The following is a 144,179-nucleotide window of genomic DNA, read 5'->3' on the forward strand; positions in this document are numbered from 1 at the left end:
GTGACCAGCCAGTTCACCAACACTGCTTTGAAGCCATTACAAGCTGACACACCAGTGGCCATATCTCTACCACACATACTTGACCCAATTACTGGGTTTAGGGTGGATCTTCTGTCTTAAAAAAAAAAAAGCTCTAAGAGAATTCTGGATGTCAGCAAGTTTACCATTTGATTCCATCACTCCCTAACTATGCAGTTTTCTGCGTATCTTTTAACCTCTGTCGTCTGAATACCTCTGCTGTATTACATGGGCTAGCACGGTCTAAATAATGCAGGCTTGCATTTGAGTCTATAACTATAATTTAAAAGGAGCTTTAAGCAATTGTTTGATTCTTGGCGTTAAAGTCCTGTCAGGGTTATCCTTCGTATTCACAGTGGCAGCCATGCTGGCTTACAGAGTGGGTATGAGTGTATGATTACCCTTGCAACCAGAGGAATAATGAACATCCACAGTGCTGCAAGGAAGACTTCGTCCAACGTCTCATTTCTGTCTTACTCCAAATTCTAAATAATTGAGGATATTCAAAATTGCCCAGTTCACTAGAGAACAATAGTTAGGAACACAGACCAAACACAGCCGATGTGATTTTTTTTTTCATGTTCAGCTCCCGCTACCTTCCTGAAGATATGACCTTGTACAAATTACCTAACCACTCTATGACTTTCTGTGAAAGGCAAGTCTCCTGGGGCATTTATTTTCTCTGATGGATTTAAGGTCTGGAAGAACCTAGTATAACCGGACACACAGAACACAATGAATGAATATATACGGATGGCACGTGTAGTAATAGCCTAAGACTTGGCAAAATACCTATCCCATAAGAATTAATGTGTTTCTAGCTCTTTAAAGCAGCCAGTCTACTGTTCCTGCTGCAAGTCAGTCCATTGCAATTATCAGTTGTATTTTTAAGACCAAATAATTAAGACTTACTAATACTTGTTATGACAAATAGGTACCTCCCTGATATCATTTGTCTTTTTTAAATCCTACCACCATTCATAACTCCCTTCACTATGCCACCACAGAGGTTGAGCATCATCAGCTTCACCTCTTACCTCCTGTATCTTTTGCCCTCTGTGTTTGGCCAATGGCAGGTATAAGCAACAAATCCAAGTGTTCTCTTTAGACAGAGCTGCTACCAAGCAGATCCACTTTCCATTTCTTCCTGGACAGGGTCTGGTAACTGGTCTGTTCTCATATTGCTGTAGATCCCAGGACTGGTGACAGCTACCTGTTGGTGCTGGTCACCAGGTAGTCAAAATGCATTACTTATCCCTTAATCAAGCCCATATCTGTGACTTGTGAACCTGGCCTTGATTAGTGCTTCTTGCAACTAGGAAATCGGTATGAAGAAAATCTCAAAATAGCACTATTATGTATGCTGATGTATATTAGTTTGTTCTTCAGTGGAGATGTATGTGTTCCATTTGCATCCTAAATATACCTGATGAGATCTTCTAAATATGATGGTAGTGATATTATTAAAATATGTAAATGTATTGCTTTTGGATCTTCATTGCTATAGTTTAATGATAACACTTTTTGGTACAGAAGAGTTTAGAAGGGAGTTGCTTTTCCACTTTAAATTCTAAAATCTATCAGGCCAATAATTATGACTAAGGTATTTTATATGTATGGAAACAGACTGAAGTGATAGAATGCTGATGTATGCCCCATTCCCTTGCAAGAACACATTTGATTTTTTTTCTGTATTCCCAGATACATATTCAAGTGTATGCCTTAGCTCCAGGATTAGATTTAAAGCATATTCTATTCCAAACCCAGGACAAATATTTCCTCATGAAATTCATAGGGACATTTTCACTTGGTAACAGCTAGCAGAGATGAATTGCTTAGATTGTTAGCAGAAGAATAACATTTTTGGAAACAGAGTTTCTTATATCCTGGACATCTCAGTTTCCCTTTCTTCTTGTGCTACCACACCCTGACAAAAGCAACTGAAGAGAAAAGGTTTTTTTTCTTTTCTTTTCTTTTTTTTAATTTTAAATTTCAGTTCACAGTTCAGAGATGTAGTTCATCACAGTAGGGAAGTCAAAGGGAATCAGGAATGGAAGCCCCTTCCATCACATCCACAATCAGGAAGCAGAGAGAGATGGATGTTTGTACTCAGGTCACTTTCTGATTTTTGCGTATTAGGATCCCAGCTGAAGGAATGGTGCCACCCACAGTGGATGAGTTTCCCCACTTCAATTAATGTAATCAGAATAATCCACCATGGGCACATCCAGAGCCTTGCCTATTTCTTAAGAGAATCCAGATCTCAAGTTGACAATTTACACTGTGCATCATCATCCTAGGCAGCCTCAAACTCACTATTGTACTTGAGGATGAATTTGAACTTCTGATCATCTTGTCTCCACATTAGTGCTGGGATTTCACGCTTGTACCGTGGGTGGTGGGAATCAAACCAAGGGCTTCATGCATGCTGCTAAGGCATACTGCCAACTTATCTACATCCCCTCCCCTAGGAGGAAAAATAGCAAAGAAAACATCTTAGTTACATGAGGGAAATCGGTGGATTTAAATTTAAGATCAACTGGATATAACATATGGGAAAACTTGCTGTTCTTTACAGTTTTTGAGTACAGAACCAGAAATAGCCAGCATTAGTAGAAATTAGCAATATGTAGAGGTTATTATTTATTGTCTTTAGCATACAAATCCAAGTACCTATGGGAGATGAAGAAACAAGCTGCCAAGATTATATTAACAATGCTGAAAGAAAACCACACACTTTATCCTCTCAGCTGGAGAGTAGAGTTAAATGTCCCTGAACAAAGGACATCATGAACAGTGCTGTTTGTTGTAGGGAATTGTTAGAAACTGTTCCCTAGAATGCACAGAGTGGAAGCTACTCTGCAGATCAATCAGGAATCTCTGTGGTGACTCTGGCAGGAGGTACTGAGTGTCTCCATAAAACTGCTTAGCAGGATTAAGGGAAGAGACAGCCCTGAGTAGAAATGTTGACCAAACGTGTACATAGGTGTGCAAAAATGAACTTAGGCGAAAGAAAATGGTGAACCAGAACATTTTAGCCTTTATGATAAGCCCAATGATTAAAATAAGTGGAACTTCTGAAAAAGAGGTAGAGAGTTAGTGAGATGATAAAAGTCATCTCTTATTTAAACATTTTGAGAATTGCTTACACAAGTGCGGTATGTACATCATTTTTGCCTCTCTACCCTCCACCAACTCCTCCTGTGTTTCCTCGCTCCCTCTCAAATGTGCGACCTCTTCTTTAATGACTATTTTACATATAAACATGTATGTAAAAATGTTTAGGGCTATTTGCCTCTTCTTGTATTTAGGGCTCCCCCCTTGGTCAGGGGCTTATTGCTGGAGCAGGAGAAGACCAATTCTCCTCTAGGCCGCTGTTTTAAGCAGATGCCTCTGAGAGGTTGGAAACACAGAAGCTCTGAGGTGGATTTTAAAAAAGAAACTGTAGGTATCAATGTCAACTTGAGAATCATATGCCATGAGGTGGTATTTTAAGACTTAAGTGTTACTGAGAGTTCAAGAGACGTGAACATGCTGTAGGAAAATGATGAGCTAAGGGTGGAAGAAAACACTTTGAAGAATGCTTATTGGCTGAAGTAAAAAAAGCTCACATTCCATTTGAGTGTTAAAAGTGTTTTCTCTGCATTTCCTAATTTCATCAATGAGATAACCCCCTAAGAGGTACTGACTCTGAGAAAAGAAAGGCCAGAATCTTGGGCTCTGTCTTCCAAAAGTTCATGTGTTAGGAGCTGGAGAGATGGCTTAATGCTTGGAGCACTGGCTGCTCTTCCAGAAGACCCAGCTTCAATTCCCGGCATCCACATAGTGGCTCAAAAACATCAGTAGCTTTAGCTCCAGCAGATCCAATGCCTTCTGGCCTCTATGGGGGTCAGACATGTACGTGGTACACAGACATAAATGCAGGTAAATCATCCATATACATAAAATAATAAAATGCACATTTTTAAGAAGGGTCAAAGCAATGGTATGGAGACGTGGAGTCTAGTGGAAGAGGCTCTCAGGGATTGATTAATGGGTTACTGTGTAGCTGAAGTTGTCTCCAGTCCCACTCAGACCCACAGCCATTTAGAGGGAAATAAACACACAGACGCTTATATTATTTAAACTGTTTGGCCTAATAGCTCAGGCTTCTTGCTATCTAGTCCTTACATCTTAAATCAACCCATTTTTATACATCTTTACTTCGCCACATGACTCACTGGCACTTTACATCATTCTTCTCGTGGCAGTGGCTGGCAGCATCTCTTGACTCAGCCTTCTACTTCCCAGAATTCTCCTCTCTCCTTATCCTGCCTACACTATACTTCCTGCCTGGCCAATCAGTGTTTTATTGATCAATCAATCAGAGCAACATATTCACAGCATCCCCATCATTACTGTCAGAAATTTGGTTGCCTCTGTTGTGAGTGAGTCTGCTACCCTTCTATTTTCTGCCCTGAGTGGAAGTAGCCTGAAGTACTCACCAAGAGCCACCCAGATGTCAGTAACTTCATGCTTTTGGATTTCCAGCCTTTAGGACCTGAACCCCAAATAGATCTCTTCCTCATCTTCCTCTTCTTCTTCCTCCTCCTCTTCCTCCTTATTTCTTCTTCTCCACCTATTCTGCAGTATAATCAACAGAAAGAAGTGGCAGACACAACCAAAACAAAATCCAAATGTTTTTGTCTTTTCAACCCAGCATACCCTCCTGCCTTTCTATGCCAATTGTGCTCAAAAGGGAGCTTTCCAGTGAAATTTCCCAGAGTCCTCAGGAAACTGCAAAGCTTAAGAAGCCATCACCAAATGTAGAAGAGGCTGAAAAGAGGCCAGGGAGGCAGGAATCTGTGATGATTTGGTCGTATCACCTTTGCTGACATAGCCCTAACCCATTACTTCATTTGTCCAAGGAGTTTCCCAACCTCAACTTGTGCAAAGAATGCAGGCTCAAAGACCCTGTGGTAGGTATCCCTGAGCTATTTCTAAAGGTCACTCACCTCCATAGGATTGAAACTAGTCTATGAAAGTTCTTTTGTTCTTCCTTAATGAATGGATTTCCTGACACCAAAAGGGTAGAGAATCCTCTGTACTATTTGTCTCTTAAGGTTGTGCTGTTCTAAAATAGTAGCTTAGAGATGGTTTCAAGTCTAAGAGAGGCAGATTTTCATATCACTCTAAGGGGGTTGTAGCATGGCCTCCTAATTGTGGGAAAGAACTTCTTCATTTCTTTTGGTTCCAACTTTACTGGGCAGTGGCTTCAATGATGAGCAGAGAATCTTTGGACATGGATATGGTCCATCCCCAAAGGACTGTAAACAGAAGAGCAAAACACACATGGAAACATTTTAAGTCACTATCCTGAAATATATTTTGAGCTTTTCCAGGTTTCCCATTGTTCTCTTTTTTTGTTTTCTTTGTTTATTGGTCATTCCCAGGATTCAGCTTCTTAATTCTGATGTGAAGGAGTATCTGAATTTCTGTTCTAATTCAGAAGTCATATCAAAGAATAACATTGAATTAAACAGTGATGCAGATTTTAAATATACTCCAATATGCTTAAAATAAATAACCCTTTTCTTTTGTGACTTGAAATACATAGAAGAGCCAGTTTATGGGCCTGAATTAATCATTTATGGGGCGAGTTCCTCAAAAGGCTAGATACATGAATTTAGCATTGTTGTTTTCTAATGACTGAAAAATCTTAGATTGAAAGAAAGGATATTAGTGTTTACAAAACCCAGACATGGGGATAATGGCTTTAAATAGTGCTATATTTGACCTACCCCACCACTTTAGGAAGTATGAATTATCAACAGAATTTTATACATGGAGACATTGTTGCCTAGAGAAATGAAGACATACATTGCAGACATAGAGTTTGGTTTCTGGTCAACTTTCTCACAAAGCTATCTATACTCTATACGAGACCACCACTCCGCTGAAAATTGGATTACTGATACACAGGAAAGGCCAATCTTCCTGATTGATCTCTGTACTAATCAGACTTTAGTCAGAGATGCAGAAGAGCCAGGGAGTGCATATATCAATGGGGACCTGAAGGGCACAATGTTCAGGAGCTGATTTCACATGCAGACAATATGGAATGGCAGAGCAATATGTAGGTAAGGAAGTAAAGATCCAGCCTTCAAGACCAAGCTGAAATCCATGAATATTGGCCTCCCATTCCCTCCATGCCTCCAACATTGGTGATGGAGGGGTGTTGAGAGAGAAGCTGCTGCCCTTCATCACCAAGCTAGACATACCCCTGAACCTGGTGCAGGAAAATGGGCAGAATGGTAAATCTTCTCTTAGCCCATATTATACATGTTTTACAGTGCTCCCTTAAATAACTTCATGGAAGCAGAATCCAGTAAATTTTATTTAGTTCAACTTGTCTGGAGTCAACTGACCATTGTAAAGTGCTAGCCTGCTACTGATACCTTCCAAGAAAGCTTCATTCTTTGGTCTATTTGATTCTGGTACTTGTGTTCAATTCTCTGACTTTTATTTTTACTTTGATTATTATCTTCTTTTGTTTTAATATGAGGAATGGGTATGGGCAACAATCCAACACCAAGTTTCAATTTTTCAGGATGGGTTCAATTGCTTATCAATTTATTTGTAGAACCAATAATTTTCACTCCTATTCACAAAAAAATACTCAGTCTCCTTGGTTCACATCCTGTTCAGTATTGGGAAAGATCAGCCTACTTAATTTTTGTCTTAAGAATTTTATTTGAGTATTGATGTTGAAGATACATTTACACTATTATATTGATTTCCCATGGCTATTAACTCATTTATATCCTCTGATTAATTTTGTGTTGAATGCAGGATAATTTCCTGTGGAAATATATGAGTATTCAGGACACAGTCTCTAACACTGGCTGTCTTGGACTTCACCATGTAGACTAGGCTAACTTCAGACTAACAGAGATCTTTCAGCCTCTGACTCCCAAATGCGGGATTAAAGGCTTGAACTACTGTACCACGCCAGGACACTGATTTCTCAATAGACATTAGAAATAGCATCTTTTTAAAAAAAATTATTTTATAATTTAATTTAATTTTACATATCAGCTACAGATTCCCCTGTCCTCCTTCCTCCAGTCCCCTCCCCCACACTCCCCCCAGCCCACACTCCATTCCCATCTCCTCCAGGGCAAGGACTCCTCTGGGAATTCAGCTCAGCCTGGTAGATTCAATCTAGGCAGGTCCAGTCCCCTCCTCTCTTCACCCAGGCTGAGCAAAGTGTCCCTGCATAGGTCCTAGGTTCCAAACAGCCAGCTCATGCACTAAGAACAGGTCCCGGTCCCATTGCTTGGGTGCCTCCCAAACTGTTCAAGTTAATGAACTGTCTCACTTATCCAGAGGGCATGATCCAGTTGGGGACTTCTTAGCTATTGGTTCATAGTTCATGTGTTTCCACTAGTTTGGCTATTTGTTGCTGTGCTTTTTCCAATCATGGTCTCAACAATTCTTGTTCATACAATCCCTCCTCTTTCTCACCGATTGGACTCCTGGAGCTCCACCTGGGGTGTGGCCGTGGATCTCTGCATCTGCTTTCATCAGTCATTGGATGAGAGTTCTAGCACTACAGTTAGGTGGTTTGGCCATCAGATCACCAGAGTAGATCAGTTCGGGCTTTCTCTTGACAATTGCCAGTAGTCTATTGTGGCGGTATCTTTGTGGATTTCTGGAGACCTCTGTAGCACTTTGTTTCTTCCTATTTCCATAAGGATGTGGAGCAAGGGGAACTCTCCTCCACTGTTGGTGGGAATGCAAGCTTTTACAGCCACTTTGGAAATCAATATGGCACTTTCTTAGAAAATTGGGAATCCATCTCCCCCAAGACCCAGCTATACCACTCTTGGGCACATACCCAAGGAATGCTCAATCTTACCACAAGGTCATTTGCTCAGCTATGTTCATAGCATTGTTTGTAATAGCCAGAACCTAGAAACAACCTAGATGCCCTTCAACTGAAGAATGGATAAAGAAAATGTGGTACATATACACAATGGAGTACTACTCAGAAGAGAAAAACAATGACATCGTGAGGTTTGTAGCCAAATGGATGGATCCAGAAAAAAACCATCCTGAGTGAGGTAACCCAGACTCAGATAAGGCAAGCATGGTATGTACTCACTCATAGGAGGATACTAGATGTAAAACAAAGATAACTAGACTGCTACACAACTCCAGGGAGGCTACCTAGAAAACAGGACCCTAAGAAAGGCACAGGGATCACCCAATGACAGAGAAATGGATGAGATCTACATGAGCAAACTGGACGTGAGGGGGGTGGTAATGAAGGGCAAGGGTGGAGGGAAAGAGAGCTTAGGGGAGTGGGAGATATCAGCTGGATCAAGAACAGAAAGGGAGAACAAGGAATAATGGAAATAACTTCTTATGTGTTGTACTTGCATTTTTATTTCAAGCCCCCTTTTTCAATGAAGGCCATGTATGTGTGTAGTGTGTGTGTGTATGTGTGTGTATGTGTATGTGTGTGTGTGTGTGTGTGTGTGTGTGTGTGTGTGCATGTGTAATGAAGATGAGAACTAAACCTAGGGCTTGGAGCATCAGGCAAGTACTATACCATTGGTCAATACTGTTCAGCTGGAAGCCCCAGCTCACCCTTGCAAAAGCACCATTTCTCTCTCTTCAAACCTCGCCCTCTTGTAATTTTCTCCCGCCCCTACCCCTGTCCAGATCTCTGGGGCCTGGAAGAGTCACCCTGGATTGATTTGCTCAGAATAAACTTGGCTTTTTACTTTTTAATTCGGCTTGATCTGGTTTACTGTGTGGTTGGAGAAACTTCTTACCAAGTACAGAAAACCTACTAAGTTCCTGCACATCTATGAGCTTTAACTACAGTAAAATCACATCAATTAATCTCATTCCTGTCTTTTTGTGTCTTGTTCTAAAAGATATAGACACAAATTTTTACCTAGGATTTTAAATGTTTTTCCACTTGACTTCTCTGTGTTAGTTCATTAAGAAGTCCTTTTATGCAAAAGATAACATTGGAAGATACTTGCTTCATTTCCTAAACTTCTCTTCATTTCCTAATATACCATGTACTTTCTCTCTCTCTCTCTCTCTCTCTCTCTCTCTCTCATTGAAAATTAGATTATTTTTACAGATTGTTCTCTTTCTTTGTTGTTCTTTTTGTTTGTTTGTTTTGAAGAGGACTATGTTGATAGCTTCACACAATATTTTCTAATTCTGGTCTCCCCTCCCTCAACTCCTCTGAGATCTTCCCCATTTCTCCATCTGAATGTACAACATTTCTGACTTTCATTAGGTAAGAAATGAGAGTCTAAAGAATATTTTTTTAAAAAATAAGATAAAATAAAAACTACCAAACTTCAATAGGACAAAACAAACAAACGAATGAACAAATAGAAGAAAAGGAGTCAAAGCAAAAGCATGAGAAACACATATCGACTCAAAGACCCACATGTTCACACACAGAAGAAGCTCATAATACACAAAACTGGAATCAATAATATGTGCACAAAAAATCTGGTAAATTTAGAAAAAATGCCTTTATGAAACATTATGAACCACAGGACCTCCAATGATGCCACTGAGTTCATTTTGTGTTGGCCATCTACTGCCAACTATGGAGCCTGGGATCAAAGTTATGTGTGCTTCCCAAGCAAAGGCACGAGATCTCAAGTGCCGGGATTAAAGGCCTGTGTGATTCCCAAGCATTGGGATTAAAGGTGTGTGCCACCACTTCCTGCCTCTGATTCTCTTTTAGACTGAGTCAATCTCATGTAGTCCAGGGTGGCTTTGAACACACAGAGATCTAGATGGATCTTTGCCTCCTGAGTGCTAGAATTAAAGGTGTGTGCCACCACTGCCTGGCATCTATGTTTAATCTATTGGCTTGTTCTGTTCTCACAGATCTTCAGGCAAATTTTATTAGGGGGCACAATATATCACCACAGTATATAGTTCCTGAGTTTTAATAGATGTACACATCTATTTTATTTAAATACATATCAAATTTACCATCATCACAAGATTCTTCTCCCGGGTCTCTTTGCTCCACTGTATCCCTAATGGAGTGATCACTATCCTGGCCAGGTACTGTGATCATTCATTCTTTACAATACTGAAAAGAGTACTCTTTGTGTTTCCCTTTTTACTAATAATGTAAGCAATGGAAGGATCAGTAATTTGCTCAAGGGTAGATGTCTAGAAAGTAATAAAAATGGCAAACTCCATGTAGAAATTTTTTAGATTTTTTCTTTTATTTTTGAGATTATAATATAATTAAATAATTTCTCCCTTACCTTTCCTCTATTTTATTATTTTTGACATGACACATGAGTGCTGCATTCACCTCATTTCTATACTACAATTTTCCCCTCCAAATCTTCCCATATCTCCTCAAACTCCCCCTGAACTTTATGACCTCTTCACTGATTATTGTTACACACACACACACACACACACACACACACACACACACACATATGTGCACGTGTGCACATGTGAGGGGGTGGAGAGAGAGAGACCGAGGGACAGAGAAATGCAATCTGCTGATTCCATTTAATGTTGCTCATACATATATGTGTTTGATGAAGACTAACTTTTTTCTGTCATTTTTATTTCTAGGTTTGTATGCTTGGTGTTTCTTTAGTTGCCACTAAAATTTCTCTTATTAAGCATAGATTTGAAAATAAGGTCTCTAAATTGTCAATACAACTTTTAATTATCTTTTCTATCTCAGTTCTAGTATTTAAATAATTTCATTATTGACTGTGGTTAATTACATTCCCCCAAAGAGGCTGCTGCATGGTTTATCCTTTAGAATATGTTCACAATTGTTTTACGGGCTTGTGCACGATCTGTTCTGAAAATCACCCATATGTCCTTGAGCAGGACAAGTATTTGACAGTGATTGGATGGTGATTTCTATATATAGCCATTCGACAAAGTGGCCTGGATGTGTCCCAGTCTGTGTTTTCAATGATCTATGTGTGCTATCAGAACTGAAAGAGCTGTTTTTTAGTTTGTCATTATATCAATGGGTTTTGCAGATTTTCATGGAGTTTGATACTTACATTTAAAGATTGCTTTGCTATAGATGCCCTGTTCAGATGTCATGAGGCCATGTGCTATATACCAGTGACTCTTTTTGGTTTAAATGATATTATCCTATGACTGAAATAGCTAATATGTCTCATTTTTAGTTAATCATTGCCTCATGCATCTCCTTCACCTATATTGGTTCATCCTGTTATTTTTTTCTCCTTTTTTTATATTATACTTGTGTTTTAATTTTACATATCAGCCATGGGGTCCCCTGTCTTCCCCCTCCCACTCCCTCCCCCACCTTCCCCCCAGCCTCTCCCCTCCATTCCCATCTCCTCCAGGGCCAATACTCCCCTGGGGATTCAATTCAACAATAGCCAAACTAATGGAAACACATGAATTATGAATAAAAAGCTGTGGAGCCCCCAACTGGATCAGGCCCTCTGGATAAGTGAGACAATTGAATAGCTTGAACTGTTTGGGAGGTACCCAGGCAGTGGGACCGAGACCTGTCCTTAGTGCATGAGCTGGCTGTTTGGAACCTTGGGTTTACACAGGGACACTTTGCTCAGCCTGGAAGGAGGGGACTGGACCTGCCTGTACTGTTATTTTTTTTATCTTATAGGAATATTGTTTGTAGACAGTGTTAAGCTGGATTTGAAAAAAAACCCTTTTGGTGATTTTTAATCTGCATGTATGTTTACAAGTCTGTCTGTAGAGCTGATAACTTGTTTGTATTTATTATTATTAGGGATTCAAATTATTTTCTGCCATCACACTTTTCAATTTGTGTATGTGTGTGTGTGTGTGTGTGTGTGTGTGTGTGTGTGTGTATGTTAATATACCTGGAACTCCCTCCTTAAACATGTAAGCTCTTTAGAACATTAATCTTATTTCCTGTCTTCTAATGTGTGTATTACTGTCTGGAACTTCATTGTGCCCTTTTTACTAGACAGCAAGAGTTAGTATTATTGTATCTCTCAGTAAATGATATTTATTCACCTTCTTTCTTTCACGGTAGACCAAGCTTCTTAAGTCATTTTGTTTTTCTTAAAACACTTCCTTGAGAAGTTCCCTTGCAGTCGATGTCTTGAGGGTCTTTGCCCTAGTTTTCATTATCTGTAAAATCACATTTTTTCCTCATTCCTCAGTGAGAGTTTTCTGGACTCACGGGCATAAACTGAAGATGAATGTTTACCTTCCTGATAATTACCTCCCTATATCCAGCCTTCTACTTCTTCTGTGAATTCTGCATGTATCCTGCCCTTTTGTGTTCTGTTTGTCTGTCTTTAAATGTCCTCCTCTTTTAATGTATTTTTCACTATTGTGTATCAAAAGATACAATTTCTTTGACCTTGTTTCAGTGTGTTGTGTTTCATCAATTGATAAAATGTATTTCTGACCAGACCTATAAAGTTTACATCATCATCATAATCACCATAATCATCATCATCTTTCTGTTACATCTAGTCTTTCCTCTTGAGATTCTAAGTAGTTGTTGGTTATATTTAATTCCCTCTGAATTATAAAATTACTTTTATTACTTTTAACCCACTTTGTAGTTCCACTTTACATAATTAATTCAAATATATTTCAGTTTATTAACTTCCTTTAATTTTGGTAATTTCCATTTGACCTACTCATTTAAAAAATTGCAACAGTTATATTTTCCGTCCTAGAAACATTAATCGTTCTTATATCTTCACTTTGAAAGGCTACTGTTGACAATTATTTTTGTGTTTGTCTTTTTTTTTCTAATTTAACAGTTACTCCACTTTTCTCCTGACAGTTCCCATTGTCTGTCATTTTGTAGGCTGAACAAATTTGTAGTTTCTTCTTTCTGCTGAAGTTCATTTTTTTTTTCTTTTTGAGACAGAGATTCTCTGTGTAGCACTGGCTGACCTGGAACTCTGTAGATCAGGCTGCCCTCTAATTCACAGAGATCGACCTCCCTCTGCCTCCAGAGTGCTGGGATTAAAGGTGTATACCACCACACCTGGCTGGAATGCCACATTTTAACTCACCAGCTCCTATTGGCCAAAGATTCATTCTAATTAACACAATTTCCTCTTAGGGCTTCACCTCTGGGAAAGATTCACCTACACATTCCAGCCAGGTGCCTGCTGGTTCTGGTCCCTTTTATCCCAGAAACTGCAAGAGTATTTTGCTAAAAACAAAACCAAACAAACAAAAACCTCTGATTTTATCTTAGCTTCTCCATGTTCCAAACTAGGTTTCTTGTCCTCAGAGTCCTAACTGTGACCCCCCCAGGAGCAGCCCTGACCCAATCTGGGCTCCACTGCCATTACCTTTCTTGCTCTGGACAGAGAAGAATTTGCTGGAGACCTCTGCTACATACCTCAACACAGTACTGTCTTAAACAATGTCTCTTAACCATGATCTAATAGCTTCAACAATAGACAACCCCAAAGTTTCTAGTCTTGCCTAACACTGAAGGCAGCTCCCCTGCTTGCTTATGCTTTACAGTATTTGAGAAGTCTCCATCATGTGAGTCCCTGCCCTTTACCACAGAAAACACCCACAAGAGGTTCACATTTTCTTGAAACTCAGCAATAGGTCAATGATCCTGTCCATCAGACCCAAGCTCATCTCTTGATAGAAGTTAGAAGTTCTAGGAAAGATAAGCCTTGAGATTGTATTCTGGAATGCACACTGACAGATGCCTCTGTATTTCTGAGCTGATAGCAAAAGGGATGGAATGAGGCTCTCCTCAACACATCACATGAGAAGTGACATGGCGGACTGCATTGTGTTCTCTGTAATAAGTTTTGCACATAGGTGATACACAGAGCCTATTTGATTCTCTAGTCCTACCAAAACCCAAAAATCCTTAAGTAACCAAAATTGTTTTATAAAGGCTGTTTTTTTTTTTTTGTTTTTTTTTGTAACACATTTCTGCTCATCATAACCAAGGCCTTTCCAGATGCAGTAATTCTTCACCTGCTTATGAGCCTCAGATCCACAGAGGAGAGAGGAAGTAATGGATAAATTCTCACCAGACACTCCCATCTCAAAGAAACCAGAATCTCATGAACATAAAAGAAGAGAAGCACCTACCAGGTCCTTTCCAATTGAGGAAGTCATCTACATAACATGTACTGGTATTTATTTCCATAACACGCTATAGAGATTCAAATATTTAATTGTCCATTATTTTTAACTGACATAAAATAATATAAACTACATACTATTAGAGTGCCCTGTACAATATATGGATATATTGTGTAATAGTTAAATCAGGTTAAACCTATACATTTCTACAAACATTTATTATTTCCATATGGTGGAAAAAGTTCAAAATCCTTTCACTGATTTTTTTGAAGTGTGCTGTATGTTACTATGATCTAAGCCACATGCCTGTGTGATAACATTGAGGACATTCTTACTTCCAGCTCCTGCGTAGTGCTCACAGAGTAACGTTCACACAGCCCTCTCCCCTACTCCAGTACACCATACTATTTCCAGCTTCCATATGATCAAGTTTTAGATTCCACACATGAGATCTTGGACTTCCTGAGCTTAGCTTCCTCGAATTACCATGTTGAGCCCCCATTTCAGTCATGTTGCAAATGCTAGGATCACATTCTTTTTGGTAGCTGCACATAATTCTTTTGTATCTATAGCATATAATTAACATGTTTGTCAGCAGATGGACAATTTGTTCTAATTGATGTGGAAAGTGTTGCAATGATCGTGGGAATGCAAATGTCTTTCTGATTCCATCCTATGGATTCTCTACCCAGTAATGGGATTGTTATGTCATAATAGAGTTCTATTTTTTGTGAGTAGCCTCCATGTTGTTGTTGTTGTTTTGTGTGTGTGTGTGTGTGTGTGTGTGTGTGTGTGTGTGTGTGTCTACTGATTTCCATCTCCACCAGTTGGGTCCAGAGTTTCCTTGTGTTCACATCCGTGTTAGCACTTACTGTCTTTAGTCATTTTGATAACAGCCATTCTTACTGGGAGGAGTTGAGACCACACTGTCTTGGGATTTGTGTCCCTGGGGATTAATGCTATTGAGCATCTACATGTTTTAGTCTGACATTGCCCATTTTTAGAGATTAAGAACCAGTAGCTTCTCAACGTAAGAGGCTGGATGCCTCAGCAGTCCCAACCTGCCTCCAAAGGTCCAGAGGATTCCTATCTGGGCACTGCTCTCCAGTCCATGTTGGAAGGCTGACAAAGATGGCTTCTGATGTCTATGAAGGATGAGGCAGCAGCTGGAGCAGTGGCAGCCATAGAGTAGTTGAGCTCACTAGGAAGATGTGAAGTCAAGTAAACAAAGAGGAAAACCTTTCCCTTGGACCACTTCCTATCTGGGGTGCTACCAGATGGTACCACCCACATTTAGGGTGCATTTTCCCATTTCACTAACCTAATAGAACAAAATCCCCCACTGATGTGACTGGAGGCTTGTCTCTTGGTTAATTCCAGATTAACCAAGTCAAATTGGCAAAGTTAACCAACACATTCATCTTTTTCGAGTTGTTCCTATTTGGTATTAATTTTTGTAATTGTTTTGCTAGTCTAGAAATCAATCTCTCAACCGATATATCATTCGTCAAATAAATTCTAATTTTGTAGGTTATGTGTATAAAATGTTCTCTTGCTTGTTTTTCTATATAAAAACATTTTTATTTAACACAATGCCATCTGTCCATTTTTGCCTCTATTTCCTGGATTTGGTCATTTATTCAAGCCTTTCTTTCCCACTCTACTATCACCAGGCACTCCTCCAATGGTTTTCCCTACTAGTTCAAGTTTTTCATTTAGGTCTTTAATTCGTTTTGAATTAAAAAAAATAAATGATGAGATACGGCATCTAGTTTCATACTTCCATATAACATTCAGTTTTTTCTGCATCATTTATCCTTGGCCTCTTTGTCAAGGCTTCATTAACTGTGGACCTCCAGCATGCCCCAGTGGCCCATGGGTTAGCTTTTACGCCAATGCTGTGCAGTCCTCATTGGTACCATCTTGTGGTAATTCTGCCGGGAGTTAGTAGTTTGTTTCTTCGTTAAAAATGACTTTGCCTCTTTAGAGGTTTTGTGGTTACCTATGTATTTCAGATTACCTAGTTTTATCTAGTTCTGTGAAGAGCATCATTAGTGTTTGAAAAAATTCCCTAAATCTCTAAATCATTTTGAGTAGTATTTAGTATGGATATTTATATCTCACCTATGAGCATGGGTTGAAATTCTGCTTCTTTTCTACTTCTTAAAAATTTTCATCAGTTCTGTAGAATTTCCATTTTAGAGACATTGTGATAATTGTTTTAGTGGAAAAATCCGTTAAGTGTGTGAAGAGTTGCAGGGCATTGATAGGTCAAGACTAAGGAGATGAGACTTAGTTCTGAAGACCTGATACCAATTTCTACCTTAACTGATAATGGAAAAGTAAGAAGCAGGAGGCTAGTTACTTAATTCCTTTAAAAGGAATTTAAAACATTAGTTGAATCTTTGCCTCATTCTGTTTGATGAATAAAGAATTAAGGATCCGGTTACATTATCAACCCTAATATCACCATCTCAAGCCTAAAAATAATTTTTGTGAATCCCACTACAAGAACAGCATTCTAATATTTATTTGTTTTTATTTCTCAACTGAACTATCCTCATTAAAATACAAGTAATATAAACTATTAGTTAAAAAAATCATCATATTTTTTAAAGAAACATGAAAAAAGTAGGATTTATGTTTTTATCAACTGGCTTGCTGTTTACTTTTATTTTAAATTGATTGTACTCCTTAGAACACCAACTGTGTCCTCTATCCTACCCTCCTTTTTCAGTAGGGATGGAAAAGTGGGATCAGTAGCCACATGCCCAGCTAGAAAGATGATGTATACTTACAGACTTTGCGATGAGGTCATCTCACAGAATTGTTTGAGAAAGAGCTAAAAACTACTCAAATTCCAAAACTTTGAAAAGCCAAGATACAACGTAACCCAAGAAACACTTTATTACTTATTCTCTAACTTGGAAAATTTTGCTAGAAAACTTAAAAAAAAAATTGTGTCAAGTGGTAATACTTAAAATTCCATTCACTTTTCCTGGAAATATAATCATAGGTAAAATATATTTAAAAAATATTCAATTTTTTTAATTGTGAAGTTTTAATATTTTGCTTGAAAACTGAGTTAAGTGAGAGAAAATGAATTTTAAAACAAGATGATATATGTTTAATTCTCTGAGTAAGATTATTTTAAGGGTATTTTCCTTAAGGGTAGATTTTAAAATACTACTTGCATTCTGAATATAAAAAAATAGTTTTTAAAATCAAACACATACGTTTTAATATTTTAACATTTTAATTTTTTTCTAATTGTGTATGCACAGTGACCTTTTCATAGTTGCAAACATACATGTTTTAGATTTATTGGTTTCCATTTTGTTAAATGATTTAAGTGGTGATATTTAATCCAGACTGTGGCTCATCCACAATGGATTGCCTGTTTTCCCATCACTAGGTGGGTACATTCTGAATTTTTCATGATAATTATTGAAGGATATTATTGTTTGCCATTCTCAATGATTTGTTGAAACTGAATCACTGCAGCGAAGCATATTAATCTTTTAGACTTCTGATGTGTTGGTAATTTGCTTTGTAGATAGTTTGCCTTGTGACAACAATGTCATCACAGTCCCAAATGACAGTAGGGCACAAGGATCCAATGTTGGAGGGAGTCACTATAAATAGCCCCCCTGCTTGCTGTTTCTGGGTCTTTCTTTGGCTTCGATGTAATAAGTCAAAGTGGACTAGTGTCTCTCAAGTGAAGAGAATAGTGTCCTGTATGTTTATGTATCTCACACAGTACTGAAATGCAGAAGGGAAAATAACCCAATCTCAGTTGTCATGAAGGTTCTGCAACTCTCTGATATTCTGAGCCCTTGATTTTTTAGTTGTTGTTGGTATTTCTATATGAGTAAGTGTAGCACAGACATCGTAGAGTATTGAGTTCATCTCTCTTAGTAGGTTTAATGCAGTGACAGTGAATGCTGAGTGTGCTCATTTGTGTCCATTTTCCTTTTCTTTTCTTTCTTTCTTTTTTCTTTTCTTTCTTTTTTTTTTTTTTTCAAGACAGGGTTTCTCTGTGTAGCTTTGTGCCTTTCCTGGAACTCACTCTGTAGCCCAGGTTGGCCTCGAACTCACAGAGATCTGTCTGCTTCTGCCTCCCGAGTGCTTGGATTAAAGGTGCCCTTCCCTCCCACAACTGCCTGGCTTGTGTCCATTTTCAAGCTCTGGCTCCTCACACTGTGTCTTCAAGGTCCCACATGGACTCTTTATCACTGTCAAATACCAAAGTTGTCCCGAACATAAATGTTTGTGACAGAGTGACAAAGGAACAGAGATTCTTTTCTGTATACTGTCTCCAGTACAATGTTAATGTTTGGTTCCTGTGTTTATTTTTTTAATTAATTTATTCCTTAACCATTTCTTACATAATATAGTCTGATCACACTTCCCCCCTCTGTCCTCTCTTATGTCTCCTGTCCCCACCAACGCCTCATGCCCATGTCACTTGTGTGTCCTTTGGGTTCTGTTTGTATGTTTTTGCTAAACGTCTCACAAGGTGGAAATGCGTGCGATGCTGACATCAGATGCCCAAAGCGCAGCTGCTGCAGCTGCGTTGTGCGTAATCCAATGAGAGCAGAGATAACATTTCCTTTCTGCTGAGACAGTGAGCTGCAAGGGTGGGTAAATTCACTCCTGGCTTTCCCAGATCGCTCTGGGTTTCTCAAGGTGCCAGAGAAGCTGTGTGTGTGTGTGTGTGTGTGTGTGTGTGTGTGTGTGTGTGTGTGTGTGTGTGTGTGTGTGTGTAGGGGAAACAGGAATTCCTTTTGGAAGGGTGACAATCGTTGTCTGTCCACCCAAGAGCTTTGAGCCTCAGCAGATGTTCTCCACAGCTATCTGATGCAGTCTATTAGAAATGCTATTGGCTGCCAGAGATCAGCTTGCTTTTCTTTCCCCCTTCATTATGAAATGCTGATTGCCTAAGGAGGAAAAACAACCCCCAGCCCCCACCACATCCCTTCACCGCCCCACCTCTTCCTCTAAAGAAGAGAGCAGGAGCTCTCTTATTCTTGTTTTGTTAGAAATTGCTCCTTCAAGTGAGGGGCCCCCAATGCCCAAATCTACTAAAACCTCCACAATCAGGTCAAACCCAATGACAACTGAAAGGTAAAGTATATAACAAAATCCATTTGTAAGATTTACACTGAACAGCTCTGTGGTTTAAAAAGGTCAGGAAGCCCATAATTTCCCACCACCAACTATTCTACTTTTAAATTATGTTTGTACCTTGAAATAATTTTCTGGCATAGGTAGAGGGTTCACTTATAATGTCTTTCTTTTCAGAATAAATGTTTCTGTGGATTTTTGTTTCCGTCTTTGGCGTTATTTTACCTCAAGGATGTTCAAACATCTGGATATGATACACTCTGGCTTTCATGACTTTATGTTAAAATAATTGTGCTTCACTTTTGGGAAGCATATGCTACACTCAGGCTCTCATGACTTTACACTAATTAATGGCACTTCACTTTTTGGAAGCATGTATATATTTTATTTCAGAAAAGACTTTATCTGCTTATTCACAACCTCAACAATACATGACAGGTTGTTCCACACAGGATAGGACCTTTCCTAGTGAAATGTATTTGTTATGTTATATTATGTTTATTATATTATTGTATTATACTTATTATATTATTTCATTAAAACAAATTGGATTTTACTTTCTCTTCTTGCTGGAGCATCTTATTCTTTGAAAATTTAAGCAGCCCTCTAATAGATTGATGTAAAAAGCTATAAGAAAATGTTCTGTTTCCTTTCAGTCATGAGAAGAGTGATGGCATTCGCATCAGAACATCCAAGTGCAGGATTTTATGGACCAGCTCAAGAAAGAGCCCTGCCATAGCCTTCCTTCCTCACAGTCATTGTTTCAAACTTGCCTTATGAAACTGTGAACAAACTTGTACCATAAAACCAAATCTGATTCAGTCCTCCTGCCCATCTAGGAGAGGCTGGGAAGGTTCAGGACTCCCATAGGAGGAAAGGCAGCAGAGCTGTCTCGAGGACATGATAAAGAGGGGATTGTTTAGAAAGAAATACTCAACAATATTTCAGCTCTCCTACTTCACATATTTTGATTGTGTGACCTCAGACTGAAGCAAAAGAAGTCACAAGCTTTTTTCCCTACGGTGGAAAAAATGAGATGGAATACACAAATGCTGTAGTTTCAGAAACGGGCGTGATTTGCATCTTCCCCAGGTGAGCATGTGTTGCTTTCCTGACAAGCCAATGTCTAGAAACTTCCCACTGAGTGAAAGGAGAGGTGCTGCCATACCTGGGGACTCCAGCTTATGTCTCTGGTGGTTTGAAAACCCTAGCCATGAGGCATTCTTAACCAAAGAAAACTTACCCTTTACCACTGTGAATATAGACACATCATTTTCTAATGTTAGCTAAATATAGAATCATACTCTCAGCAATGAAAATCATCTCTGCCTGTTGTTCTCTGGGGCTTTGATTCCACTGATATTAAAACACATATCCTTGGCTTTTTTTTAAAAAAAAATAATAAGCCAGTTGTCCTTTCTGAATGTAAAAATGTTAAAGATATTTATAATATAGTGTAATATGTCTCACTATACACAAATAGCAAGGTATTCTTTTAAACACACTCTAGTTTACCACTTTAGCTATCTCTCAACGTATACCCAAACATATACTTGTTCCTTGCACAAGTAGAAATTAATAACTCCTTGATCATTATATTGATACAGATCAATCAATTAAATAACTCATTGTTGCATTAGTCTTTTTTTTTTTTTTCAATCTGTTTGGCCAGTTAATTGGTTTAAAAACAGAAATGTAAAAACTGATCAAGGGAAGTGCGTGAAATGTGGCTTTGAAGGTGACCATCACACACATTTAAACAACCTTAGACACTCTTGGCTGCGCTAAGAGAAGGGTTTTAAACATTAAAATTACATCAGAAAAAGAGAGACTATGAAGCAGGTTGGGAACGAGAGCCCCTGAAGGACCCCCGTACTGGTAGCTGGGTGAGATGATCAACTAAATGACACATTACTGATGTTGTTTCTCCATTTCTGAACAACTTTCTCTAAGCAGATTCGATTGAGTTTCTGTGCATAGAATGTTAATTTTCTTGTTTCAAGACAGGGTTTCTCCGTGTAGTTTTGGTGCCTGTCCTGGATCTCAGCCTGTAGAACAGGCTGGCTTTGAACTCACAGAGATCCACCTGGCTCTGCCTCACGAGTGTGGGGATTAAAGGCGTGCGCCACCACCGGGCCTAGAATGTTAATTCTTAACCACAAGGAGAAATTTCCCATCATGGCGGCTCTCATCATTGTCTCGTCACTCCTCTGGCTGGCACATTCAGCACTGTGCACTTTGGACAGTGTGTAGCCTCCAATATCCTCATTCACTTAGTACTCTCCCTTTGCCTACAAACTCCTCAGAAGAAAAGTCCAAGCGATCTTTGCATATTGCCCAGGGTTACAATCAATAAAGAAAGTTTTGTCCCATAATAATTTTATGTCGATGGATCAATCACCAAATGAGAAAAAAAATAGATTAGTACAGAAGAAAAGAAGTTGGGGATTTAGCTCAATGGTAGGGCGCTTGCCTAGCGAGCACAAGGCCCTGGGTTCGATCCTCAGCTCCGAAAAAGAAAAAAGAAAGAAAGAAAAAGAAAAGAAGAAGAAAGGATTTCTCCACTTTCTAAATACCTTTTCTCTCTTGGCATTTCAGTACTCTACAGCTCTCCTCTTACAAATTGTGTTATCATCTGCAATTCCAGTTTTAGATGAACAGTGTATTAAGAGCCCCCCACGTGTCAGGAGCTACACAAAAGAACAGACTGAGGGCTGCAGAGAGGTTGTTTCCATAGTGTGAAATCATTTAAGGATCCTTACCAAAGTCTGCTTGTGCCTCTCATTTGAACCCAGCAATACTCATGGAAAACTACATAAAGCCTGTGCCAGATTTATCTACATGCTCTTTAGTACCTCTGGAAAAATCAGAGGTCACTGTTGCAAGTTTGCTTGTGACACGGGCAAGCCGGGAGCAGAAGACGGAAGCTGTTATAAAACATCTGCATCCAGATGTGGACAATTGCCAACGCCTGAACTGGGTTAGGCAGAGGCCAAGGTGAGCAGGAAACAGGTTTGCAGTAGTGACGTAGGGGAAGCTTGTTGGAGCTGCTCAACTCCCTCTCTGAACACAGAACTGCAGCGTCAATATCCAGTACATCAGAGACCAGTGATTACTCTGGCGCACACACAGTCTAAGTGTTTGTACTTTTCAGACCCTAGCTGCCTTTAATTAATAGGATGATTATTGGTCCAATAGGATAAGGCTAGTGGAGAGTTGGCTAATACAAAATTCAAGAGTTGTGAACAATTGAATATAACAAAACCTTTATTGTTTTCAAGTTACCCATGTAGTTTTTCTTTATGAATGATTTCATAAAGTATGATTTCAGACATGCCAAGGTGTCTCCCATTCAGACCCCAACAGTTTGCAAATGAGGACATTCTACAACCAGGCTAACCTCTGGTCTCAACTTCCCCAAATCCATTCCTTAGAATTATAATCTCAAATGAAAATACTGATGGGTCCTGGATTACCAGACATCATATCATTAGCATTATCAGGGAACCAAGGTTTGAGAAGGGGAAGAAAGTTTAGTGAAAGAGCTTTATTCTGGTTTCAATAACTAAGAAAAGGAATAAGAGAAGAGTAGCAGTTGGTAGCTTCACATTTATCTTCATTCATCTGTTCATTCATTCATTCATTCATTCATTCATGTATTCATGCATTCTGTTACAAGGTGATGTTGAACATCAGTTCACTGTGTGAGAGGAAGTGCTGAGAATTCTTGTGTGTAGGATCTTATCTTTCCAGGGAATAGTTTCATACTTATGTTTCTGTATCTGTACCATGCTGGAAGACAGGGAGTTTTAATTTGTAACTACTTTGATTTTGTTTTTTCAGAAAATGCATATGCATAAATGGGCAGAAAAGTCCATGCTGATATTATGAATGGTAAATTTGTTTACTTATTCTAATAAAAGTCAACACATTATTTGTATCAATAGTCCTGATACATAAGACAACTTGAAGAAAATCAATAAAATTGGTTCATTTGGGGCATGGTTTTCTCCTTTGGATACCTCAAATTTATGCTACTGTGGATATGTCAGAATGTTATGATTATTCTAATTACCACATAACTTCCAGTACACTAACTTGTTTTTAGCATTAGGCAATCTTTTCTAATTTTGTTTTAGAACACTGGAGCTCTTTGTAAGCATGCCATAGGGATGCTTACACATACTACTTAATGAGATGGACTCCAGAGCACAGAGGTCCTCATATGTATAGTTAGGATCTTTAGATGCAGCTTTCATCAATTCTACCTTTCCCGTGACATCCTGATGTCATTTGTCCCTTCAATTCCTTTTGGTCTTTCTTTAAACTATGTGTGACTAATGCGATTCAAATATGCCTGTAGCCATGGAAACTATAAGAAGGCAGAAATGTGAATGTAATCATTTGCAGGCACCTTCATCACCCAGCCAGTTTCTTGGTCACTGAAATATGCTTTATTAAAACTATTAAATATAGATAAGTATGGCTGTTTCATATATTCAACAGCTTCTTGCTTCTTTATAAAAATGATAAACATTTGTGTTTTATGAATTATTACTTTCCCATAGTGTCTTAAGTTTACATGGGGGAAGGCAGCAACCTCAGACCTACAGTTAGATGTGTGATTTCTGTGAAAAGGCTCAGAATTACACAGGGCATGTCCTGAGAGCATGTGTCTGCTGAGCTGCTTGCTTCTGAGTCACAGACTTATGAATACATTTCCTTCCCCAAATCGCCTTGAACAAAGCACTTTGAAAGATACTCATGTAAGGAAGATTGCCCAAGTGTCATTTAATAGTAGTTGATTACTGCTAGTTATCATCTTGAGATCTTGCTTTATCTTTCACAGCTATCAAAGAAAAGCTATTTTGATCTTCATCCATTTGAACTGAGGTCCCTTTTCTTGTTGGCCAGTTACTTGTGCCTCCTAAGTGACCATTCTCCATTTTTGTACATAATATATTTGATTTTATGTCATACGTCCCCCCCCCCCTTTTGGTGTATCTCCCCTTTTTCTGCTTTTATTTCTAGTTCATGGAATCATGGACTGGTGGAATTGGAGAGGACCACAGATAATACAATTCAACTATGCATTTTATAGCTGTTGCAAGCCCAGCCTCCAGTAGAACAACCAACTCGTCATCTTCCCCTTGATCACTAAGCATACATGTCCTAGAATGAACTCTGACATTTCTGCAAAAGTGCTCCTCCCACTGTGCTTCTGATAAAACAAATGTCATAAGCCTGCACTCAAATACTTAGGCCAAAATTCCTCAGGACATCCCTGAGTCTTGTTTTCCTCTCTGAGCCTGGCATTCAACCTATCTGCCAGTCTCAATTCATGTCTCATCTCAACACAAGAATACCATCTTTCCAAGATGCTAGCCCTGACTCCCACTCCACAACCTACGCTGTCTTCACCACGACTCGTCTATGTGGAGCTACAGTGATTAGTGGAATCATTGTCAGCATACTCTGATGTAAACCCCTGGAGGACCAAAGCTTTACATACCTTGTTCTCTACTGTGCCCCTGGCTTTAAAATAATCCTGGAAGACAGAAGATGCCCAGTATAACATAACTGAAAGAATGAGCAATTCATCACCTAAGCTGAGTCACTGAGTTGTAGTGTTATGTGAGTGTTGAGCAGCAAAACTGGGAAGAGAATGTGAGGATGCTTCACTCCCTATAATTAGCTGCCTCTCCTTGCTTTGTAGTTTTCTCTTAAAGCCTTAAGCATCTTGTTCATAGTGTAACCTTTGGGTTTCCAACCCAAAGAAGGACCTGCACTTACATAGCTAACTTTTTGTAGTCTTCCTGGTTTCTTTCTTAATTTCTCACTGTTCCTTTATTATTGCAGGATCTTGTGAATTCATTCTTCTTAAAACCAGTTGATATCTGCTTTTCCTATAGAAACAGGCCATTCTCAGATTGCAACCTGTCATTCATCCTCCAACATCCAGTCCATCAGTAGAGTAGTGAATGGCTTTGAATAGAAACATTAAAATAATCCAAACCAGAGTTGTGTACTAAGGCAGGGTTAGACCCTCCTTTCATGTTTTGTCCAGTTGGTAAAACTTGAGCTCTTGTGTTTGTAGGTTTCAGATGTCTATTTTACTGACAGCTGTTTTCTAGGGACTATAGTCAACTCTAAGAAGCCACTTCTCTCCAAGAAGCTGTCCTATATTGCTGTGGTAGAATGGAAACCATGGGGAATATCTTTTTGGATTTATTTCTCTATTGTCAGCCAGTCAAACTTGCTGAAGAGTTCAGATGACTCAGATCATGAACATGAAGACATGGAGTTGAGTGGGTAGGGATGACAAGGTGAGTTTGGGAGGAGTTAGGAGGAGTAGAGGAGTCATATAATAAAAATACATTATATGAAATTCTTCAGGACTTAATAAGTATTTTTTTAGGTGAGAGTTCAGTTGACTAGGCCAGCTCACTCTAGCTACCTTCTCCTTTGCCAACCACAGGAGTTCTAGCTCATATTCACAAGGTTGGTTCTACACCAAAGACAATAGAGCACCTGCAGATTGTATCCACAATTCAGTTTCCAAGAGTTGAAATGCTGAAGATAGACAGATAGAAAAAGCAGGAGAATCACAGTTCATGTACTCATTATAGTCAAATAATTTTCCATACTGGTGGTGTTTTCCTTTCTTTCAACATTTCCATTAATTGTGTGAGTGGAGAAGCAATTTATCTGGACAAAAGATTCCATAGGCTGCTTAGTCTGAAAGATTTGTTAACTGAAGTTTATTTTTAATTGTAAGACCTTTCAAGATCTGAAATAATCATGAGGAGTATCATACCTTATTTGACCAAGAAATTTATTTTCATGCCTGAGTGTTGGCTGACATTCATTGACATTCACCACATGGCTGTTTACTGATTCGTGGGTGCCTGACATTCAACTACATATTTTTTATATCATTCTTGTTCTGAGAATATCAATGTCAATAATGGCTTCATAGTAGAATCACTTGGATATGTTAAATGACTAATGCCTGGGTCACTGGGTCTCATCAGCAGAGAGTGGAATATAGCTTTGTCCCCTATGCTATGAGGTAGATGTTTCTAGGAATGACTGGGGAATAATCACCATACATGTACTTGAGTGGGATATTCTATAAGGTAGGGAATATGTCAAATGGCATTTTATTTCAATTTTGTTATAATCTATGGTCACAAGTACCAGGCTCCCTGTACAAAAGAGAATATTGAAGATTCGGGAGTCAAGTGGCTTGCCCAATGTCTCAGGCAGAATGTAAAACTAATATCAGATTCACAACCTAAGACAACTTCTTTTCCTTTTTCCCTTTTATTTACTTATTTTTTCATTAAGAAATTTTTTATTTATTTTACATACCAATCACAGATTCCCCTGTCTTCCCTCTTCCCACCCCCAGCCTTCCTCCCCCAAGCCACCCCCATCCTCTCATCCAAAAAGATAAAGCCTCCCACGGGGAGTCAGCAGAGCCTGGTACATTCAGATGAGGCAGGTCCAAGTCCCTCCCCCTGTGCCAAGATTGTGTAAGGTGTCCCACCATAGGTAATGGGCTCCAAAAAGTCAGCTCATGTACCAGGGATGGATCCTGATCCTACTGCCAGGGAGCCACACAACTGTCTTGGTTATGCAGAGGGCCTAGTCTAGTCCCATGGAGGCTCCACAGTGGTTGGTCTAAAGTCATGGGTTCCCAGTAGCTTGAAGACAACCTCTTTTCTTTCTGGGCTTGTGGTTATGTGATGGGACTGTCTAGAACTGTGGCAATCTTGCTTGTTGAAGTAGGAATTCCAAGTCTTGTGAACTGAGAACACTGAGCTAACAATTGATAAAGAGGTTAGGTAGAAAATGCGCCAGGAGCTGAACTTATCCAGTGTTAAGTTCACAACTGGATTAAGCAAGCTTTCCATAAGCACAATATTGGATAAACAAACAATGTCTAGGCAAATACATCAGAGCCTACTAAAGAAATTGGCTATTCTACCACACGTGAAAAGGGCGCCTTTTAATTTCTGTCCATTTTGGTTAATTTCCATCATTGGGTATACCAATGGGAATCTGAGTTTTAAATGTTAGGAGCCAAGACCCAATAAAACAGAGGATGTTCAGGCTATTGAACCTTAACATGTCTTTCAAAAAACTTAGCAACCACACAAATACTAGCTCCAAAGCTGAGGCATAAGATTAATACTTGAAGTTTGGAAAAGTCTTTTTCTCAGATATCTCCTAGTATTGCAGACAGCTGTTTAAGACCAATGTCTAAATCATGGGGTTTCTGAGGCCTCCTGATACCTAGGTGTATTGGGACAACAAGGAGAATTGGATGAAAACAGGCTCACAGTGCACTAAGTTTTAAAAAAGGATACCTGGACTTCATTCTCAGACTACTATAATTCACCACATTCCCTTTAGCAAATACATTGTGCAAAATCACTATTGTCCTGTAGTTTGCAGTAATGTGATGAACACAATAGAGTGACATTAATCTAAGTCCTCCTTAATAAATAGTTGTTTTTTGCTGAATTTGGATAAATAAATGTGTTATCAAACAGCAGGCTCAAGGCAAAACCAATGTAAATTAAGTACAGTCTCTGGAATAAGTGTGTGATTTCTATTTTAACCAGAGGAGTACAATGTGCATTGGAGAGGTAGAATGATGATATAAAAGCTTTAACTGCTATTCCACCAATTACTTCAATCAATAAGTGCTTTGATCTTCGGAAAAAAAAAATACAAGTTCCATCAATCAAGTAGCTATAGTAACATCAAAATTTCCTGAAATCAGTAAATATGAACTTTTAAAAAGTCAATGCTTATGAAAAGTTCTCTCAAAAATATAGAGGTCTTTGTGGATATTGTTAGCTGATACTGTTTTTGTCTTTTGATTCAATGGGAAGAGAACCAGGTCGTCTTCATGGAGCATATGAAGAACATACCTCTGATTATTACATGTTTTATTTTACTGAAAGACAAATGGAAGTAGGTGTTCTGCATTCTTGATCAAATCTTCCAGCATGACGGAGAGGCAGAGTGGATGCATTGGGGGATTTTCTGATCTTAATCTTCCTCCTTCCTCTTTCATACTTCATATTACAGCATCATCAGGTCAGTTACTATTTTGGCAGTCCACATTGCTGACTCACAGTTGTCTTGCACTTAAGGAGAACTGTAGATCACAGAGCCAATGAGGCAGCACAAATGTACTTCCTTCTATCGGAGAGAAGGAAGAACTGGAAATGCCCTTGGAAAGTGGCTTCCCTGACTACCACGATCACCTAAACAATCCACATTCCAGAAGAATGACTTGTAACTGAATGTCATTTCCATTTGCACCTGGGAAAGTCCCTCTGAAGGAATCTGGTACATCTGACATGAACTCTGGGCAAACTAGCTGTTATCCTAACTGATTCATTTACAAGCAGGTGCTGCTCTCTGAAGCTTATATCATTCTATGTTTGTTCTCTTCTCTGAATGAAAGCACATCAGAAACTTAATGTTTCTGTTCAGTTTTGCTTGTTTTTAATCTCAATAGAAGTTGTATGTCTTAGGTTTTGAGGAGACTGCTGGAAACAATGATAGTTCCATACTCACATACTGTGGTAGAGGAGCTGCAGGCCCAGGCAGCCAGCTACCTAACAGAGTGCTGCCTGATGGCTAGATTTTGAAGTTCCCTGTGGATGGTGAAGATACTTTTTCACTTAGCTTGGCTGTTACTCTAAAATAAAAATCAGGTTTCCAAAAATGCTTTCTTGCGTGCATGTGTGTGAACATGATCACTATTCTCATGAATAATTTTTAAAAAATACGTTTCAGTGCAGCATTGAGTGTGAACCCAGCAGAGCAGAATAAGGAATGAGCCCCACATATTTCACAAAGCAGATCCTCAGTGCTCCCATGACAAAGACTTGATTGAGTACTGCAGGATGATAAGCAGCTCTTGCTAACCCAGAGCCTTCTGAACAGCCTCGCTGTTCTCTTGTGTACCATTTCTCCAAACGTCTGCTGCAAATACCTCCAGGGAGGGTCAAAGCAAGTGGCCACAACTTGAAACCAACTTCATTTAAGGCTGCCACCTAGATGGCCTGTTTCAAGACTCTGGGAAATTTCTGGAGATACCACATGCTAAGGAAACATACACTTGTTGCATCCATTATCAAGGCACTCAGAATTGAGTGTTCCCTGCCAGCTATGTGGAATAGCAGGAAAAATTTATCTAAGAAAAATATGTCTGTACCCTCTCTTTTGACCTGTTGATAGCCACCTTGATCATGAGGCCATTGAAGGACTGAGAAACAGTCTGTGAAATGAATCACATCAAAACCAGGGTTGGCCAAGAACATCGTTCAAGCCACAGGCTTTTGTAATTTTCATTTCACATCACTAAGAATTTCAGAGGCAGAGCCACATGGTGGAAAGGATACTGGAAAACCTTGCTCACACTGTTTTTTCCTGGAGATGCACAGTACTATCATTTCCATCTTGTTATAGACATAGATGTATACATTTCAGGTGATAGCACAGATACCTAACTCCTTTTCTGTCGTCTCAGAAGGAAGCAGGAAAAGAAGCCTCAATTTATGATTTCTTTCAGAATGTCATTCATGCAGTAGCATGCAAGCACACACATACACACACATGCGTGTGCACACACAACACAAACACACACCCCTCACACACCCTTGTCTAAAAACAGAGTCTAATCAGCAAAGGAAAGTTTGAAAATGGAAACAAGTCTCCAGAGTCCCCCATTACTCGTTTTTCCTAACTTTGTTCCTTTAATACTTCATTAAAAATAGGAACATTTAGGTGTAACAAAAATAGCAGAGTTTTATCACTGGAAAAAGTAGGAACAATTAGTCAGACTAAAGCATGGTCGTTATCCTGATTCAGTACACATTCAACCCAGTGGATTCTTGAACAGTCTTCTCCTGAAGGCTCTAAGAGACGAAGGGATTTGAAAGCTTCTCAGCTCAAAGCCTTTTTGCTGGAAGTCAGGCTGCATATACAGAGATAATGACACATAATTCTGAAGTATAAGGGTCAGGCCAAATACGAATGAAGGAAATAGGGGAGGTGTCACAGTACTTAGAAGCTGATGAAAGTGTTTCATTTTGATACTTTTAAATCAGAAGAAAAAATTATTATCATATATATATATATATATGTATATATCATCCACATTATATATCTACTGAGATATTCCCTAGTCTTTGTTAAATGCCCAGCAAAATTTATAAGATATTATGAAGTGATAAAGCCTGTAAAAGGCCCTGTAAGAAACACAAGCTTCTACTATCTGGTTTAAGATGGGAAATCCCATGACTTGTTTTATTTGTTAGTCATTTTTCAACTACCTGTAAAGTATGAATTTTCCCTCTACTTACAGAAAATTTTCAAGGAATATCATCAACTGCTTTTTTTTGTGAAATTCAGGTAAAGAAGATAAAAAGAGTAGAAAAAAGTGAGGCATATCCTTCTTTTTGCAATCATAGTCATTTATTTTGTATTTTTGGTCAGTTGTTTAAAGGAGTGTGTGTGTGTGTGTGTGTGTGTGTGTGTGTGTGTGTGTGTGTGTGTGTGTGGTGTGTGTGTACCACATGCCTGTATATGCACATCTGTGTTTTTGTCCTCAGCTCCTCATATATTATCTAAATTCTTCTCTTTATTAATGGAGTAAATGAGATACTGAAGGCTTAAATGTCTTTCCAAGTTCCAGGCTAGCGAAAGGGTATCATCCTGGTATGTTAACACCCCCTCCCCGCTTTTCTTGGTTTCCTGGGAGATACACCCCACACATAATTATGGGAAACAAGGCCAAGCATAGCATAGTAAGTATGTTTGTGGTAGCTACTGCAGCAAGGGACCACAAACCATGTCATGCAGTAATGCACATGTCTTCTTCCCCAGTTCTAAAGGTTAGAGTCTGAAGTCAATAGCCCTGGTTGAAGTACAGATGTTAGAAGGCCACACTTCTCCCCAGTGCTTTGGGAGACAACCCCTTCCTCACATCTTACAGCATCTGCTAGCTGCTAGTATTCTTTGACTGTAATCACAGCCCCTCAAACTTGAAGTTCAGCATCTCCAGCTCTCTGTTGTTCTCATATTGTCTTCTCTGCATATGTGAACTGTCCATCAATGTCCTGCATTAGACATTTCCTCACTACTACAAATCCCCAAGGACAGCATATAAAAAAGAGGAGAGATTTACTTTGGTGCAAGCATTCAGAGGTTTCAGTCCTGTGTAGGGTGTTTCCACTACTAGCAGTCTGTGATGAGGTGTTCAGAACACCATGGCACTGAGAACATTTAGCAGAGTGAAGTTTGCTATCTCATAGTGTCCAGACAGCAGGAAGAAATAGATAGGAAAGGGCTAGGAAGAGATGGTACTCTCAGAGTGATCTGCTTCCTCCATCTGGGCTCCATCTCTTAGTTCCCACCATCTTTCAATGAAGTCATCAAATTGCCATGAAGTCGAGCGCTCCTGATGATCACTTTAGCCATATCCGTAAGCAACCACAAGACCTCCAGATTTAATCAACTCTTATAGCGGATAGCACTGATCACATTTATGACCTATCTGAATAATTTAGTGAAAAATCCCCCATCACAATTTCCTGAATTGCACGTACCAGAAGTCTTACTTTATCACAAGAGCTGCCATTCCTGGTTTCAGGTATTAGCCCATGGATATTTTTAGAAGAGAAACCATTTTGTTTTCAGCTAAGGGCAGTGCAAGTCAGAGTTCTTTGAAGCTGTAAGGACAGTAGAGGAGGAATGCTGGTAGAATGAGGGTGGACAGGAATGGTCCTGGAACTGGAAAGAGCCCTTCAGTTATTTCAATAGACAGATTCTAAAGGCAGTTAGGAGCAGTGGGAGATACGTGGCTGGTGAGTGGGAACACATGGCAAGGCGGTGTCACAACCCTGGCAAAAGCCCTGGAACAGGTCCTCTCTCCTATTCACTATGTTGTGTCTGGTGTGTACGGTGTGTGTGGCGTGTGTGGTGTGCATGGTGTGCGTGGTATATGTGCTGTGTGCGGTGCATGGTGTGTGTGCTGTGTGTTGTGTGTGCTATGTTGTGTGTGCCTACTTGCATTTCCTTTTGTCCAGGGGAGCGAGTTTTATTAGAGCCATAAGTGTAGTAATCACCAACCTTTCATGGATGCAGTCCTGATTTCCAGCCCTTTTTGTTCTCAGGGCTAGCTAATGCTTCCTTTGTGTTTTCCTTTGCTCTGGTGCAGCATTCACCCTTCCCTGCCCTCCCCTGTAAGATCCGACTCTCTATTTTTTTTATTAACTAGTTTTCCTGCCTCATTATATGATTAAATTTTTCAAGATGTGTTAATGTTGCTTTATTTTTACTGTAGAGTTGACCTCTGTCTCTTGTGTCAAAGGCTCTATCTGTTTCTTACTCCTCATTGTTCTGTCAAAGCATTGAGATCTAGGATGACAAAAGCTTCTGTTTTCTGAGGTGTGTGGTCCCAGGCCAAAGCCTTGGCATTCCTTCCTTCCAAAAGCCCCTTCTGCTCTGTGCCCTTCAGGCTCTCTGCTCATCCTCCTCCAGGGCATCAAGAGAGAAATTCCACTTGTCCATACCATGCCTTACTTTGCTATATTGAGCTCATTAATATTATCTACATACTCACCATTCAATTCTCTTGAAGATTCCTTTCCAATTTCCTGTTCTTCCTTGTCCTTCCTTTTGATGGTATTTTTCCATCTATTACTCCTTTGCCATGTGCTCATGCACGCATGGATTTCAGTCTTTCAACTGCTGCACTAAAACTTTGGTCCGTGCTGATATCTCTACTCAGTCAGAATATCGGGGTATGAGGTAACTGCACGCAATAGTCTGCATTCAGAACAATAGAGATAATAAGAGGTGAATAAGCTCACAGTCACCTGAGATCAGCACAAAGTAACCATCATTATACAGGAGGCTTCTCTGCTGCCAGAGTGGAGGACTAAATTGTAACAATGAAAGAACACATTTTGAAGAAGGAGAATAAAAATCAGAAAAAGCTTAAACGCAAAGGAGAGCTTTAGTTATATAGAATTTAATTATGGAAAGAAAGGACAAAATTATATTCCAAATAAGTGAATTTTGTGGGAAAAGCTAGAAAAAGCAACAGATGGACAGTACACAGGTGTTTGTTTTCCTGGACAGAACTGCAGAGATAGGAAGGTAGAAAGGGATTAAGTGGAGAAAGCCTTCGAGTTAAGGCTGAAGAGTTCATCTTACTTCATGTGACACACAGGATCACTGAGGACGTTTGGGCAGAAAGATGCCGTTAATCAACAGGAAATTAATTTAAGAAGCAGTTATGATGTTCCTCTAATATAGGTGGATATAATTGTGACACAATATCTAAGGTTAATGAGCTCATGTGTGTGTAGGGTGTGTGTGTGTGTGTGTGTGTGTGATGTGTGTGTGTGTGTGTGTGTGATGTGTGTGTGATGTGTGTGTGATGTGTGTGGTGTGTTTGTGTATGGTGTGTGTGTGGTACGTGTGGTGTGTGCATGTGACAGTGACAAGGATTCAGATGGTTTCCACATTAATACTCTTGGTAAAGTATTAACAAAGCATAGGTTAAGTCTAAGGAAGTGAGGAGTCCTGAAGAAGCAAGGGCCATTTCTCAAGACTGTGTTTAGGACAACAATGTGGAAAAAAATCATAAGAGGGCTTAGAAAGGTGGAGAGAAGAAGCAGAGAGATAACTCTTATTAAGTAGTAATGTAAGTAAGGATGCATCCAGACTTGAGCTGGATATGTAGCTTTTGGAAATGTGGGATACACTGAAGAGCTACAAGTCATTTGCAGCTGCTTGCATTGGCTTTAGTGGGAGAAAAGGCAGATAAGACAGATGCAATCTATAATCTTTTGTTGGGGTTTTTCTGGTGTTTTTTTTTTTTTTTTTTTTTTGTTGTTGTTGTTTTGACCTACACAAGGGTAATGCCAAGAAAAATGAGAAGACCAAAGACTTGTATTCACTGCAAGTTCAATTTGGATTTGAACTTGAGTTTATAGTGATGATCAATATCTAAGGAAGGCATTAAAATGTCCTACTGGGGTTTAGAAAGATAAGTCAAGTTTAGAGGCAAAAAACCTTTGAGGCATTTTTATGAAGGGTTGTTTAGGCATTCAGTAAAGATACAAACTTGGATGAAAACTAGAAGCCAGGAACAGACTACAGTCATGTATAATGACTAACACAAAAGAGAAGTTCAGCAGTAGATGACCAGGGAGGTGACAGAAGAGCCCACGGTGTCTGCTAGAAAGGAATTTTGATATGGAGGTAGTTAAAGGAACCAGAGAGAGATATAAAAGTATCAAGAAGCATAGATCATTCTCCACTGATTCTGTGCTCCCTGGTTACCTTGGACCTGACAGTTCCAGTTACTTCGAATATATAGTGTATTATCGAGACCCATCTGAGAGACAAGTAGGATAAATAAGGTTACATTTAGATTTCAGTGTGAGGGGTGTGTGTTTGTGGTGTGTGTGTGTGTGTGTGTGTGTGTGTGTGTGTGTGTGTGTGTGTGTTGTGTGTGTGAATGTGCGCATTCATTTCTTTGCATATCTACAGATGCACATACATGCATGTGTACATATGGAAGCCCAAGGTTATATTATGAATCATCTTTAATCACTCTCCCTACTTATTCACTGGGGGAGGACCTTTCATTCAAGCCTGCAGCTCACTAATAAGGCTGGTCTTGCTAGCCAGGTTGCTCTAGAGATCCCTTGCCTCAGCCTCCTGTGGCTAAAATTATAGGTGAGCCCTGTTTCTTCCCCAAATTTACCTGGGTTTTTGAGAATCCAAGATCTGCTGCTCCAGCTTGCTTTGCAACTCTTGAGTCATTGCCTCAGCCTCCTTCAGCATTTTTGTAGACGTGGATGCTGAAGATGCACGTGCAAATCTTCCCACTAGTGCAGCAAGTATCCCCACCAAGTCACCTCCCCTATGTTCACAACCTTGATGAGGGAGCGACAAATGAGGAAACATGGTTGCTCTCTTGTAGAACAATAATAATGCTGGCTATGTTAGCACATGTGTGTTACAGCACTCTGAGGGATAGATGCAGGAGGATCGAAAGCTGGAGGCTAACCTAGGTTACATGGTGAGCTAGGAGCAACCTGAAATACAGCAGGGGCTACATAGTGAGTGAGACCTGTCACATATATGTGCCAATAGGAAGACCCAAGGCTCAATTTTAGAAAAGATAGACTTCAAAGTGTATGCTGTTGCCTAATTTATTCTTGAATTCCCCATGGAATTTACCACAATGATTGATCCTTAATATGCTCAGTAATGATTTATTAAGTTCTTGAATGATGCTTTCTAACATGAGACATCTTTTAGATGTTAAGTTGGTTTTATATATAGGCTTATGAAGTAGACCAACAGGTTATCAGTATTCTTTTGATATGCAAAGGAAAACTCAATTGAAGTAACATTTTCTTCTTGCAAACAATGGAGGGCTTTCTGAATGCTGTTGATGGCTTGTAGGTAAAGAGTCTCAGAGTGAGGTCAGGCAGACATCATTAGACAATGCCAGCACATAGTATGAAGATGATTACAATAAGGAAGACAAAAATGAGAAAATTTTCAATTGTTTGAAAACACAGAAATATTGAATATCTTTTTCAGATGTTTAAAATTTGTGTGTATTTATAAATTATAATTTTTGCTTATAATTTCATGAAATTAACAAATGAATCTGAATGAAAACATAAAATGGTTTCAATTGAATTTTTATTTCCAAAGGCCTTTAATTTCAAAAATGAAAGGAGGTTGGTTTTCCACACAGATTAATTTGTACTTTACTAATTTTGATAAACACAAGAATGCCAAGTGACTTAATTGTGGATCAAAACATTTGGGTAATTATTTAGGGTCAAAATAGCATATCAATGAGATAATAAATTTCACCACACTTAATTTTTTCCAGTTAATGATTTCCTCCATACATTCCCTTTAAAGAAAATGAATCCTATTATTAAAATAATTGCAATCAAATACCAGCAAACCAGAATAAAAAACTGAGTAGGTATTTGCTGAAGTCAGTCTTTTTGAAAAACTCCTAAACTCTAAAACCGCAAAACAGACCTCTGGAGAGCAATGGCAGCACACCCCAGTGTGGCCCTGTCCCTGCGGGGTGCATCGTGACTTGGGCTTCACAGTTGGCCTGACTATAGTATGGGCATCCATGGCAGAAGGACCACAAAATACTATCTTGACTCAGTAGTGTGAATCTACTGTTCTCAACCTTCAGTTCATGAGGTCAGACATCCACTGTTTATTTGTTCCTGGATTTATTTTCTGCCTCACTGGTTAAACAATGGTCTCCAGTTTATCACTCAGCTACCTATAGGTCATTCCTAAGTTATTCTTTTGAATATTTCTGTATTTTCTATATAGTCAGACTAGAGACTATGACAGGGAGTGCAGGATGCCTGCATCACTACCCAGACCCACTTCCAATTAGAAGTCCAGATTTTGTGTGTGTGTGTGTGTGTGTGTGTGTGTGTGTGTGTTTCTTTGATTGCTAACTTTGTCACTAGCTAAAATCCCAACAGATAACCTATATTTTACAATTTGATCCTGACTGCTAGTGTAGATATAAATAGAAGCGTTGTGTGGGATTTCCAGGAAGCATCCTTACAAGTGAGGGGCCCTTCTCTTCTTCCTTCTTCCTACTGTTTGGAATGCGGATGTGATAGCTAAAGCTCCAACAGCCATGTTGGACTCTGAGCCAATGTGGCAGAGTAATGCACCAGGAGGAACCTGGCTTCCTCCTGACCTTGGAGTTGCTGGAAGATCCTGCTTGTCCATCTGTGTGTGTGTGCCAATCAAGGTTCATGGAAGGCTGCAGATCTTGTATTTGTATTTGTAACTCTGTGCTTTGAAAAAAATCAGTAGTTTATATATCTGTCTTTTCTTTATGTTATTAGCTCTTAAAGGAATTTTTTTTCTATTTTGCAACTTTGAAAGCTGATACTATGAAATGGGTACATTCAAATGTCTTAATGAATGCATTCATGAATAAACAAATGAATAACTAAATATGACTCAGACATTTGCAAGTTTCTTTGACTGTGAAACATGCAGACGTCTACACATGTTCAAAATCTACAACCTTAAATGAGAGTCTTGCTTGTACTGTTGAATGTTTTATAGTAACAATCACTAATTTAACGTGTATTTGCCTCAATGCAAGCTAAGATTTACAGAAAAACAGTATTAAATTTCATAGCTGCCCCAACTCACCACCTTCTCTTGTCAAAATTTCCATCTGTTTTCCTAATGCAAATGGTAAGAGTTCCCTTCTGTAACCATATCACTAGTGACCACTGGTTGCTAGTGGTTACATGACGCATGTCAGGATTAGCAACAGAATATGGAAAACACCAGGGTAATAGTGGCATAGGAATAGTCACTTTTTTTTTCATCTCACATTAAAGGAATCCGAAGGGATGTTATCACATGTTAAAATTTGTTGGAAATATCAAGTGTTAAAAGGTCAGTTCTTGAGCCTTAAGGGACTTTTTGAATCTGGCTTTTGCAAGGGATGTGTATGTGAACAGACTGAAAAAGGGAGGCGGGACATCGTGATGGTCAGGGGAGGCCGAAGGCAGCAAGTGCTCCTTGAACGTGGTAAAGTGTGAGACCCTTGCGGCTTACTTTTGGAAGAAAGACCATTGCTGCTAGTCTCTTGGAGAATTGTTATGGTCCAGACAAGAAAAAAGAAGGTGAGCTTAGGACAGACAGACAGCAGAAATCAGCATAAGGAGATATGGCCTGTTCTGGGTAGGATGTTCTCAAAATAAGCAGAAAGCCCCAGTGAAGGCGTAAGGCTTGAATATTCTGTAAGATGACTAAAAGCTTTAGGGGTATTTAAAGGAGATGAACAGCAGGGAGGGAAGGGGTATGAAGTCAATCTGGCCAGAAAAGAACACTTCAAAACGGTTTTATCTGAATGTTTTGAACTCTTGACACTGAGTCACTTTAAAGGAAGTGACCAGTCCCCAGGGAGTGACTGACGACACAGGATGTCATTGCTGTGGGATTGGGGTGCCTTTCCCAGTGTCTGGAAGTCAAGAACATATTTTGTAAAACCCAACTGTCCTGCCTGTGGCAATTCCAAAGTGGAGGTGGGTTAAGAGCCAGAGTGATCTCTTTTCGTGGGCACAGACCTGTGCACCCCCATACACTCCCACCTAGTGTCACCGTCACCAGCATAGATAGCTGCTGTGCAAGGGGATGCAATAGGATGGCCTAAAGTAGCACATGAGAGCATCACAGAAGAAGCAGAATCTCCTGGATTCAGCAACCAGTTTTGGATATTTGCTTTGTTTTGTTTTCGTTTTTTCTTTGCCAGTGTGTGTGTATCTCCTGTTAGTTTTTCCAACAAAAGAATATCCTATGGATACTGCTACATTCAAAGGCAGGATTCTAAATACCAAACAGTAGATGAATTGTCTGTCCATTTGAGCAACAGCTCCCTCTCTATGTCTGTGCTGTGTGTGGAAGGCTGAGCATAAAGCTGCCATGAGTCCTCAGTGTATCTGAGCCAAACTTCAGACCCTGAGGACTTGGACAGATGTACAAAGAACACAGCGACTGTCCATTCTCTGTGGAGTGCTAGCCTCCAAGGCAGATGCTCGGGGTGGGAGTGTTAGAGTGGGTGGGAAAAAGGACTCATAGTCTTATAAAACTGTTAGTATCTCACCCGTGGCGTAACTAGGTAGAGGATGCAGTTCCTTGTTTCCCATTTATTATATTAGCTTAAGAATCGACTGTGTGCAAAACAAGAGCGAAGGGCCAGTAAAAAGGGGGCCAGCTCATGAGGTCTTAACCGCTCTTGTTTTTACACTTACTGCCCGTGACTGAATGCAAAATGTCTGCGTTACAATTCTAGTCAGGGGCACTGGGTACAACATCACGGTGCGTGAGTCCTTCCGCACGTGTAGAGAGCGAGGTTACTTTGAAAAGAGATGTAATTTTCCCATCCAGGGTAGCTCATTTATTTTGATAGCTGCAGGCACACAAAAGGGAGCAGGCGTAGCTGTTAGGTGCAGGTGTTCTTTGGAGTGTGCAGATTGGCAGGGTCTGGATGGTGAAAAACTTATAGACTTCCTCTCCAAATAGAATCTGGGAAATCATCCAACACGTCCCACTTTCCTGAGAGGAAGCAAGATGTGGGGGCAGGAAGGCTCTGTCAATAAGGCATTGGAGCAAAGGCTTCTGTGATTGTTTTGTGTCGTCAATATTCTGCAGCCCCGCTCATGAGATTTTGATCCCAAACAATTGTAATTTGCTGACAGTCTTTAACAAAACTGAGAAGGAACTGGGCTTGGGGTCCTTTCTCGTGAAATCCTCCGTGAAACAACACGGAGAGGAAATTTTACGACCGGAGCCACCCTAGTCAGACCAGGAACGCTAATTAAGATGTGGAAGACAGAACTTCCTCCCCATAATCTGCCCAGAAAGATGGTCACGTGGGCTTCTCGGGAGGAGTTTCCTGCTTGAGTGCATAGCCTCTGTTTCTAAGACACTTCTGAGCTCCATTTCAACAGTAATTCATGCCCCAGTTCAGGGGTCGTTTTCCCAGATTCCTCCCTGAGGCTTCCGACAGACTCTCAACTAACTCCCCTCCATCGCTCCGGTGTTCTGGTGGGCACTGTTTTTCGTGTCTGACATTTATCCATTCTTTTCCTGATGACTCAGACTGATTTTAACAACTTGCCAATTCAACTCAGTCAGCCCCTCCTCTTCTTCGTCTGGTTGGGATGGCCCCAGACATCCCTTAGGTTATCTTTTTTCTTCAGCAGCAGCTGTTTCTAGGTGACAGCAGCGCGGAGCGAAGAGAGCCATCCTGCTTCTTAAGCTCCTGCTACTAGGTTCTGTAGCCAAATCTGGAAGACAGCCCATGATCAGAGATGGCTCTCAGAACCAGCATCCTTATGCCAGAGTTATCTTGACAAAGGTCCTAAATCAAGGCTGGGCCTGTGGCAAGTTTGCTTCATTTTAAGGGCCACAGACATAGGCCATTTGTCATCGGAAGGGACGCTTTGGGTCTTAACAGAGCTACTGAAAATGGATGGATGGGGATGTCCACTGTATTAGACAAAACTGTTTTCTTGTTTTGAGATGTGGATCTTGCTATGTTGTTTAGGCTGGCATTGACCACCTGGGCACCAGCCATCCTCCTGTCTCCATCTCTAGGCATCGGAGCTGACTACAAGCAAGTACCACTGGGACTGGCTAGGCAAACTGTTGAAGGAACACATGCATAGAAACATGAAAGACAATTGGCAGCAGGTTCTGGACCAGGCTCTTGCCTTGAGTAAGATAATGGTGTAGGATGGGTTCATACTCAGATTTCTCCCAGGTGTGCAGCTACTGATGTTACTGTTTACTCTAGGTACTACAGTTCAAAACGGAGGTGATAAGGAATATGACAAAGGCAGACAAAAGAGATTGATTACCAGAGCTTGCATCTCCATCCACAAATCTTTATATGCCTTATATCCCAGGCATAACTCTGGTTTACTAGTTCTTTGTCATATAATATTTTTTATGGTTCTGGAAATCAAACCTAGGGCTTTATATAGGCTAAGCAAGCATACTGCCGATGAGCAATATCCCAGCCCTGCGTCACATGTTTTTCAGTATTTCATCTACCATTCAAAATTTCCTGTGTTTTGTCAATAATGTATGTAGTTATCTGAATTGTTGGGTCTGGGATTTCTATGAGACACTGGGCATACAATAAGTTCTGGTCTTCAGAAAAGTCACCCTTTGAAACTCACGGTTTCCAAAGGTAAACAAACACAGACACAAAACCACTGCCGTTGATAAATGGCCCAGCGGAGAGAAAGACAATTGCTGAGAGACCAAGCCTAGGCTTTGGAAAAACACTAGAAATCATCTGCGAGATGAAAGAAGAGGGATTACATGGCGAAAGTGATCTGTTATTTTCTCTGATTACAAGCTAGGGACAGAGAAGAAACAGTGTGTATGCCAACATAAAGTGCTATAATAGAAAATCACCTGAATGGGATACTGTAAACAATGCACAAACCAAAGAAGTCGAGTTTTATTTGCTAAAATCAAACAGTTAATTCAAATATAATCCACATGTAGCTAATTCAAATGTAGCTAAATTATGCATTTGAACATATTTCCCTTTTGACACTATGTACCCTAGATCTGATACACATATACACATGCATGTGTATATGTACCTATGTATGTGTGTGCATATGTACACATCTATGTACACATCTATGTGTACATATTGTTCTAGTTAGCTTTCTGTTACTGTAACAAAGTCCTGACATAAATCAACTTATAAGCGAGAAAGGTTGCTTTCGACTCACAGGTTCAGTTCATAGTCTTTTGTGTTTGGGCCCAAGGAGAGGGAATACATGATGTATTGAAGAATGCAGTGGACCAAGCTTTTCAGTTCATGATGTCTGTGAAGCAAAGAGCAGGAAGAAGAGAATGCATTAGATAATCAACATCCCCTTAAGTGGCTTGCCCATGTTGACTCAATGCCTGCCATTTGCCTTCACTGCCTAAGTAGCACCTCTACAGTGGAGGTGTACATGGACCTGTAGGTTCCACTGACCCAAACCATAGCAAGCATACATGTAGCCATCCCCCACAAGAGCTCTATTCCTCAGTCCTGTGATGGTCCAAGATAGCAGGTGGTTATGGAAGAGGAATGCAGGCAGTCTGAACTTCTTAAATCCTCTCTGAATGTCTCCGTCTGTTTTGGTTTCCTCTCTGCAGCTTTCTTTCTGGCATTCCTGTGTAAGTGAATGCTGGCGTCGTCTCCTTTTAAAGATGACTCAGTGTGTAAAAGCACTTACCGTCAAAGCTTGGAGACTGGAGTTCAGATCCCTAGAAGCCAAGTAAACACCAAATAAGATAGTGAGGATGGGTAATCCCATCTTATACTTACAATGAGAAAAGAAGACGAGAATCCCAGGAACCTCAAGGGCTGGCAATCCCAGTGCACACAGCGGCCAACCACAAGGGTGCCTAGAGACATGGAATGCATGTATCTTTGTGTGTACCTGCACACACACATGTCACACACACACACACACACACACACACACACACACACACACACACACAAATAAGATTTTTAATATGGAAAGCAAAATTTCTGTAAGTAGCCCCTTAAAGATGGAAGTTGGGCATTCTATTGCATTCTGTACAAAGGCACACGAGGGAACTGATAGGCAATGCTTTAGGCCTGTATTCCAAGCACTTCCCTGTTATCACTCCGTGGGTCATGGTTGAATATTGACTTGGAATTTCTCATTGCTGACGTGATATGCATCAGTCTGACAGTGTCACGTCAGTGGAACCATGAGGGCAATGCTTGTTATTGGAGCTAATCTTAACTTCCTTTACAAAAGGCACCTAGTTTCCTCCTCAGCTTTTCCTATGAACTACAACCAGAGCGGATAAGATGAACTTGGATAACTGGAGGGTTATTCTTATTGCTCTCACATGAATCCCTTTTTTACTTTTGGAACTGACCTATGTACATGAAGAAGATGAAGTTGCTTTTAGCTTAGTTGTTTTGGTTTTTTGTTTGTTTGTTTGTTTTTGCTTTGTGTCCTAAGTTTTCATTTCCATTATGGCATAATTGGAGGAATCAAACCCACGTCTTCATGAGTGGGCCTGGGGACCTCCTCAGTAACTCTGAAGTATCAGAGAAACAAAACCAATTACACAATTATATAAGGCCACTACCTCCTCCTGAACTATGTTATTTGGTAGTCCATTGATTTTTCTTCTTCTTTCTTTTTTTTTAAAGTTATATTTGTGTTTTAATTTTACGTATCAGCCATGGGTTCCCCTGTCCTCCCCCCTCCCACCCCTGCCCCGCCTTTCCCCTAGCCCTTCCCCTCCATTCCCATCTCCTCCATGTCCAAGACTTCCTTGGGGATTCAGCTCAACCTGGTGGATTCAGTACAGGCAGGTCCAGTCCCCTCCTTCCAGGCTGAGCAAAGTGTCCCTGTGTAAGCCCAAGGTTCCAAACAGCCAGCTCATGCACTAAGGACAGGTCTGGATCCCACTGCCTGGGTGCCTCCCAAACAGTTCAAGCTATTCAATTGTCTCATTTATCCAGAGGGCCTGATCCAGTTGGGGGCTCCACAGCTTTTGGTTCATAAATTCATGTGTTTCCATTAGTTTGGCTATTTGTCCCTATGCTGTTTCTAATCTTGGTCTCAACAATTCATGCTCTTACAGTCCCTCCTCTTTCTAGACAATTGGACTCCTGGAGCAGGAGATCCTAGCTGGATCAAGAACAAAAAAGGAGAACAAGGAATAACAGACCATGATAAATGATGACCACATGAGAACAGGAAGAAGCAAAGTGCTAGAGAAGTCCCCAGAAATCCACAATGATACATCCTCTGTAGACTACTGGCAATGGTAGAGAGAAAGCCTGAACTGATCAGATGGCCAAACACCCTAACTGTCGTGCTGGAACTCTCATCCAATAACTGATGGAAGTGGAAGCAGAGATCCTTGGCCAGGCCCCAGGTGGAGCTCCAGGACTCTTTTTTTTTTTTTTTTGCATCTGCTTTTATATTTTAGTTGTTTGACAGTTTCATACATTCATGTAATGACTTTTCCTAATTCCATATTGCTTTTCCTTGCTCTTTTCTCATCCCCGGAGCCCTCCTGCTGACCAAGTGCCCTCTCACTTTAACATCTTTCTGTGTGTTCCACTGAGTATGATCAGTTTCTGGCCTGAGCATGGGTGAGAGGTTGTTTACCAGAGCAAGGGAGACTCGTCATTAGCTTCACCACTGGAGAAAATGATACCTTCTACCCAACAACCTTTAATTGCCCACAGTCCCTCAGGGAGGGGTGGGGCCTATGGAGGCCTGTCCAGGAGATTTCTTTCTTAATGTGATCTGGGAATTGAACGTAAATGCCCTGGCTCCTTTCTGAGCAGGGTAAATGGAAAGAGGAAGGAGCTAGCATTTGTTTCTGGCTTATCTTACAAACTGGGTATAGTCTGGGGGTTTATGAACCTCTCTAGTGTGGCCAAGGTGACCATCCAGCCTTAATGCTCACCCTAAACTTTAATTACGGTCTTCATTTTCCAATCAGTTGCATATACTTCTACTAAAGAGCAGAGGACCACAAATTTGAGAACAGCTTTGGCTATGTAGTGAAGTCAAGGTCAGCTCAGTTACCTAGTGAGTGTAAGCTGGTGGGAGACCAGAGACTGGCCAGAGACTCTTTCCAACCTGTCCTCTACTTCCCCAGAAAGGATTCCTCTCTCTGCTTTAGGTAGGGAGGGGCATGCCTGCATGGTGTTCCAGAAGGGGCTATAGTGGATTTGAACACCTTTCAAGACATGGAAAGCATGATGAGCTTTGAGATGTCAAGAAGAGGGCTTATCTCCAAATTGGTATTTTAGCCAGGTTGCCAGGTGTCACTGGTAAAGGAACACTTGCTGGACAAACATCTGCAATTTAGAAGAAAGAGCTCAGAAGCACGCCACATACAAAAAGAACAAGGAACTCTTCACTGTTGGAGCATCTTAGGACTGAAGAGATGGGTAGGTCTGGACTCAAGAAATGTAGACCGAGCCCCCCACTCCCACCCCCGCCCCGAGCCTGACCTCTATCTGGAGAGTGGGTCTTACTAGAGAACAACTTCATAATCAACATGATTTTGTTTATGGTCACTCGATGGCTGACACTATCATTTGAACAGTGTGTGGCTAAGGATTTCCACAGTCCCTTTGAAGCTTTCTTAGCTATGATTTCATGTTTGGTGAGTCAGAGGGAGCAAGCAGGATCAGGAAGTGCTGAACAATAGGACTGGGAATAACCGTTCTCACAGGTTGAAGGCAGCTGATAAGGTCACAGGGTGGGGCCTCCCTCATCCTCCTGCCCTCCCCAGGCAGAGTGCGATGCAGGACTAGCCCTTTCCTTATATCCAAGGGTAGCATGGTTGGAGCATATTTGGAAAGTCTGAGACACAGGGACACTCTCTGCCCTTCATACTACTTTCTGAATGTGCATCTGTCTAAATGCGCACAGACTATTACACACACACACACACACACACACACACACACACACACACTGTTGACAAGTACACCAACTCCCTCAAAGTCCTCATTAGAAAAATGAGAAAAAGATAGGACTCCAACAAGTAGGATAAATTACAGGTGTATGTGTGTGTGTGTGTGTGTGTGTGTGTGTGTGTGTGTGTGTGTGTACACTTTCTAGATGATAGTAAATACTTTCTGACTCTATGAATTTTGGAAATATATCATAACGGACCTAGAAAAGTAAATCTGGTAGGAAGCTTGGGCATCATTTAATGCCTTATTTTTATAATGATGAAACTTAGCCCCAGAGATAATTTGTCAAATAGTCAAGCTCTAAGAGGATTTTAATTAAGCAAAGCTCATTTAGCTAAATTGTACCTACTTCCAATACATACAATGCTAGGTATCGATTTTGTCTCTAAAAGTACCATTGATTCTTAGAATCCATTACAACATTTCAAAGTTATGTTTCCCCACTAGACTTAATGTACATGAAGATGAGATTCATCCTTTTTCTGAATGGTTCATAGTACATAATGTATGTTCAGAATTGCTCACCAGGGCAAAGGATGTATACCTCAGTGGCACTGTACTGGCATAGAATAGGGGTGAATTCCAGGATTCAAACCTCAGTACTGTATACACACACACCTCCTGTTATGTGATATTTAGATATTCTATCCATGTCAGCTACTCAGTTTCCTGTGTGATTTGTGTTCAATGGACACTTCAGAGAATTTCTTAGAAGAAACATAACAAAAGTCACAATATCACCACCAAATACTACTTTAAAAACAACCCTTGGACATTTTCTAGAATATGATATCTGATGAATGGTTCAGATAGAAATTTCTGTCTGTTCTTCTGGGCTTTTTTGTGGCTAATGAATTTACAAGAACCATTTTGATGATCAGAGAAAGCTACATAAGTATTTGTTTTCCATTTTCTTGATGATAAACTGTGATGGAGAGAGTTCTTTTGGCCGTGGATAGGTTGGAATAATCACATAACTGATGTCAGTCTAAGGATTTCACATCAGTGAGAGGCCAGTAGTGAATGATGCACCCCAGCTGGAGGTCACTTCCAATGAGGTTGAATGTAACTTGACAATCTATGTTAAATCAAACGCAGTATAAAAATCTGCTTGACACTGTTTCCTGCAATACAAACAATAGAAAGTCAAGCTTAATAGAATCTTACCTGACTGCAAGGAGGTAAAGGCAGACAGAGATGAGATTCAAGGACAGGGAGTGTGTGAGGGTGAGGCTGGGCCTAAAGTAGGAAGCAGCTTCTCCTCAGGGCCAACAGCAGATAGCCAAACCCTCTGTCTTATGCTAAGGCTCATTGGTACCACCCAGCTACGTCTGTGCGCTATTAATAACAGGTTCAGCTGCAAACTGCCATCCATCTTCAAGGATAAGATCAGGATGGCTCAGGAAATGGCTGTGAAGCTGTTTACTTTCTCATGACCTTTCCTCCCCAGTCAGCCAGCAGGTGCTGTCAGGAGAGCTGGCCCACAGGGGAAAAAGCTCCCGAACAACAACAGTTAGGGATGATTTTCTGAGTTGATAATGGTGGATCACAACCCTATGGAGGGCTTCAGAACAAAACTTCAAGCTTGGGAAACAATGGGAGTCACATGCAGAGCAGAACCTTTGTCTCATCTCTGTACTTGGGGGACAGGCCAGAACGCTTGCCATTTTTGCCAGATCCCTAGGCTTCACTTGTGCCAACTTGACTGAGTAGAAAAAGATTTGAGTCTGTCAAAATAAACGTAAGTTCACATTTATAGAATTAATTTAGAAGGTACTTTCTGTCTGTAGAAGAGCAGAACAGAAAACAAAGAACACATTTGGGGTTAAAAGTTAAGGCCGCAGTAGGTCAGAATGGGCATAGCTGGGAAGCAGGGAAGGTTGGCTTCTGTGCGCAGACTGACATTTGCAACTTGGCTGTTTCAGAAAATCAGATTCAGAACACTTCCTTTAGGGTGACTCCTACAACCTCCTGAATCATGTCTATCAATCTTATCACTTTTTCAGGAATTAAAGCAATATCTTGAGAAAAACAAAGCTCGTACTAAACAAACGTTTAGTAAGAGTGTGACATAATCAGGTCCCACCTGTAGTTCACAGAATGGTTTGTACTTCACTCAGAGATAGGACCACATTTTTGTTGCTGCTGTCTTTGGAAACAGCTGGTATTATAACAGCAGCTACTATCCATGAACGGCATACCTGGCACTGGGTGATGTGTATAGTTTCATTACAGTCTCATAACAAACCAGATTTTCATCCCCACTTTATCCTCTAGGGAAACAAGCTTAGAGAAGCTATATCACTTGCCTAACTTGGTTTAGAGGATAAGTGGCTTGAGTCAGTCGGTGCAGAGATGGGAGAGGGGGCAGAGGTGGGGTGTAGATCCAGGGTTGAGGCAGGGGTTTGAATTCAATGCAACATTCTCCACTTTCTGCTCTTGGCTGTCATTCTTCCCGAAAGCAGCAATCCTTTAAGGTTCAGTGGATTCGTGTGAAGGCTTCCAATCCTTTTCTGAAGGTTATAAGAAGCAAAAGAGGATCCCTGGGAGATAGAGAAATGGGGCAGCACCTAATGTAGAGGAGGAGAAAAGGTTGAGACAGCTGAGAACAAGGTCGATGACGAGGAAGTCCGCCTGGATTCTGGTCTCCTAAGAGACCTTTGTAATTCTGCTCAAGGCCATCTTAGCAGATGCTTTTTAAAACTCAATGATTCATTTTTCCAGATTCCTAAGTAAATCAGGTGGAACAAGGATGTTATGACATGTTTAAGGCTATACGGCTTTTGTTTATTAATCATTAGTCCTTTGTATTTGAAAATGCCTGTTTGTAGAGTACTTAGCACAGGGGGAGGTGGATTTCAGGAGGACTGTGGTGATGTGATGGATCTGAATTATGGAGTCTTGATCTCAGAATTCTACAATTCAAGTGCTCTACATTTATCACTGTAGTAGTGATTGAAATGGTTTCATATATCACACAAATAAGTCTTTTACCATGATTTATGGTGTATTTCAGCTCTTTCTTTCTTTTGTAACCACTGAAAGAAGTGGAAACTATTGTTTTTTCTTTTAAAGTAATTCCATTTAGTTAAAATTTTAACTAAAGTACGGTCAGTTTGAAATTATGGTAAGCCACAAGAGTTTTGTGTGGTCTGCTGAAATAAGCAGTGTACTCCGACTGACACACAGAGTTACTTTTGGAATCCTTAAAATCATGCATCCCTCCCAGAGCTCTGCAAACTCTGCAGAAGAGGAGGCAGAAAGATTTTAAGAGCCAGAGGGGATGGAGGGCACAAGCGAACCTGGTCTTCCAAACACACCAATACTGATTCACACAGGAACTCACGGACACTGTGGCACATGTTCAGAGTCTGCACAGGTTAAAGCCACAAGGAGTCACAGTGCCGAGAAGGGAAGTAGACTCAGGTCTCTGTCCCCAACTCAGAAGCCATCTTCAATCGATAACGACTTGCAAGAGAAAGGTTAGTTTTCTCCCACAGAGTCTCACCGGGTACACAAAGTACTCTTTAGGACAGACCCCATGCCCAGCAGTAGATGGCCAACACAAAATGAACTCTATGGTATTTTTGGAGGGTTCTTGCCTCATAATGCTTTATCTGGGCATTGTTTTTATTTTGTCATTTTATATTTAAATTAAAAAAATCCTTACTATCTTCATATATATTGTGGTTTCTAGTGTTGTACTTTTGTGGGATTTCTGTGTGTATGTGTGTAAACCTGTGTGTTTCTGAGTCTGTATGCTTGTCTTTTGCCTTTTCTTTGATTCTTCTTCTGCAAGATTTTCATTTCATCCTATTCCAGCTCGTCTATTTCTATTTTACCTTATTTTATTATTTTTTAAATGCTTGTTTGTATTATAACGAGAGAGAGAAAGGGTATGGATTTGGATGGGTGGGGAGTTGTGGAGTTGAGGGAGAGGAAATCATAATCATAATATATTGTATGAAGAATATATTTTCAATAAAGATAAATAAGTAAAATAAAAATGAACTTGTGGACTAAAAAAATCTAAAAAACTTATTTTTGTTTCATCTCCATCTTAAAGTGTATTTTAAAAAAGATTCTTTTAAAGCTAAGAAAGGATAAAAAATGATAAATGACTTTCTTCCTTTGACAAGCAAATTATTATAAGTTGATAATTTTATGAACAAAATTGATTAAATAAATTTCAAAACTTCATTCTTAAGTCTTTTCCATAGCAATTTATATGATTTAGGTTTTCACTTTCATATGCACAATGAGCCCTTATGGCATTTTAGCAATGCTGTCAAGTCAGACTTCCTTAGCAAGAGTATTTTTCAGAGCCCTTTCATGTTGCCATGCAAGGCACAATGTGCTGTGTACACTTCTTCATTGTGGTCATCATTTAGGGTGGATTCCAGGTTGTCCTCATCCATTCAATAAACATATAACTCACCCATTTTAGAATAGGTACTTTAAAAGATGTGAAGATGAACAGGATGTATTCTCTGATCCCAAGATTCTCAGAATCTGGCAGTTAAAGAAACTGTGCAAGCCTGGTGGTGGTGGCACATGCCTTTAATCCCAGCACTTGGGAGGCAGAGGCAGGTGGATCTCTGTGAATTCAAGGCCAGCCTGGTCCCCAAAATGAATTCCAGGAAAGACATAAAGCTACACAGAGAAACCCTGTCTCTAATCAACCAAAAAAAAAAAAAAAAAAAAAAAGAAACTGTAAAAATGAATAGGAAGGGACATGTTGTGATGGTCAAAGGTTACTGAGAACAGAGAGAGTTTTCTCCATAAATGCATCTGTACATATGACTCTGCTTGGAGAGATGGGATTTCCTAAAGGAAAACCTTGTATGTACAAATATGAGTGGCTTATATAGCTAGTTTTTCAGATTTCCATATTATCCAATGAATGATAAACCCATTTACAGAAGTGTGCACTCCAGGTTGTAACAGCCCACTAGTTTTGGAACCTCTCACTCTAAAGCATTTCTTCAGTTCTCAGGAAAGCTGATGACACGTTCTTTGCTGTTGAACACAAAACACACTTCCATCTTCAACCTATAAGCACTTAAAAAGCAAATATCTGTTTCTCTCTCTTAGGTAACTAGCTCCCAGGAGGTAGATTAGATGCTCAATTTACTCATCCATCTCCAGAGATCAGTATACTGCTTTGTCTATCATAAGCACCCAGAAAGAATTCCTTAGCTAAAAGAAAATTATTTTATATCCTAACTTTTTAAAGTTTTAAATATTTTTCGCATGTTTTATTTTCTTACTTTTTTGTGTGTACTTTTTTTAAAATTATGTTTGTGTTTTAATTTTACAAATCAGCATGGGTTCCCCTGTCCTCCCCCCTCCCACTCCCGCCAATACCCCCACCTTTCCCCCATCCCTCCCCTCCATTCCCATCTCCTCCAGGGCCAAGACTCCCTTAGGGATTCATTTAAACCTGGTGGATTCTGTACAGGCAGGTCCAGTCCCCTCCTTCCAGGCTGAGCAAAGTGTCCCTGTGTAAGCCCCAGGCTCCAAACAGCCAGCTCATGCACTAAGGACAGGTCTGGATCCCACTGCCTGGATGCCTCCCAAACAGTTCAAACTATTCAATTGTCTCACTTATCCAGAGGACCTGATCCAGCTGGGGGCTCCACAGCCTTTGGTTCATAATTCATGTGCTTCCATTCATTTGGCTATTTGTCCCTGTGCTTTTTCCAATCTTGGGCTCAACAATTCACGCTCTTACATTCCCTCCTCTTTCTCAACAATTGGACACCTGGAGCTCCACCTGGGGCCTGGCTGAGGATCTCTGCATCCACTTCCATCAGTTATTGGATGAGAGTTACAGCTCGACTGGTAGGGTGTTTGGCCATCTGATCACCAGACTAGGTCAGATCAGGCTTTCTCTCATCCATTGCCAGCAGTCTACAGAGGATGTATCATTGTGGATTTCAGGGAACCTTTCCAGCACTCTGCCTATTCCTGTTCTCATGTGGTCTTCATTTATCATGGTCTGTTATTCCTTGTCCTCCCTTTCTGTTCTTGATCCAGCTGGGATCTCCTGCTCCCCTAAGCTTTTTTCCCCTCAAACCTTGCCCTTCATTACTCCCACTGTCGTCCAGGTTGTTCATGTAGATCTCATCCATTTCTCTGTCATTGGGTGATCTCTGTGTCATTCCTAGGGTCCCGTTTTCTAGGTAGCCTCCCTGAAGTTGTGTAGCAGTCTAGTCATCTTTGTTTTACATCCAGTATCCTCCTATGAGTGAGTACATACCATGTTTGTCCTTCTGAGTCTGGGTTACCTCACTCAGGATGATTTTTTCTAGATCCATCCATTTGCCTGCAAAACTCATGATGTCATTGTTTTTCTCTGCTGAGTAGTACTCCATTGTGTATATGTACCACATTTTATTTATCCATTCTTCAGTTGAAGGGCATCTAGGTTGTTTCCAGGTTCTGGTTATTACAAACAATGCTGATATGAACATAGCTGAGCAAATGCCCTTGTGGTATGACTGAGCATTCCTTGGGTATATGCCTAAGAGTGGTATAGCTGGGTCTTGGGGGAGATGGATTCCCAATTTTCTAAGGAAGTGCCATATTGATTTCCAAAGTGGCTGTACAAGCTTGCATTCCCACCAGCAGTGGAGGAGAGTTCCCCTTATGGGTTGGGGATTTAGCTCAGTGGTAGAGTGCTTGCCTAGCAAGCGCAAGGCCCTGGGTTCAATCCTCAGCTCAAAACAAAAAACAAAAACAAAAACAAAAAACTAACTTATGTTTCACAAGTTAATGTCAACATTAATGTGTAACATCAGTATAGATGCTACTTAAATCTTATTTTGAATAGAATATTTTTATGGGAGATAGTTCTTGGTGTTAGCACTCCAATTCTTTTTTTTTTAAGATTTATTTATTATGCATACAGAAGAGGGTGCCAGATTTCATTACAGATGGTTGTGAGCCACCATGTGGGTGCTGGGAATTGAACTCAGGACCTCTGGAAGAGCAATCGGTGCTCTTAACCTCTGAGCCATCTCTCTAGCCACGCACTCCAATTCTTTGACTATGCTCCCTCTATATAGTTGACTTCTATTCCATCAGTCAAGTTTACTCTGAGAGAATAACAGAGTTCAGTAATTATCATTTCCTTTTAGCATTGCAGAAAATAATGTCAGTAACAGCCTGTATTACTAGGTTCCTTGGTGTCAGAAAAAAAAAAAACAAACAAACAAAAAAAAACAAACAAAAAACCTAGGTTAAAAAGTATAGAAAGAAACAAAGGGAGACCACTAAAGGAGTAAACTGGTATGCCAAGGGGGAAATCATATTGATCCAATTTTAAATTTGCCTGAAGAGAAAATGTGTTAGTTTTGACCTATACACTTTACCTACATTTTTTAAAATAAGATTCTGGATTTTCCTGAAGAAAAACAACTGAGCTTATTACCTATATAGTCTGACTTCAACATATTGTAAGGGCTTGTGAGATTGGTGCTCAAGCCTGAAGACCTTAGTTCAATGCCTGGAACATATATAAAGAGGAAGAAGAGAATCAAGTCCACAATGCTGTCCTCTGACCTCCACACACATACTGTGGTATCTACAACCACCAAAAACATGATGCACCCACTCACACACATGTGCATGTGCACAACACACACACACACACACACACACACACACACACACACACACACACACACTCATTGAAAGAGGACAGTGTCAAACCTGCTCTGAAAAACTATAAAATAATAAGGGATTTCTTTTCTTTCATTTTTTTAGCTTTCTATATTATTTATAACTTATGGTTCATAGAATTGGCTGATGGCAACTAAGTATTTAAAATGATAGTTGAAGCAAGTAGGAGGTTCCTTTTAGTTTATGACAAACCATAGAGGAAACCTGAACTGGGCAGAGGGGCTCTGCACCCTCAAGGCCAATGTCTCTGAAAGACGTTGGCTCTGTCTGTGTGGTGACAGCATAGGAGCTTTCTGTTTCCTTACTGGTACTTTTTTAAGGATATACAATGCAAGTCACATGTACATTGAAATAGCTAAAGAGTAAGTGGTATAGTGTCATGAGACAAGAGTGTCATCCTAGAGAAAAAACCAGTTCCTTCTTGCAAGCCCAGCCCACCAAATCCCTAAATCTGAAGAGTGACAGATTGCAAAGTCATGTGGCACATATACTTATCAACAACCTCACCATTTCCCCAGATCACATCACCGCTAAGTTTGCATGTGTCAGCTGAGACTGGTAAAGAGGACATTGTGACACAGTGATGGGGAAGTTTGAGGACACACCTACCAGCTGGGTGGTTGGGAAAGGGAGGCTGAAAACCCAGCTTCCCTTAAGGAGACAAGCATGCACTACCTTGTTCACAAATACTTCAGTTATTTATGGTCATATGGCTGTGCAGATGGAGGAAAACATGAAAAAAAGTGTTGCCATAGGAAACGTACCTTCTGTGCTCATTGTATCTGAAGACGAGCCATTTCCACAACTTGGATGGAGCTATGTCCTTACATGAATCTTGAGCAACACAAGAAACTTAGGGGGGTTTCCATGATATGACAACAAACTTGTTTAGAGAACATGCAGCCTAGCAGAAAAAGCAGAAAGAGGTTGTTATTTCATTTTAGTTTTAATCTGTTGGTGCTGGGCATAGAACCCATGCTCTCCTTGCATGTTAGGTGTCCTCTGTAGAGTGGCTCAGTAAAGGCTCTTATCAGCAAGCCTCGATTATGTCCTTGGGTATCTACATAGTGGAAGGAGAGAATCACCTCCTGAAGGTTACCCACCGACACCCCCAAAACACAATTAAATAAGTAAATGCAATAACATTTAAAAAAGTAATGAATAGAAAACTTCTTGTCAATAGAATATTCACTTGAAGACTTCCAACGACTACTGTAGATGGAACCAAGTCTCGGTTTCCTCTTTGCGTCCAATGCACAGATTCTAATAGTCTTTGATCTAAATTCAAGAGGCTCTAGCAAAACAATCAAACTGATGACTTGTAAGCAGTGCATTATTTTTCACTTTTATCTTTATTAGTGTGCGTCACCACAGGCTTCATTGTGCACTTTTCACACATATCTTGTTTCTGTTGCCCCCTCCCCTCTGCCATCTTCCCCATGCTATACCCTCCCATTCCCAGCTTTCTTCTCCTTTCTTGTCCCATGTGGTCTATTACCCCCTCCCCTAAACCCTCTACTCTCCTCTGTGATCCCTTTCCAGTTTTCTACCCATATGTACCCCCCATATAGTTACATCCATATAAATATATACCAGATCTGTGCATGACAGAGAACATGCAGTATCTGACTTCCTGAGTCCAGATGACCTCACCTAATAGAAGTGTTTCTACATCTGTGCATTTTCCTCCTAATTCCACTTATCTTTGTTGAATAACATTCCGGTGTGTAGACGCACCACATTTTCGTTATGCATTCCTCTAACAACAGAAATATCTTACAGTTCTAGCAGCTGGTATCCAAGCTCAGAGTGTCGGCATGTACAAGGAGGGTCTGTTTTCCCAGTTCAGATCTGGATGTCTTTTTCCTGTGCCTTCACAATCTGGAAAGGGTGAGGCAGTTCTCTGGGAAAGACATTAATGTCATTTAAATGGCCTCCATCCTCATAACCTAATCACCTCTTCAATGCCCCACAAACATCGTCACAGTGGAAATTAGGTTCTAACTGGGCCATTTGGGAGGGACAGGAAACAAACTAAAGGCCCTCTAGTTGGTGAGATGTACTTTGGAAATCTAGGCACTAGGTTCCTGTGATGTCACAGTGTAAGGAAGAAGTAAATTCCTACCCTAAGACATCTGTTTCCTCATGCAGTCAGAAGCTGAAGTGCATCTGTTGGAAGGCTGTTAGCAACATTGTGGTTCATCCATCAAGTCTAGTAGAACAAAGAACACAACGGCTCACATTCATCTGAATAGCTGAGAGTGGGATTCTCACCCATACTGCTAGACCAATAGATAATCCAGCATACATTTAGTGAGGAGTGTTTGTTATGCACGAGAAAGCATTGAAGACACTGTAGATATAATGCAATAAAGCATCTACTCTAAAAGAGTTTATGTTATAATGCAGAAAATAGAAACTATACACCAAACCATAGAATAAATGATGATCACAAAAAAAAAAATATATTCACAAGAAAGTAAATGGAATGAATTAAAGTGTTCATTTAAATCCAAGAGGCTGTAAAGGGGCTTTCTGGAGAGACTTCAAGTCAACATGTGAAGTCATAGAGAGATGAGCGAGCATGTGGAGAGAGTGTCTGCTAATGCCCGCCAAAAGGCCAACTCAACAAGGACAAAAATCCAGAGCTCAGCAAGTCTGACCATAGTGAAGACTTTAATTTGAGCGTGAAAGAATCTACTGGAGGATTTTGAGCAAGGGGAAATATTTGAGCTAGAGTTAAACTAGAGTGTATCTAAACCACAGTTTGTGAACGTTACATTTTCTATCAGTTCCCCCTCAGGGCTGGTTCATGCTTGTTTAGTCTGATATCTCATAAGCTGACCATGCCCTGGGAAGCTTAGATCTTGAATGCTATTTGCTATAAGCCCCCATGTGAGACTAGTAGGCACAGCTGGGTCAGGGTCTAAAGCACCGCCAGGGTTGCATTCCCTCACTGAGATAGCAGAGATTAAGTTAAGCAGGACCCTAAAGTTCACTAACAAATTCTTCTAGAAATCATGAGAAAGGAGTCTGTGTGTTGTGGTACCAGATGGCCAAGGGCTGGAGTCCTCTTGCTCCTGGAGTATGAAGTAATACTTGAAGTGGCTGGGATTCTGTCTACATGATATGGCCGCCAAAACATTTTCAATAGACAATGAATTATTCTGACAGAAATTCAAAAATGAGTAATTTCATGTTTCAACCTAAGTATTGGTTTCAGGGTTTGTGGTGAAATGGGACAGTGGTGAAAAGGGGTTATTTAATCTGAAGCTTTAAAATGCTAGAAAACACTGACCATACTTCAGAATACCAATTTTTATATTCTTGAGTGCAATAGCTGCTGCCAAGTTAGTATTTTTTGGATCAGCCTAACTTACTACTGAAAAGAATAATCAAGGTATCCCCAGATACCTTGTAAATGACTACAATGAACTACATGTAGTTTCCCCTTCAAATGTCTGGAAAGGTAACAAGCTGCTTCTATGGGAATATTACCAATTTTCCTCATTAAAATCTTACATAGACATCTCTGAAGCAATGTTCTAATAAAAGACATCAAGACAAATAAAATAGAAAGTTGATTCAGTTTCATATTTGATGAAGTGTTTTTATTTACTTATATTTATTTCTTGACAGTATCGTACATTTCTAGAATAAATTTCAAGCCTCAACCCCTTCCTCCACCCCGCCACTGGAATTCTTGTTCTCAACACATTCCCCTCTTACTTTCATGTTTCTTTCTGTGTGTGACCCATTGAGTTTAATAAAAGTTGCTGACTGGGGCATGGGTCAGTGGTATTTTGTAGATCACAGGCAATGTACATATGGCTACACCACCAAACAAATGGTGTCCCTTTTCCAACAACTGTTCTTAAGTAACTCTTAAATAATCACTCGTATGTTCTGATACATGAAAATTTATGCAAGAAAAACAGTCAATCTGTTTTATAATTCTTTATCTAATATACACAAGTAAGCATCATTATCACTAACATTTAGGGTTGCAGCACCATCGCCCCAAATTCCTGGGGTATGCTTCTGAGTGTAAATAGTGTGCAAGAATACATACCTAGAGGCTGGAATCTCCTATGTGAGGAAATTGTTTCATAAGGCTTTATAAGAGGAGTTTGGGATTTTGCCTCAGTGGTATAATACTGGCCCAGCATATACAAAGTCTGGATTTCTATCCTCAATACTAGAAAAATTTAAAGTGGATCCACAGAAAATTCATGAGATAAAAATCATACTCACTGATCAGCTTTGGTCTGGAAATCTTGATGGCCCCTAGAGCCCAGCCACCTACATGCTGTCCAGTGCCAACATACCTTCACACAGGCAGCTCTCTAACTCCACACCTCGCTGAAGACACTTAACACACACTTCAAGCTCTGAGTAGCATTTTTTTGAAACATCATGAATTATCTGAAATCTAAGGGAAATAATCCAACATTTCCCAACCTTTAAGTCTAACTAGCCCAAAGGTATCCTCAAGCCATTTTATTGACAAGGGACAATGTAACCAGGGACAAATGTTCATTTATGTCTCTGTCATTGAGAAGAGCTCCACTCTTATTGTGAATCAGAGATCTGGAAGTGAAGAAAAAATAAAGTAATAGATCCTATTTGCTCCACTACTTTCCACTATAGAAAATCAATGTATGTTGTATATTCTCTCTCTCTCTCTCTCTCTCTTTCTCTCTCTCTCTCTCAGAGATAGATGATAGATAGATGGTGCCCTGATGGGAAAGAGTAGATACTGCTCTTGCAGAAGACCTGAGTTCTGTTCCCAGCCTCCACATTTGGCATCTCACAACTGCCTAGCACTCCACTACAGGGTTATCTGTCACCTCTGGCCTCCTCTGGTATCTATACTCATGTACACACACCTACACACAGGCACAAGCACACATATAATTAAAAAAAAAATAAAAATGAATGTTAGAAAAGGAAAACAGTGATAACTGCCCAATATTAACTATATTTGGTGCACACAATCCCTTTAAAATGTTGTCTATGTACATTATATTATGTACACATAACTAAAAATTTCTAATGGCAGCAGAGTATTGATTATGTCATATATATATATATATTTGCAAATTGATGTTACATTCTACCATTGCATGTCAGTAAAAACAGATATTCAACAAGAGTTTAAGTAGCTATAATTGGTCTTGGTAGGAATACATCAGAACTTATTTAAGAAATCTCTTGTCATTTATTCTGTTGTGCTTAATTGTATTGCTGCAATAAACCCTGCAACGAATAGAGTGAAGCATGCATTTTTTTTCATTTGTTTGATTCTTTCCTTAAACTATATTATTAGAAGTGAGACTACCTGGTTAAGACAAGCTGCTTGAAGTGATTTTGACACATGTAACACAGAGTCCTCAAGGGAGGATGTACCAATTTATCCCATCAATAGTGAATGCATGTGGGAGGCTTCTTTTTCCATTCAGCTTCCATCATGCATTGCTTTTAGTTCTTGACAATGTAACCTCAATGGAGCCAGGGTACATTTGGGGGGTGGGTCTCAGAATTTGGGATTGTTTAATGGCCCTTCATGAATCATAAATGTGAAGCATTCTTGCTCACCAGGACTCTGTGGGCAGCAGGAAGTCTGCTGGGGCGTGTGCAGCATGCTAATGCCACAGAGCAAATGTCTGCAGCTTGACAAAGGCATAACCAGTGTTTGATGTGGATCCAGCAGGAAATGCAGGGATCTCGTGGCATTTCTGAAACCCAGAAGTAGAAAATAATTCCCTAGCTGCAAAACGGATCTCAACAATCAAATGCAGTGTACAAAGCAGAGAGACCAGGATCCTGTCCTCTGCCTCACTCTGATGATATTACTCTAGGGATGCCTGATATTTTCTAGAATAAAGGATGGTATGAGCAGAGATGGGACTCTTTATGCTGGGAGTGTTTCTAGTTAATGATCTAGAAAAATTAATATAAATTCAAATGGCTGATGATTATGAAAAGAAGTCAAAACATGTGCAGGCATGCATATCTGATATAATGAAAAAAGTGGGGCAGCATTAGTAGCAGGAAGCATTTAGCATTGAACTTTTTCATCCTTTGTTATAATCCTGATTAATAAACGTTATGAACATTATATAATCAAGTTCCTATACCAGGCTAATCATTTTAATATTTCAGTTCTGTTGTGGCAAGCAACATCATTTTAATCCATTTACAATACCACACCTCAGTTACAAACTGGCTGGTCAAATGAGATTGTTTTTTTTCTACATTCTGTTTCCTCTTTCTAGAATTGTATTGATATGACAGTGCATCTTAATTTGTGTCTTGGGTAGATAGAAGGACCTGTTGTAATTAGGTCTTATTCTGATGAAAATCAGCTAAAGGGATGCAGATAGAGAGATCACACATGTGTATTTTCAGGTATGTTGCAATTGATCTTTACTTCTAGGAGTTACAAAGCCACAGAACTCAACTATCTTTATCAACCCAGGATACATGAAGAAGCTAGACCTGTTAGAATTTGCCTAGTTAATTTGGTTAATGCCAAATGTATATGTCTATCTCTGTCTCTTTCTGTCTCTCTGTGTCTCTGTCTCTCTCTGTCTCTCTGTCTGTCTCTGTGTCTGTCTCTGTGTCTGTGTCTGTCTCTGTCTCTGTCTCTCTGTCTCTGTGTGTGTGTGTGTGTGTGTGTGTGTGTGTGTGTGTGTGTGTGTGTAGTGACTCAAAATTATCCAAACAGGTGTTCATTGTTTCTACATTTAAAACAACAAGATGAAGTTCATGGGGAAGGAGAATCTACTGCTTATCCACCTACCAATCAGATACATCAGTTTCAGAGTCTTTTCTGAGATGGACATGCTCTGCTTTACCAATTTGTCATTCAGCTGACAGGATCTGGTCCCTGCCTTTTCCTCTTGTTTACTTCTGCAATGCTTGTTTCTTTTTTTTTTTTTAATTTAATTTAATTTTACATATCAGCCATGGGTTCCCCTGTCTTCCCCACTTCCACCCCTGACCCTGCCTTCCTCCCAGCTCTGCCCCCCATTCTGTTCTCCTCCAGGGCAAAAACTCCCCTGGGGATTCAGCTCAACCTGGTAGATTCAGTTCAGGCAGGTCCAGTCCCCTCCTTCCAGGCTGAGCATGTGTCCCCCACATATGCCCCATGTTCCAAACAGCCAGCTCATGCACTAAGGACAGGTCCAAGTTCCACTGCCTGGGTACCTCCCAAACAGTTCAAGCTATTCAATTGTCTCATTTATCCAGAAGGCCTGATCCAGTTGGGGGCTCCTCAGCTTTTGGTTCAAAGTTCGTGTGTTTCCATTAGTTTGGCTATTTGTCCCTGTGCTTTTCCAATCTTGGTCTCAACAATTCACACTCTTACAATCCCTCCTCTTTCTTGACAACTGGACTCCTGGAGCTCCACCTGGGGCCTGGCTGAGGATCTCTGCATCCACTTCCATCAATCATTGGATGAGAGTTCTAGCACGAAAGTTAGGGTGTTTGGCCATCCAATCACCAGAGTAGGTCAGTTCAGGCTTTCTCTCATCCATTGCCAGTAGTCTACAGTAGAAGTATCATTGTGGATTTCTGGGGACCTCTCTAGCACTTTGCTTCTTCCTATTCTCATGTGGTCTTCATTTATCATGGTCTGTTATTCCTTGTTCTCCCTTTCTGTTCTTGATCCTGCTGGGATCTATTGCTCCCCTAAGCTCTCTTTCCCTCAAACCGTGCCCTTCATTACCCCCACTCACATCCAGGTTGTTCATGTAGATCTCATCTATTTCTCTGCCATTGGGCAATCCCTGCGTCTTTCCTAGGGTCCTGTTTTCTAGTTAGCATCCCTGGAGTTGTGAGTAGCAGTCTAGTCATCTTTGTTTAACATCTAGTATCCTACTATAAGTGAGTACATACCATGTATGTCTTTCTGAGTCTGGGTTACCTCACTCAGGATGATTTTTTCTAGATCTATCCATTTGCCTGCAAACCTCATGATGTCATTGTTTTTCTCTGCTGAGTAGTAGTATTCCATTGTGTATATGTACCACATTTTCTTTACCCATTCTTCAGTTGAAGGGCATCTAGGTTGTTTCCAGGTTCTGGCTATTACAAACAATGCTGATATGAACATAGCTGAGCAAATGCTCTTGTGGTATGATTGAGCATTCCTTGGGTATATACCCAAGAGTGCTACAGCTGGGTCTTGTGGGAGATGGATTCCCAATTTTCTAAGGAAGCACCATATTGATTTCCAAAGTGGCTATACAAGCTTGCATTCCCACCAGCAGTGGAGGAGAGTTCCCCTTGCTCCACATCCTCTCCAGCATCAGCTGTCTTCAGAGTTTTTGACCTTAGCCATTCTGACAGGTGTAAGGTGGTATCTCAGAGTTGTTTTGATTTGCATTTCCTGGATAGTAAGGGATGTTGAGCAATTCCTTAAATGTCTGTAAGCCATTTGAGCTTCCTCTGTTGAGAATTCTCTGTTTAGTTCTATAGCCTATTTCTTAATTGAACTGTTGGGAACTTTGATGTCTAATTTCTGGAGTTCTTTATATATTCTGGATATCAGCCCTCTGTCAGGTATGGGGTTGGTGAAGACATTTTCCCATTCTGTAGTGTGGTACTGGCATAAAAACTGATATGTGGACAAATGGAATCGAACTGAAGACCCTGACATTAATCCACACACCTATATACATATAATTTTTGACAAAGAAGCCAAAACTGTACAATGGAAAAAAGAAAGCATCTTCAACAAATGGTACTGGCATAACTGGATGTCAGCGTGTAGAAGGCTGCAAATAGATCCATATCTGTCACTGTGCACAAAACTTAAATCCAAGTGGATCAAAGACCTCAACATAAATCCAGTTACTCTGAAACTGATAGAAGAGAAAGCAGGAAGTATTCTCGAATGCATTGGCACTGGAGATCACTTCCTAAATATAACACCAGTAGCATGGACACTGAGAGAAACAATCAATCAATGGGATCTCTTGAAACTGAGAAGCTTTTGTAGACACGGTCAACAAGACAAAGCTCATTTATTTTCACTCGTCCTGCTGCCAGGGTTTACTACCATAATCCCCAAGCTAAAAATCCTACCATTGCTCAAGACTTTCTATATTACTTCAGCAAGGTTCTTGGCTCAATTTTCCAAGACCCATGAGGGGACCAAACTATAGTCACTGTGTGGAAACGCACAGCAATAAATTCTGCTCTCCCTGGAATGCGATGGCAGATTTATTCTTGGTAATAGTTTTAATCTTTGTGTTCCTCTTTATTATTTTCAGAGTATTAAGCCAAGTAAAAAGAGCTGTGTTTGGCCTGTGGAATTATGATGAGATGCAAATCATTTCAGCAGCAACTAAGACGTTGCTGAGGGAGTTTCAATATCCAAAGGAAATTATTTGGTTTCTGTCAGTCATGTTTTGTCCTCTGTAGGTATCAAATATCTTACCTCAGTCAAGTTTTTGCATCTGTGGATATCAAATATCTTAGCTCAGCTCCCTTCTCAATGGAAATAACTTGCTGAAAGAAACCAAACAGATGCAACATTGATACTCCTTTGTGCAAACAGAAAGGAGTCAGAAGCTATTTCTGCCATTTAGTATGACGTCCATTCAGACACACTTCCGGCAATGACATGATGTTTATCATTTGCTCAGAAAATAATAGGATAAATATTAAGTATCTACCTTTCTCAAATGTCTTAAAAATCTAACATCTGTCAATAAGGTGACATTTGAGAGTGTGGTTGATGAATCTAGACACTGTAGCAAACGTATTATTTTACAAGTTTAAATAAATGCATTCAAATTATTAAACCTTTTCATCCTTATTAATACACTTCCAGGAAAAAGGGGAACCAGGTGGGACTGAAGAGCCAAAGGAAAAACTCTGTAGCTCCTATGTTTGCTGTAATCTAAGAGTTTAGTGGTACAAAGTCTGTCCAAGGGCTTTGGCTAGAATGTGTTTCTGCTTAACGTTTACTTAGGTGAATTAAGAGAGAATTAGTTATCTTTATGGTTGAAAGCACAGATCCCATGGTCACTCTGCCCAGATTTGAATATGAAGCCAGTCATCTGTCATCCAAGAGATCCATTGATTCAACATGTGTACAATCCAGAATGCTACAGTATACAGTGGTGATCTTGGGAAGATGGACTTCCTCAAGCATGCTTTGAATAGACTTAGATATGCCTTTGGGGTGCTTAGAACAAGCTGGCATGGATCCAATGCTTTTTGTTGTTGTTGTTGTTGTTTTTAAAGAGAATCTAGGTCTGTTGTCCAGGGTTATCTTGAGCTCCTAAACTCAAGTGATCCACTAGCCTCAGTCTCCTGAGTAACTGGGACTTCAAGTGGATATCACCTCTCCCAGATTAGGCTAGACATTTGATGGTGATGTACGTCATCACTACAGATTTGTCGTAAAGCGGGGCAAATCAGTTTCAACCTTAAAAGACCAAGAGATTGAAGAAAAAGAATATCCCCATGAAAGAATGGGAGGAAGATAAGTTTTACAAAGCCTTCAAGTCAGGCTTGGTAGTTCTGGCCCTGGACAGACTAAGGTAGAGGTTAGAATTTTAAGGCTAGTCTGTGTTATAGTCCAAAATATTGTCTCAAAGATAACAAAAAAGGTAACACTTGTTTATTAATTTTTATATTAAACAGTGTTATGATTAGCTGTCATAGAATAAAATTGATGCTTTTTTCAGTAAAGTTTTATGATTTTATTACATCTATAGAGTTGGGTAAGCACCATCACAGTAAGAACACAAAGCTGTCATCATATTCTTTCTACACAATACTTAACAATAGTCTTACCCTCCTCTGCTTTCAAAGCCAAGCAATACTGATGTGTTGCTTGTCATGACAGTTTTTGACCTTTGGAGAATGTGGTTTGAATGAAATCACCCACTGTTTGTGTAATCTTTTGTAACTGATTTCTTTCACCCAACATAATGACTTTAAGATTCATTACTGATTTTTCATATATGAATAGCTTGTTCCCAACATGGCATTTATGAGCTGTGTCCATATACCTGCTCAAGACACATTTGAAGAGTGAGCTATAAAAAAAATATGTGTGAAAATAGATGATTATTTATTTTGACTAAGTACTTAAAAGTTTCAGGAAGAGTGGGCCATTTTTACATCCTTTCCAGAAATGCATGAGAGTCTCACTTACCCCTAATCTCTCTGGAACTTGCCTCCCAGGACAAATGTGTATAGTTGAATTTCATAGTTACTTTAATTAAATTTTCAACTAGCTAATGTCAAACATATTTTCAAGTTTCTATTTGCCATCTTTAAAGTCACTCTTTGGTAAATATTCTAGGTCCACTGAGGAGCTGCCTGTATATTAACTATTGACTTTTGGGGAAAATTTTTGCAAGTTGTTGGATGGATATACAATGGTGAGCATTTGTAGGTTCTGTACAATCTTTTCCCACAACTTTTTTCTTCCAATTCTACGAACAGGGTCTTTTACTGCAAAGGATTTCAGTATGAACTAAGAAGCAGAGGAGGTAGTTTTGATATCTCCAATTGATTATATGTTTTATATTTTTTTTCTTCTATGTATCATAATTTGGGGGCTGTGTTTCAGAATGCTTTGCCCACTGTCTTCTTTAAGAATATTGATAAATGTTAATACTTTTTAAAACCAGTATGAGACTTGAGACAAACTAGAAATCTGGTTTCCTATTCTTTTGGATCCTATATTGGAATTTATACTTCAGGTAAAAGAATAAAAACTTCAGTAGTCAGAGAAGGGCGCTAAGTTAATTAGTGGATTTCAGCCATGAGAGTGAGAGCCCAACGAAAAATTACAACATCCAATTCATGAATGCTTTTAAAAAGAAAGCTTAACAAAGGCATTAGTTGGTTGATTAGATTTCTCTTAACTCTATAAAGAATGTATATTCATTGTACCTTTGGGATATTTTTTGTTTGCCTTTTCTATTTCAAGCAAGGTTTTTTTATCTAGAGTTTCCAAAGGGACAACATTGTATTGAAATTTGGATTCAATAACACAACCGTTTTCTAAGTCCGATAAAAGCTTTTTCCTTTCCCAGGTCTGAAAGCATGTTTGTTTTTAACAGTTCCACCAAGACCATCAAAACAACCTTTTACAAAAACAAGTGTTGGCTAAGGTAATTGGTCAGTACTTTGCTGAGAGTTGAGAAATAAAATGAAATTGTCCACGTGTTAGGAAACTAAAATTAGATGCAACAAGCAGTCCAAATATTAGTGTTTTTTCCTGTTGGGCTAAATAAAACTTCTGCTGATTCCTCAACATTTCCGACAACATATTTGAGCCTGAGTTAAACAGTTAATAGCTTTTCCCTCTCACAGTGTTTAGTTTATTCTCTGATACCATTTATGCTGTTATAAAAGAGAAATCATTATAAATCTAGTCTCTTGGAGTGTTTTCTACTGACACATGAGGTTATAAGCTAGTGGCAGCTCACTTGTGGAGTGGCAGCTATTACTCTAACCAGCTAGCACTAAGGACAATGGGAGATATTGTTTAGGTACTGATGGCAGAAACAGGTCCCAGCTATGGGGAAGAGGGTGAGAGGTGATCTGATGTGGTTTATAACGTTTTTCAAGAACTGAACACAGTTTTTCAGGTAATTATTATGTGGAGAAGAAGATGACTTTTCCAGGTTCAATTACTATCGAAGTTTCCACCCTACCATGGGATTTTTATTTTATGGTTATGAATTCCCTGATAAAAGCTAAGTCTTGCATCTGTAAGGTTTTGTTTACAAACAGAGGAATTCAGGAAACTGAAAGCATAGGGAGGAAATGATGCAGGGGGAAAAAAGGATTTTTAATAAGCCCATAGGATTGCCATTTCCACATAGAAGCCCCAGGAAAATGAGCTGATACGATAAATTTGCTTCGGTGGAAACAACTTTCATTCCAAGAAAGTCAATTTTCCAAGAAGATGGATTTTTTTTTTAAATCACACAGCAATAAACTAACACGCTTTCCTTATCTTTGTTAGGTCACATATCAATGTCATCAAACTGAAACTATAGCTACATCACCCAAGGACTTTTTTGTCTTTTATCTCTCCAATAATTTAATTGGGTGAATGCTGTAGACATTAGATAGAGTGTGACTTTCTCACCTATTGTACCTGGAAAGTCAGTGTGACTTGAACTTAGAAACACAGAAATGCACCAAAAGACTATTGAGGAACACACAGAGTCCTCTGAGTTGAGAAATCCTGATTGCTACAGAATGCTCTGCTGCGAGTTTGCCCTGTGTACTTGTACTTCAGCTTTCTACAATGTGAGGTAGCAGTTTAGTAAATTGATATGCTCCTGTCTAATAACTGCAATTTGAAGCAAGCTTTCTAGTTAGCATAATCCTTGCTGTTTATCCTTAAAGGGCCATAGCTGCTCTTGGCATACTTAGTAAGACAGAGAAAGTAAGAGAACATTTAGAGAACCCTGTTTCTACACCAGCACACGGTATTATCATGTAGGCTAAAGCTATGCTGAATGAAATATACTCAGGCCATATATTTATGGTAGGGATATAGTCTATGCTGATGCAACTGAAATGCTGATCTTTTAAACCATGTGAGCACCTTTTCAAAATGAAATCTTGCTTCATCTGAAGCTCTGGTCAGATTTTAGAAGCAACTTTTGTTAGCAGCTTTAAAATAAACTGATGACCCAGCATATGCATTGGCTCTCACATCGAGAAGTCTCTCTTCCTTTAACACAAAATGAACCTGCACACAAGGCAGACTCTGTTTGAATCTTATGCCAGAAAACGTTTACATCCTTCCCTAGCTTTGTCTACTGGAAGATTCGTGTTCTACTCTTTGCATAGACTGATTTTTGAGTTGACCTGGCCAGAGAAGACTGGAAGCATTTTTCAGTATACACCAGATTTGGGCAGAGCCTTCTCTGTTAACCTTGACCCAAAAGAAAATCTTTCTTTCTTTGGAAAGTCTTTAGACTTCAGAGATTTTTGTTGTCAACTCACACGGTTAGAAGTCTAGCATAGTCAAAGGAGACCTCTCCCTACTGTTGCCCAACCCCCAGAACTAGGCATGAATTCCCTCCTTCCACCTGGAGTCTCCAGCAGGAGGATCCTAGTGGACAGATTCCGTCACTAGACACAACAGTCTTGCAGATTAGGACGAAAGAGACTATCATCTCCTTCATCAGTGTTCCTATTTCATATTCATATTCATACTACTCATTTTTGTGTATATTCTAACTTATGGGAGAAAACCATCATCAGCCTTAATTTCTACCATGAAAACTAGGACTTAAATATTTCCTCTTCAAAATATAATTTAATGTTTTGCATTATTACCCTACAAGTTCTCATACACAGCAGGCACTGAATTCGATATGATTAAATAATTGACGTTGGAAATGAGGTGAAAAGATTGCTTGTGGAGAACTCTTTAAAATTCCCATCAGAGTGTATAGTTGTACACAAAGTAATCACGGCTTTTGTTTGTATAGCTCTAAGGTCTGGAGACTTTTCAAGGCATTCTCTTCCAGGGTGGACATTATTCAAATGAGATGATCTGATGTTTGTGCTTGCATTTCCTTTTACCTTGAACCATGAACCATCACTTAATAAGACAAGAAATGTAAACAAACCATGAACTAAATCCCTTTACTTTCTGCCAGCAGCACCACGTAAAGTTACGATTAAAAAAAAAAAAAATAACAAAGCTGATAACTTTATGATACTTGGGAGTTTTATTCTATTTGTTAATGGAGTAATTTCATCTAAAGGTAAGCAGAATGCAAAGATCCAATATCAAATGTGCATATATAGAATATCTTGATAATGTCAATTAGAAACTAGGGTATAAAGGCTGGAAAGGTGGCTCATCTCTTAGGAGCACTTTGCAGAAGATGGGGGTTTGCGTACCAGCAATAATATAGTGTGGCTAACAACCACCTATAGCTCCAGCTTCAGGTGGATGTATTTTCCCCTCCTGGCTTCCACAGGTACCCACATTTCTGTCAGCACAGACACACAGAGATACACATAAATAAAAATAAATAGATTATTTAAGGAAAAGAAAAATGAGATTGGAAGTGTTGGGGCGGGGGCTGGTTGCTTCTGCGTGTGTGCAGGATTGATAAAATCAAGCAAGGTAAAGGGCCAGAGTGGTCGAATTAAAAACTGTAAGACTTGAGTCTGAGTCTGACCCTTGCCAGTTATTAATTACAGGCAGACCCAGACAAACTCTCTAGATTTCAGACTCCACTGCAAATGAATTTCCCAGCTTTAAGGCAGAGAAACCAGAAAAAAAAAAAAAAACAAACTGTGATAAAATATATGGAAATTCTTTAAAATTCAAAGGAGTGATAACATAAAGTTATCTTAGCAACTCAATAGAAAGTGATAAATCCTACTTAGAAGGAACATATCTGTGTGAAGAAAATATGATTGTAATTATTCCTACTCAAACTGTAAAATTTGACCCCGGGGTTTACTTCTGACTCCAAGAGGATGGACAAAGGACGGAGGTTTTATAAAAATTAAATCCCTTTCAAGTTCCTCTAGCCAATGGCCAGAGGTCCTCGTAAGCTTCATCTGCCTCCAAAACATACTATCTGTGGGTCTTGGCTATACCATTCCTGTGAAGCAGGAAAGTAGCTTCCTTGGCCATCTTTCTGGAAACAATTAAAATTGTGAATAAGACAGATTTGGTAGAGTCACTGTTCAGTTACAATCTGTGCTCACATTACAGATGCATGCGGACATTTTCTTTCCTGTATCAAGATAACCAGAAATACAGTGGCTGGTATCAAAAAAAAATAGATAAAAGAGGCACCACATACAATGACATTGTCCATGATTTTGCCCTTGGAATTCAGAGCACTCAGCAAATGATAAGCATGACTCATGCGCATGTCTAGAAACTGAAAACCAGACTTGAAAGTCCTTTGAAGAGGATTAGAAGGCCTTACTGTCTGTTTTGACTCTGTCAAGACCAGTTGAACTGGTCTGCACAAAGGCCTATCTACTTGTGGACATCTCTGCCCAGGCTGTTTACTTATAATGATGCACTTTATGAGTGCTCCCACTGACTGTCTACTCTTTTCCACGAAACCAGTTCCAGGGCCTTTTACGCTAACAGAGTCAAATCTCAGTTTGCTTATTCAGTAGTAGTTAGCAGAGACAAACATTCAGTACAATTATACAGACACACATTGACCAGACATGCTAGAGAGAAATTTTTGTTGCAAAAAGGACAGTTCCCTATAACCATTTAAAAAAAAAAAAAACCCACCAGCATTGGAATCTTTCTTAAATCTCTTTTTAACCATTTCTCATTTCTCATACTCTTTTATTTATTTTTTTTTAATCTCCCAAGAATCACAGGATACAGTATCTCCCAAAGAACAGACTTGGAATTAGCAATGCACTAAATTGAGGTTGTCAGCATCCTCTTGCTATTTGAATAAAGCTGGAAAACATGTAGCAGCAACATGAATCTTACATAAGAAGTGCAATGGATTTTTTTAATAAGATTCTTTTTATGCACAAAGTAAAATTTTAGAATGCTTTAGAAAAAAAGGACCTGCATTGCTTTAAACAGCATTATATAATCTATGGAGCAATGATAAAACATAGAGAATTTCCAAGGCACCTTTCCCAAGCAAGCCATAAATAGGCTAACAATATGAACTCATTAATCTCCCCTCTGTCTTTTCACTAGCAGAGCATCAGATACTATTTTACAGCTTCCACAGATCAGGGTCCAGACTCAATGGCTAGCTGTGCAAAGAGAGACAGGGTTCTAGAAATGAGGTCCCTACCACCTCAAGAATTATTTTCTCTAGGTTTAAGCAGCTCATTGTCTTCAATATTATCCATCTCTGTGGTGTCACTTGCCTTTTTGGGAGCAAACATAAATGAACAAGCTTACACACATACACACACACACACACACACACACACACACACACACACACACACACACTCCTGTGTTTTCCTGACTGCTTTTCTGAAGAGGTTACTCTTGTGCCAAAACAAATTGTTTTGCAGAAATTAGAACAGGCTGTATTTTATCCTTAATTTCACAGACTAAATAAGTAAAAAGGTAACATCCACCAGTGGCCACTGTGGAGAAAAATAAGAACTGGTATCTGCTAGACATAAAGCAAAGAACAGACTGCAACCCACAGAACCAGGGAGGCTATACAGCAGGGGGGACCCTAGGATGACTGTGGCTTACAATAAGTTTTGGTTTTACTCAATTACTGGGCAAGCCTCAATGAAACATTTCACTATTAGGGTAAGAATTTATACTGTATCAAGCTGATAATAGAAAAATAAATAAAAATGAAAAAGAGAAGATAAAAAATTAAAAAAAAAACTTGAAATATAAAGCACAAATACAAACCAAATAAGTTAGTATGCAGCAAAAAATAAGTCCTTAGAACAGGATCATAAGACCTAAGCTTTCTCCAGCTAAGTAAGGATGGAAGTCCAAAAACTACGATTTATAATATTCTGGGTTTTTTTGAAATTCATTAAAAAAATAAAAATAAAAAAGAACTAGCATCTGTTACTGCTTGAAATCTGATTCAGCACAAAATACATGGAGGGTAAACTTGGAGTTTCTATAAGAGAAGTAGCCAGTGTACCTTGGCTTTGCTTTGAGGAAGCGAGCCTACAGAAAGTAGAAAAACATAAATATGCAAGGTATAAGCACAAACGTTAACTTAGTATCCCATATAATAGCCATGGGTAAGTAAATTTAATGGGACCACCCCTCCCTTAAAGCAAAAGTGTTCTCATTGATAATCAAATGAACAAATAATTTGTGATTTGTTAACTTTGCACATATTATACAACAATTTGTGTTACTATTCTGTCACACTTGAGATAATCAAGTGTTGATTTGGCTGAAGGTCTCAGATGTTGCAGTGTGCGAATGGCTTTGGTGAAAACCCAGGTTTCAAAGAAAATCTAGAGATGGCTCCTCATTTTATCATAGAATTTTAGGGTTAATGACTCGAGTGGCTATCTGTTGGCTTAGGAAAAAAAATCAAGGTTCTTTATCCCATCTGAGACAGGGAATGAGTCTCATTTTCTAAAACCTGCTGCATGATGGAGATAGGAGAGTAGACACTATTATGTGTGTATAGCCCTGGTGTTAGTGTGAGTGTCTCCAGTAGGGGTTGTTTGAAAGCATTAACTTACGTCTTTATATATTTGAACACTGCAGGTGGGAGGGGGAAGGGCACAAGGTAATTTTCCACAAGGATGAGATAATTTCCCCAAACTGAGTCTGATGTCCTGTGTGCCAGTTTTGCTGACCATTTTCTCACTAGCCTTGAAGATCTCTTGTCTAATGCAGTTATAAAGTATAACTATAGCTGCAACTGGTTAACTCTGAGGCTCCTGTCACTGTTCACGGATGAGTTTAGTTGTCCGTATAGCACATAACTCAGTGGACTTTGAGAGCACTCTCTATGAAGCTTTGTCTTCAGTATGTTCAGTAAAATAACAAACCCAGCTCTGTTTGCTTATCTTGATAATAGCGTTTTAAGTTTTTTTTTTCTTGAACTTGAAACTAACAGCATAAGCGCTGTGCATTTTTTTGCCTGTGATACTTTCTCTCACCAGTTGCAATTAGATCCTGCTCCCTGGAAGACAGTCATTGTGTTCCCCAGTGGCACTTGGGTGGAACGTCACTAAACACTATTGAGCATCCTCAGTTCAGTGAACATCAACTACACCAACAGCACAAGATAATCTGACTTTGGATAGCCTATCTTGCCATTTTCCACTGCAATAAATAAATAGAATAACTGTTTATCCTAAGTAAATCAGCAGATATTTTAATTAGCCTTGAACTGCACAAAGTAGCTGTTTTCTGCATAATTTAACCATGCAATTAATGGTTTGATTTACCCCAATTTAGCATAAATTAATATTTTAATTAAGGTAAAGTTCTTATTTATGCCAATAGGCGCAGCTTCAGCAGCATGTACAATTACAAAAAAAAAAAAAAAAAAGTCAAGGAAATGTGGTGATAAGCTGTTAATGAGCTTGATTCAATCCCATCACATTGGGTATCTATGGCAAATATCACACTTTGCTCTGTCAATGCAATGCATCACAATTGCTACCTATCCATTTTAAATGATTTAAATAAAAAGGAAACACCTTCAGTCATAAGCCTAATGTAGTCAACTGATAAAGACGTCAAATATAATAAAATTCAGATATCAGCGAACTATCGGTCACCCTAATTCATGAAGTGAAGTCATGTTTCTATTCATGTCTTAGACATGGGAACTGCAAGTAATATAGTTTCAGTTTTGAACTTACTCTACAGAACACTGTCAACATCCTCTTTCACTAAATAAGATGGAACTGTTATTACACAATAATCACAGTGAAATAGATTAGATAAGGAAGAACCATTTGTGCGCTTTTTAAAAATAGGCGCTTAATGAGACTGTTCTGTTTAACATGTGTTTGTGTAGAATTTATTAAATTCTACTCCTGATATCTATGTAAAGCAATGTTGGACAAAATCATGAGCAATGCTTAAGAGTAGGTGGAGATGAGTTCCTTAAACAGAAACAAATTCCAGTTAGAAAGAGTGGCAAAGTAGACTGTCAGGCAATGGGGAAAGTTAGCGTGAAAGAGACCAGAAGTGTCAGCTGTGCATTAATAGCATTAATAACATTAATAGCATTAATAACTGAGCCCTTGAGCACCTTGTATAAACTTCCAGGTACCCAGCTTCCTACTGAAAAGTGGAATGTGTTTTGGGTAATAACTTCAATTTTTAAAACAATTAATATTCTGCAAAGAAGGATAAAAATGAAGTAGAAAGTGTGACTTCCCTAAGTAAAGATTCTTTACTCTCCATTCTAAACATTTAAAAACAGAAGACAAGATACACTCTCTGGAGGGGCTTGGGTGTTTCATTTAATGATAATGGGATCATTTTTATCATGCTGACTTAGCTCAGCTGTGGATGTTGCTGCCGGTGGGTTGGCTGTAGAGGGCAATGTGCCCTGCGTATCCTCAGCAGCTTCCCTCAGCCCTGTGCTTCTGCCCAGAAGTGACAGAGAGCTGACAGATCCTGCCAGCAAAAATACAAGATACACAGTTAAATCCAGACTTCAGATAAACAACAAAACTCTTTAGCGTGTATCCATATGATATCTGAGACAGACTTATGCTTAAAAGTATCCACTATCTATCATAAATTCAAATTTAAATCAGTGCCCTTATTTTAATGGGCTACACTGAAGAAGAAGAGAGTGTTAACTGAGACGTTAATACTTTAATTGGAAGCCAACTTGGCATTGCCTAATGTCCCTCCTCAGAAGGAAGTCCCCCTCCAAGTGTCTGATGTCCTTTGCTGAATTTGTCCGTCTATCCCTGTGTTTCTTGAGCTCTTGTCTACACCCTGCTTGTCTCAGCTTCTCTGCTGTATCTGTCCACCAGAGCTTGGTAAAGACTGTTCATAGACAAAGACGTGGGAGATGACAGAGAAGCACATCACCTCCCGTTGACCCAGCATCTTCCTAAGGCCTCAGCACATTCTGCACATCTTGCCTTCTTTGTCTTGGCTTCACACCTGGTGTCACAGTGGGAACCAGGCTTATAGAATTCTATTTTATAAGGGGACCGTTCACACTGCAGAAGATTGGAATGGCCCAAGGTCAACAAGTTTCAGAAGCAGAACTCCTCCATATCCGGTGTGTATTGAGGTGTCATCTGATAATGGAAGAACTGATGTTTACAGAGCTGAGAACAACTAGACATGATTGCACCTTGTCCTGTCCAGTTTTGAGTCACATATATTTTGTAGTGAATCACAACTTGATACAGATGACAAAGAAACTAATTACATGGAGTTGAAAAGAACCATGTGGCTGTGATCACATTACAGTAACTCAATGGGTTTAAGGAAGGAAAGGACATTCTGGAATGTTTCACAGTTAACCAATTGTGAATGCATTTAATGATAGTGAGCTAAAGCATTGGTAGTCAAACAAGAACCCTAACTTGCAGCTACATGTACTGATGATGCTGAGACCCTATGTTCTTTGGCTCACCAAACTTCCAAATCAGGTGTTCTTGCTGTCCTAAGACTTTGCTTTAAGGTATAATGTTGAAATCATAGGCATACTTCTGAAATGAGATTAAACACCAAAACCATCACTAGTATCACAATTTTAGGGTAAAAATTCCCTCAAACATGTAATGAGAAGAGAGCCCGGAGGAGAACTTTATGTTTTGTTTTGTTTTTTATAAAATTCTGCCTTGACTGTCAGTGTATGTGATGCTGGCAGAAAGAAATGCTTTTCCTAGTTTTAGTTGTCTCTGAAATGTGCCAACTAGAGTTTCTAAAGTCCTCAGAGCTGGTCACTGAGGGTGTCCCATTTCTCTCATGTTGTTTCATCTTAACAAGCCCTTGCTAGGTTGAGTATATAACAAGTAACTCCAGGCTTTCGCTCATCCTATGCTTTGACCAACAATGCCTGAAAACGCAGAAGACATTTGGTGCATAGTTAATAGGTAATGTTGCCATATAGAGTAATATTAAAAAACAAAAACATGAAACACTGACCTTAGAATGTAGCTGGATGACGATAACATTCATAAAGACCTCACCAACCTTTGTAAACCATGGGAGCTCAGGAGAAGCTGAAGAGAAAAAAATTAGTTATAAACACTTCCTGGAAAGGTGTCACACTAATTTTTTGTGGGCCTAGATACTTTCTGTTTCTATGGCTCTGTGGGAGCTTTTGAATTTGACAGCAATACAAACAAATAAACAAAACGACAAAAGAACAAAAGGCTAAACTAGTTGTACCCAACCTGTAACCGTCTTGATGGCAGGAAACTCCAGTTTAGATCTGCTTGGCTATGACCTTTTTATGCCCATTTTCATGAGGTCCATTCTCATACTCAGAAGTGAGGTTATCACTGCAATAAGTATAAGATAGATTATGCTAGATAATGAATATCTTTCAAACTTTAGTGAAGCTGACTGGGGTTACAATTGCCTTTAATCCCAGCAATGGGGAGACAGAAGGATAGCAGCCTGAACTACATAGCAAGATCTTAAAAAAAAAAAGACAACTTACCAATAAATATTTTCAGTATCATAATATAACAGAATTGTGTATACCCTTTTCACACTATTAATTCAATTTATAAAAGCAGATATCTTTTCTTCACAGGAGACAATTGGGTCTCAAGATTTATAGAGCATATGCATTCCTTAATATACATTTTCATTATAGATGCAAAGAACTTTCATAGATTATTGATGAAATCAAACCACATGAATCCACTCAAATTCAAAGAGGATGTATACTTTACTTCCACTTCATTCTAGCATGAAAGAAAATCTGTGAACAGCCTTAAGGACAAAAATGAATTTACTTTATTATTTATTTATTTATTTGCTTATTTATCTATTTATCTATTCATAACTAGGAAGAATTGATGACTAATTGGATTTTGGATAACTAGGTATTTGTGCTTGTTCAAAGATGTAATAGAGAGATCACCATTGTTAGAAGATATCCTTTAGGGAATACATCAGTTGGAGACCATAATTGTTAACTGATGACTTTGTCCATTGATACTTTGCTACCTCAAGTGAATGAAACTTCCCCTTTAATTTTTCTTCATGAAAAAGCAGCCATCAGTGTTTTCTTCCTCTGTTTACTCTCCTGTCTTAAAATATGGCATCCTAGAGAGTTTATCAACTACTTTGCACAAGTGTTCTGACCCTATGGCTTTTTTAAGAAACAGAGTTATTTGGGTAATTGGAACTCTGGGAGAATTTTCTAATTGTGAGACTAATTAAACAACATTGAGAAACTATTTAAGGCCTTACCAAGAAGCAGAAAGTTATTTGGAGTCATAACTCAGTGTGAGTGTGGAGAGTGATAAAACTCTGTTGCCTGAAGAACACAATGGCAAAAACCAAGTAAAGTTCTCTTGCTTTTTATTTTCACAGACCACTAAGAAACTTCAATAGTGCCAGGGATAAAACATTCCTCTGGGTTGAACCTCTGCCAATTTCAACCCTTCATCATATGTCACTGACTTAATATCAATCTTAGCATCACCCATACTTAAAATCTCTTCCCAAGAGAAATATACAAACAAAATGTCATACAATTGTATATAGATTTAAAGACACAAGTCCCCAGCAGAGGTGGGCTTTTAAAAGTTATTTGTTCACTAAATTGAACTCATCAAAGACTACCACTAAAGAATCCTGCTACTCAGACATAGGCCTGTTCAGTTATAGCCCGAGCTCAGAGAGTCAGTTGAAGACAGTGCCCAATACCTCCCACAGCACTTCCTGATTGTTGTGCAGAGATACTCACCATCTCTGTCTGAAGGACAGAAGGTGACGTGTGAGCACATGCAACTGCCTGTCAACAGACCTGTCAGCCAAACATTCATTTCCCCAAGGAGCTTGAAGGACACCCAGCCCCTACCAATTAGTGCCCCATTCACTAATCCTGATGGACATGACCAAAGGCTACCTTGGACTTCTTACTTTAAACAGTTGTTTTGCTCACAAAGATAACATGAAAGGGGAAAGGGAACACCCAGGCTCCTTCTGAAGAAAGGCTTTGTACATAGAAAGTGGAAGAAATGTGAGAGTTCTGTATGCATTAATCAAACTTGCCTGAACAAAACACATCCCATCTGAAAGAGGAGAATGCCCTGAACTTCCTTGACCTACCTTAAGACTAATCTTTTACACAGATTAGTTCTCCAGAGCCTCAGGAAGCTGGAAAAACAGTGTACATTTCAGAATGGCCCATTCTTGGTCCTTTCCATCTCTTCTGGAATGTTGACTAAGCACCTTCTTGGGTCTCTTTGTGTATGTTTCCCCAGTTGGTCATTTGGTCACTTATTCTCATCTCTCTGCAAACACAAAATTTTCTTTTTTTTCCACAGTTCCATCATTTCATTTCTAATTACTTCTCAGTGTGGCTCTATTGTGGTGTCTCAAACAGGAATGTGTCATGTTCTATTGTAGAGGCCAATACTCTCCCCCTTTGTATGATTGTACCACTTTCCTTTACAACTTTGATATTCCTGCTCTATCATTAGTGATTCCAGTTACCTAAATCTATCTTAATAGTATTGGATTTATCCATTCCTCCATCAGACCACTGCCACCACTCCATTGTGAGCCATTAACCATCTTTCTCATGACTACAAATTACACAGTATTTAATCTGTCAGCAACTATTTTAAAGATACAGTATTAACTCATCATTTCTCATACAAGTTAGGTATTGCTATTATTAGCACTATTATAATTATTAACCCCATTCAGCAGGATATGCAAACTACAAGCTTAAAAAATCAGTATGTTGCTCCAGTAAGTAGTGAGTGGAACCCACGCAGAACAGGTGATGCTCTAAGTAAATGGTTCTCAATGTGTGGGTCATGACCCCCTTAGGGGTTCACATATCCTCCCTATCAGTTATTTACACTATGATTCTTACCAGTAACAAAATTGCAGTTATAAAGTAGCAGTGAAATAATTTATGGTGGGGGTCACCACAGCATGCGGAACTGTTTTAAGGGGTTGCAGCATTGGGAAGGTTGAGAACCACTGCTCTAGCCTCTGCCACTTTTCCTCCTTGAACTTGGCTGTAACAGGCTCACAAATACAATCATTTCCACGTTTCTCCACATCACGCACTCTTTATCAGACTAAACTACATGCAGCATGCTTCCCACAGTAGTTTTCTCAGGACACTACAATTTTCACGCAAGAATACTCAGAGAATATTTCTGACTAGAAGGAATATCTGATCCTCACTCAATTATGAACATATGGCCACAAGTTAGCATGGGGTTTCTCATTCAGATTTTTAATTGGATATAGTTTGGGGCTTTTGGTCAAGATAGGCAACTCTTGTAATGTCTTCTCTTTATCTTTGTATACATTATTCTTCTGCTTACAATATTTAATGTAAGAAAATATAGAAAAAAAATGGTAAATAAGCACTTGATGATCCAAGTTGAGTATATTTGATTCAAATTGAACTGCAGGAGAATACTTTGCGGAACCTGTTGTGATCAGGCTATACCCTACTCCAGGTTACCCCATGTGGTGTAAAAACAGTGCTCTGTGTTTTGGTTCTAGACTGTGCCTTGCCCTAAGAGACTCCATTTTATAGTCAGCCTTTGACGTCATTGAGGGTAAAGGATGATTGCACTCCTGGGTGAACCTGCAAACATCACCATCTCCTCACACCACCTATGCAGCATAGAGTGAAAAGTGTACCATCTTGTAAGCTGACCAGGGTGAACCGTGCCTTTCAGAATACATAGGTATATTAAAATCACATCGGGGAAAGAGTCTCAAGAATGTATCAGACATTGCAAGGAAAAATGTCTAATTTCCTCACCTAGATTCCTAGAGTGGTCAACACAGGTAGCAAAGCATTGGCAATGGCCTCACATCTGCCTGCTCTTTAATACTTGGTGTGTGCAGGGAAGACCAACAGGCAGGGAACTCTTGACTTTCCCCAGAGCTTCAGCTTGGCTAGGTCTCCCCACCCCTGCTGCTGTTGACACAGCCTACTGGAATGTCATTTGCCTTTCCATCTGCTCACCTGTTGGGACTTGACATGGCTCTGCCCTTCCTTCTCTGCATCTGGCTACATCTTCCCTCTCACCCTGGACTTCTCCAGCCTGAGTGCAAGAGCGCCTTCCCTGTGGCTACTTTGAGCTCCTTATCTTATCAATCCAATTCTATTGCATTTCTATCAACCCACTCTGGAAACCTCTTGAACTCTGCTGTAGTTGTGGCTTTAAGTTGTATTCCTACTGGAAACAGACATACGCATCTATAAAAAGAGATACATTTTATTATGTGATGTGTAATGTGAGTTGATATTAGCAATTAAGCTTTGAATAAAGGAGCCTGCATTTATATTGCCCAGGTCACCAAAGTTGGGAACATTACCTGGCAAACAACTGTCATCACAGCTGCTGCATTTTGTGAATTTACTGTTAGTCAATAAATTCTCTTTCTGGCACAGTGGCTCATGATAGAACCTTACGACTCAGAATTATAAACTATTCTGAATTAAAATGTTCTCTTCTTTAGCAGAGAGGTGGAGATAAACACTTTTGAAGAGCCAAACTTGCCTGGAGGATTCTTCATCTGTTGGTCTCCAGATGACCCATGAGAAGGGAACTCTGCCTGGTTCTTGGACCTCAACATCCTGAAGTGAGTAATTTCCTGTTTCACTCCAATGGGTTTCCACTGTGTTTCACCTGAATATGTATATGACATTCTCATCAATGAAAGCCAAAGTGAAGATTGGAAACATGTTTGAACACGATCCAAAAGTAAAGAATCTTGATTGAAAAATCCTTTAGCTTTGTTCTGTTTTGTTAGAATTGAGGGTGAAGGATGATTGTGCTCCTGGGTGGACCTGCAAACATCACCATCTCCTCATACCACCTTGGCAGCATAGAGTGAAAAGTGTACCATCTTGTAAGCTGACCAGGGTGAACCGTGCCTTTCAGAGTACATAGGTATATTAAAATCACATCGGGGAAAGAGTCCCAAGAATGTACCAGACATTGCAAGGAAAAATGTCTAATTTCCCATTTCTCACCCAAGTAGAAACTATGGCGTTATTTTGAACCACTGAGTTAAAAGAAAACTCCAAAAATACTTGATACATCTAAATGAGCTGCTTCATATTCCTGCATAAATTGTCATCACTACCCAATTTCAATTGTGTTTCAGCCATATTTTAAATATGAGCCTCATTTTTTAAAAAAGCAGAACATTATTATTTCAACAACTGTTAAAATAACTATTAGTGCTGTGGAGAATAGAAGGAAGGGAAATATAAAAGGGTGGAAGGTGTTCCAGTCCCCTGCAGATACAGAGTGCCCAGCAAAGTTTTAGATATAGTACTATAAACACAGCAAATGTACCATTTCCCCAGGGCTGGCAGAAATTAACTGTTTGATTCCACTTCTCTCACTCCTGATTTTTTTTTTTTTTTTATCTTACTGGTGTTTTGAATATCACAGATATCACCTCCACTTTTCAAATTTGGTATGCATCTGCTGAAATGTTTCTCCATTTATTCTGGCTATTTTTTATGGATGATGTTACCCTCCTTCTCTGGAGAAATTTGTTTCTACTCACTTCTATTCTTGTTCTTTTGATCTCCTTTGGAAGTCCTTAGTTTCTCCCATAGTTAGTCATTTGTCTGCCTGTTTCTAATGTATTTTTCCTCACTTCTGCTTCGAGACATGCCTGAAAATTTTAGTTCCATACTGCATGCGTACGTTATGCAGGCACATAATTGGTCTTCTAGAGGACATATTTCTTTCACTGAAGAAGATTCTCTTTTTCTAGAACCAATTCACCCATGTTCTGAAAATATGTTGAGCCTTTGCCTTTCTAGCACTCAAAGACAATGCACATCTTATTTATGATCCCACCTCCCCAAACATGTTTTGTTTATCTCATGTCCTACATGTATTTAATATTTATTGAATGCCTGGAGAAAATTGGCTGTGTCTTTTATAAGTATGACTAATGCTTTGAGAATTTAATCTGCCCTTGTAAGGTTTCTACCCTGATCCTCTGTTCTTTCGCATAGCATCAGAATTCACAAATATCTGATGGAGAGGGTGGTGCTGGAATATTTTTAAGTTTTCAGTTTTTCATGCTAGCCCCTGAACTAACTGCAATGATGGTTCCTTTCCTCTGGCAGGACTCTTTCAGGTTGGGCCACATCTGATCTTCAGTCTGAGCCAAATTAAGCAAAACTTTCTGGCAAGCTAATACTTTTGATTCTCTGCTAACCTTGAAATGATGCTCTTTTTTTTTTCTGGAATTCCAGTTAATCTAGTCTTCACTGTTGCCACAAATGCTATTATATTCAAAATATTACAGTTGTAACATGCCCAGCATTCTCCGGCTGGCCTATTAGAAACATTAGTGTGTCTGTTCTTAGTATATTGTTATTGTACTAATAAAATCGCAAGACTGACTGTAAGCATACTGTAGGGTGTGACAAGGCAAATTTAAAGATGATCTTTACCTAGACTTGCTTAAGGTCAAGCGTGACATTTGCAGGTGTCCAGTTACCAGTTCTTGCTCCTCAGAGATTTTAGAAAATACATTGCTGGGTATGGTAGCCCACATCTTCAGCACTCAGGAGGTGGGCCTCTCGGGTGTGAGGCCAGCCTGGTCTACAAGATGAGTTCCAGGGCAGCCAGGACTACACAGAGAACAACCTTGTCTCTAAAAATAAGTGAATGAATAAAAAGCAATAAAAAACAAACAACAACGAAAGAAAATCTCATTGTTACTATGCTATGATGTATTAATCCACTTATCTCAATTACTTTTTCTTTTTATGTGCATGTGTGCTGTATACATGTAAACATAGGTGTTTGGACATTTGTATGCAGAAGTCCAGAGGTTAATGATGCCTATTTCTCTCTATTATAAGCTATCTTATTTTTGGATGCAGTGTTTTCCATTGAAATTAATACATTTGAATCTATATTCTATATATCTCTAGAAATTATTTTCTGTATGAAGCATAGTCATCCTTCTAATACACCTCGTTGAAAGATCAAAAGCTAAATTATAAGATGAGTTATTATTATTCACATTGATAAGGGTTCAAGGTGTAGCTAGGGGAGATATTTGTCATTGTGCACTAGGAGACTTTTGGTCATATCTGATTGACTGACTAATGTTTAGTCTCTAGTACACTGTTAGGCATCTGCAAGTCACTCAACACATAATTAGTGAACCTTCAAAGTCTAAGAATAGGGAAAACATTACACTCCGAATTAAGATCCATACAGTCAATACAAACTAATCACATTTCCTAATTCAGCATCTTAGCTTTGTGTTTCTCACAATCATATGTTATAAATGTAGTTGACGGGATGAATTTGGCAGAACTTAACAATAAGTCTTGGGACTTTCTCAAGGTTTTACCTAAAAGACTCATGCTGAAATACAGTCGCTATGAGATGAAAATGATATGACACTGTGGTATATGACACTAGTCTGTGATTGGTGAAGAATCTGAGCATGCTGGAGTTTATTCATAGAGCAATGTACCTGCCTAATGAACAATATAAATAAAGCTCTTGTTTCATAGAACTTTGTCTGGTAAGTAAACTGAAATGAATATCAGTCACATAGTCGTGGGTATGTTACTGAAAATTTTAATAAAATACTACAAAAGAAAAAATTTACTTTATGGAGGAATCCATAATGTTATGGATCATTATTTCTTTGTAAGTGCTGGGAAGCCACCATGACTGGGGTGTGTGAACCCAGGATAGAGAAGAAAAGTGTTTTAAAGATAGAGCTGAGAAGCAAAATCCCTGTTGAAATAAGACGCCAAGAGAGATGCATAGGAAGAATGATGTGGCCAGGTCCTTCCACACCCCCTGTCCTAAAGAAAGACCAGCAACCCCACCAGATTTAAAACCTGACAGCAAAGCAGAGCAAGAACACGTAGGTGGAGGGAAACTTCTAATTACCAAGACCCAGGCAGGGAACTGCTTCACCCAGGGTATGTCAGTCCTACTGACCTAGAACTAAAACTGATTAAAAAGAAAATTCTTGTGTGCCTGCTTACCCTAGAGGACAAATATTAATTTTGCAGGCGTGGCTAATGCAATGAAAGGAAATCCACTAGAACTAAAGAGAAACCAAAACAAAACCAAAAGGCAGAAGAGAACAGGCAACATCAATCTACCTTGGAGACAGCATTACCTAAGGGGAGAAAAGGTTGGATTTTTTTTTTTTAAAGTTTGATTTACTTTAAAAAAAAAAAATCCTCCTGACTTCATCATCATATGCCTCCATGAACAGAAAACCCTTGTAAGCAGCAAAGAGAGGAGTGATGAAATGTGTGTTGGGACAAAAAAAGTACCAGATTTTGTATTCAGTATCTTGTGTGTATTATTTACCCTTTGGCTTTAGAAAACTACCTGAACATTTCTGAAATGTGCATTGAACATTGTAATATATGGTGAATGGGAAAACTATTCCCATGATTAGCAACAAATTTTAAGAAGGAAAACTATTTCTGAGCATCACATTCTTTCACACACACAATTTAAAAATAATCTGTATGTTTCCTGATCTTTTTTGGTGAATCTGTGACTCATCATGAATGCATTGTGTGTCTTGATATACATATCAGAAATTCAGAAAGTGATCTGAATTTTGCTGTTCAAAGCAGGTAATCAGCTTAAAATCATATAATCCAGCTATCTGACAAACCCGAAGGGAATCAATACGTCTACATACAGTTTCCCTCATCTGGGATCACATGTACTTAAAGGATTTGGAAGACAGAACTTCAGAGAATCCTTCTAGTTATGCTTTGTCTTCATCAGCATAACCTTGATCATTCCAATTGAGTTGAAATTCATGTCATTAAAAGAAAATCAATGGTTTATCAGCTACTTAAAATAATACCAAGTCTATTTATTAAAGACTCTTCAAATATATCTACCAGTGATTTATATCTTTAGAGTAGGAAAACATTGTCAAATCCTAGACAAATGAAACTGAAAGTTCTGAACAGAAACTCCACATCTCCATTTAGGACATATAGAGTGGCATGTCAGGGCCCCGGACCTTGGCACGACTGACTCCATGATGGAAGTGCCATTCAGACTGTAAAAATCAGCATATAGAAACTGCCACCTGCCAAAACTAACACAAAGGCCTAATCCATTAAAATCTACACTTCTGGGAACGTCTCTAAATCTACTAAGCTGCTTTGGGGCCTATGTAGTTCTTCTTCTGCCTAAGCATACCTGTTAACTGAAGTGCATCAACCCAAAACATAGGATTTGTGTTTCAGATCTCACCCTGCCAAGGACTCTGGTGCTACACTGGGATCCCAAACCCACAGTGTAGTCACTGGCTGGCTAATAAAGATTTCCTATTGGCTTAAACCCATGTCTGAACAGTCTTCTCTGGTGAGTACCCCACAACAGTAGGGGCTGTGTCAGAATGTCTGAGGGGCACAATGGACCAACCCTCTGCCCTTCCTGCCCGTCCTCCACCAGAACATGGTCTGATGTGAAAGCAGAAGAGGGAGAGAGTTTGCCCTTGCCAGGTGACAAGAACAAAGACTTCCCTGTCTTGTCTGTTCCAGAAGGAGCTAGAGACATTGTGCTTTCACAAAAACTAATTCAAACCAAAGCGTGTGCTTACCACTCCTTTCTTCTTCCTTTTCCTCAGGAGAATTATTGTGAATGGACTAGCTTTTCTGGACACCCAGAATTTGCAAACTTGTGAGAGGTGACTCTTTTTATTATGCAAGAAGATATAAAAGGATGCAAGCTGACATTATATCTTTTGATAGGATGTTCCACCTCATCGGTTTATATTTTATATTAGAGCACAGTAAAGCTTGGCATTTATAAGACCATGTTCTGCTTGTCACTTGCATTTGCTTCATTCTCAGAGATTTCCCAGCAGCACTCCAGGCAGAGCTTACCCTACAACACCAGCATTCTATAACGTCAAAATTAGATGAGACCAAACTTTGTTCTTGAGCCAGGACAATCTGGGACAACTATTTGAATCAAATTGCTGGAAACTGAATTCCTATCTTTCTTTCTCCTCTTTGTTGAGATCGTCATCTTTTGGAGCTACAGTTTAGTCTTGTCCACTGAGGTGTGTAGCATGACTCTTAAAGATACTTATCAATAAAAACAAACCTGGAACCAGGTATTAGGGTGAACAATGAATGATCAGAGCAACAGAACAAGCCAAAGCCAACTTTACCTCGCCCGTTCCTCAGCTGATCCTATTTCCTCAGACTGGAAGCCTCTGAGTCCTCATCCAAATAGATCACTGCTTCTTGAAAGCCTGAATGCTTAACCAGCTAAAAGCTTCTAGTTTCTAGTCTTCACACCTTATATACCTTTCTGTTTTCTGCCATCACTCCCTGGGATTAAAGGCTCACTTTGTCACCACACCTGGCTGTTTCCAGTGCTGCTTTGAACTCACAGAGATCCAGAGGGATTTCTGCCTCTGGAATGCTAGGATTAAAGGTGTGAGTGCCACCAATGTCTAGTCTCTGTATCCAGTGGCTATTCTATTCTTTGACCCCAGATAAGTGTATTATGGTGCACAATATTTTGGGGAACACAATACCACCACGGAGGTGGCCATGCCACACTCATGAAAAAACAAAGATAAAGCAATATGAATGAGGCTACGAAGATTCCAGGTGTTCAATGGTGCTAACATGTGATCAGCAATATGGTCATCATATTTGGTGATCACACATGAGGATTCTGATGGATTTATTTTATATCCACATTGGAGGAAAGAAAATTTGTGGGTTAGTTTTTAAGTCGCAAATGCTTAAAATAATTGAAACAATAGACTACACGAGAACCTTGAAAGACTCAAAAGAAGGGACGAAGAAAACTCTACACAAGAATGTATAACTTATGTTCACTTTTCATTTCGAATCTATTAGAACCCGTCCTTCATATGCCTCAGAGAAAAACAGTCAGAATTGCTTACATTAAGAGCATCTCCAGGTTTTATTTATCACTTCAGTTCTTCAGGGTGCTCTGAGGGCCAGGCTGTCTCAGATGACCTGATAGGCGTCTTCGGCACATTCCTGTGTCATTCCACAGGCAGCTATGTTAAGTCAGACCCGAAACTCCCTCTTGATCCCTATCACTTGCTTCCACCTGGCTGCACATGGTGACTTCTTGGTGCTCACTTCCTTATTTATACACATGGCTACTCCATAGGTTTGTTGTGAGGTCTGTATGGTAACTGTAAACCCAGCATCCCTCCCAGGGTGCTGAATCTCATGTGGATGAGGGCTTACGAAATCACTTGCCTCCATGAACACGATTACCCTCCAATGGGTTGTTAATTCCAGAAAATGTAGCAGTTCCTTTGTAAAAGCATGCTTCTAGAATAGGACTGCTTTTCTCCAGCCCAGCATCCTCTTGACCCCATTCTGAGTGGTGAGGCAAGGGACAACAGGGAGCCTTCTGTAATAAAAGGAACACTAAACACAATATAGAAATCTGTGCGCAAGTGAGGCGTGTATGGCATTTTCTACGGTACCTGTTGATGTCCTAAGCATCTAATATACATTCAACAAGGTTTTCACAGACCACTAGGGTAATGCTCTAATACCCTCATTTCACCGATGCAAAAGAGGCTGAATAATTCATTACAGATCGCACTCATTCAACAAGGCATGAAGTCAAGATTTGACCAAGGTGTGAAGCTTTTGAGTCTGGCCATCTTAGTCTCTTAGACTCAAGAACTTATGATTATTTAACAGTAAAAGCAAGAATAGTACTTCGACACTCCCACAGGGTGAATTCCAATGCTACTATCCAAAAGAAAACGAAAATAATTGATCACTTTTAGAGTATTATGTAAACAGTTATTTTTGCTATCAATTAAAAACAACATTTTTAAAGGCTATTTTTAAAAGCCTTACTTATGAGTTCAAAAATGATGATTAAAACACATTCTTGTGGTCATATAGAAGTTCCAACCCCTGAGCAGGAATTCTGGTGTGGTGAATTTACTTGACTTCATATATTAGTGCCATTACTAAATAATGGGTTTCTCGGGGACATGTTCTCATATCCTCATGAAGTACGCTATACTACTTACCTCTCATCAGCCCTGCTCGTCTCTCCTACTTTATTCCTTGGCAAGTGGGTCTGGTGAAGCTGAACGTGAGCCTGAGAGTGAGCCAGGGAGTGAGCCAAGGAGGGCTCTGCTTTGAGTTCCTGTAACAGCACCTGCCCTGACTTCCCTCAATGATCATTTGAGATCTGGGAGTGTAGGCCAAAATAACACTTTCCTTCCCAGGTTGCTTTCAGTGAGAGTGTTACATCTCAGCAGCAGAAGGAAACCAAGACATTCTCCCATCTATCTGTGTGTCTGGTTTTCAGATTAAGATTCTAGGAGTGGAAGAAAATGTGTGATACTTGGATTTTGGAGTACAACTTAGCCTGGAGACCGAACCTCACATGTTTATATAAACATTGTGATTTCATTTTTCTTTGTGACTCCATAATATACCATTGTGTGTACATGCCACATTGTCTTTATCCATTCACCAGCTGCTGGGTACCCAGGCTGGCTCTATGACTTAGCTGTTGGGAATAGTGCTGTAAGAAACATGGCTGGGCAGGTGTCTTTATTGGAGGTGACCTTTGACTCCTTTGTGTATGCATCCAGGAGCAGTCTAGCTCTATCACAGGACAGTTCTATTTTCAGTGTTTCAAGGAATCTACACACTGATTTCCATAGTAAACGAGTTAATCTTTGCATTCACACCTACAGAGCAAAAGGGTTCTCTTTTCCCCACACCTTCACAAACATTTGTTGTTGTTTTTGTGGTAGTCATTCTGAATGGAATCCATTTTTTGATGAAAGAAGTTATGATTTGTGTAACCTGATTCACATTTTCAAATGCTCCCAAACTGGCTTATGCCTTAGAGACATATTTGTTAGCTCTGATGTATTTACGGGCTCTTGACGTGTTTTGTTCACAGCCTCTTTGGGACAGACTAGTCAGATGAGTTTGGCAGCTGAGTGGTGACCTGGTGCACAGCTGGCCATGTGTGCACAGACCTGTGTTTCTTATCATTGTCACCACTGGCCTGAAGCAAAGCAATTAGACCCTCACCAGAACATGAGCCAATGACAACTGACGCTACTTTTAAAAATAACGCTATTTTCCCTTAAAAGAGGCGCGATGGTCATTTATATTCTGGAAGACATTCTTTTATCTCCTAGGGGACCACTAACAGTTTATGAACGGGCTGTTTTGAGTACCACTGTGCTAGTACATTTAAAGTACAACACACTCTAATGTAGTAGATAAAACATTGGGTCCTGGAGACAGGCAGGTCTGAGTGATTCATGCCTCAGCAACTGTGAAGTCAGATGGCCACAAAGAAGGGTGGACCAAAAGCAGGCTTAGAATGAATAAGACCAAAGAAAGGGTCCAAGCATTTTGGAATGCTTGGGGTTGATGAAGCCCAAGTAAATGAAGTCCCCACACACACACCATACACGCACATATTAGCTACACATGGTGTGGGGAGAGTGAGTGTAGGATTAGATGCAGAGAAGAGGCTCAGAGCCTGCTTATTCTGCAGTTACCAATTATAATACTGGTCACCATTGTAATATAGCAGACAATATATTTTATACATAGGTATAATTCTCATTTTAGAAGATGGAATTATTCTAGTCAATATTTATATTCTTATTGCTCTCCACTACTCATTTTAGTAGTCTCACAAATTATTAATACATCAGGGAATTCCCTGAAGTCCTACCATGTGTGAAATAGTTCAGGAACTGCATCAGTATGCTTTAGGTCATGGATAAATCCAGTTAATCCCACTGTGACTCATGGCTTGTGTATGGAGCCACTGCCATTTATGTAGCAATCAGTTAGCTGGCAGTGTCTCGAACACAGATGGTAAAAATAAATGCATGGAAGAGAAAATGCTAATCCGATGTTTAATCACCTTTAACCTGAGCTGTATCCATCCAGCAGGCAAATTGTGTCCTGAATAGGCAAATAAAGAAAGGAGAACTTCATTGGTCCCTTTTCTCAAAGCCCAATTTTCTAGAAACTTACATAGTAGTTAAATTTTCAGGGCCTGCCTTGCACTTCCCATAATAGCTGGACTCAGGTACACTTAAAGAATGCATAGAAATGAGGTGCAAACCCACTTCTCAAAAAGCATGGGCATACCGTCTTTAAGCTTCTGGGTCCCCCATGTAGGTGTTTTATATTCCTTTACTGTACACAAGAGCACGTACATGCTGAGATCACTGAACCAATCAGCAGTTCTTTTTCCTATCAATCCCTATGATTGCCTCATTCCGTATCCCATCCCCATGAATTCCTCAGAACGATTTCTCTTCCCCCGTGACAAAATTTCTAAATGGCCAATTTGATTGTGACACTTCCTTAGATTCCTCTAATGGCTGCCAGGTGGCCCCAGACAAAGACCTAAACTCGCTGGCATCGTCTGGTCCTTTCCCACATTGTCGGCATCATTGCAAACCACTCTGTTGTTTAGTCTTACACTTGCAACTGTTCAGTTATTCTAAGACCATTATGTGCTTCTAGACAACACTTCCCTCAGCAACAAATAGCCTCTTTGATCATCTTTCTACAGAATTGCTCTGTTCCAAAGCCCTTTCCTACATGCCTCCTGAAGTCGCTTAGGGTACAAGATCTTACCTCTCAGTGATGTAAACCCTGTAATGAAGTGATTAGTATTCCTATACAAACCTTTAGAACTGTGCTTTCCCTAAGGACACATATAGTGTTTTCTCTTTGACTTTTGGTCCAGGCCTGGATCAGACTTGGTACAGAGCAAGTGTTCAATGGGGAGCAAATGATAAGTGCTCTAAGTTCTGAACCTAAGCCCAACAACTGTCCATCAAAATAAAAAATGCCCAAACAAAATGTCAACAATTCTCTCTGTGGAATCCTTAGCTTCCTAGGCCAATTCTGACTCACAGTGGAGAGTTTGGACTAATAATTTAGGCAGTTGTGTGACAAAGGAGTAGAGTCCACAGACAATATTCCCACCCATCTGGGAAAGTCACACTCTGTGTCTAACTTTGGGTTTTCAGTCCAACCTGGTTTATTGACTATATTGTTTTACACCAGAAAGTACCCAGACATCACATGTGGGGACAGCTCATCAACAGTCTATATCACTGACTTGTACTATAGCAGAAAAAAAAAAAATGGGATTATATTATCTTCTAATGGTCACAATAAAGATAGTGATGTGGTTTTCAGGCACATCATGGCACACTTGAAGTTACATTAGGGTTTTCAGTGAGTTTGACTGGAAATTTAAACTTTAGCTATTTTGTTCAGAGATCCCTCAGTTTCAATGGTCACAGCGACACTGGCCTAAGTGGTTTCCCTCCTCTTCTCCTATCATTAAGTTCAGACCAGCAACACTAGAGACCAGAAACAATTAAAAAATGCCTATCTAAAGTTACCTTATGACACAGCAGTCCAGAAACCCACATATAGATACCAAAGAGGAAGGGAGAAGGGGCCAGACCTTTAGGCATTGGGTTAAGTGTTGAGACTGAAGCCTGGAGGAACACAGGGCTATGTGAGGGCAGAAGTCAGTAGTTCAAGGGTGGTGCTGAACCCGCTAGTAGCTGTTATACCGCCAAAGGCTGGACCTGGGCCTGGTCGGCTTTTGGAGGATCTTGATCTTACAGAAAAGTATTCAAATTAGATGCAACCTCACACATGGAACATCTCCATATGAAGTATGGAACTGACCACATAGTTCATTCCCTGTGGCTACTGTGATTATAAGGGACTGACCCTTCTCTACCTTGGGTGATGTGATGTAAGACTGATTTTCCTTGGACTTTCCTCTTCTGAAGCCCATAGGACTAGAACAAGAGTAGCAAGCATCAGAGGTTGAAGGAATTATTTTTAAGACAGTATTAGGAAAGACCTTTAAAGATCTTGGTTTTAATTTAAATTTATTTTACATCTAACAAAAATGTATATACTTATGAGGTATCATTTCAAATTCTACCTTCCTCTACTCCTCGAAGTCAAGGGTTTCTCTTCCTGAAGCAAATCTGTGGCTAATGGACCAGCTGCTCTTCTCCTCTAACCACCACAAGGAAACCTTTCTGGTGCAAAAACTACAGCAGAGATTCCAGATATGGAATTGTAAATGATGCCATATTTTCAAGGAGAGATCTGAGCTTCCTTAGAAAAGGGCTCCTGTCTTGTAGGTAACTTACTCCTTAACTGCTCATCACCATTTAATCAAAAGGGCATCTTCCCAGCAAGGCAGGAGGCAGTCCCTGGGCTGCTTATCTCTTCCTCAAGGTGAGTAGTAAGTTATATTTTCTAAACTGCATTTATTATCGAGGCCAGGAACTATATGTCCTTTCCAAACAACACTGAAGTGTTAACAAAGTTTCTGGCCAGTCTCAAGGAAGTCCTGTTCCCTTGAGTCAGAGGCTTCTTAAAATAGTGAAATCATCCGTTGTAGAGTTGTTAACCTGCCATCCTGGCTATCAACAGAGGTTTCCTGAGGAAAAGCAGGAGGGGAAACCCATTTTCCTAAGTTAAGAGAGAATCTGAGGCCCTCTAGGGTCTCAAATGAAATTCAAAAAGACAGGATTAGCTTCATAGCCGGCTTGGTCTTCATATCCGACAAAGTGTAAAGGAAGGTCATGATGTGAGGGGCTGCATGTCAGTGATCATGATGCCCCTTTATCCATGTAAGATAGGTTGCCTGACCTCCTGCCATTGCCTGGAACCACAGATAGTACTAAACTTTACATATGTGTGTATGTATGTGTGTATGCATGTGGTATATAGTTTCAATCACATTGACGTGTGAATGTGTGTGTGTGTATATATATATATATATATATATATATATATATATATATATATGCATTTATACATGTAAGTATGTGTACACACACACATACACACACACACACACACACACATATAATCCAAACACACCACAGACTGAAAGCTCATTAATTAGAACATGTATACATTTTCCTGTACATGCACTCATATCAATTATAAAGGTTCTAGATGAGACATTGGAAAAGACTAATAACACTAATCTCATAGTTCTAGTTATCTCTGTGTAAAATGTTTTTCTTTTTCCTCATTAAATCAACAACTTCCACCTTGCACTCCAAGGAAGCATTTCACAGCTTCTCAGAACATCAGAATTATCAGTGTCTCTTGCACTTTGGGACTTTTATTAAGTAAAATGAAGGTTATTGGAGTTCAAGCCTTGTGATACTGTGACAGTTTATCTGTAACCAAATCATCTACCAACTGACCAATAGGTAGACAGCCTATAAGGCAAAGAAATTGTTAGTATTCTAAGTGGGAATGCAGAAGATTTTATCATGCTGCTCAGAAATGGCATGCAATATGAAATTCTTATTTATTTCTAGAATATTCCATTTAGCATTGGCAAATTGTGGTTTTCTACAAATAACTGAAACTATGAAAAGTAAAAGCAAGTGATGACTACTATATTTGGGATGTTTGAATTTTGATACTGAGAGGCTGAGGCGAACCTAGTGCTCAATAACAAGTATGCACAAAAAGGTGAACGAACAGTTTAATTACTCATGGTACTGCTGTTCAGGAGGTGCCATGACATGTCTCTGGATACCTCTGGCAATCTTTTGGGAAGGTTTTCAAAAGCATATGCTTCTGATCAGAATCTTTGGGGAAGTTGGAGAACCACCATTTCACTAACTACCCGAGAGTCTTATGAACAATCTTGATCCAGCATCCCTTGGAGGAGAGTATTGTCTTCTGGGGATGATGTTACTGTTGCTTTGACATATCAGCAGGTATGGTTACCTGCAGGACAATACTGGACCTACTTATGTTTCATCCTGGAAGGTGGAGGGGCTCCTTCTCTGAGGATTGATCAGTTGCTGGGACAGAGTTATATTTTTTCCTCCAGTGATATAGCCACCCAAAAGCCTCCATGCTCTTTTAAGTTACTCTTCATTAATCCTTCTGTAAGTAACCCCAACTAAACTGATTGGTTCACTGAGCTACACTTTAGTAGAATCATTTCTTTGACCCTGTTTTTGATTCCCTAGCCAAGGTAAGTAAGATGAGAATTTTAAAAAATGTTCAACCAACACCTACATCCATATGTTCTGGAGTGTCACACATTTAACTTGTTCAACGAACTACAGACATTTGCTTTAGATGGAGATATTTTATAGGAATAAGGTATGTAACACTTGAAAGTATATTTTTCCAGTTTCTTCCTCAGAGATAGTATGTAGTTTGAGACATTTGTAATATTTGCCTAGAGACATTTTTTTTACTTTTTTAAAAATTTATTTATTTTTTTATTATCATATTTGTACTCTAATTTTACACATCAGCCATGGGTTCCCCTGTCCTCCCCCCTCCCGCCCCCACCCCTACCTTACCCACATCCCCTCCCCTCCATTCCCATCTCCTCCAGGTTCAAGACTCCCCTGGGGATTCATTTAAACCTGGTGGATCCAGTACAGGCAAGTCCAGTCCCCTCCATCCAGGCTGAGCAAAGTGTCCCTGTGTAAGCCCAAGGTTCCAAACAGCCAACTCATGCACTAAGGACAGATCCTGGTCCCACAGCCTGGGTGCCTCCCAAACAGTTCAAACTATTCAATTGTCTCACTTATCCAGAGGGCCTGATCCAGCTGGGAGCTCCACAGCCTTTGGTTCATAATTCATGTGCTTCCATTCGTTTGGCTATTTGTCCCTGTGCTTTTCCAATCTTGGGCTCAACAATTCACGCTCTTACAGTCCCTCCTCTTTCTCAACTATTAGATACCTGGAGCTCCACCTGGGGCCTGGCCGAGGATCTCGACTGTGGGAGCGTGAATTGTTGAGCCCCCACCCAGATAAGTCCCTTACTAAACAGTACCAAGAAAGCAAAAATATAACAATTAATGACAGCAAAGAAATCCAACAACAAAACCATATAATGAGTTTAGTTAGAACCAGAATAACTGTAGTATTCTCCAGAAAACTTGCTTGTGGACAGCCAGAGTGGAACAGCCTCCGTGTCTGGTCCTGGGACTGCAGCATCTACAGTGCAATCTATGACTTCCTCAGATACCTACCCAACACACTGAAGTTTCTCCCCAAAGCCACAGGTAAAAATAACTGGTATTATTATACACGTCTCACAGCTGGATAGTGCTCTCAGGAAATGCACAGGTGATGTGGATTTATCACTTTAAGAATTAGCTTCCTACTAGTGTGTCCTGGTTACTGTGGACTGAAATAAATCTGAATTCATTTACTTGGTTTTGGATGGAACAATAATTAATTTCATTCTTATAAATTATGGGCATCTTTTACATTATTTTATCTTATTTTATTGTCGTGACAGGAATGGTGTGTTGGGAGTGGTGGTGTCCAGGGGGAGCTGGAATGGGGAGGTGAAGATCTAAATACATTTTATTCTCAAATGAAACTACCAAAAATATTTTATTTTATTTTTGGTTTTTTGAGACAGGTTTTCTCTGTGTAGTTTTGCACCTTTCCTGGAACTCTTTTTGTAGACCAGGCTGGCCTTGAACTCACAGAGATCTGCCTAGCTCTGCTTCCCCCTGAGTGCTGGGATTAAAGGTGTGTGCCACCACAGCCCGGCCAAAAATATTTTAAACTAAAATAAAATAGACTATATTTTCTAGTGTTTAGGAAACAGTTTTTACATGTTAGAATCACCCCAATATTAACATATAAAATCAACTTTACATAGAGTAGATTGGCCTTCAAGCACCACGATTAACAAGAAACCATATATGGTGTAAAAAAAAAAAGTCAGAAAATGTTTTAGTTAAAGTTTCGTAAATATCCTGGATTTGTGGGGTAGAGATTTCATAAGGAAAAGCAGGTCTGGATTTATTTCACTACCCATTTTGGTGTTCGCTTGTATGTGATCATTTACACCAGCTGTGGCTTTTCTCTAAGGACGAAACTCTGGAATCTGTCTAGTCTATGAACTATGTGTCTTTGAAGTGTGATCTGCTTTATCTTGCTGGGCTTAGGATAACAGAGCTCCTAGACCGCTGGGAGTGAGCTCTGGGTGCGATCTATTTTGTGTAGCGAAAGTACTTTCTTTGCTTCTTGACTGGGCTGGGTGGTAGAACACACGGGCAAGATCCCCTTACTGAGGCAGAGGCACGATGCTATTGTTCCTGTGACTCCTTCCACCCTCACAGATAAAAAAAAAGTACTTCCTGTTCTGCGGCTACTTTATGGAAGGAGTCACATAAACCATCTCCCCCAGTGTTACATAATGTGCAGGCTACCAACCCCTTACAGAGTTGCACCAACCCACCTGCTCCACAGGAACGGGAAAATGAGGAGCTCTAAGTGGCTGCCTTCTTCAGAGCTACTGGCTGTCACTGAACCTTGAAAGCAGACAAGTGGATACTTTGAAAGCAACTATTCAGGAGAAAAGTGTGCATTGCACACCATGGGTTAGCCTGTATCCCCTTCTAGAACCTCGGACTCACTCACTGGTTCTGAATTTGTACCCATGCCCTTCCTGTTTGGCCCTTCTTGCAAATGCTACATAGTCACACAAGCTACAAACTTGAACTCTTCTATTACTCTGTATTCTTCAATGATTTTCAAATGCAACATCCACCATGACCTTACTTTTTAATTGTTTATTTATTCCATTCATTTCCTTCCTGGTCAATAGTCGTTAACTTGATCAGAAGGTTTACCCTCGATACTGGATTACTGTAGTCAGGTCTGAATTGGTTTCTGTCTCTCCAGACTTTATGCCCCCAGCTTCATCTTTAATATTATCAACAGAATACTTCTAAAATTATATATTTCACAGTGTTGTTCCTGAAGGGAGAACCTACTGGTGTTTTCTTACCATCCACCATGTAATAAAGGCCTAACTCATTAATATTTCCTAGAAGACCTTTATTACCTGACACACTTACTCCTCCCTCCCCTGGGCTACCAAACTATGTACACTTATTAATCATACTATTTGCTCAGTCCCTGTCTCTATCCCCACTAGTCTCAGGCCCGAACCTCTTAAGTCACCTGAGCATGTCCTCTCAGACTCTCCTCAGTTAGAACCTTTGCAAGGCAAACTTGTCTTATTTCCCTTCTGGTTTCTGAGCTGATGTGTATCCTGCTTAGTTTATGAAATAACTTTAAACAGTGTATAAAGTTGCAATTTCCCCATCATGTTAGGATTTCTTGTGATATGTTTGTCTTCCCAGAAGAAGGCTACAGTGACAGTGTTCTTTAGGAAGCTGAACTCAAGCAAGATAAGTACTACCTTAACACTGGTTAAAATTAATTACATCTTTAACAAATCATGGGGCTTATCTAGAAAATAGACTTCAGAATAAACCATTTAAGGTGACGGTGGAGTTACCATTCCTCATGAATAATCCAGGTGATAATGGTTTCTAAACTTCAGAGCTACCATGGGGATTAAATAAGACAAAAAAGAAGGTGCTTTGTCTGAATTTGTCCTGAAACTCAAGCTTTAAATCTAATCATTTTTATGCCCAGAGTTTCTCATAAAATTGTCGTCAGTTTGCAAATATGTGATTACGGAGAGTGGTTAAAAAGTCATGTGTTTTGAGCTAATATTGAATTATGAGTCCAAATAAATTGAAATTGAATTGAGAAAGCAGAGCAAACTTTATAGAATTTGATTTTGTTGCTCAGGGATACAACAAGTAAGTTATTTCTCTGTGTGCATCATATAGGTGCACACTGAGACACACTCATACCCCGCCACATATACACACTGGAAGAAACACTCATAGCCCATACACATGCATGCATACATTTCTACACAGCATTTCAGCACAACTATATAGAAAGAAATGTGCTAGAAGCTCCCCAAAGACAATGATGCTATTTGTAAACATTTGCCTTGGCACTGCACAAAAACAAAAAAGCATTGGAAGACTTGGGGTACAGGAGTAATTAAGGTCAAGAGTTTCCCTGTGGCTCAAACCATGAAAACAAGTGTTGCAATGATATAAAACCTTCATTTGATGTGGATTCATTTGTACCTTATGTCTGACTTTTTATGCAGAAAGGAGGAAAGAAGTGAGTTTATCACTATAAAAAGAGGCCATGTTTCCAACAAAAGGTAGTTTGACCTTTCCAATCAGGTAAAATCTGGTGTCATGGGTTAATAGAATCCCTTTGACAGAAACCCTAACATTTTTAACTTCACAACAAACATGTCAATGTACCCGTCTCCAAAAATAGTAGTGGTTAAATGATGACACTGAGAAGAGACACCTGGTGTGGGGTTTGAGAGTCACCCTTTACACTACAGATAGGAGCATGGAGACATTTGATCTACTTTCCTGCAGACACCTCCAAGGGCTGAAGACTTGTCGGAGGACTTCAAAATTCTGCCCAAAGGGCTGTAATTCTGTAGCCTGTGCTTTTCTGTATATGCCACCCCCAACCCTGTCCTGTTGAGGTACAGCTATCTTGGGATCTGAGTGTACCAACTACAGAATGCCAGCAAAAGGGAAGAACAGAAACTGCTTCTAGACCTTGGATTTTCTACCTTATCAGGAGCAGAGCCTGCTGGGCTTCGAAGAAGTTAGCTTTTGGCACACTGGGGTAATCTTTTTTCTCCTTTCTGTAGCTTTAAGTAATTAAAACTCCTAATGAACTCTAAGTGTGTGATTCGGATTCCATGCTAAGGGTGAGGCAACATTACTGTGGCGAGCACATCAGCACTTTCCTAAGCATTTCCCTTCCCTTTGAGAAACACAAGGGTTGGTGGGGGGTGGGGGCAGCTGAGAGCAAGATTCTGATTCCAGGAACACCTCATCTGGGCTGGCCTTGTATCAAGTAGTTCTTCCAAGATAAAAGGGGGATGCTTACTAATTCCAGGAAAGAGTGGGGTTGTCACTGCTTGTGAATGAATTCTTTTTTGTTTGTTTGTTTGTTTTCCAAGACAGGGTTTCTCTGTGTTGTTTTGGTGCCTGCCTTGGATCTCACTCTGTAGCCCAGGCTGGCCTGGAACTCACAGAGATCCACCTGCCTCTGCCTCGGAGTTCTGGTACTAAAGGCGTGCGCCACCACCACACAGTGTGATGTAATTCTTTATGTGACATTGGGTACCCAAGATTCTTCCAGGGATTTAAGCTTTATTTCACTTTAAAATCATAGAAGGATAGGATGATGAGAAATGACCATTAAAAAAGAGAGATTCCCCTCCCACTCCCACCCCTGCCTTCCCCCTAGCCACCCTTCCCTTTCCCATCTCCTCCAGGGCAAAGACTCCCCTGGGGATTCAGCTCAACCTGGTAGATTCAGTCCAGGCTGGTCATGGCTGATATGTAAAATTAAATTAAATTTTAAAAAAATTATAAAAGGAAAAAAAGAGAAAGAGAGAGAGAGAGAGAGAGAGAGAGGGAGAGAGAGAGAGATTCCTCGTCCGTTCACCTGCAATACTAATCTAATTTTAACCTTACCTGTTCTGTTCTGCAATTCAGGAATCTGTACTTTAAGCAAACATGTCTAATCACTTCTCTGTAGGCGATCTATGGACTGGACTCTGAAGGGGACTGCATAAGTTCACTGGAGGAAAGGCGCATCTGTGACGATGACCCAGGAAAAATCCAGCTACATGTGGGATGGGAAGCAAATCCACCCAGAAGAAGGGAAGGGTGAAGACTGAAGTGAAGGTGCTGGATTTATCTTGCAGCTTCATGATGATACATTTCTGCTCTTTCATTTCAGTGGGTTAAATAGCAGAAGCTGATTTTTTTTTTCATGTTTCTGGTCACCGGAAGTCAGAGTCGGGTCTAAGTATGGCTGTTACCTTCTAGGGACATGAAGTAAATTGATTCCAAGCCTTTCTCCTACTTTGTGGCAGCCTCAGGCATTCCCTTAGGTTGTAGATAACATTCTTCCAGTGTCTTCACACCTTCCGGCATCTGGATGCCTGTCTGCCCCAATTATTTTCCCTTTGTAGAAGAGTATTGCACATTACATAAGACGGGAGCTATCCAATGACCTCATCTCAGCATGATCAACTGAAAAGATTTCATTCCTCAATTAGGTCCCTTCCATAGGCCCAGGGAGTTAGAATTCAACATCATTTTGGAAAACACAACATTAATAACACAAGTAGTACAGGATTTTCATTTCATGTTACACTGTAACCAGTGCTAAAGTTACAAAAGGAATAGTATTCAAACAGAAAAACGAACTGAGTTCTCCGCCTGAATACCCAAGAGTGTCATTAACTCAACTTTAAATGAGCTGGTTTATTTACAAAAAGCCCTGTGGGGCCGGGGGGGGGGGGGGGGGCAAGCCTTTAATCCCAGCAGGAGGGAGGAAGAGCCAGGAGGATCTCTGTGAGTTCGAGGCTAGCCTGGTCTACAGAGCGAGATCCTGGACAGGCACCAAAACTACACAGAGAAACCCTGTCTCAAAAAAAAAAAAAAAGCCCTGTGGCATAACCCTCTTTCGAAGTAGAAGTTGGCTTTCAGTTCAGCAGTGAACATGTCCATTGTAGTTAATAAAGAGCCTTTAATTTGAGGTTCTGAAGAAGGGAGCCAGGAAACAAAAAGTGGTATGGATAGAATTAATGTTCTTCTTGTATCTAACGATGTAAAGAATTTTTACAGAGTTAAGAATCTGAAGTTGAGCTGGCTTCAAGAAGTTTATGATGCAAAGGTTTGGTGTTATAACAGGCTACATAACTGGAAAACTCAGAGAAGCCTGGAGATAAGGGACCACATTAGAAATTGAGAATTTCAAGGTGCTGACAGTAGAATATTCAACTATAAAGCTATTGGAAACACAGGAGGCGCTGTAAGAGTCCTCATGCCTCAGGACCATGAAGCCAACGCAGCTTCCAAGCATAACTGTGACATTCAGCTATACTGTGGCCCCAGTCAGGAGTTCACTTGGCTCTGTTGCTGAGTAGAATTTGCTGTAATAAGATATCATGGTTTATATCATGGTTTACTTATGCATTCACTATTGGAATACATATGGTTTTGTTTCTAGTTTGGGGATATTATGAAAAATGCTGCTATCAATATTTGTATACAAACATGTTTATTCACCCATGTTTACAGTTTACATGGAGAAATCCTGAAGAGTGGCATTACTCAACAAAGTGTGTTTCTTAACTTTCTAAGATAAAATGGCTGCATTTTTTCATGCTATTAAGGATTTTTAAATATAGAAGTCAGTGGCTGTGTAGATAGCTCCACCCAGCACTGAAGAGCAGGAGCTGCACTTGTAGGAGACCCAGGGTTGGTGACCTTCATGGCAGCTCACAACCACCCCCAACTCCAGTTCCAGATCTTCTCCCTTCTTGACACCTCAGGCAGGAGGCGCACACATGGTGCACACATACACATACAGTAAAACATTCCTACCCATGAAGAATAAATAAGCATAAGATAGACATTAGTATTTTTAGAAGCTTTGGGTTCACAGCAAAATAGCCCCAAAGTAGAAAGCTCCCATAGACCTCTGTTCCTATTTTCTGTGGTCTCCCTACCATCGACAAGAGCATCCTGGTATCTTCAGCAACTGATAAATCATCTTTTTCATGTGACCACCAACCAAATCCATAGTTCACATTAGGACATTCTTTCTTCCCTGAGTTTTTTTTTTCTTTTTTCTAAATGTACAACCTGAATCCACCATTCTAGTATCAGACAGAATAGTTTTTCTGCCATGAGAATCCCAGGTGCTCCACCTACTCATCGTATGTTCCTCCAAACCTCCCAGGAACCATTGTCCTTTTCCTGTCTCCATTCTTTCGCCTTTTTTAGAAAGCCAAGTAGCTGTGACGATACAGTGTGTAGCCATTTCAGAATGATTCCTCTCACTTTTGAGTACCTACCTTTACAGTTCCATCCTGCCTTTCTGTGACTTGACAGCTTGTTCTTTTTTATATCTGTATAATATTCCATTGTCTAGATGTTCAAAAGTTTGTTTCTCAGTTTATCTATTGGAAAACATCTTGGCTGCTCCCATTTTTGGTGATTATGGACACAGCTACGACAAATACCCAGAGGCAAGTTTTTGTTTGAACTTAAGTTTTGGATAGTTTGGTTTTTATGCACTTAGAAAAATAAGGTATTCATCTTCTCTTTGTTCATTTTTGCCAAGAGAGAAATTTCATTTGTGTACAAGCTTTCTTATTCTGTTTAATAGTGGTAAGGAAAGCTGATCTCTAAAAAGAAACTGAAATGGATACTTTAAACTTTATTAAAATTTCTCTAAAATGGCCGGGCAGTGGTGGCGCACACCTTTAATCCCAGCACTTGGGAGGCAGAGGCAGGCAGATCTCTGTGAGTTCGAGGCCAGCCTGGGATACAGAATGAGTTCCAGGAAAGGAGCAAAGCTACACAGAGAAACCTTGTCTCCAAAAAACAAAAACAAAACAAAACAAAAACCCTCTAAAATATTATCATAATGTATCAGACAATAACTAATCAATTAATGGTTGCAACCATGAAATTTATACACAGTATAGTCCTAGGATCCATTCACACTTCTACTGAAATATATTGTCTTTTCATTCTGGAGAGGCTGAAGTTTAATTTCTACTTAGTGAACATTTCAGGTTCCAAAAGGAAAACCTCACATTTTTATTTTATCCTAATAAATCATGCTGCAGAATAGAGATGGAGCAGTAAGAACAGATATTGTTTATAGAAGACCCATCTTGGCCACCTACCCCTGTAAGCCAGGTCGTTGATGAATCACTTTTACCTGAAACTGCATAGACAATACTGTAAATTTCATATGCTAGTATGAGTATATAATGAATATCTCGGCATAAGAAATGATCTTAGATCAGGACACACTCAAGGTGGTGCATGTCTGTAGTCCCAGCACTCACAAGGCTCGGGCAGGATGAACATGAGATCAAAGCCAGCCTTAACTATGAAATGAGACTCTGTCTTAAAAGTACGTATACAAGTAATCTATCCAAAATCTAGAGCTGTAAAAGCATGGCCATCTCTTTGGCTCACAAATCTAAGGGTCAGAACTTGGGACACAACCAAGCAGTGTAGTTTTCCTCACCTTAGTTCAGCTCACGCCTACCTGTGCTCATCTGGCCTGGGGTGGTTTCAGTTATGATGAATCATCTCTACTCCTTCTGGGTCTCATGCTCCATTGGAGTTCATAGAGCATGTTCTTTTGGACGCCATGTTTCTGAGGGTGAGAAAACACGTGTGCACAAGGGCCTGGCTTTAGCACTTGAATGTGACAATTCATGGTGCTGTCAGAGAAGTCAGGCCCCAAGATCAGCTCAAATTTAAGGAGAAAGGGGGGAATCTTTTCCTCTTATTATAGTGCAAGGTCTATAGTTTAAAAGGAAGTAAGCATGACAATGTCTGTACATATCTACAATACATGGGAATTTAGGGAGGGGGAGAGTCAGAGAGGCCCCTGGCCAGCCAAAGCTCTTGTACAACCTAGTAGAGATGGAGGCAGCTGTTTGCACTATGTGTGGAAGCATTTTGGTATTTCAACAAAAGCACCTATATGAGTAGGTATATCCTAAACAGAATATCTGAAACTATTATAACTTTATGTTTCAGAACATAGGAAGACAGATGGGCACTGCAGTGGGTGCCTGCAATCTTAGTATTTTGGAGACTGAGGCAGGAAAATTGAGAGTTTGAGGTCAGCCAGCATTACATAATGAAAGCCTGTCTCAAAAAGAAATAGATAATATACAAATAAATATAACACAGAAAGACAAATAGTGTATGATTTCCCTTGCATTTCAGATATAAAGACATTCACCTCATGGGGTCAGATAGCAGAATGGAGAGTCACAGAGGGAGAGGGGAGGTATTTGGGATGAAGGATAGGAAGAATTCATTCAAGAAATTTACCGTATGACTGTTGACTCTTTTTTTTTCTCATTCTTTTTTCTTTATTACTTTTTTATGTGTTTTAATTTTATACATCAGCCATGGGTTCCCCTGTCCTCCCCCCTCCTGCCCCCATCCCCACCTTCCCCCAGCCCCTCCCCTCCATTCCCATGTCCTCCTGACTGTTGACTCTTAACTAGCAGTCTCTGAGCTATAATTTATTTGTGGAATTGAATCCATCAGAGTGGGACGACTATGAGGTCTTAACTTCTAAGTCAGTGCCTGCCCTTCATTCATAATCCTCCACTCAGCATATTTCTGTGCATATGCATATGGTAATAGCTTAATATTGACTGACCGCTGTAGATAAACAAGGCCCACTTTCCCAATGAAACAATATTATTAGATTCACTTCTTTCTTAGCCAGTCTTTAATTGAAAACCAGCAGATCAAGAAAAAGTGAAAAAGAATTTATCACTATAGATGATCTCAAATTAAACTATAGGGTCTCTGCAAGCAAAAAATCGAACGTGGTACTTACACAGAAACAAACCCTTGGATTGATGGAATAGAATAGAGATAAACATAATTTCACATGATGACAGCTACCTTGTCTTTGACAAAGATGCCAAAACTAGACATTGAAGAAAAGAAGAAATAGTGATGGGAAACTTGGGTGTAGATGTATCCAGCTTGTTAAATAAGAAACACAGAACCAATTGCAGAGTTAAAAACCACAAGGTCAGAGCAAGAGCGGAAAACCTTACCCTTCACTGCTTCTGCTGTCCTTCCTCTCCGCAAGAGACCTACTTCTGTGTGTCCTGTCTATTTAAAGACTTTCTGTTCTGTTTTCTCATTGGTTGTAAACCCAGCCACATGACCTCCTTGTCACTGCCTGTCTGTACAGACCTCCAGGTCTTCTATGGTTGCTATTGAGATTAAAGGTGTGTGTCTGCCATGCTGACTGTGTCCTTGAACACACAGAGATCTACCTAGCTTTGCCTCCTAAGTGCGGGGATTAAAGGCGTGCCCCACTACTGCTCAGCTTCTGCTCTGGCTTGCTCTGACCTCAAGGCAACTTTATTAACATACAAATAAAATCACATTTCAATACAAATAAAATATTTCTATACTTGGGTTTGTGCAGAACAACTAAACTAGATCCTTGCCTCTCTCTCTGCTCACACATCCAACTCCAAATGGAGCAAAGACTCAACAGAGCACTCAAAACCTTGAGATTGCTAGAGGAAAAAATTAGGAATATACTTCCATTTCTAGGTGCAGTAAAGAACTTTCTAAATAGCACACAGGTTGCTCAGGAAATAAGACCAGCAAGTGAAAAAAAAGGAGATTTCATGGGGCCAAAAGGCTTCTGTGCAGCAAAGGAGGCTGCCGATCAAGTGAAGAGGTGCCCACAGAGTGGGAGACAATCCTTGTCAGCTACACATCTTTTAGAGGATTGGTATCTAGATTACACAAAGAACTCAACAAACAAACAACAACAAAAACCTAAACACTAAGAAAGGAGCCCACTGAAAAATGGGCTCTGGAACTGAACATAAATTTCTCAAAGGAAGAAATACGAAAGGCTAACAAACGCTTAAGGAAGAGTCAAGATCCTTACCCATCAGAGAAAGGCCCATTAAAACTGCTTTAAAATTCCTTCTTACCCCACTCAGAATGCCTGTCGTCGGGAATCCAAATGACAAGTGCTGGCATATGTGAGGGGGCTGGGGAACCCTTGCTTACTGTTAGTGGGAGTGTAAACTAGAGCAGCCATTTCATCAAACATTCTGGAAGTTTCTAAAGAACAAGCAAACAAACAAAAACCTAGATCTAAATCTACCATATGATCTGGCTATCCCATTCCTAGATTCCTACCCAAAAGACATTATATCCTACTAGAGATAACTTGCACATCCATGCTCACTGCCGCATTATTCCCAGTGTGGATGTGCAAGTTATCTCTAGTAGGATATAATGTCTTTTGGGTATGAATCAGCCTACATATCTGTCACCTGGTGAGTGGAGAATTAAAATGCAGTACATATACACAATGGAATATGGAAAAGTCAAATTTACAGGAAAATGGATGTAACTGGAGAAAATAATTCTAAATGAGGGTCCTCAGACCCAGAAAGACTAATGTCACATGTTCTGTCTCATGTGAGGGTCCTAGCTTCGGTTGCTGTGTTTTGTGTGTTAAACATGGAATCATACACAAGCAGGAAAACTAGGATTGTGCCATTGGTGGAGATGCACTTGGGGAGGGGTGGTAAATGAGAAACGAAGCAAAAGCAAAGAATGCTGATGCTTAGGGGCAGAAGGGCTCACACAGGTAGTGGAGTTGTGGGGATGCAAACTTGAGGGGACAAGGAAAGATTTCACCAAAATAAAGTGTGCACGAAGAAGCTCCTTAGGAATCCATGATCTGGCAATTCAAGTACAAAGACACAATAGTAGAACATATGTCTGATATTTAGTTTGTTATCAACTTGATATAAGCAAGAGTCATTTGGAAAGAGAAAACTTCAACTGAGTAAATGCCAGAGTGGCCTATAGGGCTTGTTTTTGCTTAATGATTCTATGAGAGAAGGTTCATCCCAGAGGTGATGTCTTAATTAGGATTTCTATTGCTTCGACAAAATACCATGACCAAAATACAAGTTGGAGAGGCCAGAGTTTATTAGGCAAAAGCTTCCATATATCATCATTGAAGGAAGTCAGGATTGGAACTCACACAGAGCAGGAACCTGGAGGCAGGAGCTGATGTAGAATGCAAAGGCCGTGGAAGGGTGCTACTTAACACTTGCTCCTCATGGTTTGCTCAGACTGCTTTCTTATAGAATCTAGGACCACCTGACCAGGGATGGCACTACCTAGGATGAGCTGGGTACTCCCTTATCAACCACTAATCAAGAAAATGCTCTACAGACTGGCCCACAGCCCAATCTTATGAAGGCATTTTCTTAACTAAGATTCCCTCCTCTCAAATGATTGTCTTTTGTGTCAGGTTGACATAAGTCTAGCCAGCACGGGGGTGATGTCAACCCTGGGAAGATGGTCCTGAGATGAACATGAAAGCTGGCTGAACATGTCATAAGAAGCAAGCTAGTAAGTAGTAGTACTCACTTCTCCAAGGCCTGTGCTTCCAGCCCTGCCTCCATGTTCCTGCTTTGAGTCCCTGACAAACCTTCCTTTGATGACTGGGATTTGGAAGTGTAGGTGCAATAAACCATTTTGCCCCAAGTTGCTTTGACCATGGTGTTTTCTCACAGCAATAGGGACCCTAATGAAGACATTATGTAATAATGAAGAACAGGAGAAAGCATTGGGAACTATGGTTTTAATAGGGATGAGGTTGGGAGTAAAGGACAAGTGAAGTAGGACATCACTTCTCTAAAACTAAGGATATATAAAGAAGTTTAATGAAAATCACTAGTTTGTTAGTTAATTAGAAATATATTTAAAAACTGAAAAAGTGAAATTTGAACATTAGTGAACAATGATGCTCTCAGAATATATGAGCTATTAAATGAAGATCATACTACCTCCCTATGAGTACTGGTCAGAGGCTCCAGAGGAGCCACTTTCTTGGTTAGATTTGAGGCTTGCTCCTTAGGAGAGAATAGGGTTGGTATATAAACATGATCAAAACCCATGGTTAGGGCAGTCATAAACCCTAGAGGAGGACCCATTGATGTTTTTCTTACTGGTCATATTGTCAAACAGCTCTGTGTGTGTCTATGTTTATATCCACAGATTGATGCTGCTCCCAACTTTGATCAGAGAACTTTTTATTGCAGCAGGTAGTGGTCGATCCAGAGATGCATTGCTATTCAAAGTGTGGAGAATGTGACTGTGAGTGCTCAGCTATAGACAGAATACTTACATCAACTCTCTCCCCTCAAGAGTCACAGAACAACAATGAAGAGGTAGGAAAGAGCATTGTAAGATGCTGACCTCTGGACACTACACTGTCCTTGACCACACGAGCTCACAGCAGCTGTGGTCACCCACATGAGACCTACACAAGGTCAAGTTATTTAAAAATTCTAGTGTGGAAGAAGTGGGGTTGAGTTTTTCCTTGTCTACTGGAGGAGCTATTGGCAATTGATAGCTGCCGGAAGAAAGAGATTCCATTTTCCTTAGGAGTATTGCTCACTGGTCAAGCCCAAGTTCCCCAATCCCCGAGGGATGACACCACACACGTGCATATGACACTAATTGGACTTGTAGGTTCAAATAATAAATTAGTCAAAAATTATAAAAGAAAGGCATAAAGTTGGAAAGGAAATGTGAAGGGGATTTCTGGCGGGGGGGAATTAGAAGAGATATGAGGTGCAGACATAATCAAGATACATTTTATACATGTATGGAATTCACAGTCAGTAAACAAAATTAATTTTCCAATAGGTGTAATGGGGGAAAGCAGATAGCTGTATGGAATAAGATATTGGAGATGAGCATTTTTACACTTTAGACTCTATTTAGTTGGTAAACTAGAGATAGCTATTAGCTCAGAGACAGACACGCTGCATCAAAATTTATCAAAAGAAGTGATTTTGGGGGGGACACACAACACACACACACACACACACACACACACACACATACACACACACAGTGAAGGCAATAGAAAATGTGAAAATGTGGACTCCCTCATGAGCATCTCACAAAGGGTTTCACTGGTACATGGTATGCCAATGGTAATTATGTATAGGTAGATGAGTGAAAATGTACAGTCTTTGCAACTTTTTTGTCTTCAAAGGCTGCAACTGTGCTGTAGTTAAAAGATTCTGCTCACCAATTTCCTTAGAAGATGAGTCCATAGTTGGTAAGGTTATTGTGGGAAACCAAAGGGACAATCTGCAGTGACCCACTCTCACAGTGACATCACCATTGAGACATGGATGTGGATGCAGAAGCTGCACCCTCAGAGGCTCTAGAATCTGTTATGAGTGAGGCTGTGATGTTTCTAGCCTCTCAGAGTTTTCCTAAATGGAAATAATGACTTCGACATTCCATTCACTTTGTGAATACTAGGGTTTTAGATAATGAATTTACAGTTATCATAATGAAACAATACACTTACAATTACAAGTTGTAACTGGTGAAAATAACAGTGTTACTGTTGGTCTTAGAGGTTCATATTGGGTGCTTTCCATAATTCCATGATGATGCTAGCTAGTCTTTCTACACAGGTTATGCCTTTAATATTTTGTTGATTCTGAGGAATTAGCACCATTACCCTAATCTTTAATAAGACAAGACGAAGCTTAGCTTTCCTAAGTAACTTGATTTTTCTTGATGCTCATAAGTGTCAAGTGAAGACACCATCCAGTTCATAGTTCTATTTAACTCACCATCTACTACTCTCACTGTTTACAGCAAAGACAGCCAAGACAACAGCTGGAGGGCTCTGAATTAATCCAATCCCACAACTTATGCTTTCTACTGACCAAAACCCACTCTCAAAAAGTAATCAAAACAACTGAAAATTTTCTTCGCTATTGGTGAGGCTGAAAATTGGTACAGCTACTTCATATATGACTGATTGATTTCTTACAAAATGGGCTGTACTTGTGCCACACTATCCTGATGTGAAAGTTTTTGTATTTATCCACATGCTTTGAAAATGTGTATCCACCAAAAGCCTTCATGTGGGTGTTTATGACAATTTTAGTCCTAGTTACCAATATGTGGATGTAACTAGAATATCCTGCAATAGCTGAGTAGATAATGGTGTAATAACCCTAACAGAAGAGTATTGTTTGTCCCAAAGAGGTCATCTATCACAACACAGACGAATCAGATGATTCTTCAATAAATATTGCAAGCCAAAAGATGCCAACCACAACTACAGGGATGTCAAGAAGGCCACTGATTACAGTGTACTAATTACTTTTTGTTGTTGTGATCAATACCAGACAAGAAGCAGCTTAGAGAGGAAAGCTTCATTTGGCTTCTAGTTTGACAATACACTATATGCCAGGGAAGCTTGAGCAGAAGCAACCCTTGGGTGTGGCAGCAGGAATGTGAGGCTGCTTGGTCATATCTGGACGAACTGGGAAATAGAGAAAAGAATTCTACCCTAGCTGTCTTTCTCCTTTCCCCAAAGTGCTCAGTCCAGGACCACTGTCCATGGAATGGTGCCACCCTCTTTCAGTGTGGATCATATTCCCTCAGTTAATCCTCTCTGGAAATGCCCTTAGAGACACACCTAAAGGTATGCCTGAGTCATACCCTAAATATTACTTAATCCAAACAAGTTGACCTTGAAGATTATCCATCACACAGAAGTTAGGGGTGCACATTAGCAAGTGGAGTACTAGGGAATCAGTGCAATGAAAGTATTCAGTATAGTAGTGCGGTGATAGGTTCAAGACAACATGCATGACCAAAATCTGGAGAATGAAACCCAATGGGAATGCTGTACTCAAGCTAATAATAATTGGTAGCAATATTCATTTATCAATTAGAACAAGTGCTCTTTACTAATGCAAGATCTCTACAATAAAGGGAACTGGGAAGGGGTGTGGTTGGTTGAAATTGCACTATATGTACAGTCTCTGTACTTCTTAGTTTTTGTGTGAATCAAAGGCTCTCTAAAATTTGTTTTTAAAAAGAGCATCTTCATACCTCAAGCCTTCTTTGTCAGAATCTATTATTAGTGTCAGAAACACCTGGTTATATCATTGTCCTTAATGTTTTAGGCCATAATTGAGAAGACACAGCCATCATGCTAAGCAACAGCCTGAGAGTGCTCACATGGTCCAGCACAAGGAACTGGGACGGGATGAGATGCCATAACCTCTATGAGAGAAGAAGGCATCACCAAGTTGAGAATGCACATTCAACCCTTCACTTACACTACTTTGGAAGGAGGGGATTAGGACTTGCCTGATTGTGGGTGACAACAGAGAAGATGAGAATAATGACTGAGCTGTGGAGGAGACTCACAGAAGCAGAAGCAGATGGCACTTCTTAAGAGGTGACATGTCCTCAGGGGCTTTCCGGACTTTGCAGTGCCTTTGAGAATGGGATTCTTTCCAGCTGTGATTCTGAGCCTTGCTGCCTCCTTCTGAGACACTGCTCTCACTCCAGTTTGTCTCTAAGGAGTCTCCTGATGAAGGAAACACATCCCCAGACCCTTAAGAGTGGTTACAGTGGGAATGTCAACCCTGTTTTTCTTAATGTGACAAGTGCCATGTGCTGGGAGTTCTGGGTGGGTGAAGGCATCACTGTGTGCTCTTGTATGCCAGCTCTGCCACTGAGAATACCTCAAGTCCAAGGAAGGAGCAGTTCTTGTGTAAGTTGGGGAGAAGATGGGAAGGTGGATGGATTCCACGTAAACATTGAGTGAGACTCGGAGGTGCACTGTTTATCTGTTCTCTCCAACAAAAAGCAATCGCCAGCCAACAGGTTCTTTTTAATACTAGTCTAGACGAGGTTTTGCAATGTTGCAGGTTCTTAATTGCAGTAATTATTGCCTGGGAACAATTAAGCAGTCACCACCAAACATTTCTATTGGGTGAATCTAGTGTCCTATTAATAAACAGTCATGAAGTTATCTCTCTCTGGAAAAACCTCCCTGGCTGGTTCCATACTACAGAAATCTCAAGCCGGGTTTGTTCCCACACATTCAGAGTCTGTGGAGCAGCTGTGTCTGCCTGAGCCAGAAATGGTCCCTGTTCCTCTGAGAGCTAGAGGCAGGTTCTGCAGCTGCCTGCTACTGTGACTGTGTTCTTGTTACTAATTAAAGGTAGTAGCTGTGAATTCAGTGTGAGAGACAATAAGCACCCATCACTTATGCACAGATGACCTGGATTTGCCTTCTGCAAATCCTGCTTCCCTCAGCCGGGCTCCTCACAAATTAAATCTTTTCTCAGGGGAAGCGATTTCTAATCTTTAGATCAAAGCCAAATCTGAAAGATAGCTTTTTTTTTTTTTTTCAAATCACAAATTTCATATTCTAAATTAACGTTTTATCTACAACCACCTACTCCAGTGTTCTAAGCTGGGGTGAAGTCGCCTTTTGTTTCCCTGTTCATTTTCTGTGCTGGATTTATTATTTCAGGGGAGTCTCTGGTAAGCCTCATTCTCTTTTATGTATCCATATTATGGAAACATAGGATGATAAAGCCCGCTGTCAGTCAAAGTGCTCTCTGTTCTCAGTGTCGCTGAGTCAGTCCAGGCTCGAGAGGAAGCTTGAAGGAGGCTGTTAAATCTATTCATAGATGTGGTGATGTTCCAGCCACAGTGAGAGGTTGCAAATGACGCATGCATGCACCAATAGTGACACAGGAGGAGGAGGAGGAGGCTGAGGAGGCGGGAGTGCAGAAGGGGGGGGTGGACACAGGATCGGAGAACCCTAGGAAAAACTTGATACCAGCCGAATCATGTCTCTGCAAAGACACAATTACAAAGACTCGTATAGACTGCATCAGTGGAGTTGGCTGCCCTGACACATGTTCCCGATGACCTTTGTCTGAACTGTCATATGGATTAGTGGCCCAGAATATACTCCTTGTATGCATGTTCGAACACTGCTGTATCTGTCGGCTCCAGGACACCTGCAGTATTACTAACAGGTTGCCAAGGACTGGTGGAAATATGGAAAAGAAAGGACGGCCTGTAGGAAAAATGAAAATGGGAAGACAGTCCTCAGTCTATGCTGCTTGGACAGAAGCCCCTGGTTCTAGGTCAGAAGAGAAATAATATAATTTGGTGCCTGAAAGAGATTGTAGCAGACTACACTTTAGAAAATTGTTAAAGAATTGGGGGTGGGGGGTGGAGATCCAATATATTGTTGCTGGTAGATGAAAGATTACCATGGACATTTTAGGGTTCTTTGTTACATAAGACTAACTCACACTGATGGGTGAATATGCATGAGCTTATTCATAGATCTCAGACAAGTGAAAATCATCTTTCTATTATTCCTACCTATTAACAAATTAAGAAGCATTTATTGAAAACCTACTAACGTCAGGGTGTTAGGTATTGTATATAGATACCAATAGTTCTTGTCCCGTTACAATTCCAAGAGTGCTAGGAGGGCCCGGTGGTGGGCCAAGCAGATAAAGGGAAGTGCTGTTTCTCCAAGGTAAGAGCTGTTGGGTATCCCTCACTGAGATTCTGTCCACCATGCCAGGAGAAGCTTTTACAACTAACTAACAAAAGGTAATGCGACAGAAAAGCCTCAATCAAGCCAGGTTTTAGTGTTGCTAGGATATTCCTCATTGGGGAATCAGGCTAGATTTGATGGCCTCTGTCTCTTCCGAGTCCAGAAGTTATAGTTTTCTATGTTAAGATTCTTTTATTATTTAACTGTTTTATACATTTACACAAATGACGCCTTTAGTCACTTCCCTACTTCAAGTCCCTCACACTCCACCGTCGACCCTTCTTCTCATGTCCATCTCTTCTGTCCATGTCTTACTTTGTGTATGGCCCACGGAGTTTAATAAGTCACTTGTTTGAGGATAGGTAAAAGATTAATTCTAAAATGAGTAATAATAGTTTTAAAACTTTAGTAAAACTGCTGCAGGTAATATGACACTTTAGAGTGTTACTGATTGTTTCTGGATCCAGCTGAACCCTGGTCCTGCTCTCCTTCTCTCTCTATACCAAGTGTCCACCTTTGTCTGGACCAATTGAAGGAGTATCTATCTCCTCATCCCTCTAGCTGGTATATGAAAAGCCATGTGGGAGAGAGAGGAGGGAGTACGCAAAGGTGACAGGGTCTCCATCAGCACCACTGTTATGCTATAATGCTGTATAGAATAATGGTTTCGTTGGGGCTTCCACACATATACAATGTGTTGTAGTCACATCCAATCCTTCTCTCCTTTTCCAAAGCAGACCCCTTCTTTACACTGTCTTTTAAGCTAATTACATCCTGTGAAAGAAAATGTCATTTTATCTTTCTAAGCCTAGTTTATTTTACTTCTATACTTTTAGTTGCTTTTTTCTGAAGAATGCCATGATTTTTATTCTTTCTTGAAACTTATTACTACTCTATTGAGTATATTAGATTTGAAGAAGAAAAAAGATTTATTTACATTTTATTTTATGTGCAGTATGGGTTTTTGTTTGGTTGGTTGGTTTGGGGTTTGGGGTTTTGTTTCCTTTGGCTGCATGGGTGGCGGTACAACCATGTGTGCCTGGTTGCTAAGGAGTCCAGAAACAGGCATCAGGTCCCTGGAACTGGAGTTCTAGATGGCTGTGAGCTAGGAACAGAACCCAAGTTCTCTGTGAGAGTAGAAAGTGCTCTTAACTGCTGAGCCATCTCCCAAAACTTTCTCTAACATTTTATAGTTTTAGAAAAGTGTACTTCAGTGAACTTCAGCATCCTCATATGCATAAACGTATTTGCTCTGATGAGGACTCAATAAGGCTCAAAAGTAAATTCCATCCAGCTGTTTATTACTCTAACTGTAAGGCAAATAAGATATCTCCATTCCTAAATTGTTGAAAAGTAAAAAGGTGAATACTTTATGACATGTAAAAGTCACATAATTATATTTTGCTGTCTATTGACCAAACTTTCTGTTGAAGTTTATTCAATGTAAGTTCAGAGTAAGTAGTTGTGTATGATGTGTGACACCTTTTGAGCTGATATCTAAAGAATATTCTTTTTGGACATTTTTTGGGAAATGTGCCAACTTCATAACTAATGATTCAGTTAGTTTACTGAATATTAACTCCTTAAAATTTAAATAAGATCTTAATTCTATTTTTAGTTTGTTTTTTTGTTTTGAATTAAATACATAAGTATTATACATGTATGTAGGATTAAATGTATTATCCACATGTACTGTATATTGTGTAATGTTCAAATCAGGGTAAACATTGGTTTCATATTTATGGTGTTTATTTTGATTAATTTATATGCATTTAATTAGCATATTTATTTATAAATTTAGTGGACTTTATTAGGAATAATTACATAAAACTACCCTTTAAGGCTGAGAGATGGCTCAGTCATTTAGAGTACTTGTTATTGTTCAGGATGAACCAGGATCCCTTCCCAGCACCAACACAGATTTCACAACTATCTGTTCTTCCAACCCCAGGGCATTCACCTCTCTCTTTTGGCCTCCATATGTACTGAACACATACATAAGGGGTACACATATACACATGTAGGTAAAATATCCAATACATACAAAATAAATATAAATTTCAAAGGGAAGAAAAAGCTCAATTTTAAAAATGTAAATATGAAAACAGTGCTATAAATAACTGCCTGCTAAACCACCTCTAATATTTCATGTTCATTTCATTTCTTCAGATGGGCACATTGAACCCTGAGCAGGAGAGGATATACTGGATGTAAACTAAGTGGCTTCCAAAGACAGGCTCCCCCTAGCTTCCTCATGCCTCTCTAGGACCAAACCCTAAAGACCTTCCCTTCTGAAGAAAACTCCCCCAAAACAACAGCATTTCAGATCATCAAAATGTATCCCAGTGCCCTGCAAGAGAGTCTCTTGCCAGAGAAGGTGAACCTGTCCCCCACAGCTCAGCTACCACCATGTGATGAGTTCCAGCATGAGAAGTCCAAAGGCAGTTTGCCAGGGTTTTCTTCCCTTTGTTTTTTCCAAGTCCACAAAATTAACAGGGAGGCAAGTGTCATCAGATTATAGAGGCCCTGTCTGTCTGTATGCCTTGGGTGATTCCCTCCTCCCCCATACACAACCCCAATCTGTTTCAAAGCACCCGAACCACAAAAAAGAAATAAAGCATCACAGTCAGGGGAATATTTGCAACAGATATCCAATCCATCTTGATTTAAAAAATTCTCATAAAAACTCCATTGTTTGTTGCAATCGACTTCTTAGAGCTCATGCTTACGGGGTCAGAATTTTGGATGTAAGAGAACATATTGTATTTATCAAAAGCTCAGCCAGGATGGAGAATCTGAGGCACATTAGCAATTGAACCCACTGTGGAGACTTGAGTAAGAGCTCCAAGGGTTTAGGATATTTTCCCCGTGTCTCCCTCAGAAAACATTTGTTATGTGGCTAGACAGAGACAACAGAAGGCACTGTTGATGCCTAGGAGCTGTATGGAAATGGAGCTTGGAGACAGACCGCTCCCAGGCCCTCCCTGTCCCGGTGTTGAGTGATGACCATTTCAGTTGCTCTTCCCTTCTTTGTCTCAGTATGTGAAGGTATGCTACTTGGGAAGCTCCAGAACCCAACTGGCTATGTAGCCAGAGCAGAAAGCTGAGGAGGTCATGGGGCATGAGAAATCTTGACCCTGGGAGGCTCCCCACGACAGTGTGACCTGCAGACCAGACTCAGAGAGCTGGACTAGGGAAGCTCGGGAACACAGTGAGTGGGGTGAAGACTAAAATGAATTAATAGCAACTCCAAAGGCTGTGTCAATGTTAAAGCTCTGCTTAATTCTGCCATGAACAGTGTGTCTGTTCTAAAGGCGGACCCAGGGCCAGGGAGCTGAAAGACATCTTTATCCAACCCACAAACACCTGCTCTGTGCTGGGAACTGGATACAGAAACAAAGCAGGATGGAGAAGCAGGACCAGCAAGCCTCCTCAGGTGCCTCTGCTCATCCATGCCAGTTTCCATAGCCTTATCTTGGCATGAGGCCTGCTTGAGAGCACCAGCCCTTTCCCCAGGTTCTTTATGCCAGTCCATCGGCTTCAAGCCTGAGCTTGGATGGAGCAGCTTAGTACTAAGGGCTATGAGAAAGCCCCGTGAATGCAGTCCTTTTCTATGGTCTGCACAGATCCAAGGAGGGCTTCTTGTGCTCCTAGAAAACACAAACACAGGAATATCCAAAAATATATAAACTTCGTCTATGTCTCTCTGGGTCAGAAACAGATTCTGGACAATTTGTGCTACGAGATGTTCTGGTGAAAGAAATGATACCTTGCTGCATGGCTAATAAAATGCATCATCTGTCAGCATTGAAGAGCCCTTTTTAATCCTTAATTATTATCATTAGGTACAAGTGTAAGTGCTCTGGAATTTCATCTTGGGGTGGGGCTCTGTGAACTGATCTTAACTTCCCCAAAGGGCTCTCTGAGAGCAGGAAGCCTGCTCCTGGAGATCAACACATCACCACCATCACTCCTTTGAGTGGAGTTATTTGGGATTGTTTTTGTGACAACTGGTTGGATGACAAAACTATGGAAATTCTGTGGTTAGAAGCACTGATAGTCTCCTGGTTACATTGTTTTTGTTAGATGACTTCCCAACTGATTTCATACAGTCATCTTTCCAAAACTTCAAAAGGGATTCTCAAAATTCTCCTAAGCTACCAAGCATCATTTACAGGCACAAAATACAAACCCTTGGAAATGGAATCTTTAACTTGTTGCATAATCTCCTCATTAGCAAAATAAATCAAAGCTGAAGCAAGTGCCATTGCTAATGGTACCCTTCTGCTTCTGCCCACCTTTGTGACCATCCCATGGGTGAACAGGGCCCCTGTCATCTGGTGAAGTCTGTGGTGTTTGCTGTGGGAGCTTCAGAAAAATTAGGAGCCTTTCAGAGCCTTTTATAATCCAAAGATGGAGTGTCCTCTGGAGAGATATGACAACTAGTTCACAAACACCAGGCTTCTGCCAGACAGATTTGGGTTTCAAGTCTTTCTCTCCCACTTTCAGGCTGTTGGAATCAGAATCCCAAATTTCATCTCTCGATCTGACATTTCATCATCTGCAAACTGAGAGTGTTGATAACTCCTTTCAGAAGTAGTCATGACTGGGAAGGAAAAGGACATTCACTGAGCACAGAAAATATTACCAAAGACCATGCTAATGATGGTCAAATAGTGGTAAGAGATGGGATAGAATAGTTACAAGCAAAATTACTAAGCACGTCATGTGTATCTGGTAGACATTTGAAATAGAGGGAACCCTTTGGGGTTAAAATAATAAAAAAATAATTTTTAGAGTATAGAAGAACCTAATCTAATTTTAAAATTAATTGTAGGATTCAGTTAGGGGAGGGTAACATGTAGACATTTCAAGTGGACATTTTAGCCATGCATAGTAGAAACATTCAGTCTGCTCTGTGACTTGCTGTAGTATTCCATTAAAGGAGTCTTATTTAAATATATTACTTCACCGAGTGATTAATGGAATCCCGAGAGCACCCTTCGAGAGACATCCATTGGATAGGCATCCATGTTTAGTTTCTCAGCAACATCTCCTAATTGTTTGATTCTATTATACTTTAGAGGTAACACCCTTGGATATTGCAAATGATACAATTTAAACCTGAAGGCTAGAGATAGAATTAACTTTGTTAGTCCATTGACCTAAAATAAGGAGTCTATACTGGATTATCAGGTGAGACTCCATAGAATCACAGTCCTGAAGTATTGGAAAGGAATGCAAGCAGGGAGAACCAGATAGATGGCAAGTTAAGACGGCTGACCTTGAAAGAGAAGGAAGGGTTCTTGAGTCAATGAATGCAGGCAGCCTATAGAACTAAAAAAACAAAGAAATTGCATCTTGGCTTCTACCCAACGTGAGTATACTGAACAAATGAATTCTAGAATTGTAAAATAATACATTTGTGTTCCTTCAGTGCATCCACATTTGCTGGTTGCACATAGCAGTAGTGGATACTAATACAAAAGCCTTTCATTGATGCCAACCATCCACACTTCTCTGTTTAAACTTTTGCCTCATATGTTAACTTCAAGAGCATTCTCATACTGTGGAAGCATTTGTTTCTATTCTATGTTTAAGTTTTTGCTATGATATTTAAATTTCAAGAGCTTTCTCATTCTGTGAAGCGTTTGTTTCTCTCTTTAAGTTGTACAATAAAAGTCAGATGACAATGGGATCTTTAACTCTCTATGAAGAAAATTACTCTCATCTAGAATTCTACATAGATTTAGGACTTTGTAGCTGTGAAGATGACGGGGGAGGAGGGGAGAAGTGGAATACAGACCAGTGCTATATGTAAATGCCTCTCAGTGTGAGTTGTTCTATTTATCATATTGCATTCCATCTATCTTGTTTTGTTGTTTGTGTTTTATTTCATACTATATAAACCATTCTGCTTCTAATGGCATCACATTATGAGGTACATTGTTTCCCTTTGCTCCATGGTTGGTGATGGTATTAATGTGTCCCATAGAGTTTCCTACCATTTATACAAGTCACTAGTGTTTCTATACTTTTAGAGATGTTTGAGGCAGAATCTTGCTACATGACCCTGGATGGTCTATTTTTACTCTCTTATCAAATAATTAAAGGGACAACAGTTTGATTCCATGTAACTATACTGCTGATGGTTAACATTCAGGTTGTTGACTTTTGACTCAGTCAATGATTACTGGTTCTAACTGTGCCTTTCTCTTTGTGTTATTAACTGGAGTTCTGTGTAATACTTCTCACCCATTTTGACTGAGTAACTTATTTCTAATTTCAACTTATTTGTTCCTAATTTTCACAAAGATTTTATGGCGTTGCCATCTTATTTTCCTGATCAAATCTTTTAAGGGAGTAGCATGCTTCTTTTCCTGCTTGCTGTTGAAGTGGAATGTCATATCTTCTCCTGAACCTTTCTTGCCTTTTCCCAAAGTAAGGTCACTATCAAAATCTGAGGTTTCTTCCTCAGAATAGACAGGGCATCACTGAGTTTTCTTGAACATATGTAACATTTCCTTTTGCTTTTGGCTTTGACCCACATTTTTTTGATTGTTTTGTTGGTGTTGTTGTTGATGTTGTTGTTGTTACAAAGGAAGTCAACAGTTGAGTTTTAAATAATCACTTGGACAAGAAAAGTCTGTATCCCAGTAACCCTCTGGTCCTGACTAGGTCTTCAACTTCTTTGGTACCCTGTCCACATCATCAGCCTCATCCCTAGTTCACATTCATAAGGGCAATGGTTTTCCACCTTCCTAATGCTGCCATTCTTTAATACAGTTCCTCATGTGGTGGTGATCCCCAACCATAAAATTATTTTCATTGTTACTTCATAACTGTAATTCTGCTACTCTTAGGAATTGTAATATAAATATCTGATATGCAAAATATTTGATATGCAATACCCATAGGGTCTCAACCCAGGTTGAGAACAGCTGCATAAGCTGCTGGTTTCTAGTCTCACTACTTTGTAACCTCCGGGTGAACTTGGGAAGAGAAAAGCCTGCATCATTATCATCATTAAACTAAGAAAAACTAGCTTCACCTTCCAGTGTGAGTGAGGGTGCTACATATCACATTACAGTTGTTGGAAAAAAATTAACTGTTGAATACTTCTGAATTCACCCCAGATCCAGTACTGGTAGTTACTAGAGTTGTTGCAAGATCTTGTTATTCAGCTCATTAATGAATCTCTTCATGCATCAAAGCACTACACTTTAAAACCCAGGTAACTAAATGTCAAAAGAATCAGTTTCCTTTGCTATTTTGTGTCTATTATTTTATGCATTAAAATACATAATTTAGGGGAAAGGTCCAACGCTTCCTCAGAATACAAAGATAATTGGGACACAACACATGAGTTCTCACATTAAAGCATGATTTAGCTTCCTCCATACCAGACTGTTATATCCTAAATAGGAACTCTGACTTTTGTTCTAGAAAAACATAGTTAAGGTTTGTGACCTAACCCCACAGTTATAAAACCTGACTAGCAAGATGAATTTTATTTTGTTCTCTCTGAACAAATTAGGGTAACTAACATTCATTGTTCAAATTGTAATTGCATACTCAAAAGAAAATCATACCCATATTCTGAACCTTGAACACCATTCTTGCTTCTTTTTCCATGAGTAGAGAAAATAATAACCATGTTCACAACACAAATTCTAAGATCTGTTTTGTGCTCTCTCTTTATCCAAAGGTTGCATCTTCTTATACAGTGTTTTTAAAAGTCTTTAAGTTAGACAGATGAGAATGCAAATTCCTACCTTATCACTTGCTAACTCAGGAGAGTTGGAGAATTATTAAAAAAAAAATATAAAACTGAATCAACCCTCAATTTTCTCACCCATATAAGAATCACAATAAAAGCTGTATCCTTCTATCATGTGGCAAATTGAATCATTGATCAATGAGATAGTTTATTGTAAACATTCAGCACATTATGTGGCCTGTAATTGGTGACTACTTAGTATCTTCTGGAAAAGTTTACTCTTACATTAAATAAACATGTAATAACTTAGTCAACAGTACCAGGGGAAGCCACCAACTTTGAAAGAATAATAACCAAATAATACTGCCATACCATTTTTCCATATTCATTTTTTCTATTCCTTCTGTGGATTTTGAGCACTGCTAAGAAGTGGATAGAGGACCAATTTACCATTTTACATCTGTTTCTAGTTGGTTTCATCACTTTGAGTGATGAAGGTCATTTGTCTGGTCAAGAGCAATAAAGTGTAAGTGTGTTTCTTGCTTTGCTGCCTTGCCACACTGTCAGTTTGATGGAATGCCAAAAGCTTCTGTGATGATTTACTTGATGTGGGCAGATTAATAGATACACGGAACACTCATTTCCACTCCGAGTTCAGAGGAATCCATGTCTCCGATTTGATCCTTTATTGATTTCATAGATTTAGGCAGCGTTGAGGCCAGCCTTTCACAGTGCTGATGACAAGGCTAGGGCCATGTCAAGTACAGAGCAATTATCTCTACACGCATCGCCAGGGACAATACATCCAACCAAATAAAATATAAAAGAAACAAAGAAACAAACAAACAAACAAAAAACTCCCTGAGGGTCTGCCAAAAAAGGGCCACCCTTCCAATATGCCGTTTATGAAATAGGCACTGAAGAATATCTGCAGAGGCATTTATTAGTGGATATTGTCCCTCTGCTTAATAGAAACAGTATTGTCTGCCAAGAACAGAGCTCAGGAACTTTAAAGTTGGGGCAGTAAAGTCATTAAGGCTGCAGCAGTTATAAAAGGGACAGGATTTATGTCTCAATAAATAAGGATCCTTCCCATTTTCCACTCTGTCCAAAGCTCTTGTCTTATCGGTGCAGGACTGTACAGACACTGCACTACTGAAGCATCTCTTCATGTTGTGTCAACTTTTGGTGAGTCCTCAGTCACAGGGGGACACACTGGGTGCTGCTCCTTTCTAGGCTGGGATGGCAGAAGAGAGATGCAGTGTCCATGAGTTCAAGAACTTGCATCTGAACCAGGGACTGGACTTCTGAAAGAGGAGTAGAAGCAACCCCCCACAGTAAATACACAGATCAATGCAAGAGGTTCTGGGATTATTCCACCAGAGACTCATGGTTAAGACAAGAATAAAAGGTTAATAGACACTTCAAGGCCCTTCTTGTTTGAATGTCTAAGATTCAGTAAATAAATGCCAGAGAAAGGCACTGAAGCTTAACATAGGCAGCAGTTTTATCTGCACCGTGCTCACGTTTTCTACTCTCAGCTGGTACATTCTGTAAACTCTAGATAAAATATTATCTTGCAGTTGTAGCCAAAGGAATAAGCAACTCTCTGTGGTATCACTATAATCACCATAGGAGTGTTACATGATTGGTATGTTGCCTCTGCAGCATTTTCTTAAATACTCTCTGCACAGTTTATGGGTGCCTTTGTGTGATCAGAGCCTTCCCTTAGCAGGGGAGAGAGAGACAGCCTCTGATAATGGCTTTCACATAGCCCTTCAGCACCCAAATGAGCAGAAGGAAATCAAGCTGAAGAAATGAGTGAGACCAATAGCTCCAAGGGGGGGAATTGAAAGGAATTCAACTGACGGATAGGACCAAATCAGAGCGCTGATACAAGCCCACGGGCCACACTAGATACTTAGAAGTGGCTGGTGATGTTCTTTTAGATGGGGTCTTTCTGTGTTATCTAAGCTGACCTCGGACTCCTGGCCTCCAGAGGCCCTCTTATGCTAGGCTTCCAAGGGGCTGTGGCTACAGATTCATGCTATTGCATTCAGCTGCAGATTGGAGATTTTGAAGAACTCTAAATGATATTCCATTACAGCTGACTCCAGTAAATCCTCTCTCACTTGTTTAATTCCTAGTATCTCCGGAATCTGAGTCCTGAGTCTACAAAAAATGGTGAAGATCACTAATCCAGTTAGCGACAACGTGAAAGGAGATGAGTTGAAGGTCAAATGTACCTTTGTAGCAAGTGGCAATAATAATAAATAAAAAGAAAAATGTAGACCTTTATGCCTCCTGGAGAAATTTGTTCCCTGTGAATACATCCTTTGCTATTGTTTGCCAAGTCTTTGGCACCATAATGACTCATACTAGCAATGTGGATCTTGATTTTGTTCTATGCTGTGAAGTCCACACTGAGGAGAGACTTCTTGGCTTCTATCTTACCCCTCCCATTGTGTGAATTTGAATAACTTATTTAACCCCTTAGAGCTTCAGTTCCCATATGTGTAAAATGACCATATTGAGATATCTGGGGTTGGGGATTTAGCTCAGTGGTAGAGCACTTGTCTAGCAAGCGCAAGGCCCTGGGTTCGATCCTCAGCACACACACAAAAAAAGAGAGAGATATCTGTTTCATGAGCTAATCTCTTTGAGTGGGTTCCTACAGTACTGTGTTATTTTGTCAATATCAAATAAAATGTTTACTATTCCTAAAAGGGTTGCTATGCTAGTAATTATGCTATAAAAACAAACAGTAGTGAGGCTTGGTGGTGCAAACCTGTAACTCCAGAACTATAGAGGAGGCAGAAGGATCAATTCAAGGGCAGCCTATGAACACATTTTCTATGAAAACAAAACAAAAACTAAAGGGAAGGAAAACAGACAAATTCACAGGAGCAATCATTGTTGAAATAACTATTTAGTCTGGAATGTCTCATAAAGACCTATATGGCAAAAGTCTGGTCCTCTGCTTCATGCTGTCTTGACACAATAGAAACCTTTAAACAATGGGAGAGTTCTTTTAGTCACTGAGAACTTGCTCTTGAAGGAGTCACAGGGACCTCTATCTTTTTTTTGTTTGTCCAGTTTTTTTTTCTTTGCTCTATCACACATTCCCCATCATGATGCACAAACTCTCATTGTAGGTCTCAGGGAAATAGGTTCAACCAAGCATTGACTGGCACCAAAACTGTGAGCCAAACAATTCTTTCCTGTTTGTAAGTTGATTTATCCGGTTATAGGTACAGTACTGATGTCTTAGTGTCTTTTCTGTTGCTCTGATTGGATAATCTGACAAAGCAACGTAAAGGAGAAGTGGTTTATTTGGGTCACAAATCTGAATTACAGTCCATCAGGGTAGGGAACTTACAGAGATGAGAACTTCAGGGACCTGGTCATGTCACATCCACAGTCAGCATCAAGAGTGCAGCACATCAGTGCATGGGTGGTAGTGCTCAGCTCTTATCCTCTCCTTTTTATACAGTCTTGGATCCTTTGTTCAGAAAATGGCCCTGCCCACAAGAAAGATTCCCCCATCAATTAACTTAAGAGAATCCCTCACAGACGTCTCAAAGGCTTACCTTAATCCAGACAGTATCTATATGTGTGCACAGAGGCCTGTCTCCTAGGTGTCATGTTAACAATCCATCACAACAAGAAAGCTTACTAGCAGACTATTATTATCATCACAACTACTATGTTTCAAACACAGCTCAGAGTTTTACATGCATTGTTGTTGACCCACTCCAGAGCTCAATGCATGGTAGAACAAAAGCTGTATTGTGACTTCAAGTTGAAAATCTTTAGCTACTGGTAAACTAGGATGCATATAATAAGTGTCTATTTGCACAAGGAAATACATCTTAGAATAACTTAGGACATTGTCAAAAGAAACAATGAGAGTTTGGGTTCAGTGATTCTTCACAAGGAATCTGGAAATGAATAGAAACACACACACACACACACACACACAGAGAGAGAGAGAGAGAGAGAGAGAGAGAGAGAGAGAGAGAGAGAGAGAGAGAGAGTTTTATCCAGAGTTTCAGCAAAACAATAATAATTTTGATCAGATTAAGGCATTTTATGCCAGAGAAAAACTACCTTTAGAAACCAGGTATTTCATCCACATTCCTTTACTCTCTCAAGGATTGCTAGCTGAAATGATGAAGCTCTGGGTGGTAATATTCAAACACCTGGGATTTCAAAGAGGACCACATGGTGGGGAGCTCTGAATACTCTTATTTTTCCCCACTTAAGCTAGTGCAGCAATTTTTAAGGGCTCAGTCAAGTGCTTCCTGAGCAACAGTGTACTCAGTTGTAAACCTCCATAGGCTTCTAGAAGTCCACTGGAAAGGTCCTATAAGCAAGTCCTGAATTAAATGTTTCTCTTATATATTGCCTTGGTCATGGTGTTTCATCATAGCAATAATAACCCTAACTAATGCAGTTGTTTTTGCAGTTTTGCTAGTTAAAGTAGATTTTAATCCATGTCCACTTGTTTCCACATCTAGTATGAGGTAAAAACCTTGATATCTGTTTAGAAGATGGATGACTACTATGCTCATTGATTAAAATTAATATGAAAATGACCATACTATGCAAAATTATCTATAGATTCAATTCTATCTCTGATAAATATTTCCATGACTTTCTTAACAGAAATAGAAAAAAAAAATATGAAGTTCACATGGAAGCACAGAAGACCCCAGATTTTCAAAGCAATCCCAAGTGAAAAGAACAATGCCAGAAGTGTCCCCATACGTGACTTCAAATCACACTACAGGATGTAGTAACCAAAAAAATTGCAGGGCACGGTCATGAAAGACACACTTTGTCTACAATAGTAGATGGAAGACACAGATATAAAGTCACACAGGTATAGATCCCTGATTTTGATACAGATGTCAAAAACCTGTGTCAGAGAAAAGACAACCCCTTCAACAACCTGCTGGCAAACCCAGATGTCCACTGGTAGAAGAATGAAACTACATTACTATCTCTTGACTACCTGTACGTCTGGCTGTCTGGACATGCTCCTGTGTGAGCTGGTGTCCATGTGTCCACACACAAGTGGAGGACAGAAGGCAGCCTCAAGTGTTGCTCCTTCAGAGGCACCATTTCCCTTGCTTTGTGAGGCAGATGACCTCACTGGGACCCATGGCTCATGGATGAGGCTAGGCTGGCTGGGCAGTGAGCTCCAGGTATCTACTGCAGGGAGTCTGGAGCTTCCCACTGCTGGGATTACAAGCATGCTACCACAGCCTGATGTTTTTTAAAGTATGGGTTCTTGGAATTGAAATCGGATCCTCAAGCTTGTGCAGGAAGCACATGGGAAGCTGTGCCATCATCCGGGTCCTACCTCTCACTCTGTGAGTCAGAGCTTTCTATAAGAACATAACCTACAGAACGAAGATGTACTAAAAAAAAAGATTATTAGGTTGGCATACATGCTCTGGTCTAAGTGTACAATAGTGGCTAACTTCACACTGGATTTTCACTCTAAAAATAAATATATCTTTTCTTATTTCAAGAAATTTAGAGAAAGAGTAGGATTAGAAACACGCTCACCTTATTAAGAGAGATGTCTTAATTCATCTGAATATGATTATTTTAATATTTCTCCTTTGAAACATGAGGGCTCGAGAGACTCCAGCAGTTTGCCGGGCAGACAGGCTAAGGTAGGAGACTTCTGACAGGGACGGAGCATTTACCTGAATGTGCCTGACCCATTTTCCACCCTGTAGCTTTGACTGTGCTCTGAAGTAGTGATTGCCTATTTACACCCCCAGCTGACCAATGTTGAGACAGCTCAAGAGGCATCAACTTAGAATATAAAAGTTCAGGACATCTATAATCAAGTAACAGTTCTACAAGCTCCCTTTAGTAAAATTAGCCTCATCTAAAAGTTATGTCCATAGAATAAACTATACTTAGCAAAGTATAGAGCTAGCTGACTTAACAGGTGTTTTTTAAATAAGTTACTATTACTTTCAATTTGGATTTTCATTCATCGGGAATAAAGCCAAAGTGGATTAGTACTTTTAACCAAACACTTCCAATAATTGTTTTCAGCTTTCTCTTTCATTTGATATACAACATAAACAGAAAACTCCAAAATTGAAAGCATATATATATAGCTGATGTTTCAATAGTTCAGAAAACAGATTTAGCCTAATTTTTATTGCTGAAATGTGCTAACTTACAACTACATTTTCACATGCAATGTCACCAAGCCAATACAGTCTTTCATTTTCAACTTCTCCAAAATTTATTCTTTTATGAAAGAATTTCAAGCAAAGTAAACTGTACGATTTTTCCTTCTTCAATATGAAAAGTTGTGACTTGCTTTTCAGACAATATGGATATTTCCGAAAGATTGCTGAAGAGAAATTCAAACTTCCAACAATTTGGCTTTCATCTTACATCTAAAATGATTATTTTTATTGAAACCATTTCCTACTCAAGGCCCTGCAAAAATGACAAAAAGATCTTTAAAATTCTGAGCATGGACTTGTAAAGCAATTAATAAGTTAAAAGAGGTAAGAAAATGATTAATCAAATAACCATAATGCACCTTTGGTACTGACAGAAGAGGATGAAATTACCCTGGAGAATGACAATGGGAAGGGGATGTCTTTGCAGTGTTTTTGACTTAACTTCTGACATTTAAATTAATGTTACTGGCAAGCAGCTTTAAAAATCAGCCACCATGAGACATCAAAGCTGGCTGGAGGCCCAAGATAAAATAATAATTATTAGTGATTCAATATGGACAAGGAAAATATATAATTCACTGAATATTTTTACTTAAAGGATATTTGCCAAATTTATAGGTTGTAATATTGAGTACTCTCTGACCACCAACTTTACAACAGAACAAAGCTGTTCATTCAATAAAAATAAACCTAGCATAGTTACATGATATAGGTTGAGGTAATTTCTTTTCTCTTTTGATTGCTATTTTGACTCAACATCATGCACATATAGCTTGCATTGTTGCAAACTCTATGATAATAATATGGGGGAGAAATACTATATTTGAGAACAACATGCCACAATAGTCATTCAGAAAATAGATCACTCCATTGAGGCAGCTTCTACGCATAATGAAACTGAAATTTACAGTTTGAGAATTAGTCCTACAAAGAGTGACTATAGGCCTTTCCCATCTACCCAGATGGAAGATAACCAGCAGATAAGCTGCACTCTCCACCCCAAAATGCAGGGTGGACTGCAATCCTTAGCACATCCACTGAATCCCTATGCATTCCAGTGACATTCCATGGAGCATTTGGGAATTTAAATAGGTAAAAGTCAAGGATTTTAATTCAGGAAGTCTTATATTATTATAGATGAAAAGACTCTCATGGTAGTCAATAATTTTTAAGATAATTCACAGTTTCCTAAGATGAGAATTCTCAACTAAAGCACCCGACACTGGAGTGTGTGACAATAATTTCCGAGGTAAATCATAAATCATTGTTCTAGTAACGGTGAAGTCTGTGAAACACCTTGAAAGATTCTTGAAGTATATTGTGCATGTGTTTCCTGCAGTCATTGTACCAAAGTCCCTTGTCTGTATGGCTAAATAGCTGAAGCACACTGTCTCAAAATCTCAAGACTAGAAGTCCTAAGTCAAGGCATTGGCTGGGTTGATCCCTTCTGAAGGAAGAATCTAGTCCAGGTATTTCCGCTTTGTAGAGAGTTGGCTCCCCTTGTGGCCTTGGATGGCACTGTTCCTCTGTGAATGTCTTTATGTCCCTTTTCTTTTTTCTTTATGGTATTGTTTGGTTTTTGCTTTCCAGACAGAGTTTCTCTGTGGAGCCCTGGCTATTCTCGAATTTACTCTGTAGTCCGGGCTGGCCTCAAACTCACAGAGATTGCCTACCTCTGCCTTCCAAATGCTGGGATTAAAGGGATAGAAAAACAAAGAGCCAAAGGGAAAAATAATCACAAGAAACACATATAGAATCAAAGGCGCACAAATTTGCACACACAGAAATCTCATAAAGACAGAAAACCAGAAACAATAATATGTAAGCAAAAGACCTGTGGGAAGAAAAATACCCAGATAAAGTTTTATGAGACCAAAATAAAAAACTAATTAATTAAAAAACAAAACAGAAAGAAAGAAAATGCCAGGCATGGGGCCCACCCTTACATGCTATTTGTGTGCCCACTAAGACTCCATCAGAGAAAACTACTTTTTTCCTTTATGAGCAGTTACCAATTGGATAAAAGTTCTGGCTTAGGGATGTGGGCTTGTATCCACTTCCCCTCTCAGCACTGGGATCCCATCTGGCTTAGACCTGTGCAGTCTCTGCATACAGCCACGGTCTCTGTGAGTTCATAGGTGTACCAGTCCTTTTGTGTCTGGAAGGACAAGTTCCTTTGTTGTCTCCCATCCCAATTGACTCTTAAAAGCTTCCTTTCTGCCTCCTCAGCGAGCACTGAAGGGAGGGATTTGATGGAGACATCCCCTTTAAGATGGAGTGTTTCAAGGTCTCTCACTCTCTGTACTCTGTCTAATCATGTGTCTCTGTGTTTGTTTCCATCAACTGCAGGATTCATGTTAACTTGCTTACCTATTTCCAATGATGAGGGTCACACTCTGGTACTCAGTATTGGAGCTCCATACTACTTGATGTGGAGCTGAAAATGCTTGGGATTGATCTCTGAGCACTCAGTCACCTGGGTGCAGACTATCAAGAAATAACCCAAACCTTAGCTCTACATAAGGATGGGCTCTGACCTCACTGTTGTTCACATCAAACATTTTAGTGTTCCTTATGGTTTCCTTCCAGTCCCCTCCTCCTCCTCCTCCTCCTCCTCCTCCTCCTCCTCCTCCTCCTCCTCCTCCTCCTCCTCCTCCTCCTCCTTCTCCTCTCATGACTCCCATCCACACACACAAGAACAATCACAAGAGGAAGCATGAGTTTGTGTATTTCATAAACCTTGGATTGTTTCCCATTTTAGTACTTTAAGTTGTGTCAATAAAAACAATAACGTTGTGTGGCTTATCTCTTTACCAAAAGCAGTGAACATACGTTGCTAATCTTTGCTTTAATCACCTTCAGTGGCTAATCACCTTAAGTGTAAGCTTTTACTTAGATGGAAAGAGAAGATCAAACATCTGAGTAAGTCTTAATTTAACAACCCCCCTCCTTGTCCCCCTCTTCTCCTGAGATAGGGTGTCCTTCTGTAGCTCTGGCTGGGCTAGAGCACGCTATGTAAACCAGGCTAGCCTTGAACTCATAGAGATCCTTGTGCTTCTGTATCCTGAGTGCTAGGATTAAAGTCACATGCCACCATGCCTGGATCTTTCTTCTGGCCATTGAAGGCATGGTGTTAGATCAAAGGGAAACATGGGTCTGGGTTCTTGTAGACTTCCTTAACTGGAGAACTTGTCTAGAAAGAGCAAGCCTTTGCTAGCCACTTTCCACTATTTGGTCATTCATAAGCAGCTACACCACTTGACAACTGTTCCACAGGCCTAGCAGAAATACCTGCCCTTTCTGGGAGACATCACCAGCCTGAAGTTGTCCCTATGTGGCAGAAATATGTGGCCCTTATTTACAGGGGGTCTGCTTGCAACTCTTCTTCAGCTTCCACCTAGAGTTAAGCCGGGGAGCCGGAGAGGTGACTCAGTCCTTCAGAGCACTTGTTGCCCTTACAGAGGACCTGGGTTCAGTTTCCAGAGCTCACATCAGTTGGCTCACAATGGCTATAACTCCAGTTCCAGGGTACCCAGCTGCTTCTTCTGGCCTTCATGGGTTCCGGTTTGCACTCAGTACACATAGACTCCTACATAATGACACATCTACAGATAAATAAAAATAAATAAATAAATAAATAATCTCTTTTTTAAAAGAGCTAAGTTTGAAAATGAAGATGGACACATATGTAGTAACTGAATTTTAAAGGGCTCATTTAATATGAGGTATTTACAAGTGACTTCAGGTCCATATTCATACAGTAGGCTGGCTAATCCGACTTGATATGATATGAAATCAAATTCTATCCAAATGTTCACTTTCAGTGTTTGCATGTCTTTGAGCTTTTGGCTTGGGGTAAGGAAATGGAGAATAGGTGTCTTGTAAAAAAAAAACAGAAGTGTGAATCCTTCCATTTTCTCCCTTAGATCCTTGAATTTTGACAGAACAGAGACATTATCTTGAGACACAAGGCTTGTGACTTCTCTGTCCTATTCCCTGACACAGGAAGTGTTGTATTCTAGCAGAGTTCTCCAAGATTATTAATTTCTGTATTCAAAAATTGAAATTATACTATTTTTCTGACATGGATCAAATGATAGGTTATAAATGAAACTAATCACCTGTAATCTTGTATAAATAAAAGGTAATTGTATTTTGATGTATATAGTTAACACAATATTGCTAGCAACATGTTCATGTAAACATGAATATTAAAATACTTTCTGACTCTGGCCCAGGACCCCAAGTATCCCACCCATTCTTCTACCAGAACAGGCTAAAAGCTGAAATGTTCTAACACTTTGAATCATTATTCTTGTTAATTTCAGAATATCAATCAGAATTATGCCATGTATTGTTTAAGATTCGTAGATTTGACTAAACAACTTTGTCTTCAAGGTCAACTACATAATGCAATATTGTAAAATGTGTGAGTGTATATCTATATATGCTCACCCGGGAGTGTGCGTGTGTGTGCACATGTATGCACATACGTTGAGGCCAGAGGTTAAAGTGGGGTGTCTTGATCAATCACCCTCCACTTTATTTGAAGACAGACTCTCATGCTGAACTTGGAACTCTTCAATTTAGCTACAATAGACATATTCATCTCCTGTTTCCTGTATGACCATTGCACTCCAGATATCTACCTGCCTCCTCCAAAAAGTACTGGGGTTACAGATATGTTTTGTCATCATGACTAGCTTTTCATATGGTTCCTGAGCATCCAACTTAGTTATGCACATTTGTTTTGCAGGTACTTTACTGGCAAAACCATCTCTCCAACCCTTTAATAACTTATTCATTACGAAAATGTCTCTGTGGGCATGATGATACAAGGAAATAATCCTAGCATCCAGATGCTAAGGCAGACAATATGAAGTTAAAGGGTAACCTGAGCTACAGAGAAAATGTGAGCTATCCTGGGCTATATATATCAAGATCCTGTCTTAAAAGACAAACAACCAAAGTAGTTCTAGGGGTCATTTCCCTGAAATGCAAAAATAATGCATATTTGTAATATAAATGGAAGTCATTATAAAAAAGAAACAATCATTAACCCACAAACCTAAAATAATACAGAAATATACAGAGCTTAAAGATGACCTTGGCATTGTTGTCTTATAAAAATCTTCACAGAGGTGGTTTAAATTTTATGAATTGCAAATACAATTTTGGATTACCCTTCTGAGTTTGAAAGTATTATTCATATATGCAGAATACATACCACTGGGAAGTAAGGAAAATTGCCTAAACCAATGTAAATTAAACTTCCTTCAAAAGTTTCAAAAATAGCAATTATTGAATCAATGGGGATACACTATTTATAGCCTCTTTTGTGACAATTCCTATAAAATGTTTCTTAATAATACATTTTAAAAAATGTCCTTGTTAAGATTGAGTCATAGTTCTTTACATGTGCTCTGATTCCAATTGTCATGTTTAAACCTACAACCCTGTCTAAGGTTTTTCAGTCCTTGGAACAAGTTTTTGCATGTCCTTGACAAAATAATAATAATAGGTAATATAATATTAAGAATAAAACCTCACAAAGACAAAAGCATGAGGCACCAAAAAATAATAAACAAAAAAGCATGTACAGGATCTTTTTACTTGATATAAAAAAAAAAAGCAACTATCTTGTGTACATTGGTGAGTGGCTGAAAACATGTTTGGAATGCAGGATGCTGTGCAGTGCTAAGTGAGGCATGGATCGAGCAGGGCTAAGCTTGGACTTCCCTGAGTCGCTGGAAGCAGATCAGGGCTGTTTTGAATATATGTCCACTGTCACCTCGTTATCTGCTTCCCTGCCTCCTGTCACTCCACCTGACAAGAAAAAAAAAAGAATTTATTTTCCATCTGGTATTTCACAAATTCTGTTTTTATTTTTCTAGGACTGGTTTAGGGAGCAATCTCTCTGTGGAGACAAGATAATACTAGCTGGTGGAGTTTGGGTCACTGGCTGCAGGTGGTATTGACTCAGAATGAGCCTGCAGTAAAAACAGAAGAAAGAAGCAATACACACAGGACAGCGCTGGGTTGGGTCCTATGAAAAATGAAAAAATATAATACTTCTTTTTGGCTTTCTTACTTAGGGCTTCCAGAGCCCCCTACACTCATCTGTCTCATAGAGTGGACTCTAATTTTTTGAAAGAAAGATATTAGAACCCATGGCTACCACGTCTTGACATTTAACACCAAAGATAGATGAGAAAGCTCTGCTGTTTCTAGGCTAGAACACAGATTGGCTTTTGCCCACTGCGATCTTCAGCTTGCTCAGCCTCCTTTATCACTGAGATGGGCTACCTTGTGTCAGAAGCCGCCACAGCAGGTGGTATAAGAAGCTCATGGCTGGTGGTAGCAGGCACCAGATGTCCACCCAAAGCAGATATGACCAAAAGAAACTGGAAGAAAAACAAAAAAGGGAAGCATTTGAGGGAACACTGGTGAGAAGTCACACACTTGGCTTTAAAGAAACACTATAACCATCGTAGTCTATGGACAAGAGAATTTCATGTTAAGACAATGTATTTTACATAGATTTTTTTTCTAATTAAATTGAAACAAACCCATGATTTTGCCTTCAATGGGCCAATCAAATGAAAAGAGTAAAGGCCACATAGAGCTCCATTCATTTAATTGAGCTTTGGACCTGACACTAAAGCCCTGACATGTGACTGGGCTGTGTGCCAGTTGGTGAGAAGTCCTCCTTCAGAACAGGACATGGCTGTTTCCTTCATGATCTACAGAGGGAAGAGCTGGAGACACGTTTTCCCACTTCTGTGCTAAGTCCTTCACCACCCAGGAAGATCCTTAAGAGGCTCTGTAGTTAATGTTTACCAACTGCTTTAATATCTTCGGATTAAAAAGGGCAGAACCGAAAGAAGAGGCTGGGCTGGAACTTGGAAAGCAGTCAGAAATCCAGTACCACAAGCCTAATGGTTTGTTTTCAACATTTGTTTAACCTCCTTCTACTATCAAGAAACCTGAGAGTGCTCTGAGGAAGTTTATACTGAAGGAAGTGGAGAAAGTGTACATTGTTTTTGAGTTGTTTTGTTAAAGCTCCTGGAGGGCAAGGGTGTTCATTTTCTATTTATGAAAGTTTGCTGGGCTTGTAGAGATGATGTGGGTTTCAGTCCTGTAGCCAACCAAGATTGGGTAGTATGCCATGCCTCCTTGGAAAAAGCAAATTCTGTGAGAGCCCTTGAATCATCTTAGATTTTGCCCTTGAAATAGCTAGAAATGAACCTGGCCTCTATCCAACATAGGCCAGCAAAGAGAACATGCCAGAGGGAAATGTTTTTGTCCATGCTGGAATGACCAGCTGTCACTGCGTGCCAACAAGTGGAGGGCACAGAATGGCCGGATCTGTGGGAATAAGCAAACAGCCCTGTTTTCTCCACAGAAACTCATTTCACTGTGTGGCATATTGACAATGGTGAGCTATATTTGCAAAGTGGTAGGCGTGCAAGCAAAGCATCTACCAGGGCAGGGGCAAATATTTACCCCAGCAGATCTCAGGAGCCACCCCACAGAGCTCACTCTTCACAGTGCTGGTTTGGGAAGGAAGCATTTTCTGGCACAAAAATATTCTGTAACTAATGTTTATTTCAAAGCCAAGGTGATATAAGTTACTAATTACTCTGATATGAGAAAAGGTTTAGGCATTCCTGTGGTGGGAGAGAAATGGTTATAGGCATGACTTTTGAGTGTGGGGTGCATGAGATTATTTAAATTAGCTTGATCCAACCCTACATTAGCTTTGACCCAGTCTAGTCTTTAGTTGGTCTCTGTTTAAAATATCTTCCTACCAATAAAGGAAACTACTAGCTTTAGTCCAGAATACGAAGAATGTCAACTTAAGTACTGTGGAACTAATTCAATATCATTCCAGAGCTGCATTAAAATTACTTTATATTCTGTGTTAATATTTGGGACCTTGACACATAGGAGCAGTTATAGTAAGTGCTAAAGAAAGTATATTTTTAAGAATAAACAAAAATAAATGAAGGAATATCTATTTTCTATCTCTAAGTCTTAAAAAGAAACTGTTTTATTAGGTATGTGGTTTCCATATTACATGACTTAAAATATTTTAACTGTTTGTAACAGTCTAAAAAATAGCAAGGACTGGTGTATTACATACATATATATATTACATATAGATATTCAAGTACAAGGGTGATTATTTTTAACACAGTTTTTAAAAATGGAGTGTCTAGACCATGTCATCTATTTCTTTCTTGGACAATTCTCATGTGCTCACACCACACTTGTGTACTAGTCTCCCTTCTAAGCACGTATCACATATTGACCTATTTAATTCTTAGGTAAACCTAGTAGATCAGTAGTTCTCAATCTGTGGATTGCAGCCCTTTTGGGGGTCGAACAGCTCTGTCATGTGGGTCACCTAAGACCATCAGGAAACACAGGTGTTTACATTACAATTCATAAAGTATCAAAATTATAGTTATGAAATAGCAAGAGAAATAATTTTATAGTTGAGAGTCACCACCACATGAGGAGCCAGCCATATTAAAGGTTCGCAGCATTAGGAAGGTTGAAAACTATTGTAATAGCAGGACATGTTTTGCATCTCCTTTCACTTGATGGAGGCACTGAAGCACAAAACATTTAATAATTGGCCAGATCTCACATTCTACTAAGTGGGATAACTGAGGTTAGAACCCTGAGTGTTTTCATAGAGAATCTTTGCATTTGGCTACTTTGCTAACCTGGCAGTCAAAAGATGAACTATACCCCTGCATTAGAATGAAGCCATACCCTTTCAAGTCTCTCCAGTCCCACTCTGCTAAGCATGTTTCTTGTTGATTGGTGCTGCAACACAATTATGATTTATGTTTATTATGGTGAACTCACAGAAAAGTACTGAGTTCTATTTGAGCCATTAATGACTGCATAATACTTAATGCGATCTTCATAGTTGAGAGGGTAACAGTAAACATAATAGAATTAGCCTGTTAAAATACGCTATTAACTCAAGCTCCCTGTTTCAACATGCCACATCAAAGAAATACAGAGTTCAGAAGCTTGCTTTTGGATGATTACTTTTAGCTTAGTGAGCCTATCAGAGCTGGAAGGGAGCACTGGAGAGGTGGCTCAGTCATGCAGAGAATTTGCTATCCTTGCAGAGGACCTGAGTTTGGCTCCCAGCATTCAAATGGAAGGCAGCTCACAAGCATCTGTAACTCCAGTTCTGGAGAATTTGATGCTCTCTCAAAGCCTCCCTGACTGCCAGGCATGCATGTACACGTGCACGCATGCATGCTCGCACACACACACACACACACACACACACACACACACACACACACAGACAGAGAGAGAGAGAGAGAGAGAGAGAGAGAGAGAGAGAGAGAGAGAGAGAGAGGAGTATCAGTGTGTTTGTTCTCTTAATAAGGAGTCTTAGTAGCCTGGGTAATACTACAAGTTTATCTTTTAAACAATGTACACAAGCATTGTGACATCTCTCAAGCCTTCCCATCAAAGCCATTTCCAGCTTGTGCTGTAGGAGGTGAGAGTGAGGGAAGACTGGAGTGGGAAGGAGAAAGGCTAAGAAAAGTGTGAAAGAATAGCTTTTTACTCCAGTTTTTTATTTATAACTTTGAGTGCTCTGGAGGCTGAGACCTCTCACATGTCCCTTGTGGTCGTGAAGTACTTTAGAGACCTGTCTATCACACTGCATCTTATTTTCTTTTTTGGCCAATGTCACAACAGAGCATGGGGCTAACATTCTGTCCATCCTCCCATGTTTTCCATGGAAACAGGATCCTCACTTAACAATAGAACTTTCTGTATTATGTGCTTATCCTAAATTATGATTATGATAGTGATGAATTCGAGCACTGCAAAAAGAATAATGGCATGCTGTCTGCAGCATGGGAAAGAATAATTTCAAGGGGTGGTGATTGTCCTTTTTAGTATTAGATAGACATTAACCCCAAGTGTCTAATTCATGGGCATGGGTCTGAGGTCTCAGCTCTGGTTTGTAAGAAGTATAATTCCTTTACTTTGAGAACCTGAGTTGTTTTCTTTTTGTTTGTTTGTGTTTTTAGCCATAACCCTACCAGACTAGCAGGACTTTTAGACTACACTCTCTTCAAGAATTTTCTCATCCTTCATTCCTATTCTCTTCCAGTCAACTTTGATACAAGGGACAGTCTTTTCACATTGAGGTCTTTCCTGTTGGCAGAGATAAGAGAAAACCAAGAACATTTTGCCATCTTCTTGGGTTCCCCAAAGGATATAGAGAAGAAGCATCTGATGACCTGTGGAGACAATTACTATTCTCGTTTCTTTGAAGCAAGCCATTCTTACCCTCCCTACAAGTCCATTTCCAATCTTTTCTGTTCATTTTAACCTCTTAACAATGCATTGTACATGTCTATAAAGGCTTGGGCTTTTGGAATGTAAAAGTCATTTCTAGCTTCAGCTGCAAGAGTGAGGGGACATCTAGGAGTGGAGGAGAGAAGTCTGAGGGAAAACTGTGGAATAGTATTTCAAAACACTGTTCTGGTTTATGTACTGATAAGCAGTGGAGTGTGGTTACAAAAGGGTCAACTCTGAATGCAGGCCTTAGGAACTGACTTGGAATTGTTCACCTACAAACTGAGTCACATTGAGTATACTTCTGAGTCTATGTCCAGTTCTCTATCTATAAAATATGGACAATGACAAGAAGATCATGGGATTCCTACAACCATCATATATTGTTGTTTTAGACTTAAATGCAGAACTGTATTTGGCACAAATAAATTCAATGTTTCAATTAATTGCTGCTATTATGACTATGATCAAAAGTTATGTTGTTCATTTATTCTTAATAGCTGCAACAGAGAAAAACTTCAGCTTAGCTTTGATCATTAGACAGATTTGTCTTCTTTTTACCAAGTTAAAATCAGTGTACAAGTAGAATGTGATGTATTATCAGACTCAAGGAAGGATTTATTTAAGTTTCAGGAAATAGCCAAGGGCTCTCCATTGAAACCCCAAGATTATTACATTAGAAAACGCTTTAATTTTCTCTTAGCAAAGAGAGCAGAGAACATTCTTATTATTTCTCATGAGATACAGTATACTAAAAGCAATTCTTTGAAAAAACCCTTCATAATAACTTTACAGTTTTATGCATATTCAGAGATTTATTTGAAAGGACAATGACATCAACACATTGCATTTTATTAAAGGGCTGGCCAAAAGCAACATTGTATTCATTGACTTTCTGCAGTCCTAATTCAAATATTACCACTTTATAATTTTCAAGCAATAAGTATTATAGGAAAGACAATCTTCCATTGGAAGGATAATTTTGATTTATGACTTTCAATCAAATATTTATATAGCTTTCATGTCACCCACTTAATTTTTATAACATTATGGGGAAATAATTGTCATGTTAAAAAAAAGACATAAGAATAGGAAATGATTTATTACAAACCAGAATGTTGTAAATCATGTGCCACAAAAAAAGAAATAAAAACATGGTTTGATTATATGAACTGGCTAGTCACAAACAATGTCTAGTTTATTACAACTAGTGATTAATTCAGTTCTAAGTGAGAACATTGCAAATAGATACATCCCCAAAGTTCTTTGTTAGCCTCTAATCACATCTAATACCAACACTACTGCCCCCTTGCTACACAGCCAGTCTGTCTGCCATGGGCAATTACAACACCCTCCTAATTTTTTATCAGCAGCCAGAGGATTCAAACAAAATGTAAATGGTGCCTGTGATTTTTGGTGGCTCTCCACTCTAATAGTAAGAGCCAGGGGTTTTGGTAAGATCTACAAAGCCATGGGTGATTTGAGTCTCTGTCTGACTTGCTGCTCATCAGGCTTACCCTTTTCACAGACACCAGTCCCTGCTGTTAAAAATGGCTTTGGTCTTTGAGAACTCGTTAGCTGGGTGATCTTTCATATGCTTACACACTTTGCTCTTTTCTTTGTCATATCTTTAGCCCAACCTTCGCAGTAAGGTCTTTCCCATTCTATAAACTGTCTCAGTCACTCTCCTTCTTGTCTATTTACCATTAATTCAGTTCTTCTCTTAGCACTTACAGCAATCAATATAATTTATATATTTAAAGGTGAGGGATATTTCTCAGTACTGTTCTTTGTGACACCCTTAGTACCAGGTATGCATTAAGAACTCAAGAAGGAGATCTCATCTATTTATCTTTCCCAGGGTGATCCATTCATCCCTCTTAGAGTTCTCCTGGCTAGCTAGCTTCTCTAGAGCTGTAGGTTGTAACCCGGTTATCCTTTGCTTTACATCTAATATCCACTTATGAGTGAGTACATACCATGTTTGATCTTCTGAGTCTGGGTGACCTTGCTCAGGATGATATTTTTCTAGTTCCATCCATTTGCCTGCAAATTTCATGATTCCATTGTTTTTTAATGCTGAGTAGTACTCCATTGTGTAAATGTACCACATTTTCATTATCCATTTTTCGGTTGAAGGGCATCTAGGTTGTTTCCAGGTTCTGGCTATTGTGAATAATGCTGCTATGAACATAGTTGAGCAAGTGTCCTTGTGGTGAGTGATTGAGCATTTGACCCATGGGAGGCCTTACCTTGGAGGAAGTGGGAGTGGGGGTTGGATTGGGGGGGAAGCTAGGGGATGGGAGGAGGGAGTAGAGGGGGATCTGTGGTTGGTTTGTAAAATGAATGGAAAATTTCTTAATAAAAAAAGAAAAAGGAACTCAACAAATCTCTGTCTCATGAATGAATTCTCATTCCATTTGGGAATGTGCTGAGTCCCTTTGAAGGGATATCTCATTTAATTTAACTACAATTCTAAGAACTGACTTAAGTTTTATTAGGATGATTCTGGCATGTAGTAATAAGTCATTGGCAAATAAGTTGGCAATGTAGATCAAAGTAACTGTATTGAGGTGGTGAAAAGTACCCAAATGTTTAGCAAAAACCCTCAACAAAAAGGAAACAGTAAAGTAGAGTTAGAAGGAGCTAGATGCCTGAGCAGGCTTCATGGCTTTCGAGTAGCAGGAACTGTGTTTGACGATGCAGTTTCATTCTTGTGTTGGGGCTTTACTGCCATACATTGCGGACCCTGAAAGAGCCAGTAAGGCTTCAAAGTGACTCTTGGCCCAGGGCAAACTGTGAGCTAACACCTGATGCTCAGAAAGACATGGTTCAACCTATATGCTCAGAAGCTGAGAACTTACTAAGATATTGTAAAGCATTTGAGACATCAGGAGGTAGCATAGTTGCTTGGCATAATGTAACTACCCAAGAACCAACCATTCTCCCTCTCTCTCTCTCTCTCTCTCTCTCTCTCTCTCTCTCTCTCTGTGTGTGTGTGTGTGTGTGAGAGAGAGAGAGAGAGACAGATAGATAGATGATAGATAGATAGATAGATAGATAGATAGATAGATACAAAACAGATTACAGACACATGACATATAAAAGACTAACAAATAACTTGTATACATCTATTATATGTATGAAGAATTTGAGTTATGGTTTTATTTAAGTATTTTTTGCTAGAAACACAAATGAAAATATTAAGAAGTACATCTTGTTTTCTGCCTAAGGTAAAATTTAAAAGAAAAAAAAAGAGGAATAGCAAAAGGAGAAATAACAGACAAATTACAAATACTACCTTGAAGGTTGTGTGAATTTCATAAATAATTTCTTTAAGTTCCATAAAATTCTGAGGAATGTGACATTTTTGGATTTGGTGTGTAATTAATTTGACAACCTGAGCCAATCCTTTGAGTTGCCCTGGAAACCAATTTTGGTAACATAAAGAAGTGCTAGCTGTTAATTGGTATTCAGAGTTAGTAGCTGGTGTCTTTGCTTCTGTCTCCATAGTAACCTAGCTGTCACGTTTTCAGCCCTAACATCATGGTAAGATTTCAGATGCGTGTGTCTTAACGCACATGTCTGTAATCTCTGGCACAATGTCTGCTCATTATCTGTGAATGTGATCATCTGGGAGATGTTAGGGTTGCTGTGGAAAAGTGGTTGCTTCAGGAAAATCTATTTCATTATCATTTCTCTCTCCTCCACATGTGGCAAGAATCTATAGAATTCATCTTGGAAGATGTATGCCTTTGTGTTTATTGGTTGTCTACACAAAGTTAATTCTCTTTCTTTTCTCTCTCTCTCTCTCTCTCTCTCTCTCTCTCTCTCTCTCTCTCTGTGTGTGTGTGTGTGTGTGTGTGTGTGTGTGTAGGTGTGTGTGTGAGTGATCTGAGTGTTTAAATATAAAAATAGAGTAAAGTTGCATACATTGGGAATGGTTTCTCAATACTGTTTATCTGAGAGTAGAGGCAATAAATATTGTATTTGAGTAATAAATGTCAAATTAGAGAAATGAGACATTTATCATTTGAAAGAATAGTCTCATATTGTGTTTGGTAATGTAGAGATACCTCATGTATTTAATGTCTAGCAATTTCTTCTTTATCAAAATGCAAGTCCACACTATTTAAATTTTTTTCTATTTATTAAACTGTACTTTGCTTTTAATTCTTTAAAATTTCACTAATATTTCGTTGATCCTTCAATATACTAACCACATGTGGTTACCTAGCTAGTTGGTTAGTCTGTGGCATAGAGACAAGTGAAATGGTTTGGGCATTGTATAACAATCTATTTTGAGACCAACATCCACACTTAAACAAATTTATCTTTATCTTTTCTTACAGCTTTATCTGTCAACATGAGGTTTAAGCCTGACATTTCCATGTATTAGTTTTTTTGACCACTAGGGGAAGAGAAAAATGTATTAACAAATTTTTTTTAAAAATTGAAAAAAAAAAAAAAAACATTATCAGAGCCAATCAACTGTATGGGAAATCACAAATGTTTATCAGTTTTCACTACGTAAATGTTCTTATAGCTGGTTTCAAGCTTTCTCTATGGAACTAGGTAGAGGTGATCAGGATTCACAAACCAGCTCCAAAACACTACCACTCATTTCCAAAGTTTGTTGTGAAGCTTCAGTAAACTTGCTCAGATAAAATACTAGCCCTGAAAGGGTTAATTCTTTGTCTTCTCAATTGATATCATCATTTCTGTTATTCAAAGATGTAATACTTTCATAGAGCTATAGCTCACATACTATGCAATGCATGCATTTACATTTCTGTTTTTAACATATCTCTGGATAGACCCCATATACAATAGATATTTTTTATGATGAATTTGCATATGTGATGGAATCTACCCACAATTCCTGGATACGGCTCTGTTCATACTGCAGATTCCATTTCAGCTCCTTTGGACTGTGGGTTGTATCTAACGACTTGTTTCTATGAATAACAAGCACATGGCAGAAATGTAGATCACTTCTGAAACTCTATCTTTTAAAAGTATTTTTATTTTGTCCTTGGTCTTTCTTTCAGAAATTTGCCCTTGTAAGAAAGAAGCTATCAAAACATTTCGTAGCATTACAATGCTCTTTGCTTCATGGGAAGGTCAAGGTTGCCCGGAACTGAGATTTCCCGCCAACAGTTATGTCAGTGAGCAATCTTGGAATGGATTATGACCCAAGGCAAGCCTTCAGCTATATGATGTTATAGTTGTCATATTGACTATATGCTCATCAGTAGCTCTAGTTCCAAAGCACCAACTAAGCTGCTACCAACTGTTAGCCCATGGAAATGGGGGGATTATTAATAATGTAATTCACTACATTCTGAAATGATTTGTCATACAGCAACAAATAATGTGGTGTATTTCATATAAGTCCAAAAGCATAAGGGGTTCGTTAGCATTAGGATTTAATTATAGAATGTAGAGAGCATGTAGGAGAACACATTAATATTCCTAAGCATTGACAAAGAGCTTATAATGCTTTCAAGAGGAAGCTGCCATTTGAATTCACTGTTAATGACATATTTACTGGGTATTAATAGCGTATCACTGTCAAGGAGTTTCTGTGGTGTATAGGTATTTGAAGCAGTTTTCTGTTAATGGGCCACTTGATTGGCCTTGATCTGTGCTGTCTATGGGAAAATGGGCTTATGTGTAACCCAAAGGTCAACTTAATAAGATTCCTGGAAGTATGGGAGTTTAATTAACAGTGTGAAATCTGTCCAAATTCCTGAAATCTCTGGCATTAAACTCAAGAGCCATTGCTTCGGCTTTTGTGGTGCTCATGGATGCAAGAAAGGGATGATATATATTTATTTAAAGGCAGTAATTCCTCTAATGATTTTCAATAAATATTTAAGTAGAAATGTCATTGATAGTGTTTTTTTTTAAACTAAGGCTTTAAATGGGCCTTTCCTTTTCGCAGGGATACCTCCTAAAGAAGCAGATAAATTATTTAAACAATGAAGAATATTCAGCCTAGATTTTACCTTAAATTTCACACCTAAAACTACAGATTATTTGGTTCAGTGGAACCAGAGATATGGTAAGTCCCCACATGGTTTCTGAGTGGAAATAATATCCCTTAAGAATCCATATTTTAACTTGATAATACTTAGTCACATAATAGTAGTCTTTAATAATGCTAAACAATAGCATTTTGGAGAAAAATCTGAAATAAGTCTTAATTATCTAAGTGAAATGTGTTAAAATGGCAAAACACATTTGCAAAAACAAGTAGTAAATACATGGGGACTTGCTAGGGCAAGGAATAGGAAGAAAAAGAATGAAAGAAACATGAACTCATTCCCATGTTTTTAGGTCAAGGATACTACACAGATTCTATACAAGATGAAAAGATGAGTCCAGATGAATCAAAACTAAAATTTACCTGACAAACTGAGCTACTCTCAGCTCCCAGCAATAATCTTCATTCCCTTTTATTCCTGTTTTCCTAGAAAGAAGTTGTGGCTTTGTTTTGCTTTTTAACCAACAAAGAGGATGATCTGATTATATGGTTGTCTATATTTAACATTTATCTTTTTGACAATACATTTCCACTATAGTTTCTGCTTTGAAGCTAACTGATTTAAAAAAGATTGCTAATGGAACCAGCTCTTCTCCCACATTCATAACAACAACAACAACAACAACAACAACAACAAAAACTCTATGAAGAAGACTTGCTTCAATTCAAGCATCTATTTTATGAGAGTCCAATGACAAATTAAGTCTTTGATAACCAATAGTTTCTTAATTCTTATTATTGTGAATTTTAAATAACTCGGCCTGTTAGTAGAATTGAGTGACAGATGCATGAAAGGGAAAGTATACTCTGACATCTGTAGGATTAAGCTCCTTAAAGCGACAAGATTAGCACCAGCTTCTAGCCTGACTTTGGACTTCAGATAAAGCCATTGTCTTCCCAGAAATCAGTCTCAGGGGAAGACGGGCATGACTTAGAAGATTGCATTAAGACACTAATGCTGCTATGATGGACAGGCACAGCGCTGGGACACAGAGAAAGCCATTAGCTTCTCTCCCAGGATTTTATACAGGGAGCTCCAAAGGGGGTGAGGTACTGTTAGTAACTGAAAATTGGAGAGTTTCTGTAAGAGGTGATATTCCAGCTAGGACAGGAATGTTGAATTTGCCAGTCTACTCCTTAAGAATGGATATATAAGGAAGAGTAGATGTGTGAGATCAAATAGCTCAGGTCACCAGATCACCGTGACCAAGTAGGTAAGAGGCGTCCAAGAGTGATTTAGAGGACCCAGGGAAAGGCATGAATAGGGTTAGTAGAATATGGTCTTTAAAGGTGTAAGATGAAAGACATGATATGCATAAATATGCATAAATAATATTTTGGATTTGAATTTTTGTCTCACATATGAAGGTTGTTGAAGACTTCTTCCATAAAAGTGGCATGATCATTATTTTGTATAAGAAAGTATCACGTCTACGGGAGCTAAATGTGGAAGGTAGGGTAAACTATAGCCATGTCCTCTGGAATGCCACATAGAAAATAATTATAATATTTTTTTGATATGTTAATCCTCAAATACAGGTGTCGGAAAGCAAGATTGCTGTAGTAATTTAAATGGAAAAGTCTTCCATAGGTTCTTGCACATGAATGCTCAGTCACAGTTGGTAGTGCTCTTTGGGGAGGTTATGGAACTTTTTTAGGACATGGAAACTTACAAGAGAAACTATATTACCAGGGACAGGCCTTGAGTTTATAACCACATCCCACCTCCAGTTTACTCTCTCTGCTTCCTGTGTGTCACCGAGATGTGATCTCTCAGCTTCCTGCTCTTGCCACCGTGCCTCCCCACCATTATCAACATCAAGCTCCCTGGAACTGTAAGCCAGAATAAACTCTTCTTTATGTTGCTTTTGGTCATGGTATTTTAACCCAGCAACAGAAATATAACTGATAAAAATCATAAAGTGGATCTATTACAGAGATAATAGGTGGATACTCTTTGTGGATGCATTCCAAATTACTCTAGAAGTTGCTGTCTCCATGTTTGGGTACTGTGTCTATCCTTGAAATATTTAGCTGTGGTGGGGAAGCAGGACCACAAGGATCCTGGCACTAAGAAAGAAAAACGGGGCTCTTAGATGAGGGG

This window comes from Onychomys torridus, chromosome 15 (genome assembly GCF_903995425.1).
Source record: "Onychomys torridus chromosome 15, mOncTor1.1, whole genome shotgun sequence".
NCBI classification, from domain to species: domain Eukaryota; kingdom Metazoa; phylum Chordata; class Mammalia; order Rodentia; family Cricetidae; genus Onychomys; species Onychomys torridus.